This window comes from Zootoca vivipara, chromosome 8 (genome assembly GCF_965207765.1).
Source record: "Zootoca vivipara chromosome 8, rZooViv2.hap1.1, whole genome shotgun sequence".
Lineage (NCBI taxonomy): Eukaryota > Metazoa > Chordata > Lepidosauria > Squamata > Lacertidae > Zootoca > Zootoca vivipara.
In genome coordinates, this window is record NC_142591.1 from 21,498,503 (window position 1) to 21,606,558 (window position 108,056).

The 108,056-nt window shown below is 43.7% G+C and overlaps 2 protein-coding genes across 4 annotated transcripts; both read left to right on the forward strand.

The window, feature by feature from the left end:
- Positions 1-913: 913 nt before the first annotated feature.
- On the forward strand, positions 914-34,182 carry TNFRSF11A (TNF receptor superfamily member 11a). Of its 2 annotated transcripts, XM_035125425.3 has the most exons (10): positions 914-1,124; positions 15,165-15,246; positions 17,633-17,758; positions 18,895-19,038; positions 19,937-20,030; positions 21,129-21,220; positions 23,615-23,719; positions 26,974-27,026; positions 27,747-28,566; positions 33,028-34,182. In XM_035125425.3, the coding sequence occupies exons 1-10, from the start codon at positions 1,062-1,064 to the stop codon at positions 33,438-33,440; spliced, it is 1,992 nt and encodes a 663-aa protein (XP_034981316.3). In that variant the 5' UTR covers positions 914-1,061; the 3' UTR covers positions 33,441-34,182. The 2 variants fall into 2 exon arrangements, with proteins under 2 accessions (XP_034981316.3, XP_034981317.3); XM_035125426.3 differs by lacking the exon at positions 23,615-23,719 and having other exon boundaries at positions 33,028-34,174.
- Positions 34,183-42,567: 8,385 nt separating this feature from the next.
- On the forward strand, positions 42,568-70,331 carry ZCCHC2 (zinc finger CCHC-type containing 2). Of its 2 annotated transcripts, XM_035125279.3 has the most exons (14): positions 42,568-44,293; positions 47,426-47,531; positions 49,622-49,698; positions 50,477-50,548; positions 52,270-52,382; positions 53,805-53,899; positions 55,444-55,527; positions 55,739-55,796; positions 58,015-58,144; positions 59,001-59,065; positions 60,256-60,347; positions 64,265-64,393; positions 66,074-67,531; positions 68,477-70,331. In XM_035125279.3, exons 1-14 carry the CDS (start codon positions 43,340-43,342, stop codon positions 68,542-68,544), a joined length of 3,501 nt encoding a protein of 1,166 aa, XP_034981170.1. In that variant the 5' UTR covers positions 42,568-43,339; the 3' UTR covers positions 68,545-70,331. The 2 variants fall into 2 exon arrangements, with proteins under 2 accessions (XP_034981170.1, XP_034981172.1); XM_035125281.3 differs by lacking the exon at positions 64,265-64,393.
- Positions 70,332-108,056: the final 37,725 nt, after the last annotated feature.

Consider the following 108,056-nt stretch of genomic DNA (forward strand, 5'->3'; position numbering starts at 1 on the left):
CAATATCTGGCATATTCAGGGATGGTCCTGAAAGGGACAATAGGAGTAGCAATAGCTAGAAAAGGCAAAGTGTATTAAGATCGTTAGCAGACCACGGGAATGCAAGGTACCAGATTTGATTTGATTTAGTGGAAAGGATGGCTAAATTACGCTTGACAGCACTGGAGCTAAAGTGTTCTGAAAGGAAGCCTACTCATTTCCCGCCACGGACTGAGCCCTGAGGGATAGCTCAGTCAATAAAGTATGAGACCAGGGGTAGGCAACCTAAGGCCTGGGGGCAGGATGTGGCCCAATTGCCTTCTCAATCCAGCCCGCAGATGGTCCGAGAATCAGCGTGTTTTTACAGGAGTAGAATGTGTGCTTTTATTTAAAATGCATCTCTGGGTTATTTGTGGGGCATAGGAATTCGTTCATTCCCCCCCCCCAAAAAAAATATAGTCCGGCCCACCACATGGTCTGTGGGACGGTGGACCTGTCGACGGCTGAAAAATGTTGCTGACCCCTGCCTGAGACTCTTAATCTCAGAGTCATTGGATCGAGGTGCTGGGTGAAAGATTCCTACTTTGCACCAACACCAAAAAGCCTGGACTGGACTTGAGTGCTAGGACATGTGGCGTTTCTGTGGGTTGAGGAGGCCTTAAACTGCTTTGCTTCGCGGCGCAAAATGTCTCTGGCGGGCCCCTTATTCCTTTTCCTTACACGAGGCACCGTTCGATTCGAAGCACAAATGCCACGAAAGGTTTTGAATTAGGAGGAGCGAGGAAAAGGAACGGACCAGGAGGGAGTTCACACACAGACACACACACACAAACACAGGAGAGAAAGTAGCAACTCTGCAAGTTGAGTCCTGAGGAAATGCTGTGGGAACTGCAGCCAGAAGGGGAGGGCCTTTCTGTTTCCTTCACTTGTGCGCTGTCTCTTTCTCTCTCGCCAGCTCTCTTCCCTTGTGGCTGAAAGGCAGAAGGAGAGGAATCAGTCACTTAAATGCGCCTCTGCCTGAGGCTTAGTTTGGAGGACTTTATTCTTGCTCAGCAGCAGCAGCAAGCAAAGCACCCCTGGATATGGCTGTATCAGGAAGCTTCTGGCTTGTTGTTTTCACCGTTTTCATCACTGAACTACAACAGGTAAGGCTCCAAGGCGGGATGGCAGGAGGGATGCAAGGGTATATCGTGGGTACTTCAGTCCCTGGAGCCCAAGGTATGTTTGAATTTAATTTGTTCTACCGTTCTGTTCAAAAGCTTCTGCAATAGCTTCCCCACTCTATTAAAAAAAATCAATGAAATTTCACAAACATTAAAAAATGTTAAAGGGGCACAGAAGGGGCAATGTCCATTTTTGGAAGGGGAAGGGTGAGCTTTGCTGCACACGTTGAATTTCTGGAAAAGAGAAAGCAGAACACTCATTACTGCCAAATAATGCTGCTGTCTGAAATGCATTCATATCCGATTGATTTTTGACAGTGTTAACATGTGAGTAAGTAGGCTGAGTTTTCCAGTTGCCACAGGTAGCCACAGTGATTGCAGTGTGGGGGTACTTGTCTATGCAGCAGGAGAATCTTGCTCTTCTGGAACTACCAGTGCCATTTTAAAAAAAGAACAACAAATACACAATTTACAAAATAAAAAAATTCCTTCCAGTAGCACCTTAGAGACCAACTAAGTTTGTCAGTGGTATGAGCTTTCGTGTGCATGCACACTTCTTCAGATACCATGCACATGAAAGCTTATACCAGTGACAAACTTAGTTGGTCTCTAAGGTGCTACTGGAAGTATTTTTATTATTATTTTGTTTCGACTACGGCAGACCAACATGGCTACCTACCTGTAACACAATTTACAGTGCATTTACAGGAAAGCAGCAAAATTGAAAGTGGAGCGTACGCAAAATAAACCCTGATGTAATTTTAAAAAGAGGAAAGCTTCAGCTCATCAACAGAAGCTCGCAAAAGTATGATTCCTTCAAAGGGGAGGGGGTTTCTAAGGAGAAGCTGCCCCTACAGATATGACCCAAGATCCTGCCTCCGCAGTTAGCATCCTCATGAACTGTGTACACACCATACATTTAAACACATTTCCGCCCCTAATGAATCCTTGGAACTGTAGTTTACCTCTTATAGAACTATAATTCCCAGCACCCTTAGCAAGCTAAAGTTCCCATAATTCTTTTTTTTTGGGGGGGGTGCTGCTTTAAATGTGTGGCTTGGATGCAGCCCTCTTCTAAGATACAGCAGCAAAGCACAGCTTGCAGTTCTTGTTTTTAATACTTTCCATTTCTTATGGCTCCTTATCTAAAATAAGTATCATCTTAGTGCAGTGTCCCCATTCCAGTGAGTTCCAAAGGTAAGGGAGGCAAACAAGCCACCCGCAGTCAGCCCTGTTGAGATAGGCAAGCCCAGCAAGGAAGGCTATCGAGGGATGTAATTTGCATGTGCTGAAAAAACAAACCCCGGCAGCAGAATTCAAGCAAAGGGCGGCTATCTGATTTCTCATATTTTGTGTTTTCCAATCGTTTTGGAACTGACCCATTGAGTTTCACCCAGTGGTGGTTTTCTATTGAAGTCTGTCTTCGCTCGTGTTCTTCCAAACTGGAAACGTCTCCAGTGATGTGGCTTTCACCACTTCCCTTGAGAAACTATCCTGTAAGCTATACTCCGTGTTTAAACATTAAAATGCTTTTTATAAACAGGGTTGGTATTGTTAAAAATAAAAATCTCCCTAATGTTTGATTTCTTCAAATCATATACTTTCTTGTGAATCTTTCTTGGTTGGTTTTTGGTTGTTTTTTCCCCCAATTTTCAATATTTAGCCAGTGAATATTGAGCAGCCCTGGTGTGCAAAATGCACACAAAATCCAAAACAGAAACAAAAAAATCGGAAGGAAACCAAAGCATTAATTCAGCTCTCCTATTAAGTACAGTTCCATTTGTTGCCAGGTGGTATTGCCCAGCTCTTTAGGGAAACTAGTTCATAACAATATATAGCTAGTCTCACATAGTGGTTTTGAGTCAGGAAGTAACCAGGCTAAATCTCACCTCTGTCATAAATGCACAGGGCTTTTTTTCAGCTGGAACTCGATGTTCCGGCACCTCTCAGGTGAGCACCATTGCTATTCTAAGAGAACGAGGAAGGCGTTCATAGTGAGTTCTACCACCTCTTTTCTTTACTTTTTTAAAAGAAAAATTGCACTGAACCACCGGGCCTCACATCTACTTTATTTGTTTGTTTATATTGGGGAAGGGCCTTTGCATGCAGAAGGTCCCCAGTTCAACTCCTGGCATCTCCAGGTGGGAGAGATTTCTGCCTGAAACCAGGGCTGGCACAAGCCATTTTGGCACGTGAGGTAAACACAAAATGGCTGCTCTCCACCAGGGAAGAAGGGCTGCGTGAAGTTCTACGTCAGGCACAAGGGGATGGGGGTGGAATAAAGACCTACACCGGGAACAAGGATGGGAGGTGACCAGCTGCACCTCCTATTCCCCAGCAGCGCTTCCTATTCACCAAGAGGCTGTTACAGAGGCGGCAATACGAGGGGCCTGCTGAGGGGACGGCAGATCCTGCCTCCAAGGGGCACACCACAGCTGTTGTTGCCATTGCAGCTGCAGCAGCAGCAGGTGAAGCTGGATCTGGGCCAGCACTTCTTGAAACCCCAGAGAACTGCTAATGGTCATGCGTCCCAAAGTGTCGCCAGGCGCAGTAATGGAGACTGAGGCAGATAAGAGCACTTAGCCAACTCTTACCAAACTGGTTCAGAAGTGTGAAAACACTAAACTATGCATTATTTACATTATGACTTTGGACAATATTTTGGTTTTGTTTCATTGTTGTGTGCAATTTCGATCAACCGTGCTAAAGATTGATTGTAGTTTAGGGTTCAGAAAGCACGCTAAACTATAATCTAAAACAAAAGTGTAACCTTCCCATTTTCACCACACAATAGTGCCAGAGGAGGAGCGGGTTAACATGTCAACCTGAGATTCATTTCTAGGGCTGCTATTCAAGAATCGGGCAGCAGAATGCTATTCTGGCAGATTTTCGCCGGATTGGCAAAATGTCCAGGAAAACCCAGACATATGGCGGGGTGTGTGTGAATTGGTTTTTTTGGGAGATGTTCCCAAAAAAAGCTCAACAACTTTGTCTGGATTTTTCACTTTTGGTAATATAGCAACCCTATTTTTACTGGCCTTCATAATGCAGCTATAGCATGGTTGAGCATTGTGTCTGAACACAGCCATTTAGTGTGGCTGTTTCTTTGTTTACAATCCAATAATATATTTTTATTGGAATCCAGCTAGAGAACTTAAAAACAAGTGAATACAAAACAAGGTAATAAAGCCGTAAAACTGAATGCAACATAATATCTAATACTGTATAGTATAACAGTTTAACGCAGACTGTTCTGTTATAAATTGCACATGGGTTGAATGCTACCTGGAGCTAGTGCGAGTTCTTAGTAGCATGTTTATTACATGAAACTGATACCTCATCCACACTTCTGCTTGTCCCATGCCTAGAAAGCACAGGGCTCAGTGGTTTTCTGCTTGATCCACACTTTCTATGCAGTTTCCCCTTGCGCTGCTCCTTTCCCAGGGAAAACTAATTCTTTACTGCTAAATTGGAGCAGACATCAAAGCAGAGAAAACCCAAATTGCCATTTGCTCCGATTCAACACTAAAGAGCAGTTTTTCCCTGGGGGAAAACAGCACGACAAAGGGAAGTGTGGTTGAGCCCTAATACTGTATAAGATTAAGGGGTAAAGGCCATTCTGAAACACCATGAAAATTAACTTGCTGCAAGACAAATAACTCCTAGGGGCTGTGGTCCCTTTGACCCCCCAATACAATATTTGAGGGGGGGCACATTGATGGGCATTGTCATTCAAATAGTATGTGTGCACTGCATCTGGTATCAGTTATATGAAACAGAGCTTACCTCCCCCCCCCCATTTTTTAAAAAATTCAAGCTGGTACTCCTGGACCAGGACATCATTGAGGCAGGCCGTATCCTTTCTCCTCTAGGCTTGTGAAGATAAGGCTGTATGTTCCTGAAGGTTCTCCACCCCACAAAATGCAGAAGCCAAATGGAGGAGGAAATCCATGTTCAATGGTTTCTGGGCCTTGGGGACTATTCCTTGCTTCTCAGGACTAGAGGCCATGGTTGTGTTGGAGTGGCAGGGGGCAGTCGTGCTAAAGCTGGCCTCGCTTTGCCCATGAAAATAAAAGTGGTTGGGGGAAGAAAAGAAGGAAATCTTCAATGCACAGCACAACTTTTCATTAAGTCCAACGGAATGTTCTCTTGTAAATCTGGAAGCCCGCTGCCTTCCTTTTTCCTAGGGCTTGCCCAAGTCAGTGGTCTCAACATAGGTTGGCAGGAGAGGGGATGGGTTGAAGATTTATTCGGAATCACCTCTTCTCAAGAATCATGGAGTTTGCGGTAGAAAATGGAGCAAGGAGCAGATCTGCTTTTATTCTTCCGTTGGGAAGTGGTTGTGGTATGGAACCATCTCTTTCTCCCCTTCCTGCCAAACAGGCCTGCAGCTGGTTCAGAATAAATGTGGGCTAGGTATACGCTAAAGTTGCACCATAGAATTTATTTTGCATATTGAATTGGCTCGCACTGCATACAGAACTGGGGCTTCCAGGTGAGCTAGTTTAATTTTAATTTTAATTTTTGGTACGGTATGTATGAATTCCATCCCTTCCCCAAATTAGGATTAGTCATTTAAAGTTGCATATAATTCTATCAGCTCTATAAATCACTGCTTCCTCTCTGAATCTTGCTAAATCTTTAGCCTCAACCACATCCTGGCAACAAGTTCCTCATTCTAATTTTGCGAAGAATAGGGAGAATATTATCTTCCATCCCGTGCCCTAAAATGGTTCATGTGGGGGGTGGCGGGGAATCCGTATGCAAGTACTATTGGTTTTAAACCAAGTCACTTTTTTTTTTTTTTTTACAAAAGAATCCACAGCAGTTACAGTTAAATCTACTTCATAATGCAATGGGAGAGAAGGAAATCTGTTGAAATAGCAAGTGCGATCTAGAACCATTGTCCTTTACATTATGATAGTGGTTCCTTAAATATGGACTGGATGCATATTCCTGTTCTCTGTGGGCACAGTTTTAATTCCATGGTGAACTGGTAGCAAGCTTACGTTATGTACTCTGTAACATTTATCCTCCGCTGCTGGAAGAAGCTACAGATGCCATGAAAATCTTCATCATAATAGGCATAATGCAGTCAAAACTGAGCAACCCCACCATGCATTTTTTACTTGGAAGTAAGCCCCACTGTGTTCATTGGAGTTTACTCGAGTGTGTCGCATGCTTTAAGTCCCATTAATTTCTGTGGTAATAAATGCATTGTACTGAACTTTCAAGAGGGATATGCTTAACTCTTGCTAAATCAATGCAAATTGGAAGGGCTCCAGTATAACCGGCCATTTTATTTCCAGTTAAGGCAGAAGTACAGGGTGAATCCTTTAAAAGAGGCTGCATGGATACAGAGTACACATGTTCCACGGGGCCTCTTTTAAAACACTCACCCTGTATTAAGCTGGCTTTCTCATGTGTTCCTTTCCATTGGCTCTGGATTCAATAGCGTCATCAGAGTAGGTCTTTGGGGCCACAAGTCCAGGGCCCTATGCAGAGGAATGAGCAGATGGACCCCCCCCCCAAGCGCAGCAGGCTTAACTGCATTTGGAAGTACGTGAAATAATGTGCCTTTATGTGAAAAAACTTCCCATAAAACCACTATATCCAGAGTCTAAAATTAGTTAACTGTGCCACTCTTTGTATGCTGCATGAATACATGGCACTCCCTTATACTGAGTCAGACTCCGGATCCTCTTTGTCTAGTTCAGTTTTTGCAAATTTGCAAGTGATCCTCAAAGGCCTCAGGTAGCTGCATTCCTAGCCCTCCTACCAACATCTTTTTTAACTGGAGATGCTGCAGACTTTGTACATGTACTGTTTGTACCACCGAGCTATGGCCCTTTCTCTAGATGTAAAACAACTGCCTCTATGGACAGTGATTGGCCAGTAGCATGACACTGTCTTAACTACCTCAAATCTCCAGTCGCACAGCAAGGACTCTGTGGATTTATATTTCTTGTTCGTATGTTTGCTGATATCAGGCAAATTCTCCAACCAGTAGTTTTGGCTACCTCTTTTTAAAAGTCAGCCAAGTACATGGTGAAGCACAGCGGTCAGAGAAATAGAATGCCTTTTCTCACCCCACTCTCTCTTTTTCCAGGAACTATTGACAGGACCTGAGCATCTTTTTTTAAAAAAAAATCCCATTTTGTATTTCAGTCTTCAGCATATAGAAGGCTCTTCAATCTTAAGATTTGTGTTTTTCAGACAGAAATATTGTTTTCCCTTCATTTTGCTCCAGCTCTTCGCATTTCCTGACCGTGTATTTGCTTTATGGGATGGAAATTTTGTGATGTGGTTTTACAAGTCTCATTGGAAAGTCGACATCACGAAAACCATTTCCTTCACGGTTTAGGAGTTGTTTTGAATTAAAGACCTGGAGGTGAACTTCTGGAGCTACAGAGGCTCTTCTGTGCCCTGTTTGAGAACATTTAATATACTGTTTACAACAAATTGGCTCCTAAGCTTTTTAAATGGTGTTTCTGGGACTTTGCATGGACGACAGCCCTATTTGCAGTCTTAGGGTACTTCCTAAGTTTGATTATGGAATCTGAACGCCTTATGTATGTTAAGTTTTTTCTTTTCTTTTTTGGTAGTGTCCACACAATATTGTTGCCATCAAAATGCCAGCTCATACTCTTTTTTTAAAAAAATCCCCTTGAATTGTGGGTGGGTTCCCATGAAGCAAGACACAGTGATAACAATAACCTTTATTGAACTAACAGAACTGGACAACAGGGGCAAAGCATCTGCTTATATACATTTCTGAAGACCTGGGCCACTCCCACTCTCAACATGATTGGCTGTCTAAACTCCCAAGCTGCGAATCATAGTTCAGAGTTTAAGGGCCAATGGCAGTGGCCCAGATCCTGAAATATTCTGTGATTGGATATCATGTATCGAATCAGAACACGGGCTCATAATCCAGACTCAAGCTTAGGGAAACACAGACCCCTGAATACATAACACCTGAACATGGGGATTTAATCTAATAAGCTAGATATGTGGTGACATTTCATCTAATGTTACACCCCTACTTCCACTCACTCCTTATCTTAGCACAATCTAGCCATTTGGTTTCTGGTGGTCCAAATTATATTAGTGTGTCTGTTTCCACAGATGGTTGCATTTGAACATGGCTTCAGCATGCAACAAACTGGTTAGGAAGAGTTGTTCATTCAAGGTCTATCCCACCTTGGAGACTGTAATTGTGGCACATACATCAGACTTAAAAGGGGGGGGTATTGTGCAAGGCCTCTTTATTACTTGTGCAAGCATGAATCAGGTAAATATCATTATTGTGCAATATCTCAGTTTTGTATTAAAAATTCAAACAAACAAACAAATGGAGATGGCTCTCCCCTCACCCAAAAACACAACCTCCACTGGTTGATTATGAAACATGAAAACCAAGGCTGGTAACATTTGCTGTTGTATTCTTCCTTGCAGGGGTGTGGGACATTTTTAAAAGGTATACTGTATGGACACAGACACAGATACACTTGCGCAGTAATCTTTCAGGAGAAGACAAATGACTAGCAACACTACCCTTTCTTGTGCTCTGAACTAATTATCTGGCTCAGTATCTTGAATGACAACTGATCTCTACACACCCCAGTATGACTTAGTGAAAGTGTTCCTGAAATAACCAGCTTTCAATATAATTTTAAAAAACAAACAAAAGTGAAGGTCACTTTGCATCTAGAGTGCTAAACAGAAAACTTTGGTTCTCATTTGTCCTGCTGAATGATTAATTGCAAAAAAAGAAAGAAAATAAGTTCCAGGTTTTTGAGCTAAGTTACACCTGTTGAACACAGGCCATGACCCCTAATCCCAGATGGTTTTGGTTAACTTCACACAGTGGGCGCACTTTAAATAAACGTTCGCTTTCAAAACAATGAGATTATCGCTATAGAATAATCTCGGGTTATTGGCCAGAATTTGTGTGTCATAAGGCCCATGGAAACCCCCTAGGTTGCTCTTCCAGGTTTCATTGTCTCTAACAAGAAGAAAGGGCCCCCTGCAATTATATCCTCTGCCAAGGATGTGTCTTTCTCTCTGAACAGTCATTTGAGCGAAAAGCAATTTTAGCAGGCCATGACACACAATTTCTTCTATAATCAGGTTGCTCAATAACATCATAAATAAGCCACTCTAAAGGTAGCTAAATGACTTTTGCTGATTCTGTCCATTTCTTCTGTTTCTGTTTGTTTGGAGTGGATATGTGTTCCTCTACTACATATGGAGAGTGTGTAGAAAGTGTGCATAAAGTGTGCATAAGGAGGAGAGGAGAGGGATGTAGTATGGCCAATGTTGTTCTTTGTCTTGCTGTGACTGAGACCCGCAAGGATTCTTAGCTCAACCTGTTGCAAACACATAGGCAGTGCGTGAATGCACATGAGCGATCTCATTGAAGACAGTGGAAATATTCTTTGCAATTGTGCAAAGGGCAAAGATATGCACAAACCGCTTAGGATAATGTTGCACATGGTATTGCAATGGAACTAGGTATGGGGGGGATTCAATTCAGTTCACATTTAAAGGTGAACCTACCCCCACACATTGTTAAACAGTACAGGAATTGAAACAATGCTATCCTTTGAAATTTTCACTTCTTCGAATTTTGTAATGCAGCTCTCAAGCCAAATAATCTATAAAAATGTGTGCACTGGGGTGAAATGGGCAAAAATAAATGCATAGATGAGTGAAAATAGCAAAAATGTGCATATTCAGCAAAAATGTACTTATTAGGAAAAATTTGCACTGAAATGCTGACGAATGTTCATGAAGTCGTAAAAAATATATATTATTATTTATTAAATGTGTTAGTCGCTTCACCTTGCCCAAGGAAACTCAAATCAACTTACAACAAACAAAAACAAGGTGAGGGGATGTGTTAAAAACATCCCACCTACTTCCAAAAGGTTACAGATAGTTAAAGGCCAAAGGCCTGGTTTAAAGGGGAAAGGTTTTGCCTACCACCTAAAGATATGCAATGAAGGTGCCAAGTGAGCCTCCCTGGCATTATTGGCCGAGGGAGCCGGCGTATAGCTTCCAGGTCATGTGGCCAGCATGACAAAGCTGCTTCTGGCAAACCAGAGCAGCGCATGGAAACGCCGTTTACCTTCCCGCTGTAGCGGTTCCTATTTATCTACTTGCACTTTGACGTGCTTTCGAACTGCTAGGTTGGCAGGAGCTGGGACCAAGCAACGGGAGCTCACCCCATCACAGGGATTCGAACCGCCGACCTTCTGATCAGCAAGCCCTAGGCTCAGTGGTTAAGTTACCAAAGCATAGACAACCGAAGTGAGACTATCCCTGTACAGATAGGAGCACAGCTGGGCCACCAACCGAAGCTGATGGGAGGCACTTGGTACCACCAAGACCACCTCAGCCTCAAGCATTAGTTGGACCTGCTTCTGAAGAGCGAGTTTAAACTGACCCAAAGCAGGCAACCTCCCGTCCATCTGATATTGGGAACCACTTATTCACAGGGCCGCAGTCTTATCTGGATTGAGCTTCAGTTGGTTGGCTCTCATCCAGTCCGTTACCAAGGCAAGACACCTGGCCAGCACATCTACCCGCCTCACCTGCAGATGAAAAGGAGAAGTAGACCCGGGTGGCATCAGCATATTCACAGCAGCGTACTCCAAAACTCCAGATGACGCCACTCAGTGGTTTCATGTAGATGTTGAACAGCATGGGGGATAGAGTCGGACCCTGAGGAAGCTCACATTGAAGGATATATTGGGCTAAACAACACTCCCCAACCATCACCCTCCCCGATGTGGAAATGTGAAGAACTACATTTAAGATGTGGGGGTCTGAAACTGAGGCAAGCGAAAATTGACTACGATGAACTGAGTCACGTTCTTTAATTTCTGCGGGGCTGCTCTGATTAAAATCTAATTGAATACCACCAGTGCTGTTTTTTCTAGAAAAAGTGGTGCCAGAACTCACCATGAACACCTCCCTTGTTCTCTTAGAATGACAATGGCGCCCATCGGAGAGGTGCCATTGGAACTGAGTTCCAGTGAGTTCCGGCTGGAAAGAAGCCCTGAATATCACCCATAGAAAATTGTGCTGTAAATTGCACCGAACTCAGTGAGGCTTACTCAAGATTGCACTGTAAAGCACTGAGTCTAGATGGGAACCATGCCAGTATAAGAAAGTGCTGGATGTTTACTTTTCTGTGCATAACTGTACAAAGAAGGAATCGGCTTTTTATTGCTTTACTGTTGGCTCCTTATCAGCGAGGTGAATGATAAACAAAGCACTCCCATTGTCCTCAACCTCCTTGCTGCAAAGTGCAGGGGTGACTGAAACAGGGCCACACAAAAAACCTTCTGTTATAAAGGTTAGAGTGTTGTGAGTTACTATTACTTTCTCTCTCTTTTTTTCAAAAAAGAGGAAGTACCTTAGGATACAATGCAGAGGTTTCCTGCTATTCTCTACAAGTTTGGCTCTGTGTGCTTCTGTAGATTTGCATGCTGTTCCTTAAAGCTGGGGCCTTTGCCCCTGTCAAACTCCATCGAAGTCACCGCTAAAGTGCCTCGCATAAAGAGGAACCTGCAGGCGGAGGCCGAAAAGGAAGAAAGTAACTCTTTTTATGATCATGTTGTGTATGAACTTTTTGGCGAGTCTTTGGGTCCATATAGTTTATGAAGTGGTTACTTGATAAGTGGCTCATCTGTATTGCTGTACCACACTTTATAATTCACTGCTAAATCCAGGGATGCAAACATGGAACGATTCTCCTCTCACTACATGTCCGGAAACAGGGCCGGTTTTAGGTTTGATGAGGCCCTAAGCTACTGAAGGTAATGGGGTCCTTTATATGCCCTGCTGTCCTTTGTCAACAACAAATTGTCGCTGTTTTCTGTGTTGAATTTATGCTATATGGTAATTTATGGCCTAATAGGTATCTAAAGCCATTTGCACATCACTATATATGTATTTTATCAAAGCAATTGATATAGAAATGAGCAAACCAGTGATGTTTTAGGGAGCAGGCTAGCAGGCGGGGCCCATTACTTACAACATAGGAGCCTACACAACACAAAACACTATTGCTGTATGTAGGTTTTGTTTTATTTGTCTTTTATCTTATATATTGGAAATGTACACCCAGTTTTTCCCCTTAAATTTTTTTTGGGGCCCCCAAGAGAGTGGGGCCCTAAGCTATAGCTTGTTTAGCTTATACGTAAATCCGGTACTGTCCGGGAACTAGAGATGAACAGTTTAAGCATGCATAGAGTGATATGTCACCACTTGGAAAATGGGGTCATTGATCAATGTCCTGAGTACATAAGAAGATTTCCATTGAGTTATGTATGGGCAACAACTCACTCTCTGTGCCCTTTTCACTGCTGGACTCCTGCACTGAGGTTATAACTTCAAGGAAAAACTTGTGGCACCTTAAAATTACTAACAAACTTTATTACAGTAGAAGTTTTTATGGGGTTGGGTCCACATCATCAGATGCATCTGATGAAATGGACTTTGTATGCCAAAGTTTTGCCGTAAGATATTTGTCAGTCTTTAAGGAGCAGGTTTTGCTGCAATGGCTTCCTTCTTGGAATATTAAAAGGAAATACGGTAGGTGTGATATCTATAGGTAAACACGAATACTTAGTTGCAAGGGACCCAGGCGAATAGGACTTGGAACCAAATTTATCTCTAATGTTCTCTCTAAATATGACAGTTAGCATTATCTGCACCAGTAATTTATGACCTATTTGCAGTGTCCCTAGACATTGATTCTTTGAAGGGGGTGGGCAGCCACATGATGTGCTTGTCTTGTATGCATCCCAGTCCCCCTGTTGCAGCATGTAATGCTGATTTTCCCATACCAAGGGGTGGAAACCAAGTAGCACTGCTAAGGCCGGTATCAATATGAAAACACCAATGGATGTTTCAAAGCAGAGCTATTCCATTTTTTGAAGGCAGTTTGTTTCTGGCATGTTATAATGAAACTTTTATTGGTGTGTGTGTTGGGGGGGGGTACTCTACCACCCTGCCTCCTAAGTTCTGGTTTGGCACAGCTGGGAACATCTGTGCTATTTTACTCCCAGGAACAACTCTTGCGAAGGTAATTGCTTTTGCTTTAGTGGTGAGTGAAAGGAAATGACAATCTTGCTGTGCGTGGACTTCCTTCCTTCCTTCCTTCCTTCCTTCCTTCCTTCCTTCCTTCCTTCCTTCCTTCCTTCCTTCCTTCCTTCCTTTCTTTCTTTCTTTATTGGAGTGTGGAACTTGCACACCATCAGAAACCTGGACCTGGATTTTTTTTGTTGATCTGCATGTCCCAGGATTATTAAAATTATCTATATCTATCTATCATCTATCTATCTATCTATCTATCTATCTATCTATCTATCTATCTATCTATCTATCATCCATCTATCTATCTATCATCTATCTATCATCTCTAGCGGTTTCATATCTAGCAGTTGAGTCATTTGGGAAGCTCACAACAAAACAGATGTGGTGTCAAAAGTCCCTGGAGTGAAATGGGATGTCTCTGAAACTTCTCCTCCCTTGCTTGCAAGCAAAGACCCTTCTGGAAGCAAAGGCAGACTGGCTGTGATTCTCTTGGGCTCCGCCATGGCCCAGCAGGGTGTGTTTGTAAAACTGAAGTCAGCAGTGGGTGGGTGGGGGGAGGGTTTCCCCTCCTTTCCCAATCAGTGCTGCTCAAGGTCTTGCGATGCAGTTGGCCAAGCCACATCTTCATCCTTTAACACACAGCCCCAGACTTCCCATTCAGCCTGATGAGCTGGGGAAGGGGGAAACGTCTTAAGCTGGGAACACTGATGGTATACACATTCCATGCATTCATGAGTTTGCTCAAATTCTGACCCTTCACTGAATGTAGATATTAAGGGGTTATGCCCCCCTCAAAAAAACCCAACAACATAGGACAATGCATTCCACTGACACACTATAATATTGGGCTACAGTATGAGTAAAATAAAGCAGCTAACAAATTTAATAAATTGGAGTCAGGAATGAGCCAGCTCCAAGAAAAGGTTTGCAGCCAACTGCAGAAAGCAGCCAGAAACAGAGAGGCTTTGATGTTAGTCAGGCAGGGGAGAGCTGGCAGCTGCAGATTTCGGCTCTTCCTGACCTTGACGGAGAGGCTGATAAGGCAGTAGCTGAGAGCAGGCTAGAATGCAGCCAAAGTTCACCAGAAGCACAAACAGGCGCAAACGAACTCAGAGACAGCCTCTCAGAAAAGGAAGAGGTGGGAGCTGATCCACTAAGTCCGAAGAGTCAGAGAATGGGAGGGCTGCTAGATAGGAAGCAAAACAAGAGACATACGGTTTGTAAGTTCAGTATCTTCTGTTGACACCAAAAGGAGCCTTCAGAAGGGTCATCTTGAGTAATGGTGCCGGAGGCATTGTTAGAGCCGTCCAGAGCTATCTGTTTGTTTTTGCAATAAATCCACCTTTTTAATTAGCTACGCTTACTGTGATATCAACCAGGGAACCTGGACTCCTGACAATTAACCAGTAGTGGCCAGTGGGACTGCCTGGGTGGGGCTCTCCTGGTTTCCCAACACAACACACTTGGCTCTGCCACTGTGGCTGCACTGTGCCAGCCCTTTTATTCAAGTTGGCACCCCTGCATAGCAGTAGGAGACCTTAATTATGTATCAGTTTTAGTGACTGAAGATGAGCAACGGGTCTTGTGAACTGCCCTGAGATCTTCAGAGGACAGGTGGCATACAAATAATAATAATAATAATAATAATAATAATAATAATAATAATAATGATGATGTAGATATATTTTCTATGTTAATGAAGCTTTATTCATTTGTTTGTTTGTTTTGAGCTGTTATCTTCTCCGGTTAAATCTTACTGCCTGATGGTATCACTGTGAGACATCACAACCGTAGTCACAGCCAACTGAATCCACGTTCAGATGTGAAACTTTGGGATTGCCTTGAAATATTTCATAACTATTAGGGCTTTAACTGACGGTGTCCTAATTTCTCTCTTTTCCCGTCCTCCAGCTGTCCTTACAAATCACCCCTCCCTGTAGCAGCGAGCATCAATATGAATTTTCTGGACGATGCTGCACCAAATGTGAGCCAGGTAAGCATAACTAGGACGTGCTTCTTCCAGGAAATGGGGAGGGTCCCATCTCTCAGTGGTGGAGCACATGCTCTGCATGCAAAAGATCCCAGATTAAATCTGGTGAAGCTGGGGAAGGCTCCTGTCCTCTCTGAAACCCTGGTGTGTGTTTGTGTGGCACTGCTAGTCAGTGTAGAATATGAGCTGCATTGACTGATGATCCGACTTAGTACAGTGGTACGTCTACTTACGAATTTAATGCGTTCCGAATGCACATTCGTAAGTAAAAAAAAAAGTAAGTCGAATGTAAGTCGAATCCCATAGGAATGCATTGGGAGAAAAAAATCATAAGTAGAAAAAAATCCTATCTAAACCGCATCCATGATGGCGGACGGAGCTCCATTCGTAAGTAGAAACATTCGTAAGTAGAGGTACCACTGTATTAAGGTAGCTGTTTCTCCCCCCCCCCAAAATAAAATATATGAAAAAGATTGAGAACTGGTGTAAGAAAAACATGTCAGATGCTCCTTTTTTGTTTCTTTTGAGAGGTGCTCCCATTTGATACAGAATGCAGACTACATTTCTATGCCTGTCCAGGAAATTTTGTTTGGGTGGATTGAAGCTGGGCTCATATGCATGTGTCAGGATTTTCCCCTTAGGTGTCCATAACTGCGCAGAACTCTCTCAGAGGAATGGTAGCACTGAGAGACTCCTTCCCTTGCCAAAATAGACAGTGGGGAGAGAATGGAAACAGATATACAGGAAAGGTGGTGGGGAAAGGGTTTGTTGAAAGCTGAGGAGGGAGGTGAGTTGTAATGTGAAAGGAATGGAGGGATGGAGAAAGGAAGAGGTGAAGAGATGGAGCCGAGTTCCCCACAGTCCCACCAAGATGGCCACCTGTTCACACAAAATATCCCTCCTGGTACTTTTAGTTTTAAGGTTTATGTGGCATGCAAGAAAACTTTGGACGGTGCCTGTTTCTTTGTCCTCTGTTGTTGTTGTTTGTTTGTTTGCCATATACTCTCAGGGTGGTTCACAGGAAATGACAGGCCTAAGTCCCCACAGCTAACCAGGTCTTTTCATTTTGTAAAACTATCATCTTGATTTCCACTAAACTTAGTGGAATGTTCTTCTTGAACATCAGAGACCAGGGCCAAAAATTTCAGCCACAAGTTGCAACTTGATATCTGGGAGGTATGTCATATAGTTGAAACTAGCTGGTTGAACAGTGGAGATTGGTCCATTATTGGCCTGACAATTGAATCATACTTCAACACTGGCAACGTGTTAGCTAGCATTCTCTGCCACCGCTGAGGACAGCAAGCTAGATTAGAGAGCATAGGACAGGCACATGCAGTTTTGACCCCTGACACCATGCCAGGACTCTCGGTCCCCCAGCATCTGTTGCCTGAGCTGGCTGCTGCTGCCTACCAAATGGCAGGGCTGGCCCAGTAGTCAGGACATCAAAACAGAGCCCAAGAATCAACAATATACGTCAGTTTACATTGTCAAGTGCTATTTTAAAATTACATTCTGATGCGTGTGGATTTTTTAAAGAGATTGTTGAATTGATTTTATTGTTTTTAGAGCTTGTGTTTCTGTTTTTACTTTGTTTTTGTTTTTTTAAATCAAACACAGCTTGGATGGCTTGTCGCTGGGAAGCAGTCTATAAATTTGTATAATAATAGAATCCATAAAGCCAGTAAGCTTCAGAAGTGACCGGCCAAAATTTGCTGCTGTGGAAACTGCTCCCTGTGGATCTTGCAGAATCCACTTGTGCGTGTTGACCACTCATGATTGACCCCATTCTGTCAACTGCTGATCCTGATTTAGCAGGTTCCACCTGGGTCACCATGGCTGTAGATCAGGGGTACCCAGACTATGTCCTGGGGGCCACATACAGCCCCCAAGTCTCTTTTATGCAACCCCCGGGGACCCCCGTCGCCTGCGGCTGCCGACTTCCGACCCGGAAAAGTGACGGAAATAGCTTGTGCGCACGCGCAAGGCGTCATTTCCTGTGTACTTCCGGGTCAGAGGAGGCTTCTGCACATGCGCACAAGCTATTTCCGGCGCTTTCCAGGTCGGGAGTGTGCCAGAAATAGCGTTTGCTCATGGGCACGCACAGCCCCGCACCCCCACGCGTGCTCCCCCACCCTCCGGCCTACCATGCAATAGCCGCAGTGGGCATCCGGCCTAAAGCCGACTAAGTTTGGGGACCCCTGCTGTAGATCTTAGCTGTCCTTTCAAAATAGATTTGACAGCCCTCATTCCAGTATTTTGATGAGCAATATCTTTACTGGGAAGAGGAAAATAATTCTCACACCAGAGTTAAAAGCCTTTGTTAGTGCTAGCTTGTCAGCATTGCAGAACCTGAGGTGTAACCAGCCTTTTCTCCTGCCCTTTTAAGGAAAGTACATGTCTGCCAAATGCACTCGCACTTCAGAGACCATATGCCAGCCCTGTGGCCCAAATGAGTATATGGACATCTGGAATGAAGAAGAAAAGTGCTCGCTTCATAAAATATGTGACCAAGGTAAGGGAAACTAGTGAAGGCATTGCTGTGCCTCTGATCTGAGTCCTTGACTTGCGTTATCATTTTAGTAGAAGAATACTAGATTGTTAACGGTAGGTGCTATTTATCTTGCCGTAGAGTTAAGCATACCATACCGTACTAGATTGTAAACCGAAAGAGGAAGGTTCAGTGGTAGTTCAGTGGTAGAGCATGTACTTTGCATGCATAAGGTTCCAGGTTCGATCTCTGCATTCTCTAAGTAGGGCTGGGAATGTCCCCAACCTGAAACCCAGGAGAGCTGCTGCCAATCTGTGGAGACAATAGTGAGCTTGTTGGTGCTATGGTCTGACTTAGTATAAGGCAACTTCCTATGTCCCTATGATTAATGGGCGCCAGTGGTGCCGAGAAGAAGGAAGGGAGCCCAGCCAGGAAGGGGCCTTTCCCTAAGGACCACCAACTCAGCTGGTTCTGAGCATGTCCTGAGAAGAGACCCAAAGCTTGTAGAGAGGACCACCTTGTTTTACTTTATATGCTGTGTTTAACCATGTAGGATCTTTGAAATCTGTGAGGGAAGTGACTTTTGGAAGGGTAGAGGGAGACCTGAGATAGAGAGAAAGCAAGATAATCTGTGCTTTTGCTTTTTTGTGTGAGTGCAGAGAAGGGATGTGAACACCCCTTTATACCTGCTTGCGAAACTTAATTGGCAACGATCACAGTCTCCCACAACAGGCTGAGAGATGGCGTGCCTAACTGGGACTTGGGCTCTGGGGGGGACTTCCCTTATGCAACCGACCATGAACAAACTGCATTCTGCTAAGCTCCTACGACCATCCTTCCAATTATCCACACACCCCAACCCGTACTAACTCCCCTCCCCTGACACTTGTACTTGTTTCCCTGTGTTTTCCCCTTCTGTTGATTCAGAGCTTTGGGTTTCCCCTGTTCCTTACTCACGGGCACAACAGGCAGTTGCGCCCTTTCTGCGTCCCACCAGGAGTCACAAGGGAGTGTGATTTGCAGTCCAGCGTAAGCCATTCTTGCCAACCAGGAAGGGTTCTCAGGGAGAACATGATCGAGGTCAGGCTAAGGGCTCCGAAGGAAGCTGTGAAAGCATGACTTTAACCTCCATCTGCTTCCCCACTTTGTTCTGTTCGAAGGAAGAGCTTTGATAGAAGTGAACCCGGGAAACAGCACAAACCAGCGGCAGTGTGCCTGCATCGCTGGCTACCACTGGAATGAAGACTGCGACTGCTGCCGGCGAAACAAAAAATGTCCCCTTGGCTCTGGAGTCAGGCATCCCAGTAAGATTTCTGATTTTGCTGAGGCACCCTGGGAGCTTTTGGTCCAGTTTGTGCCCAGAGCCTTTTGCAAATGCCAGTGGCCTATTTTAGATGCTCACTGGGCTAGTGAAAATAAAAATAAAAAATCCTTCCAGTAGCACCTTAGAGACCAAGTAAGTTTGTCGTAGGTATGAGCTTTCGTGTGCATGCACTGAAACAGAAGTCACCAGGCCCTTATGTATAGTCAGAGGGTGGGGGTGGGGTGATGGGAATGGGCGATGGGCTGATAGGAGTGGTAAACCTGTTGATGACTGTTAACGACTGTTAATGACTGCAATTGGTCTTGCAGGAAAAAGCAATGGCTGAGGTGCTAAAGAAAGCTTGATCATGTATAATGAGATAAGAATCCTATGTCTCTGTTCATACCAGGTCTCTCCATGGTTTTAAGCTTGGTAATGAGTTGCTTGGTAATGAATTGCAACTCATTACCAAGCTTAAAACCATGGAGAGACCTGGTATGACAAATCCCATTGTGCAGAACCAGAGGTTTCGCTGCAGCTTCTGTTTCAGGTCCTGCTACCACGGAAAGGCACACCTTTGCTTTTATTTTTATTTTTGTTAAAGTTGGTTTGCTTCTGCAGCATGTGGGAAGCAGCCCACTGTCCCTCAGCCTTTTCGTCAGTTGTTTTCATCGTTGGCTTGTGCCAAATGCCTGCTCCTGTGATTTGCAAACGGTAGTTTGAGAACATGTGATGGGTTGGTGGGGAGGGGGGGGATTTCCAAAAAAGGAAAACAGTTTTGCAAGCTTCAGTATATGAGGCCCTTGCCCGTATGCTGAAAATAGGTTTGTTAGCAACAGGTCTTCATGTATGAAGTGATGCTCTATTCTCCGTGCTTTTACTGGTTATGTTTCCCACAGTACAACAAAATAAGGACACAGTGTGCATGCCATGCCCAAGAGGAGCCTTCTCTAATGTCTCTTCTGCGACTGATGCATGCAAAACGTGGACCAAGTAAGTGCCACAAATCTATAGCAGTATAATAATAGTAAAAAAAAATCAATAAAGTCTCACAATACAGTCGGTAGAGCGTGAGACTCATAATTTCTCCTTTTCCATTCTTTTATGTATATTTTATACATGTATTTACATTTTATACGTTCTTTTTTATTCCTTTATTTATTTATTCAGGCAAAATAACAATCATAAATAAATAAGAATGAAAATGTGCACCCCGCCACCGAGACCATTCCGTTGTAACTATCCAACCTCCCAAAATTTCAACACCTCTTGCGATGGTTTGACCCCTTTCCATTTGAACAGTACAAATTCTACAAACACCCTCCATATCTCCTAAAAATCATTCCTCCTGCATATTCCCCATCTTACCTTAATGACACATGTTAATTTACCCTTAATAGCTATATCCCACACATCTTTATGCCATTCTTCCATTTTATATTCTGCTTGCCCCTTCCACTTCCTAGCGATAATAATTTGTGCAGCTATCAATAAATTTGTGAGGGAGTCCTTCGTAGCCTGCGAACCTTCCATCCCATCGTAAATCGATAATAACGCTACCTCTGGACTTTTGGCCAGCTTTAACCCAGTGATTTCTGTTATCTCCTTAAACACCCTTTGCCAAAAAAAATTGTACATATTTACATGTGAACATAATTCCCTGTTTCCTGGCATCCTCTCCAATCATAATTTCAGGGTCATGGTTTCAAGCCTCATATTGGGCAAAAGATTCCTGCTTTGCAGGGGGTTGGACAAGATGACCCCCTTGGTCTCTTCCAACTCTACAGTTCTATGATTCTATGATGTATATTGCAGGGGTCAATATAGAGCCAGTGTGGTGTAGTGGTTAAGAGTGGTGGATAATCTGGGGGATCGGGTTCCTGTCTCCGCTCCTCCACATGCAGCTGCTGGGTGACCTTGGGCTAGTCACACTTCTCTGAAGTCTCTCAGCCCCACTCACCTCACAGAGTGTTTGTTGTGGGGGAGGAAGGGAAAGGAGAATGCTAGCCGCTTTGAGACTCCTTCGGGTGGTGATAAAGCGGGATATCGAATCCAAACTCTTCTTCTTCCTTCCTTCCATCCTTTCCTTAGCTGCACAGCTCTAGGAACTGAGGAAAAAATTCCTGGGAACAGTTTTTCTGACGTCGTTTGTAAGAAGCAACTGAAGATGCAGCCACAAGACGGTAAACGCAATAATATACTGTTGCATGCCACCCCAAACTCCAAGTGGTTGTGAGATTCTGGGGTGCTTCAGGAACCTAAACCAGGTTTCGTGTTTCTTCAGAATAAGGGCCAGGGAGACTGTGGTGTCTTTACAATGAGCCACTTCCTTTGTTACCTTAATGGCCCAAATTTAGAGGTCCATTACCTCACCAGCAAGCTAGCCTGGCTATTCCAGGAATTGAATCTGTGTTGGGTCAAGGAATTAGAAGGGGGCTCAGGCAAACAAAAAAGCTCATAACAAGTCAAACAATGATTGGACCACGGAAGGTTGCAAATGTTTAAAGTAAAGTTGTGTATTATTTGTAGAGCTTAAGTTGGCATTCATTTTGACTTAAGTAGGAGCAGGCTTAAGTTCCTCAGACCCTGAGGGCTTTATCAAATGTTATCCTCAACAAGATTTTCACAACATGAAAATTGATGGGCCAAAGGCTAATCTCATTGATTACTATTTTATTTTCCAAATATAATTAAACAAGATTCGTGCAAGAGTGGATTTAGCCAGGATTAAAATTTGCTTTGCACAGACCCTAAACAGTAACTACAATTTTCAATTGTGCTCTGTGCACTTTCCAGGGAAGTTTCCAATATGACAACCAGTGTCCTTATTCACATGTAATGCTATGCCAAATCATAGCTAAATGTAAAGATGCATTATTAGTATTATTATTATTATTATTATTATTATTATTATTATTATTATTATCATAATCATTTCTATACTGCTTTATATTTTTAAGAAAAAAACTGAAAGAAGTTTACAACACATTAAGACATCAAAGAAAACAATTCAGAATAAAACATTACCGAAGAAAGTCTAATATAAAGTATACATTCAAAGCAACATAATTAACAGGAAACGAAAATATTATCTTTAAGATTTCAGAATAAAACATTGCAAAGGAGGCCAACTACGGAATGCACATTTAACACTGCAAAATTAACAAAAAAAAATGATCTAAAACATTTCAAAATAAAACATTACTAAAGGAAGTCAGATATAAAATGCACATTTTAAACAGCATGGTAAGCAAGAGAATAAAATGTTATCATAAGCATAGAACATTGCTGCTGCTGCCAGTGGTGGTTCATGGAGGGCAGTGGCTGTGGAAGCTCAGGCTCAATGTCCTGGATCTGCAGTAAGAAACAGCCAAGGCACATGGCTCTTTAGCAACCTCAGTTTTTGTAGCTGGAGTCAGTCAGGGCCCTATCCTCCCAGGCCAGATGGGAAAATGCATGCAGGGCAGGGATCAGGTCTTCCAGAGCTCACAGTCATTCCGTAGTCTTTGGGGAGAGTGCCATCCCCAACTAGCTTCTCATCATTCTTCTAGAAAGACACTTTTAAGGGATGCAAATTCATCATCATCATCATCATCATTGCATTATCTATACCCCGCCCATTTGGCTGGTTTGTTCCAGCCCCTCTGGCCAGCTTCCAGCACATATGAAAACATAATATGACATCAACCGTTAAAAACATGGATTACGGCTGCTGTAGAAACCATGACTATGTTGCTCTTCCCATGGTGGTGGTGCTGTGCTACCCAGAGCTCAGCTACAGTTTGGCTTAGCATTGCATCTTAATTTAGGCTCCAGACAAACCGCAAGCCATAGCCAATGCTATTTCTTGGTTTACCACTCATGCTTTCTCTTCAGGAGACAAATCTGGGGTCAAACATAAGACCAAACCAAACCATGGTTTAGCTGTGGGTACCACAGCAGCAGCAGGAACGGGGGGATGAAAGCAGCTGCAATTCCAAGTACAGTGGTACCTCGGCTTAAGTACACAATTGGTTCCAGAAGTCTCTACTTAACCTGAAGCGTACTTAACCTGAAGCGAACTTTCCCATTGAAAGTAATGGAAAGTGGATTAATCCATTCCAGACGGGTCCGTGGAGTACTCAACCTGAAGTGTACTTAACCCGAAGTATGAGTGTAATTGGTTCTGGAAGTCCATACTTAACCTGAAGCTTACTTAACCTGAAGCGAACTTTCCCACTGAAAGTAATGGAAAGTGGATTAATCCATTCCAGGTGGGTCCGCGGACTAATTAAACTGAAAGTACTCAAATCGAAGCGTACTTAAACCGAGGTATGACTGTACCTGCATGCTCATGTGTTCACAGTTTGGCATGGTTCACACATTGCCATGTGAACCGGGTCACTGAAAGACCGTGGAATTAACAGGAATAATTGGAATAAATGTTCCAGTTATTCTTCCATGTTGCTGGATTTCTGTCATAACCCAATCGGTGCTTTGAAGGGATATTTTGAATAACAAAAATGGCGAATTCCAGGAATATATTACTACCTGAATATACAAAACGCTCTGACACCTACCTGTCCTTTTTTTTCCAGAAACCAACACATTGTTTTATATACTGATTACTCCACTCCTCATTGCCTTGGTTGGCATTGCCATCTTTGCGATACTCTATCGCAATAAAGGGAAAACACTGACAGGTAGGTAGCATTTAATTGTGTCTTTCTTGATCTGCTGGAAAAGCCATGAGTTCTCTGTGCATTTCCTCTTTCAGCCTCCTAATGTGCCTTTGTAAAAGCTAGTATATAAATCACCACATTAATCTTTTAAACGGATCTTTAGTGTGCTTTTTGTTTTAGCAAATACGTTGCAACTTTCACAAATAATACGTTTTTTGGATCTGAAACACAGAACTCTCATACGTGAAATACCACCCATACACCATTTTTTAGACACGCTCAGAATGCAAAATGTGCTCATACACCATGGGCACAATCCATCTGGAAATTACCCTGTGTGTTTAAACCCAATGAAATTAACTGGAGTTGCGGAATGGCACTTTTACGTAAGAGCTGCTATTCATATGAATTTCGTCCTTGATCCTGAGCAGTGTCACTCAATTGTACACAAGAAATTGCCATGCGCATGGGCATCTCCGCCTGTTCCTAAGGAGGAGCACACTGGCCTGTATGTTCCTTTGGACATGTAGGTCTGCTTCCTCCACTGAAAAGAATGAGATGACCTTAACTGAAGAAGTGTGCATGCACACGAAAGCTTATACCAAGAACAAAATTAGTTGGTTTCTAAGGTGCTACTGGGCATTTTATTTTATTTTTTATATATTTGAACTCCCTTTGTACATCATAGCTTGTGCATTTGATAGCAGTTGTTGGATCAGGGCTATTAGCTTCCATGGAACTTGCCTAATGGTGTATAATTCATGAGCTGAAATCCTGAAATCTGAGCTGGTTTGATTCCATGAACTTCGGTTTGACAAAATAAGCCTAAATCCAAGCACTTCAACTTTACTGGGTTGTGACTTGAGGGTGCGGCCGCTGAGTCAACTTAAAAGCATGTCAGACTGGTTAAAGTGGTTTTGTGGCCAGCCTTGTAAATTTGTACTACTCTCCAGGAAGAATCCTTCGGATGGATTGGGAAACAACAATGACCCCTGCTGCATAACGAACTCTTAAAAATGTCGGTCAGGTCATGGTCTGGATTCAATCTCTCTACACCTGCCAGATAGCATTTGAGACCCATTTTACAGATATTTTATCTTGTTTTCTTGCTTGCTTTTTTTTTTTTTTTTTTGCTATCTGAGACTCAAGGTGCAGAATCTATAGACAATAATTAAACATATACATAGCAGACCTTAAGGGACTGTTGTGAACAGATATTGTTCTTCATAGGAAGCAAGAGGTTGCTACTACTCCAGGAGGTTTATTTCACCTTCACCCCTGATCCTTAGAAAATGCCCTCGTTTGCACCTTAGCCCCCAAGCAATGCACATAACTCATGGAAACACCATTTCTTTCAATGGAGCCTATGAGATTATTTTAATGGATTTTGTGTGTGTGTGTGTGTGTCTTTCAAGTATTCCCAGAGCTATATATAATTGTTCCTTTGTCATTTCATGTGATATATCCTGCAACAGACAATCTAACCAATCATTTGCACCCAGTTAGATCATTAACAAATCAGTCATAGGCGGATGCCACATGAGATGGAACAAAGACACAGTGGATGTAGAATGTTCTATTTTTGGCATAGATGGTCCAAATAGACACACATTCCATGGGGGGAGAGGGAGGGAGGGAGAGCTTGCAATTAGTGTTTTAACACATAATGTTTTTCAGGTTTTGAGAAAAGTTGGTTTAAAATTAAACAACTTCATCCCACTTTAATTCAGTGAATTGAATATTGTGGCTTGTAGCCAGACATTGTCAGTCTCGTAGTAGAACCCACTGAAGTCCAATGAGATTTGAGTTGGTCAGGACTATTAAGTCCCATTAATTTAAAAAACTTAAACTAACTGCGTCTGGATCCAGCCCTATACTTGCTGCCTTGTAATTTTTTAAATGTCTAACCTATTAAGGACACTGACCAGTATTATAAATGCACCAGTCTACTGAAACCAGCTGGCTGAAGTGCATCTAACTCTTGCAATAGATAGTGACTAGACAGTCCATCAATCAATTTGGGCTAAAGTACTTGGGCTTGAGATTAGGTAGGATAGGTAGGTAGGTAGGTAGGTAGGTAGGTATCTTGTGATAGTATGGGCAGGAATACCAACAGGATTTCCTCATGTACATTGAATGAGGATTGCCCCCCCCCTACACCACCACCATCATCATCACCACCACCCATCTGTTGACAAGAACTTCTGTTTATGTACAGAAGCCTAGCCTACCTCATAGGGCCATTGCAAATATAAAATGGGGAAGGGGAAGATAATGTACACAAACCTGAGCTCCTGGCTGAAACAGCAAAATATATGCCACAAGTCAACATTTCTTCCTCTGACTGCTTAGCAACTGTGATGAAGTGTTTTCTAGCAGTGGTACTACCTGCTGAGTCCCAAAGGCTTAGTGTTGTCTCTGTGTTTTGTTTTACAACCATTTTTTGTAGAAATGTACGATTGACTTGACTTTTTTTTTTTTAATGAAAGCTCAGAGTCTGTGGCCCCCTGCTAGCATGGGTTTTGCTACGTATGTACCTTCTGTACCTCCATTTCTGCAACTCTGAGTGTGAGAGCAGAGTCGTCTTTCCCATTGGTCTTGGTGGCTCGTTGCGCCAGGGTGGTGGGCCTCTCAGGGGCACCCCAGCTAGTGGGGGAGCTGTGCAGCTTTGCCGGAAGCCTCCCCTCTATCTGCATACCCACCAGCTGCATCCCGCCAACTATATGGCTGGTGGGCGCGCAGCTTCCCTCTCAAGCCTCTGCATCTGCTAAAGATGGGGTCGGTGTCGTTGTCCTCCTCCTGCTTCCTGGCGAAAGGTGGTGCACAGCCTTCCCAGGCTGCCTTCTCGGGTCCCCCATGCTGGAGAGCATGTCCGCCAGCATGTTTTCCTGCTTGATCGCTGCCACCATGCCGGGGATCAGGGCAGTGGGGGAGGCAGAGGACATTTTCCATTGCCCCCTCCCTTGTTCTGGAGTTGCCGGGGGGGTGCCGGAGGGATCTTTGCACCTTGGCGCCGGATATGCTTAAGACGGCCCTGTGTGAGAGGTCCTGGACTCTTCCCACACCATTCAAGTAATAGTTAAATCAATAAACGGTTGGAGTCAATGGCACAGATACAACGGTCCCCCACTTTGGTAGGAGTCCGGCATGCTAAAGGGTTAAGCATTCCAGTAAACCCAGTTTGAATTGCTGGCTTTTGGGTATGTGGTTCTATCTGTGACTCACTTATAGCGTGCAAAAATCTAATTCATTCTTTTCTTTGTTTCCCCCTCCAGCAAATCTACAGTACTGGGCTAATGACATGTGCAAGCAAATGAAAGGGACAAAGGTGAAGTCTTACGGCTGTACATACATTTTGCACACTGTGTTATGCTTCGCCGCCTCCCTTTTGCTTTCCTTGGCAGCTGGGGAACCCAAGTGGTGAATTAAGGACATAGGTTTGTCAGCAGCTATTTGGTAGCTGCCATGCCACATAAGGAAGGGCAAGAGGGGGGTGGCGAGATTGCAAGGAACAAAGAACCACAAAGAGGGTCGCCTGGCATTAAGTCACAGATAGCCCTGTGCAACGGCTCTGAGGCTTCCACACAAGCAAAAGATCACTACCAGTATTATTAACAGTCTTATTGCTGTGGATTTCTCAATGGCTTCCTTGGGCTCACAGTCCAAACACAGCCCAAAACCCCTGTGATCCAGAGATTATTACATGCTATCTATTTTAAGTTGTATTTCTTGTTCAAATGTAGTTATCTCGTACTGCTTTGCTGCTCATTTCCAATGTTTTCGTGCTGCTGCGTATGTGGCCAAAACAGCAGGTTTGCCGGGGACCTCAGTGTTTATGGAAGCACAGATATCTTTAGATTCAGAGAAGGTCCTTTCCGTACTGCTCTGGATTCACCTACCTGGTGTCAGGCGAGAGAACCTGTCCCCCTCCCTTGTTGAGGACACATGTTTAGGCTCTTCAGCTGTTGGAGGAGAGGCCAGAATAGTCACGGTTGCATTGTAAAACTTCCTATTTTAAAAGTGCATTTCTCCTTTGGATTCTACACAGGACTCTCCTCATGGTACATTTGTAAACAGAAGCGTGGCAAGCCCGGCTGGTCTTCGGCTTTTGGGGGGCACATATTTGCTGGACCTTGATGAATATTCTTTTTCGGAGGATGCATGTTACCCACATGGAGACATCCAGAATAGGAAAGCAAGCCCTGCTGCAATCCGCTGTGAATTGGGAGACGATTTCCCAACGCTGCCTCCCGCAGCTGTGTCTGAAGATGACCAGTTTAGGCAAATACCCACAGAAGACGAGTATATGGACAGAACAACCCAGGGGTCTTGCTATTTTCCTTTACTGAGTAGACCTGAAAGCAAGCCTGTGTCGCCATTCTCAGAGCCACTGGAAGTAGGAGAAAATGACAGCTTGAGTCAGTGCTTCACGGGGACTGAGAGTCTGATAGACTCGGCAAACTGCTGCTGCTCAGATCCTTCATGTGGAATGGACCCTGTTCATGCCTCCTCACACCAATGCCTGCAGAACTCTTTTCATCAACCCTCCTGCAGTAGCATGGGAGATGCTGATAACCAAGGCATAGGTGTCTCCCTCTCGGTGCCCAAGGAAATCAGGTGTACTGCCTGTTGTGTGTCCTGCAGAGAATCTTCCAGCAAAGCTGGCAACACCATGCATTCTTTAAAAGAAAGTGGGCCTTCTCCACTGTGCACCTGTTGCTTGGACTCTCCCTCTGTCGATCAGTGTGGTTCGGCAAGCAACAATGGTGTCAGAAGTGATCCATCTGACGGAAACGGCACAAAGGACCATAACGCAAAAAGAGCTCCTGAGTCAAACGGCAGCCCTTCAGATCCCCCAGCAGCATCTGGTAAGCCTCCAACAACATGCATGCTGCTTACATTACAATGTTTAAGTTGGGTGTGCGTCATGTAGCATCAACATTTCAACCTCCTCATATGTGAAATCAGGTGTACAAAGGAAGGTGGCCATCTCTGTCATGAACCTACCTGGGCCATCAACTTGCAAAGCTCTGTAGGAGACATGTGGCAGGTTAGATAGATGTTTGATGTGACCAGGCAAAGACATCATTGCGTTCTTACTCATGATGGACCCAGGGGCAGCCATGAAATATGTGTAGGCTACTGGAAAGTAACATCCAAATCCCTTTAGGCCCCAGGCAGTTAATCTGCTTTTGGTTTTCGCTCCCATATGTTTCTCAATATTTTCTGCACAGATCATATTTATGGCAACTAAACAAGAATCATGACTTGGGGGGACCATTTAAGACAGACACACGTTTTTTTAAAAAATATTCATTTGAAAGCAGACTCCAGATGAGCAATGGGGACTAATGTATGGAATGATCCAGTCCATAAAAGTCCTGCATCCCATTATTATTAGAATTCCTGCCCCCCAGCAGTCCTTTGACTGAAGGGTGAAATCTTCCTCTTTTCTGGTTTAAAGAAAATTTAAAACAGGAGCGGCCAGCATTGTGCCCATGAACATATTGGCATCCTTGGGAACTTCCCCTGGCACCCCCAAAGCCTTTGTGCCACCCTCACTGCCCCTTTAGATATGTGTGTTACCATTTTTCCTCTTGAAAAAGTACATAGAGCAAAGGAGGAAGTTGGAAAGAGCAACATGTTTCTCACTTCCTCTTTCACCATTATGTGCCTTTTCAAGGCTACTGATTTGAGCCTTGAAAAGCACATAAAGAGGAAAGAGGAAATGGGAAGAGTGCCTCACTTCCTTTTTCAGCGCAATGTGCTTTTCAAGACTGAGATCAGCACCTGAACAGCCAAACAGAAAGAGAAGAGGAAAGGGGAGGGTGAGAGGGAAAGCAGAGCAATCTGGGATGCCATAAAGGTCAAGAGAGAGCAAGAATGGAGTGCCAGAGAGAGAGAGAGAGAGAGAGAGAGAGAGAGAGAGAGAGAGAGAGAGAGAGAGAGAGAGAGAGAGAGAGAATATATGCATGTATGCACACAAACACACATCAGCTCCAGTAAAATGGATCCTCTTGAAACTGCAATTTTATTTCACAGGTTCCTGCCCAACTCTAATCAAATCAGAGATCATATTTTTCTTTACTGACTGAACTGTAAAAATCAAAGCTTTGGTGTCTTTCGGCATTGCCATAGTTGAAAAAAAAAAAACATGGATCTGATACAGATTCTTAGGGATTCTGATAATTTTTACAATAGAACCATTCAAAGCCACCATCAAATGATAGGTTTCCTCTCTGAGTGCCCAGATCTGTGAATTGCTTGTGGTTTTAATTGCCATTCCTATGTAAATCTCCTAAGAGCCCATGAGCATCCATAGTGAGTTTACCAATGTAAGATTTTAACTGATTGTGCTATTGTGTTGTTGTTTTCGGCAGCGGCGCGGCACCGGAAGTCGCTTCTACGCATGTCTGGACATGCCTAGAAGTAACTTCTGGTGCCGCTCTGCCCGATTTCCGGTGCCCAGACATGGGCAGAGCGGCACCCGAAATGGACCCTCCCTGACAGGTAGGAAATCCAGGGGATTTCCATGATTTTTTTTCTATTCGGGATAACAGCGGGAAACGGATTAAAATCTGGGGGTTTCCCGTGAAAAACAGGAGACTTGGCAGCTATGTTTCTGAGACCCCACATTCTGAGACTCAGGCTATTGCATACACAATCAAGGGGATCCATTTTAATTCTACGGGATCTGACTTTTACCCAGGTGCTATGGAAAGGAAAGATGACCGTACACACACATGCACACTCATGCTCACATACATTTTCCTCTCACTCCTACTCCTGACTTAGTTTGTCGATAAACATGAAATTCAGTGTATAACAGGAGGGAGACAAATCACAGGAAGGCTGTGCAGTAGGAGCCTTGGATATGTTCAACTCTGAGGTTTCAAAATGGGGCTTGTCCTTGGCTCTGTTTTTTGTTGTTGTTGTTGTTTCAATGCCATACAGAAATGGAAGCTGGAGGCAACAAAATGGAACCTCACCTGGGATATGTCATCTGATGAAAATACCTTTATGATGCTTCACAGGGCTCCTACAGAGGACCTGTTCATTTATTCATCCTGATTTGCTTGCACAAAGCTTACGCAGTGGTTAGACCATGCCAGGTCTTTATTGAGCATTTGTTCCAGTTTGTTTACAGGGTGGTTATATGACAATGAGCATTTGTTCAGATTTGCTTGCAGGGTGCTTACAGGGCTTCCTGTTCATCAGGCACCCCCAAACTGCAGCCCTCCAGATGTTTTGGTCTACAACTCCCATGATCCCTAGCTAACAGGACCAGTGGTCAGGAATGGTGGGGATTGTAGTCCAAAACATCTGGAGGGCCAAAGTTTGGGGATGCCTGCTGTTCATCATTCATTCATTCCACACTTTTCAGTGTGTTTCCCTATGGCTTTCCAAGATGAAAAACATCTGGCTTCGTTTTGTTTGATTTGTTGACAGAGCCCTTTAATCCACTTTATGGTGCAAATCTAATGTTCCGATACACACTTGAATCCCTCCTACAAAATACTGACAGTCTGGAGGAGCCTAGAGTAAGGCTTGCCCTGCTTATTAATCTTGCAGTTAATTTAAGGATGATATGAATGAGCCAGGAACTTTTGTTTTTTCCTGAGATTCTGGAAATGGTCTAGACCCAACACAGTCACATGCTGGTGGCAGTGGTTTCTCTCCACCCATTTTCTGGCACTCTCCAGCCCTGGCTAGTTAGCTGGCCGGCCAAATGTTATGGTGATGGTGGTGAAGGAATAAAAAGAAAATCCCTTCACAAATTACAAACTGAGATTTTCAACTCACCAGATGAAAGCATTAGTCACAGTTGTTTTTGTTTTTGTTCTGTATGTGAACTCTTGAAAAACAACCATTATATTATATGCCTTGACAGTTATCCTATGATGCAATGGATTAAAAAGAGTTCTAGGATCCAAAACAGTTTACATACATTTACCTAGAAGTAATTCCCACTGCTTTCAGAGGTTGTAGCTTTAAAGATTTTGCCCTGCTGGTGGTTCGAATCTCCGCAACAGAGTGAGCTCCCATTGCTCTGTTCCAGCTCCTGCCAACCTAGCAGTTCGAAAGCATGCCAGTGGGAGTAGATAAATAGGTACCACTGTGGCAGGAAGGTAAATGGCATTTCTGTGCTCTGGTTTCTATCACAGTGTCCCGTTGTGCCAGAAGTGGTTTAGTCCTGCTGTCCACATGACCTGGAAAGCTGTCTGTGGACAAACGCTGGCTCCTTCGGCCTGAAAGCGAGATGAGCACCACAACCCGATAGTCGCCTTTGACTGGACTTCACTGTCCAGGGGTCCTTTACCTTTTTTAAAAAAACCATGTTAGCACACATCTCTTCGTAAACTCCGAGCCTATTAGAGACAGGAATTATCCATGGATTCATTTCTGATCAGGTACCACAATCTGTAGCTTGTTTAGTTTGTTCTTCTACCACTTTGCGTTGTTTATCAAAGGCTAGAAAGACCCCTTTTGTGGCATGAAGCTTGCAGGCTTCTGGGGACCTGACCTTGGATCCCTCCACACATGTGTGATGCATCTTGTAAAGTTGATTGACAGCTCCCATGATCCATAGCATCTTAAAGATGCTCTGTACAGGAACATGGCTCATAGAAACCTGTAGCCTCTCTGCCCCCTCCGTTCCTCTGACTCAAGGGTGGGAAACCTTTGGCACACCAGATGTCACTAAACTATAGCTCCTATCATTGCCCACCATAGATTACGCTGGCTGAGGATGATGGGAGTTGTAGTCCAATAACACCTGGAAAAAGCCACAGCTTTCCCACCCCTGCCTTAAGTAAACAAAGTGAAGATTGCAGAAGTCTGAAGCCTCTAGACCGGGAGTGGGGTGCCCAAAGCTTACCCCTCCCTCTTGATTTTTTCCGTATTAGACATTTATCACTGCCCTTTAAACTTATCACTTGCCATATAAACATCTGGTCTAATGGATCAACGCTAAATGGAAACTTTTGGTTTCAATAGTAGGCTACAGGTCGCTGCTTGTTCTGGTGCAGCGTAAACCACTTGTCAGTATCAGTTGCAAAGGCTGTTATCATTGATCTGCGGGAGCCTTACAGTTGCCATCTGAAATAGAGGTTTTCCAGAAACTTGAATATTCCCTTATGAAAACAGCTTTTTAGCTCAAGCTGCATTGGCCTGTCTCCTTCTGCATCTGTTACTTTGGATCTTGATTGATCGCCTGCAATTGTAAACTCTTGCACTGTAAATTCCTTACAGTGCCCATATATTAATGGGAAAATGTGTGTCTGTCTCTCTCTCTCCTCCTCCTCCTCCTGTTCAAACACCCTGTCTAGGAAATGTGACTGGAAATGGCAACTCTACATTCATTTCAAGTGGGCAAGTGATGAATTTCAAAGGTGAAATCATCGTCGTCTACGTGAGTCAGAATTCCCAAGAAGGGTCCATGTCTCCCGGATCAAGTGACGACAGCCTGGGCAGCCCAGTGCAAGAGGAAAATCTGGACCGTTGTGAGACCTTTGCGGGCAACGCTCGCCAATATAAGGAAAAATGTGCTGAGATGAATTCGTATCACAGTGTGGGAGATGAACCACCGAGCATTGTGGGAGACTACAAGAGAACTGCTGGGCCTATAGCTCAAGAAGAGATGCGTGAGAGTCAGAACACGAAACTTTTCTATAATGAGGCCACACCGCCCGTGCAAGAGGAGGGAAAGCCAGGGCAGTTTCTAAAGCAACCATTGCACTGATAGGAACCAAGGCCTGAATTGCTGGTTTCTGGCATTTGGTCAAAAGGACACGATGACTGGATGTGTCCTAGCAAACAGCAGCTGGGTAGCAATCTTTTAATTCGTCGTCGTCATCAGAACGCTGCGGCTGACAGAGAAGCAGGGCCTTTTCTGGATGATGGTCCCTCTGCTATAAAAGGAAGCAGGAAACTTCAGTACGCTTTGGTGCTATAGGGTACGTCTCTCACAACAAGCTGAATATTTCAGAATTCAGGCACAAGAGGCATTGCTGCTGTTCCGAATGCCCTGGGAAATAAGCTCCTGAGCATCTTGTACATATTGCAAACGTCTCTGGTCTTGCATTTTGTTAGAATGGTAGACCAGCTGTTAGGGAGAAACTCGGTTCAGTTTGCTTTTAAAGTTGAATTAATCAAATTTGCACTTTCCGGAACAATAGGAGAACCACAACGCAGCCCTCTTTCAAAATCCGCACTTACCTAAATGGTGCACTTCAGTTCTCCAACCAAATAATGTTTACAAAAATGCTTATCTTGGCGGGGAATGTGTATAGAAATAAATACCTTTGTGCGGAAACATATAAAAATGCACGATATCAGGAGAAACAGCTTGCAAAAATGGGCAATTAGTCAAAATGGCAGGCAAAAATGTGTTTATTAGAAGATTGCACTAAAATGCTGAAGAATCTTTATAAGGTTTTTTTTTTGTAAAATCATGAATTGCTGCATAAATATGGAGAACTGAATTTAAGACTGGAGAAAGGATGACCTCAGAGAACCGCAACTGACAAGACCCTTCCGTCTCTTGAACAGGAGTCGTGTGTTTTTTCCATTTGATAGGCTTGAGGTTAACGTTAGCTATGGAAGATGCCACTGGTTTAGTTTTCTTATTTAAATGTCCATTCACCACCTTGTCCTTTAAAAGCAAATCCAGTTTTTAAAGGGGTTTGCAAGAGCTACTCTGGGTCTAGGCTTGGTTGGCTTATTGCAGGCTTCTGCCAATCTCTGCTCTGTTCAGCTGGTTTCTGGTGCAAACTTACAGAACCATGAGCTCAGCCTTGGAGAAGACTGGTTTGTTTGAGCAGAACATAATGGGTTTTCTTCCAGAACAGCTCCACTGCTCAATATTTCATTTGCTGCATAGCCTCTGATTCTGAATTTTAAAATCTTAAACATCGTTTTAGCACAGACTGTCAGCCATAGTTTATTTGTAGCTAATATTGTTCCATCAAGTTTGATGGGTAGGGCGCCAGATAACCAAGGAAGGGGGCTACCAGCTGCATTTGACTCCAACTCCTCCTCTTCCCAAGCCTTGGTTATTTTAAAATTCCCACTAGCCTTTTCCTTGCCCCAGTTCTTTTCTGAACGTCTGTGGGTATCATGTTGCTGGGTCCAGTAACAATCAACAAAAATGAGGAAACATTTTATAAAAAGAGATTTATTCCATACCCTCCAAGATAGGGACGTCCTGTTCCATAAAATAATAATAATAATAATAATCCTGCCCATCTGACTGGGTTGTCCCAGCCACTCTGGGTGGCTTCTAACATATATAAAAACATAATAAAACAGTGCACATTAAAAGGCTTCCCTATACAGAGCTGCCTTCAAATGTCTCCTAAAGATACCATCTCCTTGACATCTGATGGGAGGGTGTTCCACAGGGCAGGTGCCACTACTGAGAAGGCTCTGTGCCTGGTTTCCTGTAGCTTCACTTCTCGCAGTGAGGGAGCTGCCAGAAGGCCCTTGGAGTTAGATCTCAGTGTCTAGGCTAAATGTTGAGTGTGGAAATGCTCCTTCAGGTATTATCCCTGCTTCCTTTCAGATACACAGATACACACACACACACACACACACACACACACACGGCTGTGCCATGGTGCTCAGCAACCTTATGTGCAGCCTCTCCTGCAAGCAAGCCACCCAACACTCATCAAATCCCCACCACTATCCCGTTAGACTAGGTGGCTTCCAACAGATATAAAATCATAATGAAACATTAAACATTTAAAAACCTCCCTATACAGGGCTGTCTTCAGATGTCTTCTAAAAGTCGTATAGTTACTTATCTCCCTGGCCTGCGGGTCACATAACTCCATACCCTCCAACATTTCACCGACGAAGAGGGGCGTCCTGAGCAGGAGATTACGGGATCAAATCAGAAACCGGAATGGCTTATGTAAATCCAGGGCTGTCCCTGGGAAATAGGGAAACTTGGAGGGTCCTATTATTCAGAGGAGCCTCTTAAGACCCTGTACAAGAACCTCAAACTACAGGCCTAAAGGAACTGCCCATATTACAGGACTCAAATTGCCCTGACCTTAATAGGGAGAAGGAAGAGTTTTCTGCCAAGACTGGGTCGCCATCCACTGGCTGCGTAAAGTAAACCCTTCTGTTGCAGACTACCATCAGTCCAGGAGCAAAAATGCTCACAAGACTACTCACATTGCCCTCTGCTGGCCTTCTTCTTCTTCTTCTCCTCAGCTGATGAAGCTGATTCATTACCATGCACTTTAATGCCCTAAAAAAAGGGGAGGACATTGGCACTGAATGCCTCTCTCCATCCCTCCCTCCTATTCATGTGAATATGAGACAGCGGCATTAGGTACTGAAGAAGGAAAATATGCCTTGCTGAGGGGATGGGTATCTGTGGTATGACAAGGTTATATTTGGAGTTTAAAAATCATTTTGAGAGTCTGGAGTAGATAAAAAACCTAGGTTATATATGATGATACCCTTATGGATCTCAACGCAAGAAGCATTTCATAGAAAAGAGGCGATGGGTGAAGAGAAAGGGTTAGCCTATCAATAATTATTAGAGAGGAAACTATGCCTTGCTTCACAACATTTCAAGAAGAGGAGTTTCTAATACTGTTTTCATAGAATCATAGAGCTGGCAGGGACACCAAGGGTCATCTAGAGCAACCCCCTGCAACGCAGGAATCCTCCCTGGGTGGGCTTGAACTACCAACCTTCTGGTTAACAGCCAGAGGCACTGAGCCATTGCGGTATGCAAAAAGCATGCTGAATCGCCCCTCTGTTTTTTCGTTGACCTACTTGTTCCCCGCAAAAGATGAAGATGGGATATTTGGGGACTGCTGGGGCGGGGGGGGGGGGGAGGTGAAATTCTAAGGATTTTCAGTTTTCTATGACATGGCCAAAAGCATTGCCGCCTCCTCTTCTTCTTCTTCTTCTTCTTCTTCTTCTTCTTCTTCTTCTTCTTCTTCTTCTTCTTCTTCTTCTTCTTCTTCTTCTTCTTTAAAAATAGAAAAAAAGTAAGCACCACCTAGTTTCTTTCTCTGTTCTTCATCTTTCCAACAAACCTGTGCATTTCTCACAAGGATGGAGGCAGAAATGATTAATAGCTAGTGATATTTGCAGAGCCGGTACATTTTTTTCTATCTCAGGAAACTTGTACCACATGAAACTTCCAAGCACATGGAAGTGCTGCCTTTGAATGTTAGCTCCTCTCACGCTCCATCTTTAAATTTAGCAGATGTAAACTGCCAGGGATTGGGGGCGGGGGCAGAATTAAATTCAGTTTGAAGTTAAAAGCCTACTTACCTACTTTCCACTTTCTAAAAGATTCTGTGAATCAAGACACAGCCACCCTTTGAAATTCAGGCTTATCCGAATTTTGCAATGCAACACTCCGGGCACAAGAATACATATACTAGTGCTAAAGTCTGTGTATAGTTGCATATATTACAGGAAAGAACACGCAAACTGCATTCTTCGTAAAAAATGCATATATTGAGGAGGATTGTATACAAAAATGTGTATATGAAGATAAATTCACACTAAGATGCTGATAAATTTTCTCAATTTGCATCTTTGAAACTTTGTGTTAAAAAGGGAATTAAAAAGTGTTCAAAAACAGACCCCATCCTTTTTTTAAAAAACTATCATTGTCAGAGAAGTTGGGCTCAGTTGATGCTCAGATTGGCATCTCTATCTGAACATTATGGAAAAGGTTGGGACAAAGCACAGTGCAGAAAACAGTGTCTCTGCCTGCTCAGTTTACAACCTTTTGCTTTAACAAATGGAAAGTGCTTGGAACTGGATTCTTTGGGAGGGACTGGATTTGTTTAGCATCGAGCTCAGTGATTATGCAAAGCAGTGCTTTGATTTGCTTTGCTGAGACAGGCTGGCATGGCTTTTCTTTTAGAAGTTCCTGGTCCACATTTCTTGCACGCACAAAAATACCTTAAGACCTCTCTCTCTGAAAAAAATCTCTGTGAAAAAAGGCTGTAAAAACAGAAAGCCAGCCCTAAGCGCTCATCTGTCTTTAACACCAGATGGTATGAGCTCATCTACTCCTCAGCAGCAGAAGAAAAGCAAACATTGTTGTTGTTTTTAATTACCACTTGATGCAGGAACGGTGCACAGTAGTGGATCACCTTCATTTCTCATCTAGTCTCTGTAAACATAAGGAGAGCCCTGCTGGATCGGACCAAAGACCCATCTATTTTTAAAATTTTATTTCACAAGATTTATATTATATGTTGCTTGATTGTAATAAACAAAACCTCAAAGAACCCCCCTCCCCTGCCTAGTCAACATACTGTTCTAACATGGCCAACCAGATGCATACAAATAAGGATGCAAGCAGAACAGCACTTTCCACTCTTGTGATTCCCAGCACACTGCCTCAGATCCTGGAGGGAACATATAGGCATCATGAAAATTAGCCAATGTAATCCTCTTTGCCTAACCCCGTTTTAAAGCCATCCAGATTAGTGGGTGCTATGCACTGCGCACAAGCAATCCTCCATTGTCTCCCAAGACAGACAACAATAACTACACCTTGTGGGAGAGAATTTCATTTTTTTTCCAGAGATGCACTGTACGAATAAGCAATTTCTTTTGTCTGCCTTGGTTCTTTCAACATCCAGCTTCAGTGGATGACCCTTCGCAGTGCTAGTTTTCCAGAAAAAGAGATGCCTGAACTCGCCCTTGTTCTCCTATAATGGCAATGGCACCCACCTGAGAGGTGCCGGAACTGAGTTCCTGTGAGTTCTAGCTGAAAGAAAACCCCAACCCTAGGTTGTACTGATGTATATGATTGGTGGAAATACATCTTGAGGTGAAAGGCAACACGGCCGAAGAGAATTCCAGTCTATGCCTAGTGAACCTGTAGTTCACACATACACCCTGTCTGTTCCACCACCCCCTAACATACCAATGTGCTTGTTACTGTTCTTTTAGTCACCCCAGTCAGCAAGCCACTGACAGATTCCATATTTACTACTCTAAGGGTCCCTGATCGTCCGATAGGATTGAATCAATTCCTAGGTGTCCACAGATCCTTAGAATAATGCTTATCATAATCCTGTGTGTGCTTTTGAATCTTTCTTTCCAGGGTTACTCAAAGGACCCAGATATAGTGCTGGCAGGTCTCCAGTTCAATGTAAGCCACTTCCTAAACTTCTTGAAAAGGGAGGGAATGTGGCAATTAGAGACCTGCAGCTAATCTTGCACCAAAGAGTTGCCCCATTGTATCAGGAGACATTCTGTCCTTAAGGTACGGCCTTACTCCTTACCTTGTTCACCACATACCAAAGTGTATGCATAATAGAGAAGAGGCCCATGTGCTGCAAGAAGGTGCTCAAAGAGTCCTTTGCTTGCTTGCTTAATTAATTAATATGCAATTAACCAGAGTCCTTATATGGAATCATAGTAGGGCGTTATCCCAAATGACTGGAAGGTACTCCATGCATATGTATGGTCTTCACAGATAAGGGGGAAGTATATTAGGAAGCCCCCTTCTTTGGGAGGGTGCTCAGTCCTTTTGGATGTTAATCCACTGTGTCTGTCTGTCTGGCCAGCAAAGACAATAAATGTTCCTTTGTTCTTTTCTTGCAACAGCGTGGTATTTTCCTTTCAGCCTGTTAATTTGCAACACTACTGTACTATTTGGAGGAAAAACTTCTCTCTACCCATTTCCCTACACTATTCATAATTCTATACACTTCTATCATGTCTCCCCACTTTCTCTTTTTCTAAACTAAAAGGTAAAGGACCCCTGATAGTTAAGTCAAGTCACAGACGACTCTGGGGTTGCGGTGCTCATCGCGCTTTACAGGCCAAGGGAGCCGGCGTTTGTCCGCAGACAGTTTTTCTGGGTCATGTGGCCAGCATGACTAAGCTGCTTCTGGCGCAACGGAATACCGAAACCAGAACAGCGCACGGAAATGCCGTTTACCGAGGGAGCCGACATTTGTCTGCAGTTTTTCTGGGCCATGTGGCCAGCATGACTAAGCTGCTTCTGGCGAAACCCGAGCAGTACACGGAAATGCTGTTTACCTTCCTGCCACAGCGGTACCTATTTATCTACTTGCACTTTGACGTGCTTTCGAACTGCCAGGTTGGCAGGAGCTGGTACCGAACAACAGGAGCTCACCCCGTTGCAGAGATTCGAACCGCCGACCTTCTGATCGGCAAGCCCAAGGCTCAGTGGTTTACACCACAGCGCCACCCGCGTCCCTTTTTCTAAACTAAAAAGCCCCAAATGTTTCAACCTCTCCTTCACTGGGATCTTGTTGTAGCCCAGTGATTATTTTGGTTCCTGAGGGGGGGGGGTAGGTAGAAACCAAACGTGGTTTGCTGTACAGTGAGCAAATAAAATCACCTACAAGCAAATGCATTTTAATAAAGCAGATTGCTTCATGAGCCTTTCGAAGCATTCTTTAAGAAATAAGAAGCACTTATACAATTTCCAGGGACATCTGGATGAATGCATGTGACTAACAAGCCAAAAGCTATAATGATGAGCTGGAGTTTGGTACCTCACTGGGATTACATCTGTGTCCCAGTTACCTCAGGAATGCAACCGAGGCATGCACCATTTAAAACCATGTATGTTAGTGGAACATCTGCCGTTTCTTTCATCTGCCGCAGAGCTCAGGGGACGCCTTTTCTGCACTCAACAACCTTCGACTGGATACTGCAACTGGCCCGAACTGCCTCAGCATTTTCCTAGTCGAGCTTATCTGCCCGGTTTCTAGCACCTACTCCCGATTCTCTTCAAAAACAAAGTATGCATTTCACAAATGAATTTGGAGTTCTCTTTGGAACAAAATTACACCCATGGGAGCAAAAGGTGTGTGCTTTTGTAAATAGCTTCAAGAACCCAGAAAACTGTGAGAAAGAGTGCTGTCACGTCGAGCACCTTGCTGTTATTGAATTATACCTTTTATTTGTTGCGTACTTGAAGTTCCCTCTAAGCCTCTGTGAGTGCCTCTAAGTATGTACAGAGTGTCTTTCCTTCAGTCACACATAACTGCAATTCAATGTTGCGCAAATAATTCCGTAATCACCACCAGGAATAAACAATCGACATCCCTGTGGCGGTGGGAGGAGCCCTTTCTCATGACATCTTGAAACCTGGCAGCACCACTGATAATGCTGAGTGTTGCAAACCCTCATTGGATCAGGCAAAAGGTGGACCCTCTTTCCCCTCCCACTGCTTTTCCCTAGTAAATAAAAGACAATTGCACTCTTGGCATTTCCTTGCTAGGCATGAGGGAGAAATCTGGTTCAAATGTTAATGAAAAACTACACTTTCCTATACCATGAAGGAACTAAACTGACTTTTCACACTTCTCAGCCATAGGGACCATCTCTGGGGGGCCCTGGGTGCCAAGGCACCCACAAAATGTTTACTGAGGGTGCCCAGCCAGGCGACCCAATGTGGTGCACGCATGATGTCATATGGTATGCCAAAGCCTGACTGGGCTAATCACAGCTGCAGGAAAGTCTGACAGGACCCATCACGCCCTCCAAAAAGGCTCCACGGGCCCCACCACACCATGTGACATCATGTGCACAACACACAATATCACACACATGTGCTGGGTACCCACTTACTCAGATGCAAACCCCTTTTTCTTGTTAGTAAGGCTTGTTTTCTGAGGAAATATGCAGGCTGTTTGGATAAAATCGCATCACATTTACTTGGGAGTAGTGATGGGCGGGCGGGCGCATTTTGGTTTCTATTTGTACCGTGATCATAGGAGTGCAATTCTAAGCACACTTACTTACTTACTTACTTACTTACTTACTTACTTACTTACTTACTTACTAGTAGCAAGTGCAACTAAACATAATGAGACTTCAACTTATGAGCAAACATACACAGGCTTTGCACTGTAAAGGAATATACCTAAATGAACATACAAGTCCTGTTGACCCATATGGAAGTTATTTCCAAGGGAAGATATTCAGGACTGCAATCACAAAGATCCACTTATGCTTTCGTTGGCTGAGATTTTGCTGTGGACTTCAAACTAAGCACTGAGCTCTGAGCTTCACTTTCATTTCACATTTGCCACAGCAGTTTAGTTTTAAGTTTCATTTCTCTTTCACTGTGTATTGTCTCCTCCCATCTTTCCCTTATTGATTCCCTATAAAAATGTCACAATCCTCCCCATCCCTTTCCTCTTCAGCTGAGCTGCCCAGAACTGGACACAGTATTCCAAATGCCATTATAATATTGGCAGTCTATTCTTTTCCTACACGGGGAATAAGCCCTATTAAACTCACTGGATCTTATTTCTGGGTAGACACGCAGATATAGGACTGCACTACTAAGAGAACATTTCCACAAGAAAACACAACATCCCCTCATGAGGTTGTGCATTTATTGTTTGTCATCATCATGAGCCATTTGCTTAACAAGATAGGACCACCTCGGTTGTTAGAAACCAAAGATACACTTCTTGGGAGTGTGTAATCCTGTGGATTGAGATAGGGGAAAGCCTGATGGAAGCAGCACCATCCGTATGCCCTTGTATTTCCCACAGAGAACAGGTCCAACAAGTCCCTTCCAAAAGAGGCTTACAATCTAAATATAAGACACAGGAAACCAGCAGAGGGCAGGAAGGGAAACAGGAAGCAGGATTGAACATGGGAAGCTAACAAACATCTGAGGAAGCATAAACAGGATCAGGCTTTTAAGTGGAAGTTTTTTTGTTGACATGCCCAATACATTTTGGCACCAGAGGCAAACGACAAATGGGGTCCCCCCATCCCACCTGGGAAGAAGGGGCGAGTGAAGTTCTGCATCAGGAACAAGTGGGGAGATGAAGATCTGCATCAGGAATAAGGGTGGGAGAAGAACGGCAGCACCTCATATTTATTCAGAGGCAGTATTATTCTGTGAATAAATCAAATAAGCAGCACCATCCCTTGAAGGCTGGATCTTTTGTCCCGTGACTCCCGCTGCCTGAGGCAGTTGCCTCACTTTGTCTCATGGGTGGGCCGGCCCGGATTACTCACCTATTTAGACATATACCGGGTTCGACATTTTTGTGCAGCAAGACAGGCTGAAAGAGAGGCCCCTCCCTCTGCCGAGCCCACCCTGCCATCTCTCTCCGCCCCTAGCGAAGCCATGCGAGCGCTGGTTCGGGGGCGCTTGCAATCCTCTCTCCCGAGGATTAGGACCCAGCAGGCGGGGCGGGGCCAGGCGGAATCGTCACGGCGCGAGGTGACGCGATTCGCGAGGCGGCCCTCCGATTGGCCGCCGGGGGTGGAGCCCGCCCGCCCGCACCTACTCCTCTTGCTCCTCCCACTCACCGCCCCCTCCCCTCCCCCGTCTTTTCTCCTTTCCGTTCGCGCCAGCCAGAGCGAGGGAAAAAGGAGGAGGGGGAGGAGCGTCGCGTCTTGACCTGCGCAGTAGAGACTTTCTCCCCCTCCCTCCCCTCCCGCCCTCCGCGGGCACGCAGGCCCTCACGCACTCCCTCAAGCCGCCGAGAGGAGCCGCCGCCGCCATCGCAGGCTCCTCAGCGAGCGCCTCAGGTTTCCTGCTCGGTGAAAGAGGGCCATGAGCGGCAGCGGCGGCTCCTGACGGCGGCGCCGCTGAGCCCGCCTCGCTCGCTCCTCCTCCCCCCCCTCGCGCCGAGGATGCTGAAGATGAAGCTGCCGGTGAAGCAGCAGCAGCAACGGCAGACGATGAGCCACCAGGAGGCGGACGACGGCGGCGGCGAGGGAGCGGCGGTTGGCGGCCTGGTCTGCCACCCGCGCCGAAGCGGCGGCGGCGGCGGCTCAGGGGCGGCCGCTTCCCCGGGCCCCGGAGGACCGCCTCCGCCTCTCCCTCTGCGGTGCCTCTGCGGCTGCTCGGCCGGCAGCGCCCGCGAGGCGGTCTACGAGTGGTTCGGCCTGGCGCTGGGCTCCTCTCAGCGGCTGGAGTTCGCCGTGGGGCTGCTGGACCTCCTCAACCCGCTCGAGCTGCGCTTCCTGGGCTCTTGCCTGGAGGAGTTGGCCCGAAAGGACTACCATTGCCTGAGGGACTCCGAGGCCAAGGCCAACGGAGGAGACGCCGCCCCGGCGCCCACCGGGAATTCCGCCGCCGCCGCCCAGGCGCAACAGCAGCAGCAGCAACCCCTCACGCCGACGCCGCCTTCCCCACCGGGCGCCGCAGTAGCCTCTGCTTCCCCGCCTCCGGCTGCTCCTGCCCCACCGCCGGGGGGCAGCGACTTCCGCGACCCGGCCGTGCGCTCCAAGCTCATCGTGTACTTGGCGCTGCTGGGCTCCGAGAACCGAGAGGCGGCCAGCCGGCTGCACCGACTGCTGCCTCGCGTGGACGCCATCCTGCAGAGCTGCCGGCCCGCCGGCGGGGAGGCGGAAGCGGCGGAAGCGGCGGCATCGGGGAGAAGCGAGGAAAAGGCGTCGTCGGAAGAGGGCCTGGGTCTGGTGGCCCAGGAGGAGCTGCTGCTGCTCTTCACCATGGCATCCCTGCACCCGGCTTTCTCCTTCCACCAGAGGGTCACCCTCCGGGAGCACCTGGAGCGGCTGCGGAGGGCCCTTTGCCGCGACGACGCGGAGGACGCGGACGGGCTCACCTGCCGCGGGGGTCGGGTAAGGGCGCTGCTTTGAACGCGCGGAGCGAAAAAAAGAGAGAAAGAAACACACGTCTCTCGCATAGCCCGCCCCCGCCTTTTGCTAATCCCCCCTCCCACGCGTCATGAATGGAGTCTTCCCGAGCCGCCACCCCCCGTGCTCTCGCCTGCTGCACAGGCGCCCGGAAGAACTTCTCCTTGTGACATAACAGTGTCTAGAGTTAGGGGGTGAGCTGCTAGAGGCCCTCCGCGCTCCATCCCTTCCTCAAAGTGGCCCTTTAGTTGCGGAGGAGGAATCTGGTGGGCGGCGGGAGAGCTGCAGTGTGTGTGTCTGCTACAATAGGTCCTCTTGTCCTTAACAGGATGAGCTGACCCAATTTATCCCTCTGCTCCTGGAAGTAAGGGAGTTTCCCATTGCCTCACCGCTGCTTTTCCACAAAATATTTTTGGTACAAGCTGCCGCAGATGTGTATTGCGCAGAAAGGCAGGATATTTGGGGGAGGGGATTAGTTTAAATAAACGTTGCCGGATATGTGACCGCGCAACTGGTACATGCAACGGCTGTGGTTTAGACATGGTGCAGAATTAGAAGAGCATGAAAATCAGAAGTTGAGGCACATTTGCAGGAGCCTTGAGGTACTAACTCCCATTTAGAACTTCATTTTCTATTTCTAAAGCAAGCCTGCTATTTTCATGAGGGCATAGTAAGGCCACAAGGATGGTGCCGTTTTTTTAGCTTGCATCATCATACAAGCAAAAGGATTTGCAGATGTAACTTAAAAGTCCTTGCACAGTTGAAAAGGGATTTCCTGTTGCCAGTGGTGAAAGAGCCAAAATGCCTCAACAAATGATGATGGCAGTATCTTTTCCCACATTTGTTCTGAGCATATGATACAGTGCTACATCTAGGTCTGGGCCTCAGGGCCAAAGTCAAGGAAACCACAATAAGAGGAAGGAGGCAAAAAACCAGAAAGTGATTTGGGATGAAGTTTAATGGTAAACAAGGCTGCTATCAGCACCAGGACTGGTGTTGGGCATGCTGGGGCTCACCAAGTTTGATGCTAGTTGCCATAGAAACAATATCCCCCCTAGGGGTGATTACACATACATGGTTACAGATGTGCATTTAATTACTATATCTTTATTTTATGTAAAAATTAACCTTTTCTAAAACAAAATGGTGCTTATTCCCAAGTATGTTTAGCATCAGGGCAGCAAAGCAAACACCATTTCTTTCCTCTAATTGTGTTACAGTTTAAGCAAGTTTCAGATGTGAAACTGCACCTGATCAGGGTATATTTTTTGCCATTGTTGTTTTATGTTATACATTATGAATGTCAAAATAGTTATAATCTATGGAATAAGTGAGGAGGAGGAAGATAATGTTAAGTGTGTTCTTCACAACTGAAGAGTGTGGCCCCGTAAAACTATTAGTCCAGTATGCAGTTTCTAAACATGGGACCCTACATTTTAGTATTTTGAGAGAAAATAAAACATTTGTCTTCACTCCATGCATTTATTTATTTGTATTATTTCATTGATATAGCACCATCTATCTGTTTTCCAAAGAACAGATGTGACAGGTTCCTAGTCCAGGGGCTTACAGGCACATGGAACGGGAGGAAAACTGAGGCAGGTTAGACAAAGGAAGAATATGGTTCCATTACACGTACTTTGGCTTATTTACACAAAAGTACATGGTGCTCTTCATTTTGGAATTAAACATCTGAGTAACACTAAGTTGGGGAAGGTTGCAATGGTGGATGAGGGGAGTGACAATTCCAGAGAAAACAGAAGGGAAGTGGAATTGGGGAGTTACCCTCATGTTTGAAATGGACTTCTCAGGCAGAACCAGAGGTTAAATTGTGGGGTTCCTCAAGGTGCAGTTTTATCCCCCATACTGTTCAACATCTACATGAAACTGCTGAGTTGGGTTGGGTCATCCAGAGTTTAGGAGTGTGTTAACAGCAATCTACTGATGACACACAGCTCTACTGCACCTTTACATCTCCTTTACAGTGGATATTCTGGACTGATGTATTGCCTCAGTAATAGACTGGATGAGAAGCAACCAACTGACTCTTAATCCAGATAAGACTCTGAGGCACTGTTAGTGGGAGGTTGCCTGCTTTTCATTGGGTTACATTCCCATCAGCTTTGACTGCTGGCCCAGCTGTGTCCCTCTCTGGACAGGGATTGCCTCACTTCTGTTTTCTATGCTCTAGTAACCTCTAGATTAGATTACTGCATTGCATTGTATGTGGGGCTGCCTCTGTATGCTGTTTGGAAACTTCAGCTGTTACAGAATTAAGTGGCCAATTTGCTCACCAGGGGAAGACTGAGTATACAGTTCCAATCCTGGCCCAGCTGCACTGGCTGCCAGTTAGTTTCTGAGCCCAATTCAGAGTGCTGCTTTTGACCTATTATTATTATTATATTATTATTATTAATAATAATAATAATAATTATAATAAATAATTTACAGTATTATTTATTCCCCAGCCACTCTGGGCGGCTTCCAACAAAATATTAAAATACAGTGGTCTGTTAAACATTAAAAGCTTCCCTAAACAGGGCTGCCTTCAGATGTCTTCTAAAAGTCTGGTAGATTTTTTTTCCTGACATCTGGTGGGAGGGCGTTCCACAGGGCAGGTGCCACTACTGAAAAGCCCTCTGCCTGGTTCCCTGTAACTTGGCTTCTCGCCGCGAGGGAACCGCCAGAAGGCCCTCGGCGCTGGACCTCAGTGTCTGGGCAGAACGATGGGGGTGGAAACGCTCCTTCAGATCTATGGCCTTTTAAACTTGGTAAGAGGTGGACTATTACTTTGCTTTGTTATGTCTGTTGGTGAAAGTGGTTTGGGGAAATAGCCTAATAGGCCAAACTGGACCCCTAGCTAGAGGTTCCTCGCTCCAGCTTGGTTTAAAAATTTGAAATGACTGCTCCAATTTAAAATAACTTATTTGATAATGCAACATACATTTAGAAAAGGAACAAATTTTTAATTACAGGCCCTCAGTTGCATATATAATACGTTTTGCATTATTTTTCACATGCATGTTGTTTCCTGTTGTCTTTCTACTCTCATACTTTTATATCACTAAACGTAATCAGATTTATATTTAATATTTTTATTTCTTTTCCTCAATTTAGAACTTTTCTCATAACTGCATGGCAAGGAATGAGAGCGGTTTACTTGAACAAAGGGCAGCACTTCATGATAAACATATGGTAGCCTCCCACAGACCACAACAAGAAGGTATGTAGATCAAAATCTTATATTTTGAGTAGCTAAAGGATTAGCAAAGTTTTTTTCCCATTTTATGTCTTTTGCTCTCAGTTAGTGGTGAAGTGGAAATGTTTCCACTGTTACGTTGTTCCACTAAAACATCCCAATTTTGGAAAGATGTAGCTTTCATAATATCAATTGGTATAATAAAAAATGAATCAAGGTCAAATTGTGCAATTGTACGTAATAGAGTATCAATCAAATGTAAAAACCAAGTTACAATTAACTTTTTCAAAAGACTGTTCCTTAGAAACATATTTATGTGCACAGCTCTTCAGGTATGCTAAAATGAGTGTATTTTCCGTGTCTTCCATTTTTTTCTTAAATTGCTAATATAGGCAATGAGTCTTAATACATTGCCATGTGTTTAAATATTTATAAACCAATAACATAATTTCCACGTAAAGCTTTGAATTTGTTTGATTATAACATTTAAGGCACACTGAGTATGCCTGCATTGATTCATTTTTTCTGATCAAATTCTTCACTTTGACTGCTTGTGTATATTTGATTTTGTTACATACAGTAAATCAAACTTATGCTACATCACGTCTCTGGCAGTGGAAAATAATCAGAATCATCTCCCTGCCCCCCCCCCAACTTACATTGGTAGTTCCAGTTGATGAAATTCACAAACTAGGAATATCCATTTTTGCTATTGGAAAGCTTTTTAATAGGTGCTAATTAAGAGCTCTTAAGTACAGTTAATGGATTAGAAATTGCTGGGAGCTGGCAGAGGAGGGACAGAACCCTTTGGCGGCATCCCACTACATGTCTATACTGGGTGTAGAAAAGAGGGTTTTCCTCCTGGTAGTCCAGTTTATTTATGTGGTGCATGCAGAGGATGGAAAAAGAACTCAGCCCCTTTTCTGCTGGCCTTATGACTTGCCTGTATGGAATTCCTTGTTTCCTGTTGCTACTAGACTAGTGTTTAAACACAAAGCGGGATAAGTGTTCACGTATTTTAAAAATAAATAAATGTAGTTGCGTTCACATCTGTTTAAGTTACAAGGAACTATGGTTCAAAAATTAATGAAGTCTGACTTTTTCTTGTCTTGGGACTAAGCCTATGGTGTTTCATTAAGTGGGGAGGATTGTAATGCTCCAAAACACTTAACACTATTTTAAAAAGGAATGGCTGGCTTTGGTTTTAAAGCCTTCATTGCCCCTTTTGCAGTGCAGTCCAGCCAAGTATATTGCAGTTTTACTTTTTTTAAAAAAAATATTTTTTCTTCCAGTAGCACCTTAGAGATCAATTAAGTTTGTCATTGGTATGAGCTTTTGTGTGCATGCACATTTCTTCAGATACTTTTAAAAGTTGTATTTATGTTTTAAACTGTGTTTTATATTTTACGCTGTTTAGAGGATTTTAAATATTAGGTGGTTTATAGCTGTTTTAAAACAAACAGACAAATAAATAAATAAAATGTGCTCCCACGTTGTGGTAGCTACCTTGCTTCTGTTCTGTCCTCTCTTCTCCTTGCTGTTCTTCATTTCATAATGAGTAAGGGGAATTGAGAGCTGTTGGATTTGATAATGTCCCAGTCAATGTCTTCATTGTGTAGGAGGACAGAAGTACGGTAGTTGTCTAAAATTGTGGAATTGTCCTTTTTACACCAATTCTCCAGAAATACCTGGAACTTCTTCAAGGTTATTGAGAGATAACTCATGTTTTACTTAATTCTGGCTTCCTGATTTCTTGGGTTGCTGAGCTGTAAAACAGTTTGAAGTCAAACAGTGAATTAGTGCAAATAGGCCTTTAACAATTCATTTTGGCTGATATCACTGTGTAGCCTATGCAGATACAGTTGGATCAGCACACTGGGCAACAGAAGACTAGCCCCCATTGCACAGTGGTAGGGATGGGTAGTAAATTGAAGACTTTGAAAAACCATATAGTTAGAAAGAAGCAGTGATGTGCTGCTTCCAAAAATCTTATTCCAGGCCCAGCCTTTTAGTATTTTAGCAACATGGGCAATTACCTAATACAGAGAGGTTAAATCATGAAAAGTACTTGTGACCTGTTGAACATATTTACATTTCCAGTTTGTGTATTTCAGCTGTTCATATTGAAAAGATAATGCTGAAAGGAGTACCAAGGAAAAGAGCTGACAAACATCTGGAGTATACTTTCAAAGTAAGTGATCAATCTGTGGGCTACAAATACTTGCTTTGATTGCAGTTCAGAGTTATTTAGGATATAAAATAATGAGATTTAGCTCATTACAATGTTTGTGCACTGTCCTAAGAAGTTTGATTGAAGGGTGGTCTAAAATATAAGAATACATTAGAAAAAGGTTAAAATGTCAGATGGATGCTCTTGATTAATCAAGCAACACTTAGCTATGCATAGATTCACAGCGTTTTAAATGGCAGTTTGTTGTATGAGTATTTTATTTTGTTATGAAAACACTGTTGTCTTGTTATATTAAAACACAAATGCTTACTGTCAAATTGAATGTGTACAGTAGTTTGATATGGGCTAATTTGGGCACCGTAATATATTTTAGTATATGTGAAGTTGATATTTCCCAACTAAAAATGCTAATTTGGATAAAAAGATTTATTTGTCCTCTGTAAGTCATACCATTTGGAGGATAGAGAAATCATGAATCAAGTATTATACATAAAAGAGTACTTTATACATGTTCAGTGAACTTACTGTAATATGTCAGGGCAGTGGTTTAGAGGTTGGATATTACACTGAATGAAATCAGTTTTGGGATGAGATCCAAGTTTGTATCTGTCTTATGTTTGGGAATGCTAGAATACCCCAACAGGCTGATTGAACTTTGTCTGGAAGGCACCAGTTTGGGAAAGGCTACCTTGATTACATGGAACATTGGTATCAAATCTGTCATGGTACCCTGTAAAAGCAACGTATGGCTATATAATTATATTTTCTTTTTCATCAGGTAATCTGGTCTGATCATTCTATATCCTGTGTAACAAAAACACATCAAGATTTACAGGAATTTCTACTAAAAGTACGTATTTGAAAGGGATTGTATTATAAAAACAAGCAGCTTATCGCAGTTCTATATTCAAAGGTGCAAAGCTAGCTTGACATTTATGCATTTGATCTTCAAGGTAGAACTGAAAAGCCAGTGACTTTAAAAACACACACACACACACACACACACACAACATGTTCAGATGTTATATGCAATTTGAGTTTGTGCTTATTGCAGAATGTTGACAGTTTAGATTGGGTAGGAAGCAACAATTTCAAGTTGTTAGCTGCAAGTAACTTGACAAGTAGGGACTGCTTGTTTCAGCAATAACTACATACATACATACATACATACATACATACATACATACATACATATCTATATCAATATTGTCTAATATTAGAGTTAATTTGGTGGGACCATTTGAGGTCCTCTATCTCTGTAATCTCTACATCAGGCATCCCCAAACTTCGGCCCTCCAGATGTTTTGGACTACAATTCCCATCATCCCTGAGCACTGGTCCTGTTAGCTAGGGATCATGGGAGTTGTAGGCCAAAACATCTGGAGGGCCGCAGTTTGGGGATGCCTGCTCTACATCTAAAGTGGCAGATGTTGGAATAGCTAAACTGCTACTTCCATGCCCGAGCGAGGAAAATTTCCAGGCAGGTTGCTCCCATGTCCTAAACCTCTGGAGCTTTAGAGAGTTTGTAGGAAGGGATTGTAGCATTGGGAATCAGAGGACATAGGAATGTTATAGAAGAGAGGAGCTCAGTATTGGGAATGCAGGGTAGAAGTGGATCTTCCTATGATGCAGGGATCATAGTCCTTGTAAGAGCTCTTTTTCACGTCTGAACTAGGGACGGCAAGATGGTGATTGCTACAAAGTGACTGACCTGTATTAAGACACGAGCTCTCATAGTCTTCTAAAATGTTCTCTTAAAAGAACCTGTCATGTCTGTACTATTATTTGAAATAATGTTTTAAGTTGAGTGTAATTTAAAAATTAATATGTTGTTGGTGGTCAGTTTATAGTTGGGGGAAGTATAATGGTGGCTGTTAAGAAGAAAAAATACCGAAATGTTTTCCGGCATCTTCAACATGTTAAAGCTGTTTGTGATAAAATTCTATTTTACAATAGAATAACCATAGACACTGAAAGGCGTTTATTTGTCCTCAACTGCTTGGGAACCTCTAAATGCTAGGTACTGAAAGATTTTACAAGTTGGCTTCCAAATTATTTATCCCATTTGCCATGAAACCTGTAGATACCAAAGTGAAATTGACTACTGCAAAATAGGCACAATGTAATAACATTTTTCATGCGTGGAAGAAGTTGTAGTTTAATTAGAGAAGGTATTAAGCTTTAATAACATTAACCTGCTTTTATTTCTAGTCTGAAGGGACTGGTTGTATTTGAAAAAAACAATCCAAAATAGCACCAATCAGTGGTCTGTCTATTATTGGGATGGGGAAGTTCAAATGCAGTGCTAAGTAAACATCCTATCAGCATACGATTTCCTGCTTGCACAGTGCTCCCCCGCTTGCTGTTCTAGTCTGGGGGGTCAGCTCTTCGGAGCAGATTTGAGGATGGTCTACGGCTGAGTAGAAATTTTGGGGGGAGGGCACATTGTATAAGTGGGAATCCTTGTGATAGAGTGTAAAAGGAGCTGTTGCCACCTTATGATAATTTGCATGACTACTTTGATACGAATTCCTTTTATCTGCCAATAATTAACATTATCCCTCTCACCAGCTTCCAAAGGAACTTTCTTCTGAAGCATTTGACAATACTATTTTAGGAGCATTAAATCAAGGGTTCCAGAAGCAAGAAGAAAGGCGACACCTAGACTTTGAACCCATGATAAGGTCTGTCTGGGGTCCTTTACCTTTACCTTTTTAAAATCTTTTAAAACTAGAGATTCACATAGGACAACACCTTATACCAAATCAGAATATTGTTATATCTAGCTCAGTATTGTTGACACTGACTGGCAGTGACTCTCCAGGTTTTTAGACGATAATCTTTTCCATGCCAGGAAATAGAGGTGGAGGAATGGAGGTGCTAGGAATTGAATCTGGGACACTTTGCATGCAAAACATGTGCTGTATCACTGAGCTTCACCCTTTCCCCTAAACTGCACCTTTGAAACTATAGTTCTGCAACTTCAGAATCCAAAAACAAGGCATTGCTGAGTCTGCATAGCTGTAGTTAAACTGCATATTCAAACTGCTGTCCCCAGAATCCTAAGAATGCCGAGTTCGTTACTTTTGTAGAAGGAGGAAGGAAGGAGAACATAATACGTAACTCTTCCATTCCTCACTTGGACAAAACATTTGTTTTCCTGCATCTTTGGAATATCCTCTCCAAAGAATTTTGTTTCGCCTCTTCTGACTTTTTTGAGAGAGCGCTAAAAATGTTTATATCCTATTAGACGTTTGACCTTTTCTAAATACTGGCTTTTAGGGTTCTGAATTGCATTTTTTACTTCATTGATTTTAATTTTAAGCTGCCTTGGGAGGTATGGCCCTTAAAGGCAGAACAGAGCAATAAATTTGTAGAGTGCCAATATGAATGAAATCCAATGCTATTAGTTCTTCTATGCATTGCTGACCATAAGACATGGACCCATAGAGTACAGGACCTATGCAAGTGTTGCATCCAACACATGAGAATTACTATGCATTCTACTGAGCCACCACTCTTGTTTCTGACATTTTAAGTAGTTATTACCTTATTGTTTATCATTTTATCCTGTTGGGCAGGAGAGGCATGGCTAGTAACTGGGTATGAGCCTTTCTTCCTATCACACATAAGACCTTTGCAACACAAAGTTGGCCAAACTGCATAGGTACATCATCTGTCTTGTACCAGACACCTGAAATAAACTGTACCTGTCCATTGTGTGTACATGTCATGACAAACTTGGCTTTGTCACAACATAATGTGTAATGCAATTCTTATTCTGGGTTAAGTGTTAGTGTTTTAACATAAACCTAGAAATTCACGTCCATCTATACCCCTTCCCAAAATAGGTTATGAATTAGAAATGGGTAGAATCATATTTTAAAATTTGGTTTTTAAATCACAGATCTTAACAGAGAAAAGCAAGGGCGCAATCAGAATAATATATGTCCTCTCACCCCCTCATTTTTTGTGGGGGGCTAGTTCACATTCCAATTCTGGGTGTTTGGTTTGGGTTTAAATAAAAGCTTAGTTGAATGAATGAAAAAGTAATATATAGGTTAAGGTAACCTTGATTGGATTGTTTACTTTCTATTTGTTTTTAGGCAGCTGTTTTCAACAACATCTCAAGCTTTTCTGCAGAATCAAAGAGTAAACAGCTTCTTTCAATCTCTGTCCTCGGAGTCTTTGCACGTGCACAGTAAGAAATTTCTAACCACACTTCTGATTGATTTACAAATCAATACAAAGTGTTTGTATCAGATAAGCTTACACACATATTTAATATACACTTACATTGACTTTGGTAGGATTAATAGATGTAACTGAGACAGTGTGCAGTCTCAGACTTGTGTATCAAGATTTGATAATAGCCACTAAATTTTGGGTGCTACAGCCTGCCCGCCCCCTGGCCCTTTTAACTTTTGAGGTCCAGACATACACTCAGTAGAAAGCTATTAACTCTCCTAAGCCTTTAAACTTTGTAAAACTGATGTCATCTGATTCCTGGCTCCAGAAATGCCATCATGTGTTTTATCAACATAGTTGACTGATCCTATCTATTGTGTTCTTAGAATTTCTTACTAGAGTTCTAGCTTTCAAATAATAACCCTTAGAAAGCAACTCATGGAAAACACTATTTCCAAGTATGCTGAAAATTCAAAAGTACAGTGGACTTCTCATTTAAGGCAGCCAGCTGTAAGGATTCAGAAGAAGAAAAGAATGGTAGCCTTTAAACAGGTTCATTGTTGCATTTTTAATTTAAAATCTTCAATGGATGTACTGCTGCTGGATGATGCATTTACAAGAATTTGGTATTATTACTACTACGGTAAGTTGCTTTTTTGCCAGTGCAACCCTAAGCGACTTAAAACAAATAGCACACATTATAACCACCACAGAAAAATCTATAAGACATTATGTGTTTTTAAAGGGCAGAATTAAAACATGCCACTCACTAAAGGAAGCCGCAGATAGTTAAAACCAAAGGGTTAGTAGAAAAGAACTGTTTTTGCGTGGTACCTTGCAATATGTAGTGATGATACCAGGCAAACTTCCCAGGGGAGAACCTTCTATAAGCAGGGAGCCACTCCTGAAAAGGCCCATTCTCAGGTTGCCATCCTTTAGACCACCTGTGGAGGGAGCTCATGGAGAAGGGCCTTTGTATATTATTTAGCATGCTCTTTTGGAGTATAGATCCATTTCCCCCCAAAATGAATGGATGGTTGACATAAAATATCTAATGATATACTGTATCTTGAAAACTGGCCAGTAAAAAAGAAGATATGAAATTAAATGAAAACTAAAAACAGATGGTGTAAGCAGAGCCATCCTGTCAGGTCCTTAGCAGTTTTAGAGATTAGCATATTAAGAACAGATAACCAGCTAAAATTAGCAACTTGCTGTTTTACAATAAAATTAACTTGTTGCAGTATTGGCAGACAAGGACTTCTAAACCAAGAGGAGGAGAGTCTATGTGTGAGAGGCTTTGGAACGTATATTGTTCTGCTTTTAAATACATAATTTTATCCCTCACACCAAACCAGCAAAGGAGTTCTCTAAATGCTCCTAATGTTAGACTGGTTAAGCTGCCACGGAGTCTTGAAGCAAATTAATGCAAGTAGCTGCAAGGTATACTCCCCATAACTTCAAATTTTCTACAGCCCTTTGTAAAACTAGGTAGCTGTTAAAATTAACCTTTTGAGTAATACCTTTTGAAGTTGTTCAATGATGCTTAACTTCCAGATAATCTCCAATCTTCTCTGAAGACATCTAAGCTACCGGAACATTTCAAGGAGGACAGCTCAGAAGCTTCAAGTCAGGAGGAAGGTAAGCATGCAGTTCAAAATGAACTTGCAGTTCATTATCCTGGCCCCCCTTACCCCTACTATAGTAGTATTTTTGCTCTTGTGAAAATGCAGAGGGCCAGAGATGAAATTTTATTATTTATACCTCACCCATTTGACTGGGTTGCCCCAGCCACTCTGGTTAATTAAAATTAACTTGATCAATAATGTTTTTACTATTCTTTCCTATCCAGAAATGTTACAGCACACAATGATTCACAAGAAACATAATGGGAAATGCCCTACTACGAAGTAGGTTCTTGTTATTTTCTCATTTAAACTAATCCATTTGATGCTTGGGTTTTTTGAGGGGAGAAATATCTGCCATACTGTTGTTAAGAAATTGCTAGGGAACCTCTTGTGACAAATTGTAAATCTTATGTTTATTATCAGGAAATTTTTGCTACAGTACAGTTTTCTTTCTACATATAATTCAAGGAAACCGCATCTGTGAAGACAATGACTAAATCACATACCATGGGAAGGGAGACAAACCAGTTAAACCAACCCTGCCTCACTTTGTTTTATTCACTACTGCCACCAAGTGGATATCTTTATTTTCCCTTACTGCCTTCCACAGAGAAGTCCTTTAAACTTCTGGGCTTTAATTTGACCAGCCTACTCCCAACACTGGATAGAGTGGCAAACCATTTGGTTGTGGGGTGAATAACAAGGTTTCAGATGCAGTTTTTCAAAAACAAATGATGCTTTCACTTAAGATTTTAGTAAACCATGGACAAAAAAGCATATATTTACAGTTTGAGCAAGTAACAGAAATAAATGCATCCAGCAATCTCTGTTCTAGGTTGTTTCCCTAACTAAGCCAATACTTAATTCAGTTCTGGGCCGTATTGTTCTCTTCTTCATATTCCTTTTTGCTGCAGTGCTCAACTTTCCACAATTCCAGCTTTCATTCAACTCTTCAGTCACTAACTGCCCTATTTTCTAGCATTACTCTGCAGACCATCTGTCTAGACCAGACATTTCCAACCAGTCGACCGCAATCGACAGGTAGATCACCTGGTGATCCCTGTCGATCGCAGGATTAAAAAATTCCTCCCCCTGCCCCCTTTGCTCTGTCCCTCCGTTGCATCAAGCAGGTGTATTTTTGCGGTTTCTGTTTGCGATGGTGAATACAATGATTGCCTTTAGTGCTGCCTGCTCTTATTAGTTGTGGCGTTTGAGTTGAGCTATTGATGAAAACTTTTTCCCCTTTTAAAAAGCTCAGCAACTGTGGTCAATTCCCCCAAAAAAGCTCAACAATCCTCAATGCCAATGGGTAGATCACTGCCAGTTTTTTTAATACTGGGAGTAGATCGCAGTTTCTTGGGAGTTGGATGGGCCTGTTCTAGACCATCTAGAGAATAGTCTTGATTAATTTTCTATTTCCCGTTAATTGCCAAGTTCCTAGGTTAGGTATTTGATCTTCCTGTGCAAACTTAATGAGCAACACACTTTTAAAATATTTACAATATTTACTCCATACTTCCAAATTCTATAACATAACAGGTTCCATTTTTCCATAAATGTGCTGTCATCCTGTCTTCCTTACCTTATTTTGATGTCCCAAACTTTCAACAACTATTGAAAAGTTGTTGACGCTTCCTTCTTCTTTTCCTTGTTATAGCTAATACACATCCTTGCAGCTGTCAGAAGATAATAATTTATCTGACTTCCTTGAAATCCCCTCTTAAACCTCTGACTCTCCTGCAAACAACTTGCTGAGCAAAACATCTCCCTGTACTTTTAACCTTCCTATGAGCATTTGACCTCCAGTGCACAAGTGCCTTTGAGGAAAAAAGAAACCATTTTACAATTTTAAAAACCCCAGCACAAAATAGCAGACAGTCTTATTTCTTCACAGAGCCATTTGAAGAAAAATTAACGTGAGCAAAGATTGAAAGGACCTCTTGAATGAGCACACTTCACTGACTTTTTACTTGCGCACATTCCCACTGTCTAATCTCTGTGGTAGCCCATATTAGCTTGGCTGAAGTGCTCTTTCAACAGGAAAAATGTATCACGGTGTTATTGATGCACGATAATTACCTTGAAAACACTTGCTAACCTAGCTTTTTAAGACTGGCAGAACAATGTGTGCTGCTGCCTGCTTGGAAGATTCCCGGTTTGTTTATGTAATAATTTGTATTAAGGTTTCCAATGTTGCAATACAGTATAAAAAGAAAAACATACAAAATAAGACAACAAATAGCAGGCAGAGGATTAAGTATCTCAGTTTTAAAAGGCTCAGGCATACCAGTGCTTAGGGAGGTGAAATCAGTGAATTAACAAATGCAGTTGCTACTTTGTCCCAAGTGTGCAGATTAGTGTCTATCTACAGAAATACAGTAACTGTAATTTAGTAAAAAGAACTAGCCTTGTGGGTTGTGCATGGGTGGACATTTTCCTGGGTGAATTGAAATGTTAGAGGTACTTTCAGTGACATAAACTCGTGTATTTCTTATAACAGCACAGTAAATACTAAATGCTCTTCGCTGGATGGCTTCAGCATAAATTCTGAACATAACGGGGTGGCAGACTGGAGAAGAAAAGGCTGTGCTGTTCAGCAGCATCCAGAGCATTGCACATTACTTGATCAGGTATTTATTTGATGTGTCTTAAAACCACATATTTCTTAAGTGGCAGCAGAACCCCATTGAATTCACGTGTCTTGTTTTTAATAAAACCTCTCTGCAGTGACAGTTAGTGCTGGTGATGAATTATACCACTTTTCACAAACCTCTTACCCCCATAGGCTGAGTGACAGGTGCCAGCAGTAGCATTTCAAAGGGATATAAGGAGTACAGCAGTGGGCAGTGTGGGGCAAGCTCCAGAGAGCAGAAACATGACCCAGAGGCTTTTGCATAATTTGCAAGGTTCATGGAAGGGAACATGACAGTTCATAAGTACCATGTGTGCTTTTTTTTTATTTAAAAAAACTTAGGTAGTGCTCTTCTTCATCGGAATGTGGGTGAAAAGCAAAAAGAGCTGAAACCACTATCTATAGTCTTCTGCTTTTGAATTTAATTGTGCCACTCCCTGGGTCACTTTAAGAAGAGTGTTGTATGATCTGCATCCCATCTTCCAGGCAAGGTACTGCCCACAAGCCACCAGTTGACTAGCCACATTTTTAAGCAGTGAAAGCCTTGTATGTCATTCCCATTTTTAAGCAATGGAAATGCATGTTTAAGCTTAGATAGGACTTTCAAAGAGGAAATCATATGCAAATATTTATTTGACTCAGTTAAGACAGAGAGGTTCCTTGAGTGTGTTGGAACACCAGCAGAGCATAAGCATAGAAAATTGTGAGAACTTATACATCTCATTCCAAATGACGAACTGTTACGTGGGAGGAAAATAACTTGGTGTCAACGTTGTTCCTTTGGTCTAAGTGCAGTTGTAGCATTGGTCGGTCTCTGAAGTGGGAGGCTTTTGATCTGCTATTTCATTCTCTAGTACACAGGAGAGAAGAGACTTTTGCCTGTAATGAGCAAGAAGAAAGGAAAGCTTCAACCAGAAAAGTAAGTACTGCACTTTAAAAAGAAACAGAATATTGCTTATGCATTTATCAAAATATAGACATTAAGTATGGCATTCAAATTTATTGGCTTCTGTTAGAGGAAAGCTGATCTTTTTCAGAATTTGCTATGATTTTTTTTGTTTACTATGAGTGGTAAACCATGGCTTCCGCTTGCAGGTTTGTTTGGAGAGAAACAGATCACGATCACTGGTTCACACACATTTAGCCAAGTTTATGGTGTGTTTCTTCCAACTCCAGGCAAGGTAGAATAAAGTAGCAGCAATTGAGCAGCATGCAATAGCACGATGCTCATTCACAGTACGTCATTGATTGTTTCTTAGGTCATATCCACACCATATATTTAAAGCACATTTATACCACTTCAACAGTCATGGTTTACCCCAAAGAATCCTGGGGATTGTAATACAACCCTTGCAACTGCTTTTCACTTCAACAAACTGCAGTGCCTAAGATTCTTTGTGTATGGTGTGGATGTGACCTTACGGTGGCTTACCGTGATATGCTCACCAGGTCTTTCATGCAGATGTTGACTTACTATTTAATAGCCTAATCAGAGGTTTGTCTAGACATACAAAATACAATTTGTTAATATAATGCAATGTACTAACATATATAGGGACACGGGTGGCGCTGTGGGTTAAACCACAGAGCCTAGGGCTTGCCGATCAGAAGGTCAGTGAATCCCCGTGACGGGGTGAGCTCCCATTGCTCGGTCCCTGCTCCTGTCTACCTAGCAGTTCAAAAGCACGTCAAAGTGGAAGAAGATAAATAGATACCACTCTGGCAGGAAGGTAAACGGCATTTCCATGTGCTGCTCTGGTTCACCAGAAGCGGCTTAGTCATGCTGGCCACATGACCCGGAAGCTGTACGCCGGCTCCCTCGGCCGGTAAAGCGAGATGAGCGCGCAACCCCAGAGTCGGTCACAACTGGACCTAATGGTCAGGGGTCCCTTTACCTTTACTACCGGTAACATATATTAATATATGCATGTGTACCAGTAACTACGGTCATGTTAAACCAAAAGTTTAAAAACTCTTGAGTTTTGTATAGCACAACCCATATCCTTGAATAATTTTGAAGTTGAATTGAAAATACTAACCTCGTGGTCCTTTGAGAGACTTTATGACCACTTATTTTGAAAAATGAACTATGTTTGTATTCTCACACAGAGATAAAATAAAGAGAACTGACGCCAGGTTTACCATCAGAACTAGCTGTATGAGAGTCGCTGATCCTCACCTCCACCCAGGAACAGTAAAAGGTAGGAAATGGAGACTTTTCAAGTTCATTGGAGTAGCTTCTCTGTCAGTGCCAGTTATAGGCAGGGCCAGGGACAAAAGCTGGTGGATCAGTGGATGTGGCTCTTACCTTTGTACAGTAGGCTACATTGCAGCTGTGCAAAAATCAGAGGTCTCTATACGTGCGTATCTCTTGATCCAGGAAATCAAGTGACAGCATCAGAGTTAAAGGAATACAGTTGGAAGAGTGCAGAGCATGGACATTGAGGGTTGTGACCTGGGAGAGGGAATGGCCTAAGGAGAGTCTCAAGTGCTGGACGCAGGCCTTGAGGGTCATGACTTGCTACTGGGCCTGGGGTTCCCCACTCATGTCTTTAATTGTTCCATTTATACATTAATTTATGCATACTGCATATGGATGATTATATGGCAAGATGAGCTGATAGGGCAGGAAAATATTAAGATTCTCTGAAAATTGCCAGAAGTCTTCTTCATGGTCTTTCCTGTTGTTCGTTCTGTGTATGGATGCTGCACTTACACAGTCAATTCTGGAATCATTCTAGAACTTTAACTAGGTTTGTGCCCCACTACTTGAGAGGACATCTTATACTGTCTGTGGAACTTGAAGGGCAAAATGATGCTCCCAGTTCTCTGATCACTGTGAATGCTCTTTTCAACTGTTCTTCACTTTTATTGAATTAGAGAAGCTTTTCTCCTTTAGTCTAGCTAAGAGATAGAACTTGTTTTTCTTTCAATCTGTGATTTAATCTAGTTGTCCTGTGTTTCTATGACACAACTGAGAGTGTGGTGTTTAAAAGGTGCTGTGGCTATCAAGGTGTTAGTAGAGAGAACCCATTCTGGATGGAAACCACCAGTGCTTTGGTTTGTGTCAATGAATGGCATCTGGTACTATGCTAACAGATAAAAACGAGCCTGACATGGTCACTCTTCCACTTGAGACATTGCCGTGGGGAAATGGCTGCAAGTACTGCAAAGGGACTGCGTTTCATCTCTCCCCCATCCCCAACTCCAGTCACCTGACTCCAAGGTGATACTTGAATACATGACACCTGTGTAAGGTCTAGATGAGGATCTGAAATGGCAAACTGCTTCTTTCGATCCCCTTAATGAGTCCCAAAAGCAGGCACCCCCAAACTCGGCCCTCCAGATGTTTTGGGACTACAACTCCCATCATCCCTAACTAACAGGACCAGTGGTCAGGGATGGTGTTAATTGTAGTCCCAAAACATCTGGAGGGCTGAGTTTGGGGGTGCCTGCCCGAAAGGATAATATGGCCATGTCGAGCTACTGCATTGATCCTCCTCTACCAGCTTTCTCTTCTTCCAATCTAATTGAGTAGATTTGCTGACAAGACTTGGTTCTTAGTCTGTGGTCTTAGTGTCCTCCCGGCATAAATTGATTTCTACCCCAGTAATTGTTTCATCAAAGCCCAGCCTTCCAGAACTGATCCTTGATAAAATCTGCTGCATCTCCATAGAATACACGCTCCTGGATGCAGTATTGCATCAAATGTTCAGGTCATGTTGTGCATAGTGTTTCTGTGTAGACAGATGTTCTTGAAGATTGTCTTCATTTTCATATTTTGTCCTACCATTGAGACCATAAATCCCTAGAGCACAGAAAAATTTGAAGCTTGGTTGAGAAGCCAACCATCTTACTTTCCCACATATAAAACTGCCCATGCTTCAAAACCCTAAATGGTAGCCATGTATTGGTACCATAGCATGATCTACGACTGGAACCAGTACTTATGCATGCTACTTCCAGCTCTGCACTGAGAATTAAACATTTGGTACCACAAGCCTTTCTAATGTGGAGCCAGCATACTCTGTGAGATACACTTGTTACAAGCACACACTGGTTACAATTAACCATTTCCTTCCTTTCACACTCAAATCGCTAAGAAATATCTGTAACAGAGAAGCTATGGGATAACCTTTTTAATTTTTCTGAAACTGAGTACAGATCTAGTTTGAACATTCATTAATTATTTGTGGTCTGGATACCCCTTTTCTTCTAAAGTGACAAAATAGGTATGGGGAAAACACTTCTATGTTTTCTTTTTCTTTTTTTAGTATCTACATGAAATTATTGATCTTACTGACATATAGGAATCTGAAATTCTGCTGAGCCACTTGGAACAGTTGCCTCAGTGGCATCCTGGATAAAAGGAAGATCAGTCTTGATACACACTCAAAAAACAAGCAATAAAACTCCACTTGATACAGCAGTTGTACCATCTTTATCTCTGTTTATATTCTGAGGAAGAGTGCAGATACACTCTGGGGGATCCAGAAGGAACTTCAGTTTTAAGCTGATGTCCTATCACTTAACTAGTGTTTTTAATGGGTCTTAGTGGATTGTCTTGTTTCACTTTCCAGATAGATCAACTCCCTTTACGATGTGTGTCAACTACCAACACAATGCAGAGCTAAATTTGCAAATGAAATTTGCAAATGAAATACTCTGTTTATATTCTATGGAATATGCACACGAAAGCTCATACCAAAATAAAAACTTAGTTGGTCTTTAAGGTGCTACTGAAGGAATTTTTTTATTTTACTATGGAATAGGTGCAGCCATAATGACCACTTCCTTCTCCCAACAGCTCCAGATTTTCAGTGACAACATTCTTACCATATTTGGCACTAATTCATTCTTTCCCAATGCCAAAAGCTCTGGATGGAGCAGGGCACTTTTTTTTTCTTGTGACAATTTTATATCTGCTAGTCTGTCCAGTAAACTCTGCATCCTCTGTATCTGTACACAGTCTGACCTAGGCCTTGCCTTTCAAAGATCTCCAACTTAAATTTGTCACAGATTTTGATTGGCTAACTTTTCTGCAGGAAAGTCCTGCATATCTGAATCACTCTCGTCTTCCCCTTTTTGTAAGAGTCATAGTTCTGGAAGGATATCTGTTTCATTTGTTATGTCACTCTTAAGATGTCTGTGCTTCCAACCAACCTTCAATTCTCTTGATGGCTAGCTACCAAGTAATAGATTCTGCCTAGACTTGGGCATTATAGTACAGTATCTGGAGAATGGCTATATATTTGTGTGCGTGTGTTGGATAGAAATACCTCTTTAAAAGGTGTGCCGCTGCGTACTTGCAAAAGCTGATGTAGCATTTGGCAGAGCATGTCTTTCACAGCCTGTTTTTGGACCTAAGGACACCTGCGTCCTCTTAGAGGGGTCAGCAAGCCAGTTGTGTTCTTCAGGTTGCCATAGGTACAGCTTAAGACATATGCATGTAATAAGGTCCTCTAAAGAGGAGGAAATGTAAGTGTTAGCAACCTGGCCTAAAGTTCTAGAATATTTCCAAAGTTGGCCCTGCATTGGTGCAGAACCCTGCTTGGAACTGCCCAGATAATTACTTAAACAATGGCAATCCCATGTATAGATAGGACAGGATGTATCGTGGGGATGCTCAGGATTATTATTATTATTATTATTATTATTATTATTATTATTATTATTATGCAAAGTTGAATTGGTCATGTATTTCTTCCAAAATTACATGGGCCAGAATTCAAATAATTGAACACCAGCCCTCTGTTGCTTACTTTTAAACCAGAGGACTTTGAGCAGCACTCTTACATGGTGGGGAGATTAACTGTTCAAAGAGAGGAAGTAAAAAGCTCCCACTGTTCATGCCCATGGCCATTGTGTCTAAAGTAGCTCTTTGAAATTCAGCTGTCGATTCTGATATATCATGGCAGTGACAATGTGCAGTTGTATAAGGTTCGTGTCTTTTACTGTTGGATAACAAACAAAAGATCTTTACTATGGACTTGACTTAAGGGAGCTCTTGACTAGGTACGGTAGCAGGTGAAAGTTGCAGAAAATGGCAAATTAATATGCATTTTAATTAACTGACCATGTCTAGTGGTAACCTTTGCTGAAATGAAATCTCTTCTAGATTCAAATTTAGACATTACAATGGGACATGACACATGTGGAGAAACCTCTTCAGAGAGTTACAGTTCTCCTTCTAGTCCACGGCATGATGGAAGGGAAAGCTTTGAAAGTGAAGACGAAAAAGACAGAGGTTGTATATCTGTACTTTTAAAATAATAAGAGTATATATATAATTCCTTTAGTGTGCTTCTCCTTTCATTTGGATTGGTGTGCCTAGGTCAAGGACACCAGAAATAGCCTTAAGAAACTCCATGGATAACTAGGTATTATACTCTACATTCTAACTGAACTTTTAAAATCCGGATTCCTCTGCACAGAGGGGGACAGCCTTCCTCTTAGATCTTTTCTCCCTCCCTGTTTGGGAGTACTTGTCTAACTAAACCATAAATAAATTTGTGAAAACTGCAGGACATCTTTGCAAAGGTTCAGAATATCATACCACAATGTAAACTGCTGTAACCTGCACCTAATCTTGTGAAATAACTTCTTTTTCTTACCTGTGTAACTATATTCAGAGTGGCTTTAAATGCCTCTTCTGAACCCATGGATGAAGAGGTGAATATTCTGCACATCCATTCCATCTGCCTCATATACTAACAAATCTCTACTCTCTTAGTGTCATCGACAACTCTTGCTTTATATTGGTCATTAAAAATAGACTAAATTTAAGCAGAATTGTAGAGTTGGAAGTGGCCCCAAGGGCCATCTAGTCCAACCCCCTGCAATGCAGTAATTTTTGCTTGTATGTATTGTGAGTTCCTGAGAGAAAAGACTTGAAAAGAAATATAGGCTTAGTCAGAGCTGGGCTTCAAGCTTTATTCAAGTCCCACAAAATCTGAATTGCCTTATCTGTTCTTGAATTGTTGTAATTTGCCAAACTTGCATATTATGTATTACAACTTTAAATATATAATTTGCTTTTCAAAATCACTTAAACTTACTGACTTTGTTTTCAGTCATTTAAAATGTGTTTACACAACTACTTTCCCACTTTAGTAACGTAACTGAGAAAGTAATGTATTTCATAGAATTGTAGAGTTGGAATGGACCCTGCAGATCATTTAGTCCAATCCCTTGCTATGCAGGAATACACAGCTGTCCCATATGGGGATTGAACCTGCAACCTTGGCATTATCAGCACCATTCTCTAACCAACATGTATTTCCTGGGTTGTATTCAGTGTAGTGCTAAGTACCTCATTGCGTGAGCAGAACAACCTCCCTTGTACAACAGGACTTCTCCCTCCTCTATGTGCCCCCTAAATCTGTTCTGGACAGATTTTGGGATGGTGTGATGGAGGATAGGAATAAACCATTAAACAAGAGGAAGTCATTCTGCTCATACAGTTATTTAGTTGAATACCACTTGATGTGTCTATTCAAGATACTCAAATTTTATTTACAAATGCCATGACTGTTTCACAGATAAAAGGACTACCCACTTCTCATTAACATAAACTAAATAAGAGATATTACTTTAACAGTGCAGTTGAATAATTGTGAGCAGAAGTGCCTTTCCAGGGCAAGCATATTTTTAAAGGTGCTCAAATGATGATATATGTCATATGGTGATTTTTGTAGCTTTCAATTGTGGTGCAAAGTTGGATGCTTCCTGTGAGCAAGAAATGGGAAACTGAAAAATAGCAAGGAGCAATCATCAATATAAATCTATCTGTCTCTCCCCCCCCCCAAAAAAAAATATTATTGTATTATTAGTCCTTTTAAAGCTATTTGAAGTGGCTAGGTCTGGAAAATATTGTTTATAGAACCCTTAATGTTTAAGTGCTTAATTATACCCTGTTTCCCCACAGACACAGATAGCAATTCTGAAGATTCTGGGAACCAAAATGTGATGAGATTTGCTGGTTATGGTGCTACGGACCTCAATAAGTCACCTGCACAGATTTCAGTGAGATCAGACAATGGAAATATCGTAGAGGATCCTTTGAATCCACAGTTTCAGCACATTCCCTTTATACCTGCTCTGCACTACGTGGTGCACAATGGTGCACAGAAGCCTGAAACTGTAGTCCCGCCACCCATATCTGCTGATGGGAAAACTTTGGGAATGGTGGTTGCAAATGCAGCTCCTGTTGGAATGGGCTCCACTGGTGAATCTGAGAAACACATTGAACTTCTGTCTTCACCTTTGTCTACCACTTTCCTCCCGCCCGCAGTCCAGTCTGGTAGCCCTGCATTGCATCTAGCAATACACAGAATGAAGGTACCTTCGCCGCAGGCGCCGTCTGAAAATTGTGCAGTTAGTGGACCACAGCAACAAACTGGAAACTTAAGTATTGGATCACCAAACACTGCCTTTATCCCAGTCCACAACCCAGGTAACTTTCACGGACCCACAGTTCCTACTACAGACCCAATCTCAAAACCTTCACCCCATGTGATGGGCTTAAATCAAATGGTGCCTCATGTTGAGGGAAACGCAGGAGTGATCCCTCAACCTCCCAGTCTAAAAGTAGTTGTTCCTGCAGCTGGCCTCTCCACAGCACTTCCACCAGCTCCGTTTCCTGTTCCAGTGACTCTTCATGCTACCAGTGTGTTGCCCAATCAGAGTACGACTGTGCTGAACACTGTGGCATCAACACCACCACCACCACCTCCATCGTCTGGTCTGTGTGCTAGTCAGGTCCAGCCTACTGTTCCTCCTGCAATACCTACCCACACACCAGGTCCTGCACCCAGTCCGAGCCCTGCTTTAACACACAGCACCGCCCAGAGTGACAGCACATCCTACATTAGCGCTGTTGGAAATACTAACACCAGTGGGACTCTCTTGTCTCCACCGCAGTTGGGGTCTGGGCCTTGCGGGCCATGTGGGTCTTGTGGTCGCAGATGCAGCTGTGGGACCAATGGAAGTCTTCAGATTAACAGTTACATTTATACCAATCCACTTCACGGACAGTTCTACCGAGTTCCATCTTTCATCCCTCTGCCATCACTTTGCAGTGGTAGCTACCTCAACCAACCACATCAAACCAATGGAGCACAGATTCCTTTTTTCGTGCCTCGGGCCTCATATGCAAACGGGCCTCTGATGCATGACCCCGTAATGGGGAGCCAAACCAACTACGGTATGCAGCAAATGGCAGGATATGGGAGGTTGTTCCCTGTGTACCAAGCTTCAAATGTAGTTGCCAATACTAATGGATCAGGGCCCAAGAAGAATGGGAATGTGTCCTGTTATAATTGTGGTGTTAGTGGACACTATGCACAGGACTGTAAGCAGTCATCTTTGGAGGCCAGTCAACAAGGTAATCCTAATTCCCAACACGGTTGCTTCTGAATTCACTTAGCTTCTATTCTTGACCCTGCTGGTCCCATCCTGCTATCTGTGGGTTGTATGACACTTTGTATGTGTGTGTGTGCGTGTGCATGCATGATTGTCAGTAATGTCATCTAAGAGCTTGTAATTGGGCCCAAATAAGTTACTTTGTCATAATGGCATTCACAGATAACCAAGCAAAAAACTGGGTCACACGGCACCAGTAAGGGAATAGCAAATGAAACTAGCCGTGCACTTACCTGGTTTATTAGACTTTTACACTGCTAAAATGTGACTCTCTGTCTCTTCAGTAGCACATCCCAAAGCAGTTACAAAACAAACCATGGTTTTTTAAGTTGGTAATTTACACATGCTTTATGTGTTATGAACTTAAAACCAACCACTCACTTGTCCCTATGCATAACTAAAAACAAAAACAAATCTCCCTCTCCCTGTTAATGTGACTGATTAGACATTTCAAAATGTGTGGATAAACCATTAAAATGTAAGGTGCCATCTGTTTTATAGCAGTATTCTTTTTAATGTTTGTAACTAATTTATCCATTTCCACCCCTTGGGGGTTGTTTTTTGTTGTTGTTTTTGGTGTGTGTGTTTATATCTGGTAAAACTTGAACAGAGAAGATCAGTTTGGTAGGCTGAAGCTATGTGTTCTAGAGTAAGTCCCATTGAAATAGGTGGAATTGCTCTACAGTTGTTAAGTCCAGTATACTGTATGCTTGTTTGTTTGTTTGTCTTAAGACTTTCCTTTTATCTAAAATCTGTCTTCTAGGCAGGTTATATAGATGTAGCTTCCATTTGGATGGAAGAATATGATTTGAGGAAGGGTATGTTAATTTGGGGGTTTTGTAGGTTTTCTTATAACTTTATTATTAAGTGTAAGCAGTGACTTAGTAAGTTCTTTTTCCTGTTCTAGGCACTTACAGATTGAGATATGCACCTCCCCCACCCCCTTCTAATGATACGTTGGATTCTGCTGACTGAAACCAAGTAAACATTGCCTACATACCAAAATGAAGGTTGGGAAGTCTGGGGAGTTCTTTGGATTTGAGAGATTCCTTGTGTGTGTTCATTTTTTTTCTTTTGCATTTTTTCATTGCTCGTGAATGTCTGTTGTAATACAAAGGAAGAAAGCGGTTTTGCTCCTGGTCTGACTTGCATAAAGCATGTTGCTATCTCAGCCAATCAATCAAAAGAGTATTTGAATGAATAGACTTTTGCACTGAAGATATGCAATGTTTACTGCATTTTTTTTTTAAGGAAAGGTCATTTAACCTCTGACTACACTGGTTGAACAGCCATACGGTTGAAAGGGGTAATTGGAGCATGCTCTCACAAGCCACCTTCCCCTTGCCCTCATTTTCTCGTGCTGCTATTGTTCTTCCCCACCTTTTGCTGGGTCATTATCTCTCCATGGGACTGGATTGATGTTCAGCCGTTTATTTCTGGCCCGTAACTCCTGTAAATTCCTATGCTTTTGATCTGATGGGGGCATTGCTTGCTTTTTTTTGAGAGTTTGGAAATTCACAATAGTACATGTGCAAAACCGGACAAAAATAAAGAGCTTATATGTGCCTAAAAGAAACAAATAAAACATAGGATGGGGAAGGCTTAAAGCTGTGTGTGGACCTTTAACTGATTTCTGAAATAGAAATACGTTGAACAATTTTACTTCTGTTGTAGTATTTTTTTTTTAAGCCTGTTGGTTCAAATTGTGTAACTGGTATGAATGCCTTAGTTTGTGTGTCTGCATTTGTAATGACAGTTGGCAGCAAATACCTTTATTAAACATATACTCTACATTGTTGATACAAAAATGACTTGATTTGTAACATCTTCCCCTTTAGACTGTTACAGTGTTGTGTTTGAATGTAACTGGTTTATTTCAATCTGGTCAAAAATCTATGTATTCTACAGAACCGTCGGGTATTTGTATACTAGAACCAGTCTACCAAATAGCAATGTCACTTTCTTATGACAATTTTACCACTGTGTGATCACGATATAATGTGAAAGGCTCTAATGAGTGTAAAGATTGATCATGTTATATCACAAAGTTTAACACTGCTGTATTTTATTTCTAAAAGCCAAGATGTACTAAATTGCTTCCAGATAATATTTGATTTCTTAAGTGCACTGAGTTTATCTGGAAGAAAGCTTTTGACTGTTGAGATCAACACTGAACTACCATAGGTATCACAATTCATAGAAGAAATGTAGGTTTTGCTTTTAAAAAAGAAGAAGATATGCAGCAGATGGGAAGCAGTCAAAACAGTTTTCATTTCAATTCTAATTGCTAAACAAGAAACTTGAAGAAGCTTGATTTACTACATTTCTTCATAGATAGCATTTATATTTATAGCACCAATATATTTTGAAAGTGAGGGAGTAAAGGGGTAGATGAGAGCTTTAATTTAAAAAAAGAAAATTAGCATAGGAAATTATCTCCGTTATAAAAAGTACTTTTATTTGCTCTGGGTATGTTGGACCATATTAAAATGAAATAATTGGTTTTGAGTTTAGTGAGGGTGTTGAAAGCACCAGTGGACTTCATTCTCAATTATCTGCCAGTTTACTTTATGGAACTTTATGATTTCAGATACTGTACTGTAAATGGGAGGTATGTTGCCTTCTCTTTATTTGTATGTTTACCATATACTTTGATATTTGAAACGTTATGTATGGGAAAGCTCACTTATATTTCTAGAACAAATTGGATTTTATGCAGCATCTTTCCTTGAATTAACAGCAATAAAAGGAGAAAAAAATCATGTTTGAAAATACTGTACTTTTATTCAAGGCAATGAATTGTCTTACCCATATCCTACATTGAAGTTTGGAGAGTTGATCGTTTTAGCAGGCTGCAAAGATCTTAAGCTTGAATATAAGTTATACTCTGAACTGATAGGGGTTGGGTACGAATCACAGCATAACTCAGCTCAAAACTGGTTCAAATCAGACTGAGATGCTGGGAAAATATATTGTGGCTCACCGTTCAAAGGGATAAGTCACCCTTACAGGTTACAGTTACTGATGCGTTAGTTACTTAGGACTTAGGTAAAGGTAAAGGGACCCCTGACCATTAGGTCCAGTCGTGACCGACTCTGGGGTTGCGCGCTCATCTCGCATTATTGGCCAAGGGAGCCGGCGTATAGCTTCCAGGTCATGTGGCCAGCATGACAAAGCCGCTTCTGGCAAACCAGAGCAGCACATGGAAACGCCGTTTACCTTCCCGCTGTAACGGTTCCTATTTATCTACTTGCATTTTGACGTGCTTTCGAACTGCTAGGTTGGAAGGAGCTGGGACCAAGCAACGGGAGCTCACCCCGTCACAGGGATTCGAACCGCTGACCTTCTGATCAGCAAGCCCTAGGCTCAGTGGTTTAACCACAGCGCCACCTGACTTACTTCCACACTATTCCTAGTAATGCTTATGCAGTTTTCCTCACATTTTCTTATGACCCACACCAGTTACTCATTAATTGAGAATTTAATCACTGCTGTGGTAGTACAATCATACAGCATACCTTGACCACAGGTGGCTGGGAGTTGCATTTTTTAAAATAAATGCTTGATATTGTTATGTTTTTAGATATTGTGTAAGCCACACAGAGTGGCTGGGTTTCCCCAGCCGGATGGGTGGGGTATAAATAATGTTGTTTAAATAATGCTGCTGCTGCTGCTGTTAAAGCAAGGTAAAGGTACCCTTGACCGTTAAGCCCAATCGCGGATGACTCTAGGGTTGCGGCATTCATCTCGCTCTATAGGCCGAGGGAGCCGGTGCTTGTCCGCAGACAGCTTCTGGGTCATGTGGCCAGCATGACTAAGCCACTTCTGGCGAACCAGAGCAGCACACTGAAACAGCGTTTACCTTCCTGCAGGAGCGGTACCTATTTATCTACTTGCACTTTGACGTGTTTTCGAACTGCTAGGTGGGCAGGAGCTGGGACCGAACAACAGGAGCTCGCCCCGTCGCGGGGATTCAAACCACTTAGCTTCTGATCGGCAAGCCCTAGGCTCTGTGGTTTAGACCACAGCACCATCAAGCAGCTTAGGAGCATCCAAACAGCAATAGCTACTGTACCTTACAATCTAGAGTAAGTGGAAAGTATCTGAGCTGCCAAAAAGGCACAATGGCATGATTTCTGCTGCAAAGCTAGCCCTGCTGGAAAGTTACTGAGTGCAGTAGCTCTTCATGTCATTCTGCTGGTAGTTATCACATTGCTAGACTACTGAAAATTTTGCATAGTGAAAACCTTTTGGTCTAACTGATCTACTCAAATGATTAACATTGTGAGACCACCACTAAACAGTAACTTGAGTAACCTACCATGTGGTTGGCTGTATGAATTGGGCCCAAATCAATGAATAGTTGTTGCATGCCCTAGACAGGGAATAAATGCCTCATTTCATGTTTGAGTGCAAAACATGAAAAATCGCTCCCACGCAAATCAGTAAGTGAGGTAGTTAATGATGACTTCACTGTCCTGCAGCTTCATGAATAAGTGATCTGGTGCAGCATACTGGTTAAGAGCATGAGCTGTGGCTTGGATTTCCATGGTTTACATTGGTGGTAAATTCAGTAAGTGGCTTAAGCCAAGCCCTGATCTTGCAACTTTAGACACTCATGTAATTGTTGTTGGTATCTGTCTCTCTGTCTCGAAAGACAAGTGTGTCTCCGGGGGTGAAATCAAGCGATATGTTTGGCACCAGCTTGGCTGCAGGAGTTGCCAGAAGGAGGCACCATCCAGCCATCATCGGGACTCCACTTCAGATTTGTGTAAGGTTTATTCCTTAGCTTTTCCTTCTCCCAAATATATCCCACAAGGCAGCAGAGGTATAGAATGAGTGTCTTCCTTCTGGATGAGCTCCCTCCCCAGGTTGATGAGCCCCATCTGCCCCTCACTTCCCTCTACAGTATGTGCAGAAATATAGTGGTCAATATGGTGAGGATACTAGCCAGCAAACACATTTGTGGTATTTGGAGGTTATATGCTGAAATCATCCAAACTCTTAGGGAAAGCATTATATAAATGCAAGTGTTCTGCTATCAGCCCAAAGCCAGCTAACCACACTACCCTATTTTTTCCTGCTCAGTCATCAGCAGATGGACAATATCAGTGGAGTATGCTCTGCTTAGCCTTGTGCATGCCCAGGGTTGCTCAGTTTATGGTGAAAAATGATCCTGCAAACATCAAACAGCTACTGCCATTCAGACTGGATTGGAGGTACAGTCTAAGAGACCCCATGCAACTTGGTTCGTCCCTTGCTGTCTGCATTTTAAACACTGGAGGATTGGACAGGAGGATTATAAAATATAAGCTACCTTGAAGCACCTGTAAGTCTGAAAAGAATCAGGAGACTCACCTGGGCTTCGCTTGTGATTTCCACCTCTGACAGATGTTTCCAAGTAACCATGCGTAGTTGCAGGAGTTAACTCCTTTTCACTTGACCATCTTCTCTGGATGAGGCTATGAGTTTCCGCACACCAGTTCTCACACTGGACATTTGTAGGTGTATCAGAAGTTCAGCTCAAGTTGTACCCTGATGTTTTACTGCAAGCTTGAGGTCTATAAGAAGAAGGTACTAAGACTCCTGACTGCAGCTTTTGATCTACTTCCTTACAATGGCAGTGGTCTGCTAAGCTAAATATGCTCTAAGGTGGTCTGTTGCAAGACAGTTTGGCACCTGGAGAAGAGAGCAAAGTCTACAAGATTTTACACGCTCTTGACATGGGTTTGCTGCTCATATGAGGTAGAGTTTATCCCAAATGTAAGGTCAGGACTGCTTAACTTGAGTGGTGTAGCTGAATGACTTCTAATCTTAAAATCTAGGTGAATGAATGACTTTGTAAAGTCTTCTACAACGGAACTGATGATTCACTGTGCTAGAGAAGAAATTAAAAAGTAAAAATTTTAGTTTCTTCCGTTAGATTCACAAAATGCTTAGCACTGAATGTATATATGACTGGGCTGCACAAGAGCTAATATGCTTGCTCTGGAAGGAAGCAAACTAAATGTTAGTAACGCTCAGCTGCACTCCTGCAAAACAAGTTCAAACTACTAGTGATTGGAAAAACCTGAAGAGATAGCTAATGATGTTTCAGGTGCAAGTACAAAGACTTGGCACTGGTTTTAAAATGGTGGGGGAGCACAACTTTGAAACAGAAGGCCAGTAGTGGTTTGTGGTAAGTAAATGCGTACACGTTGTTTTTTGAAATATTGTTCTTTATTGTTTTCTATGTGTATACATGTGTGCTGGGAACTGTAGGATCAGTGGGTTTGAATGCATTGTATTCCAGAGCGGCAGGGTGGGAATGGAAGTGCGGTGCTCTAATCTCAGTATGGCAGAGGAGGAGAAGCTATGAAAGACCTCTCCCTCCTTGCCTAGTTATGTCATTCTACTGTCTTTGCTCTGCCATGATGCTATAGATAGCAAGGTTTCATTCCTCTAGTGCAGGGTACAGAAATCAGATTGCTCTTGAAGGCCACTTACCTTTCGTAGAATAATGCCACATTCATTAGCTGAAAGGGGTTTGTGTCAGTTTTAGAGGTTTTTTTAGGCTTAATAAGCAATGTGTGAATTCTGTAAGGTAAATCTGCTTTAAAATCATTATATGAAGTCCCTTTTCCCCTCTATCCCAAAGTGTACTCTGCATCGCTATAGCTTTCTCGACTTCTCTCTTCTTCCTCTTTACTCCAAAGCACTTGTTCATAGCATGTGTGTGCCATCTTTTACCACCGCAGGTCGCAGCAGCAGCAGCAACAACACCCCCGTATTTTCCTATGGTTTCCCCCCATTTGTAGATTCATTGTGTGTGTGTGTGCGTGTGTGTGTGTGTGTGTGTGTGTGTGTGTGTGTGTGCAGCAACCATGATGCAGATAACTATGATTTGGGCAGGGACTCAAATAGAACTTAGACTAGAAAGGTCTGTACTACATTTTCACCCTTTCCAGGATAGCTTGAAACATCCTGTCCCGCCCCGCCCCCCCAAAAAAAAAGTTTGGCGAGTGGGAGTCGTTCCATGACACACAATTTTACTCCTGTAAGTTGCTATCCCAGACCAAACTGCAAGCAAAGCAGCCTTTTGCTACAAATGCAATTGTGGACTTGAGTGCAAGCTGCCTTCATTTAAGACAGGGTTGGCCAACTCCCAAGAGACTGTGATCTACTCACAGTTAAAAACTGGCAGTGATCTACCCCCTTTTTGGGGGGTTCAGGTCAAAGTTGTTGAGTTTTTTCAGGGAGGAGGTGAACTGTTGAGCTTTTTTTTAGGGGAGCCACAGTTATTCAGCTTCTTTGTGGGGAGCCAATGATCCACCAGTGATCTACTGCAGACGTCCAGTGATCTACCGGTAGATCACAATCTACCTGTTGGACATGCCTGATTTAAGAGAATCATTCTGTACCAAGAAATACATGCATGCGGTTGAATCAGTCTTTGGTAGTGGTGCTGTGGATAGGACGCAGAATCTGTGGGGGGAAGTTAGCAGAGATGGAGAACTAATTGGCTGAAGAAGTGAAGGAAATGACTTGAACAGAGGCATTCAGATGAGGGGAGAGATGGCTGGAAGGGGAAGCACTAAGTTACAGCAGTCCTAGAGAAATGGTATTGCCAGATTTCAGATGGTGCTCCTCTGGTGTTCAGCTTTGGCCCTCAGACACTATGTACTGATCTGAGAGGAAGCTCTCAGCATTTGTGGCACCTGATTTCCCAAAAGTGTTGTTTGCACCTCATTCTCATATCTCGAGAACTTGCATCTTGTACTTCACCTTGTTTAGAAGCCGCACTGAAGCCCAGCCTGCACACAATTGTTAATTTCTCAATAGAAATCCAGTCCTCTTTATTGCCCATTCTTCAATCTAGCTTTCCCTTTGAACTCACACTGTTTTGTTTCAATTGTCTCAAAGAAAACATACTGCAATATTAGCTGTGCATTTTCCTTTATTTTGCTTGTCTTGCTTCTCTTTGATAGCTGGTTATCTCTTAACATGCTGAGTGTGTTGCTGCTCTGAAGGCGAGGAAAGCCCATTGATTCTTACAAAATTATTCTGCCCAGAAATGTTGCTTCTTCTATGCTCCACACAAACCTGGTGTTGTTTGTTTGAACATTGGCCTATTCGCCAGAAATTGTTTCATCTCTGCCGAAATGTTATTTTTACAGCTGGGCTGCGCCTTTGATATAACGATTTGGTTGGGAGTTCAGAGGGACAAAGGGATGGGGGGGGGGGGGAGATCAGCAGCTGCGTGACAGCCGGCAACTCTTTTTGAGTCTCCTAACAGAGCAGGAGAAGGTGTGAGGTCTTAGCAAAGCTCCCCGAGCAAAGGAAGCAACAAGGTGCTTGGTACTAAAAATAAAAAATAATGAATTTATAGAAAATGCAAGGCACAACTTGACAGATGACAAGAACAACAACAAATGACTACTTCCTAGGGATCAACTTCCCTGGCCACACCAATCCCTGCCAAAGTATGCACAGGATTCCAAGGATCTTGGCTCCAGGGCCGTCTTAAGCATATCCGGCACCGTGGTTCAAAGATCCCTCTGGCAGCCACCACACACACACACACACCGTTTCCCAGAGTTGTCGACCTTTTCCCAAGCGTCTGCAGGGATCGCTCTCCTCCCGCAGGGGCTTGGGAGGCAAGCTGCACGCCCGCCAGCCATATGGTTGGCGGGGCGCAGCTGGCGGGCATGCAGGGAAAGGGGAGGCCACCGGCAAAGCCGTGCAGCTCCCCCACTCGCTGGGGTGCTCCTGAGAGGCCAGCACCCTGGCCCAACACGACAGTAAGCCCAATAGGAAAGACGGCTCTGCTTGGCTCTTAACCAGGGTCTGTGCTGCTTTGGAGATTTTAAGGTGTGGCAGAAGTTATCGTATTCACATATTTGCACTTGAGTTTAGATGGAGGGAGCCCAGATCTTACAGCATGGTTATCTCTCAACAGGGGCTTGTTCCCCACCAAGGCATCTCTCCTAGCCTGCCTTTTGCCAGCCTGCCAAAGATGGACCTCTGTCTTTGTCCTTCCCAGCAGAGCTTGCTTAAGACGTTGTTTTCTGTCACTTCGCTCACAAACCCCATCATCACCTTGGCAACCTCTGTCTCCCCAGGCCCAAGATTCCTCTTAGATCAGGCCTAGGCAAACTCAGCCCTCCAGATGTTTTGGGACTACAACTCCCATCATCCCTAGCTAACAGGACCAGTGGTCAGGGATGATGGGAATTGTAGTCCCAAAACATATGGAGGGCCAAGTTTGCCTATGCCTGTCTTAGATAGACCATCAACACCTTTGGTCATGTTAACGCCTCTCTCCCAGGTGAGGCACTGGCTTGGAAAGGGAGCTTAGCCTGTATTTTTCCACTGGCCTGCACTCTTCCCTTCAATACTCCAAATAATCAAAATCCTACCATTTATTTATTTGTAGGGTTTAGGAGCATCCCCCCACAAAACCTATAACAAATACATATTTCTGTCCAACCAGTTGTCTTCACTTTCAATTCATAGAGTCTTTCCCACAGTTTGTTTACATGTAGTGAGGGACACTTTTGTCACAGACATCTTGCAAATGGGGAAAAAACGAGGGGAATAATGTACCTTATTAGCGCTATTAAGTATAAGTGAAAACAGAAAAATTGAAAGTGGATCCCGTGTTGCAGCTTGGGAGTCAGAGGTGGGTCTCTTCTTTGGACCACTGGTTCAGTGCATGAATCTGGGCCTGTTCTTTGCTCACCCAACCATTCCAGGGAAAGTACTTCTAGATTGCTCCTTGGATACTGTAGTTTTGCAAAGGCACTACCGGACTGTTCTGCAGTTCCTCCTGTGCCAAATCTGTCCCCTTTGTGTGTTTCCAGAAAAGGGCATGGAGTTTTATAGGTGCACTTTTATGGCAAATAATTCTTCAGCAGTGCATTGCAGTGGCAATTATTCTGCAGTGCTGTTTTGTCTATTCACCAGAGAGCTATTAAAAGTAAAGGTCTTACATATTAAGCCTGAAGCAAGAGGACATCTTTAGTTCACCCTTTTCAATGACAATCCCGATGACATGGGTGCCAAATAATTGCATTCCCTGCTCTCTTTGTTATTCTCCCGTTATTTTTCAGACAGAACTGGTTTGTGGTGGGGCTTTTGTTGTTGTTACTGAATCTTAAAGTGTAAGTGTAGCCCTAGCCTTGCCTGGGTGTTCATGCAGCCTTTCAGGGCGCATAGAAGTTTAACAAGTAGCTCCCTCCTTGCCCCCTTTCTCTTAAGGGGACCAATGCTCCTGTATTTTGCAACTGCAATACAAAAGGGAAATAAAGAGCAATTATCTGGCTGCAAGGAGTAAACCAGTAATGAACCCCGATCTCCAGTGTCCCAGGTGCACTAAGTAGTTTGGGAAGTCTGTGACGATACTAAATGAACAGAAAGAAATTAATTGCAAGTGCAAAAGCAGCTTGAAAAGAGGGTCAAGCAGGAAGCTACTAATTAAAGGGGCTGACAGGAAGAAGCAGTGTTAACAGGACTTAACTCTGAATAAACTTATAGTAGCATCTTGTCCATGGAGCTAGGTAGCACCAACTCTGATTGGGAATAGAGTGCTATATTAGATAGCATGTTGTCATTCAGAACTACAGTTTTAATTCTGGTTCAGACTGACTGCAGAAAAGCAGTGCCTCAGCCTTAAAGGGCTCATTGTGTCAACAAGTTGCAGAAATGTGGTGAGATTGTCAGTCAGAAGTCCAGCAAAATGGTCAGATTCTCTCCACCATTTGGCAAGGCAATACAGATGACTGGCTGATGACATGGTTACAGGAACATCGTGGTCCGCTACCACTTGACAAATGGATGCTCTGCCTTTTCAAAGGGGAGTTAGATAGCTGATTGATGAACATATGCTGCAGCGGAACGAAATTCTGCAATTTGTAACACGATCACAGCTACGCAGCAAAACAAGCGGCTCTCATCTTAAATAGCCTAAGAAATCAATAAACGCAATAATATGATATAATTATGGCTGCTGTCTGCGGGCTACTTGAAACAGATGTTGCTAAAAGATGATGTATAGATTTCTCTTGTTCACCTCTGAGCACTTTAAAACCTAATGAGACCACTTAGAATGTAAATGAATCGATCTCTCTTCCTGCTAAGAGGGACCAGTGTGTTTCTCATGGAGTGAAGACCGAAATAATAAAATGTTAGAGGACAGAATGTGCTCATCGCCCACAATCTGATCCCAGCTTTTAACTTACACTTGATGATAAATGTATGTATAAAATTGTTTCAGATGTCAGCTATAGCTCCTCCCCAACAAGTCTGAGACTGTCTGCCTTTGACTTTTATTTTTAAATATTTTGAAATCAATACAATATAACGTATATATACACAGGGGGGGAGGTCTGTGAATTATAGGCTGGGCTTTGGAAGCCAAGGGTCAGTTTTTACTAGCCAGCTGTGAAGTCCAGTCGCACCACGACACAGCAACAATGCTGTAGGAATTTATCAGCACAAATATTGCCTGATGAAGTCGTTTATTTTGTATTATACATAGTCAGCTAACGTGTAGTGGTTAGAGTGTTGGACCGGGACCTGGGAGCAATGGTGCTATTGGCCAAGTACTAAAGCCTTAGAGTTACCTTTGTGTTCTGTGCTCTTCCTTCAGAAATGTCTGGTCGGTTTACTTAAAAAAGGAAACGAAAACTAAGAGTCTGGGCCCAGGACATCTGTACCCCCCTGGCCGCAGCCCTGGCTACTCACAATCACATAAATGCCTAGTGCAAAAAATCTAAACAATACAACACATATTTACATGGTTCCATAATCACGTAAAGTTTTATTCCAAAAATAAATTGAGTAATTGTGTTCGAATGATAAAACGCTGCCTAACTTCCAACTAGACAGCAAATCTAGACAGCGTCTTAAAAAGCAGAGATCACCTTGCCAACAAAGGTCCATATAGTTAAAGCTATGGTTTTCCCAGTAGTGATGTATGGAAGTGAGAGCTGGACCATAAAGAAGGCTGGTCGCCGAAGAATTGATGCTTTTGAATTATGGTGCTGGAGGAGACTCTTGAGAGTCCCATGGACTGCAAGAAGATCAAACCTATCCATTCTGAAGGAAATCAGTCCTGAGTGCTCACTGGAAGGACAGAACATGAAGCTGAGGCTCCAATACTTTGGCCACCTCATGAGAAGAGAAGACTCCCTGGAAAAGACCCTGATGTTGGGAAAGATGGAGGGCACAAGGAGAAGGGGACAACAGAGGACGAGATGGTTGGACAGTGTTCTCGAAGCTACCAACATGAGTTTGACCAAACTGCGGGAGACAGTGGAAGACAGGAGTGCCTGGCGTGCTCTGGTTCATAGGGTCACAAAGAGTCGGACACGACTAAACGACTCAACAACAACAACAAACTTCCAACTGTTCCCAGTTACAAAATTTGTATTCCAAAGCTCTGGTCCTTACTCACTTGGTGCTGCTTACTTAAGTAACATGGGCAGATTAAACTTGTAAAACGCATTGAGACCCATCAGCTTCCCTTACATGGTTTAGCCGGCCAATTGAAGCTGTTTTCTGGGGTGCAGCCTTTGTTGCGGGCTGACAGCTTCTAGGAGCTACAGGTGAGAGCTGAGTGCAGGGTGGGGACCAAAGGTGGACAAACTACCCAGGAAGGAGCCCAGTGTGTCTCCCACGAGAGGTACTACCCCTCCCCTAATGCTCAGTTCCCCTAAGCCCTGGCCATTGACTGAGGCTGTTCATGACCAACATCCGTGGGAAGGCCACAGGCTCTCCATCTCTGGCTTGGGGTGACTTCCCAGACTTATCAGGACTCTTCACATGATGGCAGTGATTTAGACTTTACTACCTCAATCTAGCCAGCAGTTATATCTCTGAATGACTGGGGAATCCCAAATGCTGGTGGGTGCCCCTGCTGCCCCTTCCCCACTGGATCCATCCATTTGTATTAGAGTTGCAGTGTGTCCTCTTTTTCCAGGACATGTTCTCTTTTTCAGGGGTGAAATTTATGTCCGGGTGGAATTTTTAATTTGCCAAAATGACTCTGGCTATACTTCCTGGATGAGACCTAGACATGAATGGTGGTTGAAGACTTGCTTTCCTCATCTCTTCTCCCAGTGGCGTCACAAGGTGGGGGCAGGGGGGGCGGTACGCCCCAGGTTCCACGTCTGGGAGGCAGACACATGTGGAGGTTCCTCCCTTCATGGCTGCAGCTGCGAGCAGAGGATCTCGCCACCATCCATACAGTGTTTGAGCGGTGCCGGTGGTAAACTGCTATGTACAGCGCATGCACGGTCTCACACACATGCGCTGTACATAGCGGTTTGCTGCCGGCGCTGCTCGAGAGCCATATGGATGGCGGAAGGATGCCTCCATCACTGCTACAGCCGCGAGCAGAGGATCTTGCCACTCTCTGTATGGCTCTCGGGCTGCACTGGCGGCATACTGCTACTACAATGCATGCTCTGTGTTGCATGCATGCGCTGGGTGTAGCGACGGCACACATGCACTGTACATAGTGGTTTGCCGCTGGAGCGCCGTATGGACGATGGTGGGATCCCTCCTCCCCGGGTCGCCCTAAGCGACTCCTGCTTTGCCACTTTACAGCAAGCCAGGGAGGGGAGGACAGGAGCCGTGGCTCCCAACAGAACGAGCTGTGCTGCTTTGCCAGCGCCCCGGCAAAGCGGCATAGCTCCCCCCCTTCCCCTGACGGCTCAGGGTACTTGGGAGTCACGGGGTGAGGGCGCCAAGGCATAGGAAGCGGGGGGTAGACATTCGGCGCCTGCCTGCAACTCCCAAGCCAACACCGAGCTGTCAATATGGGGAGGAGGGGGTGACAAAAAAATTCCACACGGGGTACCACCTGGGCTTGCTACACCTCTGTCTTCTCCTGCCCCCCTCAGCAATATATCATAGCTTCTATAGCCTACATATACAGGGTGAGTCCTAAAAGAGGCCCCGTGGATACAGAGTACACAAGTTCCATGGGGCCTTTTTTTAAAGACTCTCCCTGTAGTAGGCGTATTTAAAATGAGAGTTGTCATAGTGTCTTTTTTTTTTTTTTTGCTCTTCAAAATATGGCAACCCTATTTGTATGCAAAGCTGGAATCCCACTAATTTAGGCTGCATACAGGCCTGACTCTAGGGGTAGTCTCGGTGGTGTGGGGCGCCAGGCCGACAGGAGGGCGCTGCGCAGCGAAGCTGCACGGAAGCCATGCTGCACGCTGCAACCGCCCACCAGGGCGGGGGCGCCGGAGCGATCTCCGCGCCACGGCGCCGGGGCACCTGACCGGCTTGAGACGGCCCTGGTTGCATATGCACCAGAGCTTTAAAGCATATCAAAGCTCATTCCCTCAAAGGATTCTGGGAACTGGAGTTTGTTCAAGGTTTGCTGGGAATTGTAAGTCTGTGAGGGGTCAACTACAGTGCCCATAATTATTTGAGGGAAATGATGTGTTTTGAATGTGCCTGGCCACAGTTCAGGGAGCAGGACTGAGAGACGCAACTCTTGCTTTCCTTGCCAAGCAGCTGATAGTTAGGGTTTCATCTTCTTTAAATTTGGCAACATACACAGGCTCTCAATCTGCTCTACTGGATCAAAGAAACAATTGTCTCCCAAGGACGTCAGTTTGGGCTTAGCCTTTGTTCTGTTCCCTGTGTTAATACGAACACGGCAAGCGTAATACTATGTCACATTTGAAGAGCTTTGTCGATCTAAATGTCATGGCTTCTGACGTGTAGAAGTAGTGCAATTATAAGAGCTCTGTTTAAAAGCTGCCAGCAGCCTCATGTACCAAAAAGGAAAGAAGCCCAGTTTGCTAAAAAGTCTTACTTTTTCCTCCAGGTATCAATCAGAGTGACTCATCCGTCAGTTTGAGGCTTGGGAATTCTAAATGATTTCGGGTCTTTTTAAATGGCGGAACTCCCATTTTTGTACTAAAATGTTCTACACCATCATAATAAATCGTGAACATTTAAAGAGGCTTGTAAAATGTGTGAAAGCAGTTTTGAGAGGCCTCCCTGGCTACCCCTCTGGAAATTAGTACAATGGAAGGCACTAAATTTAGCTGTGTGGAATGGAAACCAGCCAATCTCATGAATAAGCTCATCCGGATATGGACACCATTTTTCTAACCAATTTCAAACAGCAGGATATGGTTTCTTACCTTTAAACTTACCCAACTTGGACTGCACAGCCCTTCACATACAGGACTCAAGTCCTCTGTGTCTAAAAACAGAGGTGTGATCAGATCAGAGAGGCTTATCTACATAACAAACATTATTTGTGTCCATCTTCTACATGAGGGGGTCTGTTACGGGTTTTGTGAGCGCTTTTTTTTTTTAATGCATATCTTGACTTTTCTGTAATCGGGGGGCCAAATTGGACATTCTGCACAAATGTATTTTGCATTCCCCAGCCATTCTTTTAAAATGGGGAAATGTTATTCTGAAGGGGCTACTCCAGGGGTTGTCAACCAGGATTCTCAGTGGGCAGTACAGTAGAGGGTTCTATGGCACAAGCTGAATCTTCCTTCCATCGAGCACTGGTGGGCGGTAAGGAACTTTTACCATCAAGAAAGATGCATTAGTGGGCAGTAGGTATAAAAAGGTTGACTGCCCCTGGGCTACTCAGTTCCTAGAAGTGGCAATGGGGGCGGTGCTTAGGCTGCCTCTGGATTTGTCAGTATTTTGGGAGAGGGATTCAATAACTTTAAAGGTAAAGGACCCCTGACAGTTAAGTCCAGTCACGAACAACTCCGGGGTTGCGGCGCTCATCTTGCTTTACTGGCCAAGGGAGCCGACGTTTGTCCGCAGTTTTTCTGGGTCATGTGGCTAGAAGAGGCATCAGCAACCTATGGCCCATGGAGGCCGTTTATCCGGCCCACGAGCCGCCCGCTCGGAAAGTCCCCTGCGGACTGTGCTAAACCAGCGCAATGCAGTGTGGGGACTCACCACGTGGCGATGAAAATGGCATCTGCGCGTGCGGGCATACCCTGGCACCAGAAATCGCTTCTGCGCAAGTGCTATTTTCAGTGTCTGGGCATGTGCAGAAGCAATTTTTGTGTGCAGATGCCAGAAACCGCGTCTGGGCATGCCCTGGCACCAGAAATTGCTTCTGCGCAAGCACAATTTTCGGCATCTAGGCATGCGCAGAAACGGTTTTCGGTGCAGGGGACACGCGCAGGCGCGATTTCTGGCATCACGCTGTGCATGTCCGGCCCACAGACGAGCTCCGTGGGTCAGATCCGGCCCATAGCCGGATAAGCTTGCCATCACCTGGGCTAGCATGACTAAGCCGCTTCTGGCAAAACCAGAGCAGCGTGCGAAAATGCCGTCTACCTTCCTGCCAGAGTGGTACCTATTGATCTACTTGCACTTTGACGTGCTTTGACATTCTAGGTTGCCAGGAGCTGGGACTGAGCAACGGGAGCTCACCCCGTCACGGGGATTCGAACCGCCGACATTCCAACTGGCAAGCCCAAGGCTCTGTGGTTTACACCACAGTGCCACCAGCATCCCCTCAATAACTTTTGTTGTTGTTTAGTCATTTAGTCGTGTCCGACTCTTCGTGTCCCCATGGACCAGAGCACACCAGGCACTCCTGTCTTCCACTGCCTCCTGCAGCATGGTCAAACTCATGTTCGTAGCTTCAAGAACACTGTCCAACCATCTTGTCCTCTGTTGTCCCCTTCTCCTTGTGCCCTCCATCTTTCCCAACATCAGGGTCTTTTCCAGGGAGTCTTCTCTTCTCATGAGGTGAGAAGAGAACTTTAGGTTTGTGCAATTCAATAACTTTAGGTTTGTGCAATTAAGTGGATTGAAGGACTCTGTCACCGTAGTGCAACAGATCCACTTAAAATGGTGTGGGGTTTTTTTTTTTTTTTTTTTGCAGTATGGAAAATGACAGATTAAATGCATTGAAAAGTGTGAAATGATGAGTGTTGAATGGGAAGACATGTAAACACCCCACAAGTGAATCGGAATGAATAGCTTTTGTCATACAACCACCCCATAAATCAGAACAAATGCTCAGTGGATAATTTCATGTAAGCAAATCAGGACAAATGCTTGCTAAACAGGTTGTTTGGAGGAGCTTAACCCTAACTCTCCATCTTTTCCTGATTCCCCATTTCCTCACTTAAAACCTCCTCCGTGGCTCCCTGTCATGCCCTGGTGATTCCCCCCCCCCAAAAAAAATGAGTGTTGAATTTGAAAACTCTGCAAGAGGGAAATACTTAGGGATGGATGATTTAAAGCCAGGAAATGGTAGCCGGGCAAAGAGTGAAGAATCTTTTAATTTTCCCTTGTCCAACGCCAGGGCCGGATTTAGGTTTGATGAGGCCCTAAGCTACTGAAGGTGATGGGGCCCTTTATATGTCAACAACAAATTGTCACTGTTGTTTGTGTTGAATGTATGCTATATGGTAATTTAGGGACCTCATAGGTATCTAAAGCCATTTGCACATAACAAAATACATATTTTATCAAAGTAATTGATATAGAAATAAGCGAACCAGTGATATTTGAGGGACTGGGCTAGCAGGTGGGGCCCATTACTTACATCATAAGAGCCTACACAACACAAAACACTGTTGCTGTATGTAGCTTTTATTTTATTTGTTTTTATCTTATACAGTGGTGCCTCGCTTAACGAATGCCCTGCTTAACGAAATTTCCGCTTAATGAAAGGTTTTTTTCTAGTGGAGGTTGCCTCGCTAGACGAATTTGTTTTACGAAAAATTCATCTAGCGAATCGCGGTTTCCCATAGGAATGCATTGAAATTCAATTAATGCGTTCCTATGGGCAAAAAAAAATTCAAAAAGATTTCAATGCATTCCTATGGGATTCGCTAGACGAATTTTTCGTTATAAGAAAAGACCCGTGGAATGAATTAAATTCGTCTAGCGAGGCACCACTGTATTTTGAAAATATACATCCAGTTCCCACCCCCACCCCCCCAAGCTATACCTTGTTTAGCTTATATGTAAATCTGGCGCTGGTCCAACCCCATTTGCCACTCCAGAAAATGTTAGGAAGAAGGAAAGTCTGTAAGGACGGTGTTGCACACATCTGTGTGTAGTGTCTAGTTTGGACCTTCAGGTGGCAGCAAATGCTCCTTCCCACCATTTTTCCGATTGCCCCCTGGGCAGCATCTTTCCCTGTTAAAAGAAGGGCTGTTGAGATGTCCTACTTCTCAGGGTAATACGGTAATGTCCAGCTCAGTCCTGAAGCCGAATGTGCACATGCAAAATAAAATAAGTGGGTAAAAGCTTGAAATGATACTTCAGATGCAGAATCACATTATTTTTTTTAAAAAAAATGCTCCCTCGTGTTAAAAATAATCCCACAGCTTGGGGGGGGGGGGGAGAGACTCCAGCAACCGAGAACCGAGAACAGCAGTGACCGGGGAATTCAAATAATAGAATTGTTGAGTTGGAAGAATAATAGAATTGTAGAGTAGGAATGCGGGTGGCGCTGTGGTCTAAACCACTGAGCCTCTTGGGCTTGCCGATCAGAAGGTCAGCAGTTCAAATCCCCGCGACGGAGTGAGCGCCCGTTGTTTGGTCCCAGCTCCTGCCAACCTAGCAGTTTGAAAGCACACCAAAAAGTGCAAGTAGATAAATAGGTACCGCTCCGGCAGGAAGGTAAATGGCGTTTCCGTGCGCTGCTCTGGTTTCGGTGTTCTGTTGCACCAGAAGCGGCTTAGTCATGCTGGCCACATGACCCGGAAAATCTGTCTGCAGACGAACGCCGGCTCCCTGTAAAGCGAGATGAGCGCCGCAACCCCAGAGTCGTCTGCAACTGGACTAAACCGTTAAGGGTCCTTTACCTTTACCTTTTAGAGTTGGAAGGGACTCTGAGGATCATCTAGTCCAACCCTCTGCAATGCAGAAATATGCTGCTGTCCCATACGGGGATCAAACCTGCAACCTTGGCGTTATCAGGGCCACACTCTAACCGACTGAGCTATATCCATGCACATTCTTCCATGTGTTCTTACTTCCAGGGAAGTATTTTCTTAGCTAGGAGGAAGTATCCAGCGCTGCCCAGCAATTTGGAGAAAGCAAAAAATATTATGGCATTTCAATGGATAGTGTAATTTGTGTGACTTTGAGGGTTGTGCACACACAAACACACACCTGCCCAGGGCTCCAACCTGACTTGGTCCTGAATCAATTGGGTGGAGAAGCAGGGGCACCAAGTCATGCCTAAGTCAGATTTTGGTGCACTATCTTGGTTCAAAATGGTGCCTGGCATGCAAATGCCAATGAAGATCACCCCCACCCTTGTGCTGAGTTTGGTGGTCATATCTTGAGCAAACAGGTGAAGGCACACTGAAGTGATGTTTTGGTCTTCCCTCTTGATTCAAAAATGGCACCCGGGGTCCAAATATTGACAATATCCACCACACCACCTTTGTGTGGCAACCTTTGTGCCAAGTTTGGAGAAGTTATCCCAGGTAGGGTTGCCATACGTCCGGAATTTCCTGGACATAGGTGGGATTCGGCCATTGGAAACATTGTCTAGGTGGAAATCACTGAAAGGTTTGGAAAAATTGAGACGTATGGCAACCCATGTCGGAAGTGTAGATTTGAGGGGGGTCTCCTTAAAAATAGCTCCAAAACTTCATTTTGTTTTGAGATTTTGCAAAAAAAGGGGGGGGAGTCTGAACAACTTTGGCCAATAGAAGCTCAAGTTTTGTGTCCGGATTTCCCCTTTTTGAAAAATGGCAACCCTATCTCAAGAGGTGGCCAAACCCACAGTGAACAGACAGACAGACATATAGACAGAAGATGTGGCAGAGTATTTGGGAATGTGGTGGGATATCCCCCTACCTGCAGTTTGACCCAGGTGGCGCTGTGGGCTAAACCACTGAGCCTAGGGCTTGCTGATCAGAAGGTCGGTGGTTCAAATCCCTGTGATGGGGTGAGCTCCCGTTGCTTGGTCCCAGCTCCTGCCAACCTAGCTGTTCGAAAGCACATCAAAATGCAAGTAGATAAATAGGAACCGCTATAGCGGGAAGGTAAACGGTGTTTCCATGTGCTGCTCTGGTTTGCCAGAAGCGGCTTTGTCATGCTGGCCACATGACCTGGAAGCTATACGCCGGCTCCCTCGGCCAATAATGCGAGATGAGCGCGCAACCCCAGAGTCGGTCACGACTGGACCTAATGGTCAGGGCAGGGTCCCTTTACCTTTACCTATCCCCCTACCTGCAGTTTGATGTGCAACATTCCATCTTCCCACCCCGACGCCACACCACTTCCTAATGGAGCCTGCATGGATCCAGCCTGAATTCTCGCCACTATGTGCGATAGCTTTTAATGAAAAATAAGAAGTCCTGAGGTAAGCACAATTAGCAATATTTCCTCTCAGCCGGCTTCTCTGTTCTGGTGATTGGTTTTCATGGGAGTTAAAAGGACTGGCTGAGGATCAGATCAGATCAGTCCCCTTTGCCCAACCTTCTGGCTAGAGGGGAGGGAAATCCAGATGTGTGTGTGAACACACACTCACATACTAAAGGCAGGCTTAGAAGAGACTGAGGTCATGTTTGCACCATTCTTTAAGAGAGTACATCCTTGACTCACAAAATCCTCTTGGTTGCCTCCTGTCAAATCCAATTTTTCTGCTCAATATCACCCCTCCCTAGTCTTTTCTCATCCCCAATTGTGAACTTTCACTGTCAGACCCTCCTCCAACATTCTTGAGTGAAAATAAGCATGTCCTTTCCCATCACCATAATAATGTTCAGGTAGGTAGCCGTGTTGGTCTTTCGCAGTCGAAATAAATTAAAAAAATGTCCAGTAGCACCTTAGAGACCAACTAAGTTTGTTCTGGCTTTTGTGTGCATGCACACTTCTTCAGATACATAAGACATAATATTCTTCAGATACTTCTTCAGATACATAATAAAAATAATAATGTTGTTATTTATACCTCATTCATCTGACTGGGTTGCCCCAGCCACTCTGGGCAGCTTCCAACATATATAAAAACAGAACAAAACATTAAACATTTTTTTTTTTAAAAAAACTTACCTATACAGAGCTGCCTTCATATGTATTCTGAAGATTGTATAGTTACTTATATCCTTGGTTCAGGGGTCAGCTAACTCCCTACCCTCCAACATTTCTCCGATGAAAAAAGGGACATTCCGGGATCAAATCAGAAACTAGGATGGCTTCCGTAAATCCAGGACTGTCCCTGGAAAAAACAGTCATACCTCGGGTTATGGCCGCTTCAAGCTGCACGCTTTCGGGTTGTGCACCGCGCTGAATCAGGAAGTCCCAGAACAGGTTACTTCCAGATTCCGGCACTCGCGCATGTGCAGAAACACTAAACTGCGCTTTGCACATGTGCAGAAGCGCTGAATTGCAACCCGCGCGTTCGCGGATGTGGCGCTGCGGGTTGCGAACAGGATCACGTTCGCAACCCGAGTGTCCACTGTAGGGAAACTTGGAGGGTCTGCAGTGTGTATGTGTGTGCAATTTGGTGTTCATTGAGAAAAGAAGTTGGGACTTTGTTACAAGCATTTTTTGTGTAATGTAGCATTGAAACATCTCTTTTTTTGCCATCTATGTCCTTTTTTTCCCTTCCCTTTTTTGCTACATCATGGGGAAAGGGACCTTTAGAACCCACGTCACTCGATTGGATAGAGACCTTATCTGGTTAAAAAACAATCTGACTAATTTGAAAAGCGAAAAGAACAAAGTTTACACAGGAACAGCCCAGCTATAAAGATGCAACAAGCTTGATAAACTAAGTCTTTGGGATAAAGGGCTTAGTGTTAAATACTGTGTGAGGTCATGCTAAATACATGTTTGCCATTTCGGTGGGTTGTTTATTAACCCTCAGAGGAAAGCCTGTGTCAAATTAACACATTAAGCAGTCTCATAAGTTGCCTAGTCTCTTTACTCCTTTCCTTTTTCCTTTTTCTTTTAGACCATTAACACAGGACTCCACTTGGTATTCTTGGAATGAGGTGGCGCTAACTGGGAAAAAATCCACAAGATGATTTGAGCAGGCCTTTCCCCTCCTTCTCCTCCTCCCTTTCTTGAGTTCAGGGTGAAGGTCTTAGCTGCAAGAGTTTTCTCCAGCAAATCCCAGGGCTACTTTCCTCATCAAGTGTCAATTGTGTTGCTGCAATCTATTTTCCCTTGGTTTTTTCTGATATCAACGCATAGGTCCTGGTCAAGGGTGTGTGTGTGTGTGTGTGTGTGTGTGTGTACCTCTCCATCCATACCTGAGGACTGATCTCGTGAGTTCAAGTTCCCAGTCCGCATTGCAATGAAGATAAGGAGTAGCAGCCACACGCAGGGTACATGTGGACGTGTGCTTTCCTTTGCTGAATTGGGGCTATAAAAATTGCACTCCTGAAAGGACACACAGTCAGACGTCCTTGAGAGCTGCTGAATGTTTTTGTATGCACAGTGCAGCACAGGAAGGATGTCTTGGAGACACTGGCGGAGGAAACGGGGTGCAGAGGGAGCGTGCTGTGCTGGGCACCATGCCCCCACAGGTGGCGTGTCACACCCCCAGAACGCGCGTCACGCCCCTGAGGGCAGCGCACCACGCCCTCGCAGGTGGTGTAGCACACCACCGCAATGCGCACCACACACACACGGGCGGTGTGCCATGCCCCGGCGGTGTGCCCCTGCCTGCTCTCCGCCCCCAGTAGCAGAGCATGCAGCTTTGCCACTGCTTGGAGAATGAGATTCTTCTTCTTCTTCTTCCACTTGTAGCCAAGTAAAATTGTCTTCCATAAACCCGGTTTTAACAATGGGTCCGTAAGTGACTGTGGAGACCAATTCTGGATCCACACGTCCTTCCACAGTGGGGACATTAGTTTCCAGGCGGGAGTTGATCATGTTGTGGATTTGCCGAGCGTGCCTTCCTCTTAGCACGTTTCTCCCTTGCGTCCTGAGTGTCTTCAAAGCCCATGACACCTTTGGTAAAGGCTGTTCTCCAACTGGAGCGCTCACAGGCAAGTGTTTCCCAGTTGTCTGTGTTTATACCACATTTTTAAAAATTTGCCTCCAGGCCGTCTTAAAACCTCTTTTGTTGACCACCAACATTACGAAGCACAACCCTATCATATATGTCAGAACCTGAAGTACAGGAAGCTACTTACTGTTATGTAATATTATTTCTTCATTTTTAGTAGCAAACCCAGAACATCATACCCTGCAACATTTCTTCAATGAAAATAGGGACGTCCTATTTAATAATAATAATAATAATAATAATAATAATAATAATAATAATAATAATAATACACTCCCCATCTGACTGGGTTGTCCCAGCCACTCTGGGCGGTTTCCAACATATAGAAAAACAACTAACATTTTCTCTGTATAGGGCTAGGCTCAGGAGTTGCATAACTCCATACCCTCCAATATTCCTCTGATGAAAATAGGGACATCCTAAGGAAAGGCGGGACATTCTTGGATCAAATCAAAAACTGGGACAACGTCTGTAAATCCAGGACTTTCCCTGGAAAACAGGGACATTAATGATGATGATAATAAATTGCTATTTTATTATTGTTATGCCACCCATCTGACTGAGTAGCCCCAGCCACTCTGGGCGGCTCCCAACAGACTATTAAAAACACCATGAAACACCACACATTACAAGCTCCCCTGAACACTTGGAGGGTCTGGAATATACATGCTTAGATTTTTTTTCAAGTCTCAATAAAACATGAGTGTAATCACTGCCATGTCAGAAGCTAGCACTAAAGCTAGGGAGTTAATATTGAAATGAGGAAGGGATCGCCATGTTTGTCTGATGCAAATAAACATGTGTATGCAGCCTTGTAAGGGATGTGGGTGGCGCTGTGGTCTAAACCACTGAGCCTCTTGGGCTTGCCGATAAGAAGGTTGGTGGTTCGAATTCCCGCGATGCTCTGTCCCACCTCCTGCCAACCTAGCAGTTCGAAAGCACACCAAAAAGTTCAAGTAGATAAATAGGTACCGCTCCGGTGGGAAGGTAAATGGCATTTCCGTGCGCTGTTCTGGTTTCAGTGTTCCGTTGCACCAGAAGCAGCTTAGTCATGGTAGCCACATGACCCGGAAAAACTGTCTGTGGACAAACGCCAGCTCCGTCAGCCAGTAAAACGAGATGAGCGCCGCAACCCCAGAGTCGTCTGCGACTGGACTTAACTTTCAGGGGTCCTTTACCTTTACCTTTTTATGCAGCTTTGTATACTACCACACATAGGCCTGAGTTGTTTTCAATTGCTGCTGAATTCCATCCCCCTCCAACCAATCTAATTTATTGCAATTTATGGCACAAAAGGTACTTGCCTGAGATATTTTCAGAGCTGGTGAAATAAACATGACTATTTGTCTTTGCCGGAGAGATTCTGTGCCTTTAACGGAGTCAACGTAGGCAGAAATTCATCCCAGTATGAAGATGCAGTAATGGAAGAAAGCAACAATGCTTGTTAAATTTCTGCCTGCTGTTCGGTTTTTAAAGGCACGGGGCTTCTGCCAGGGGAAAAGTGGCAACCCTGCTTCAGTTTGGACTGGAGCTCATTCTTATTTTAATGGCATACATAAGAAAAAGTCGGAAAGCAGGGAAATGGCACCTTTGCTGGAATCTGCAAGACTGGCTGCTTCATGTTAAGGCCAATGAATGTGTAAGAACAACACAATAAACATTTCTTAAGCTGAGGGTTCAATACCTGCTAAGCCAAGGGCAAATATTTTCTTTTATAAGATTTCTCTTTCTTTCTTTCTTTCTTTCTTTCTTTCTTTCTGTAATTCCATTAGAAGATTAGTGAGTTGGCAGGCACTTCTGTCCTAATTGGGAACAGCTTTGCTCTCTTGTAGCCCTTGGAGAGTTTCAGTTTCAAGAATTTGGAACTCTCCAAGAGGGGCAAATTTTTGGAGTGCTTCACTTTTAAACTGAAGCAGTGGTATAGAGGAACAGGGAGAATTACCAGGAATGGGCACCTGATAAGGCACAAGCGTCTCGCAAAATATTCTAGGGCATCCACTTTTCCCCCAGCAAGCAACCTTTTTCATGCAACAGAGATAACAGGGATGGGGAATTTGGTCGCTTTCCAGTTAGAGGTGCAGAAGGTCATCTGCCAGGAGAAAAAGGGGACAGGTATTTAGAGTACAGTGAGGATGCTAGCGGCATCAAACGGGGATGTGTACCAAACCTCTATGCATGCAACATAAAGGTAAAGGTAAAGGGACCCCTGACCATTAGGTCCAGTTATGACCAACTCTGGGATTGCGCGCTCATCTCGCATTATTGGCCGAGGGAGCCGGCATACAGCTTCCAGGTCATGTGGCCAGCATGACAAAGCCGCTTCTGGCAAACCAGAGCAGCACACGGAAACATTGTTTACCTTCCCGCGGTAGCGGTACCTATTTATCTACTTGCACTTTGACGTGCTTTCGAACTGCTAGGTTGGCAGGAGCTGGGACCAAGCAACGGGAATTCACCCCATCGCAGGGATTTGAACCGCCGACCTTCTGATCAGCAAGCCCTAGGCTCTGTGGTTTAACCCACAGCGCCACCTGCGTCCTGCATGCAACATAGGTACCTCAAGATCAAACCCACATTGACATTGCAGGGTGAATTCCTGAACCCATACACTTTATAATGTATCCACAAACCACACTTGGGACTCAATACACACACACATATGTACCAAGGAAACATAATGTAAGCCATCAGAGCAAACAATTCTAACTGAATTAAAAGTAGAAATAATTTAAAATAGAGCCTCCGCACATCAGCAGGGTCGATATAAACACGCGCGGTAAGAAATAATTAAGTAGGAAGCTAAGGGGAAATTAATAAATAGATTTGAATTGCCTATGCAGTAATAAAGAGATATAAATTAAGTAATCATAGAAAGGAGGGGAGGGGAGTCAAAGGAAATGTAAAATTGGAATTGTAAAGATTTTGTCTTTGGTCTTTGTTTTAAAAAAAGATTTGTAAAACGTGAAAATGAAAAAATAAATTCCATATTTTTTTAAAAAAAACAGAGCCTCAACATTCTGAGGCTGTGCATAAGAGTCAGGGGAAAACCAACAGGAAATGGCTATTTACACTATGCATTACTTGTGAACTTCTTTCAGAATAACTTTTTCACAATGCAGAGCAAAAGGCACTGGGTTGTGTCTCATGCTAGTCCTACTACGCAGAGCAGACCCATAGAAATCAACAAGCCCAAGTTCCTCGTGTCCAGTAACTTCAATGGGTCCACTCTGAATAGGTCTAGCCTTAGATACAACCTACTTAAATGTTTGCTTGCTGATCTTAAACATGCTTTAGTTATAGGATGAAGCTGAAAGGAAAGTACTAGCCTGGAAGAAAACTCCCCAAATCTATATTAAGCAATGCAATTATTAGGTCGACCAAAATATCACAAATGTTTCCAGGCATTCGCCTGAAGGTGAAATGGCGGTGGTGTGCTATGAAGATCATGCAAAAATATGGTCTATGTTAATTGATCTTGGTGCAGAAAATGTGTTCTGAAAAGAGGCATTAAGTGAAGAGATGATGCTATGGCCAAAACTTATCCGTAGACCCACTGACAGTCTGACAAGATTGCAAACTGTGTAACTGACCTTTATGGCTCTGCCTATTGAGCATGCAGGAATGAGAGGTCTTTTTTACCCAATGGAGATCTTTATCACCAGTTAATTGCTGCAAATCAAGCTGCCTTTACAGGGACAGCCAGAGGCTGCTTCTTCCAAAGCTGGCAGCTCTGATCAGGAGGAAGCTGCAGCAGCTTTTTGCCAACCCCCCCCCCCCACATATTGTGCCGAGTAGACAACTCTTTAGGAGCAATCAATACCATAATGCGGTTTGAGTGCAAATATCCCCTTTTTTGGATGATGGTGCAGATCACTGCAAATTCCTTTTCTTAGGCATAGCATGACAGCAGGGGAGAGAGAACTTCCTGCTTCATTATCTTGTTTCTTTGTTTCAGGCCTTGAGGTCAGGGGAAGGTAAAGGTAAAGGGACCCCTGACCATTAGGTCCAGTCCTGGCCGACTCTGGGGTTGTGGCGCTCATCTCGCTTTATTGGCCGAGGGAGCCGGCGTACAGCTTCCAGGTCATGTGGCCAGCATGAGAAAGCCGCTTCTGGCGAACCAGAGCACCACACGGAAATGCCATTTACCTTCCCGCCGGACTAGTACCTATTTATCTACTTGCACTTTGACATGCTTTCGAACTGCTGGGTGGCAGGAGCAGGGACTGAGCAATGGGAGCTCACCCCGTCGCGGGGATTCAAACCGCCAACCTTCAGATTGGCAAGCAGGCCCGGCTCCGGGCAGTCTCGAGCAGGTTGCGCGCCCTGGTGCTGAGGGGCGGAGATCGCTTCAGCGACCCTGCCCTCGCAGGGCGCAGCATGGTTTCCGCGCGGCTTTGCCGTGCGGCGCCCGGCCCACCGACCCGGCGCCCTAGCGCACCGAGCCACTGGGGGTCTACCTAGAGCTGGCCCTGCCCGCCTCTAGGGGTAGTCTTGGTGGCACGGGGCGCCAGGGTGCTGGGCCAGCGGCACGCCGGAGCAATCTCCGCGCCAGGGCGCCCAGCCTGCTTGAGACGGCCCTGTTGGCAAGCCCTAGGCTCTGTGGTTTAACCCACAGCACCACCCGCGGAAGGGGAAGGTGGGAAGCCCTTAATAAAACCCACCAATTTTAGCCAGATCATGTCCTGATCCCCCCCCCCATCAAAAGCAGCAGGTAATGGCCAGCTCTGCCATCGGAAATGGTGGCAGGGCTGGGTTTCTTGTAATTTGGACAGTGTTCTTTGTTAATGTGTACAATGTCACCAGGATATTGGCTATCATGTTAAATGACTTTTACTTAACTGTAGGTCATGTAACCAATACAGGCAGGGTTCTGCTTTTTTGTTTTTGTTTTTAAAGTAGCCCTTCATCTTGTCCCTGCTAACAGCACCTTGATCCGCAGACCTTAGCAAAGGATAAAGGTGATCTCTATGTCATTGAAGAGTTTCATCTCCTGAAACCTGCAGAGTCATCAGGAACAAGGCAGGCTGGAGTGTGTGTGTGCACATGTACACACTTGTGTGCTGCCCTGGATGCAATACAGTCATCATGAGTTTTGCAAGCAGCTGAAGAATGAAAAAGCAAAAGATGGACGGAATGAAATGTTTCAAGACCTCAAGAAATGACTTAGCAAGCAATAACACTGAAATTAGCTCTTGTTGTATTACACACAACAGTTCTTCTCAAAAGGCTGCTGCTGCTAGAGCAGGCATGTCCAAAGTCCATTTCAGGAGCCTAATCTGGCCCGCTGGTCGGTTTAATCTGGCCCCTGTGTCAGTTTATTTCCTGGAGAAAATCCTAAAGAAAACCTCAACAACTCTTCAGTCCTAAAAAAAGGTTAACAACTTTGGTCGGCCCTTTGGTTGGCCCTCACAGCCCTTGACTTCATCAAATCTGGCCCTCTTTGAAAAAAGTTTGGACAGCACTAGCCCCGTAATAAATATGTAAATGCTTGTTGGGTTTTGTGACTGGAAGGGGGAAGAAAATTCTGGATATTCTTTTGTAGACTCTCCTTTTGGGAGTTATCTAGATCAGGGGTCCCCAAACTAAGTTCCCGGGGTCCGGATGCGGCCCAATCGCCTTCTAAATCTGGCCCTCGGACGGTCCAGGAATCAACATGTTTTTCATGAGTAGAATGTGGGGTTTTTTTTATTTAAAATGCATCTCTGGGTTATTTGTGGGGCCTGCCTGGTGTTTTTACATGAGTAGAATGTGTCCTTTTATTTAAAATGCATCTCTGGGTTATTTGTGGGGCATAGGAATTCGTTCATATTTTTTTTCCAAAATATAGTCCGGCCCCCCACAAGGTCTGAGGGACAGTGGACCCGGCCCCCTGCTGAAAAAGTTTGCTGACCCCTGATCTAGATGGTGGGTAGTTCCACCTCCTTCACTGAAAACACATTCCATTTAGTACCGTAAATTGCCAAGTTCTTTGTCTCAGGGTTTTTCCTTTCATGCTTCCTGGGGATTATGTGATGGGCTGCTTTTGTAGGCACCCTTTACAATGCAAAGAGCACTTCCTTATACGAAATGGGTCTATTGGTCCATCTAGCAAAGTCCATACCATCCACACACAATATCTGCCAACCACAGCTCAATGAAGCCTGTGCTATGAGTGGAAAGCAGGGGAATGCTCTATGTGCAGAGCAGGTAACTCTGGGAATTTATTAGATGTAAAAGATTTTCTGGAAGATAACGGGGCTAATTAGGATGGCAGTGACAGGGGTCTTGGTGGTCCTGCGCTTAACACCATGCACAGTTTCCCTGAAAGCCAGGGGTGCAGAATAGCTGGTGCTCACCTATGGCCACAGGATCTTAATTTACTGTTACTTTCTCATGCTCTGTATAGTGTTTTTTTTATATTAAAAAAAAACAATAATCTCTGGCAAGTCAAACAGACTTCTAAGCTGTGCAGTGAAAAACATCTTCTTTGATATAAAATGTTATATCCAACCAACATTTTGATTCATTAGCTGGCTTCTTCACCTTTAAAGTGGCTTTCTGAGTCCTAACTCCTCTCACACGTTCACTATGTGCGCTGTTGCTGGTTAACTAAGCAAGGCAGCCAGGATCCTGTCCGACATGGGTAGCTGGCGTTTCCTGCTTGTCGAACAATAGCGAAGCTTTATCTCTACTTTCCCCCTTTCACTCTGTCAGCTGCTTCTGTCAGGCACACCTGCGTCTCCAAAGCACTGTACTAGAATACCCTGGTTTTACGCCAGGACCACTCAAAGTTGGCTCCTGCTTCTATGGCCTGAGCATGGGGTGGGGGAAACTCTCTCATTGTCGTCATTCTGATTTGGCAGAGGTCCTTCTCAGTGGAACACCCTCCCATCAGATGTCAAAGAAAGAAACAACTATCTGAAGGCACACCCCTCATAGGGAAGTTTTTAATGTTTGATGTCTTTCTGTGTTTTAATTTGTTGGAAGCCACCCAGAGTGGCTGGGGCAACCCAGTCAGATGGGCAGCATATTATTATTATTATTATTATTATTATTGAATGGCTCATCCAGAATTTATTTTGTCCTGTGCTTTCAAGGCACAGGTTGGCACTTTAAAGCTCCATGTTCAAGAGCTTGTTGTTGTTTTTTGTCCTGGCGCCTTCCCTGGGAAGACCTACTTTTTACTGCTGAATTGGAGCAAATGGTAATCTGCAAAAAAAAAAAAAAAACTGATGGCCATTGGCTCCTGGGAATTCGTCCGTCGAGAATGGCGCCCGGGTGGAATTTTCTAAAAGCGGCTAAAATGTCTGGAAAAACCAGGGCATATTGTAGCCCAACAACTTTGCACACACACACAAAAATCCAACAATTTTTGTGTCCAGATATTTATTCACTTTTTGAAATATGGCAAATCCTACAGAAGGGGGAACCCACTTGGACACAAACTTGGAAGACCCAGAACTTTGTCTAGAAATGCAGCACAAAAGGAAGTCTGGATGAACTCTTAGAGTACGAAACCAGCTTCTGCCTCCTGGCAATAGATTGGACAAGACCCATCAGCCTCTCTTTCACTTGTCAGAGATGTCATTTGGAAGAAACCATGGCCCTCAGGATTGTTATGAGAGTATCCATAAGCTGTGAACCTGCCTAGATTTTCAAGCATAATGTTGAGAGAATGGAACCTTTTGTGCTTTTTAATGGAGCGGAAATATTTTGAATCCATCTCTACCAACACTTAACATGTCACATCAGTCTTCCCAGCCCAGATTCTAAGCTGAAATCTCTCATCCTTTGGTCAACAGTGTCTCTCACAAACTATAAAGGGGGGTTGGGGTTGGGGACAACTCATCACCCGCCAGATGTTGCTGGATCCGGTTCCCATTGGCCTCAGCTAGCATGGCCAATGGCCAGGGATGATGGGAGCTGGGGATCCTGCACATCTGGATAGCAGCAGGTTCCGCATCCATGCTCTAAAGCCATGAACAGCTGTGGACCCACCATTCTGAGAGCTTGGGAGGGTCAAATTCTCTAAGGTGAATTTAATGGAGTAGTTTGCATTATATAAGCTTATTCTTTTAACCCCACATGGTGTGTTGGACAGCAACTGAATGCATAGCTGAAATAAAAACAGGAAAAGAGAGCTCGGCTGTCTGCTAAGCTTCCCTCCCCACCAACAATAAATAATCCAGAACTTGCTTCATTATCCATAATTCATAATTCTCCTCTTGGGGGTAAAAGGGCAGGAAGCATTGCAGGTGGCCAGAATTTTTAGTTGCGTTGTCTTCCATAAGGTCAGCCAAGTGTTCCCCATCTCGTGGATGAAAAATGATGCAGATCGGCCGGCGTCATGCTATTGTTTTGGTCTTATCAGAATTGGGGCCAAAGCGTTCGCTCTAACAACAATAGCCTGCCGCTCTTATTAAGATGAAACAACAGCCCCAATGGCATCTCTGTATGTGTGTGGGTTTTTAAAGTCACGCTTTAGCACAATTGAACAAATGCCTCCTTAAGTTGGGAGCTAAGGTCCCCTGAGTAAAGAGCCATTTTTCTTCTCTGAATTATTAACAAAACGTGTTCCTCGACAGCCAAAGAAGGAAACTCTCACCCTCTCTTTAGGTAAGAGAAAGAGAGAGAGGCCTTCCCATGTGTTTCTCTTTTTAAAACAGCACTTATTTGGTTATTGTGGGAAATCCAGAGTGTTTTTCACAAATGCTTTTCTTGCGAGAGAACAGTAGTTTCCCAGTACTCCAATACAATATTTTTATTGCTGTGAAATGTGATTTTGCTTCTCTCCTACACACTAATATTTTCATGGTGGTTGTGATAGCTGTGTAGACCAGGTATCCCCAAACTGCGGCCCTCCAGATGTTTTGGCCTACAACTCCCATGATCCCTAGCTAAGAGGACCAGTGGTCAGGGATGATGGGAATTGTAGTCCAAAACATCTGGAGGGCCGAAGTTTGGGGGTGCCTGGTCTAGACTCTAGACCATAGCTATGTGAGCATGTCATCTACAGCAAAGGGGGTTAGCTCGTAGCTTGCCAGATATTGCTGTCCATAGCTCCCTTCACCCCTTGACCATGCTGACTGGAGCTGATGGGAATCAAGGGAAACCTGGAGGGCCACAGGTTAACTACCCCTTATCTACAGCAGGGGTGGGGAGCCTATGGCCCTCCAGTTGTTGCTGGACTACAACTTGCCAAAATTCCTTTGTCTATGCTGATTGGGGCTGGTGGGTGTTGGAGCCCAGCAACATCTAGGAGGCCAAAGGTTATTCACCTCTGATCTGCAGGGCAGTACCATGATGCCAATGGCAATGAGCAGAGAGAGACTTTTTGCAGACCACCAGGCAATGGATTTTTCTACCTGCCTTGCCCCTCCCTTCAGCCCTGGGAGCCTTTCCCAGACCATGACTTTGACAACAGCTGAAACAGCTGGGAAGACACAGGATAATATTCTTTTTTAAATAATTTTTTAAAGTTGTCTGTCCTTGTTTCTCAATTTGATCCTTTTATATGGTTTTGTGGTATTTTATACATTGTGACTAGGGCTAGACGACACCAGCTTTTCAACATCACGATGTGTCGCCAGCCAAACATCGTGGTTTGGCGATACGCCGCGATGTTGAAAAAACAAGATGCATTGTCCTCTGCCCGCGAGACACCGGGTGAAACTCTAATTGTTATTTGCTGATATTTAATTTTTCCATTTTCCCTTATATTCTGATGGGTAATTTAATATTGCTTTATTTGATATAAGTTGTTTATTTTAAAGCTATTGCGACTTTTCGTATTCAATCAGATTGTCATTACATGCGAGCCATCTTTGTTGTCAATTTTGTTTCTTCAGCTTGCATATTACTAGAAAGGCGGTATACAAATTCAAAGGAAAATGGAACAATACAGCTCCTTCCCTTCCCACGGTGGTGTATCTTGCATATGATGAAGATTAAACTTCATAATCTTGCTGTGTGGTTATCACTTTAGGAGTTGGCGCTGATGTTTCATTCTTGTCAATGTAGCTTACTTGTAACAAGGCAAGATTTGCATCCGTGGCTTGGCCTATTTTTGCCTCTGGTCACCCCACGCCTGGCATGTGGCCTCCATGAGGTTGCCCGTGAGGGAATGTGGCCCTCAGGCTAAAAACATTATCACTTTGCCACAGAAAGATCACTTCACAGAACGCCAGCTCTGTTTTGACCCTAAGAAAGTTGGGAAAGGATGATAATGTGGTCCACTATAGCTAAAGAAGCAATCAAAATGGCAGGAGCTGCGTGTGAGGAAACTGATTGCAGCCTGTGATTAGAGCCGAAAGGGAATCGTTGGTGGGAAAATTGGAAGACGCTTCCCGCCCAGGTGGTAGCATTACACACCACTGATGAAGGAAAAGAACATTGGATTTTTAACGAGAATGCTTTTCCTAGCATTTCAAGGGCAAATCATATCATTAATGGCAAAATGGACCTTTGCTGCACCAAACGCTTTATCAGAATTTCTGCTTGCTATGGCATTTGGTAAATACCTATGGCAGGTACTCAGTCCCATGCTTGTCCCTATTTTCCCTTTCTAAAATACTTTTTATGTTTTTTTACATTTACAGGTCAGGTGAACAAATAGCCGTGTGAGATAAGACAGCTAAATTGGTCATGGTTTAGGAGCCTGAGGGAGCCTGATTTTAATTGTAAGGTGACTTGGGAAGACTGTAGTGAAGGTGTGGGTTTATAGTAAGGTGTGGGGATTATAGTAAGCAAATAAAATAAGTAGCATTACTATCCAAATCTCCATTATTAACCTACCCCAACCCTGAGATCATCTTCTGAGGCCCCTTTTTGTGTGCCTCTTCCATGGGAGGTCCGGAGGGTGGCAACACGAGAATGGGCCTTTTCTGCAGTGGCTCCCTGTTTGCGGAATTCTCTCCACAGTGAGGCTTGCCTGATGCCTTCATGATACACCTTTAGGCCCCAGGCAAAAACGTTCCTCTTCAAACAGGCCTTGGGCTGATGAATATTCTATAGCCTTTTAAATGTGTTGTGGGAGTGGGGGCTAATGTTTTGTTTTGTTGTTTTTGTCTTAACTATCTATTTTGTGCCTTTATCCTGCATTTTTAATCTTGTGTACCACCCTGAAATATTCAAATGAAGTGCAGTATATATATACAGTACATAATAAACAAATAAAATAAAGTCCAAGCCCAACACTCTTACACACATTAATTTCAGAAGGTGCTGTTCATCTCCATCATACTGTACTATGCAGGTCCACTCAGGTAAGGCAACCAGAAATTCCCAAGAGAAGGCCGCAAACAGATGTTTTAGTCCCCTTTGTGCTTTTTTATTTCCCCCACTGGAGCCAGTGCTTACACATTTTAAACTCGGCGGCCTACTGCCACGAAGACCACCCTCAGGACGGACTTGGAGCAATAATACTCCCTTCCCTTCTCTGCAGCCGGCTTGGCTTTAGTCTCATGGTTTTGGAGCTCTTGGGAGCCATGGAATAGACAAGCATCGCAGCTGTTAGAGCTGTGACTGTGACAGTATCCTTGCACTGAACAGCTGAAAACATCTCGGGATGATCCCCACCCCCAAGCTTACTTCCTTACTCTTGCATTAACCTGTTCCTGCTTTTCAGCTCACCTGCATAACAGAAGCATTGCCACAGCTCTTTGCTGTTGTATAGCAAAGCCACACAGTTCATAGCTAGGCTAATCAATGCACTACTGGAAGCATCAGTAAGTTGCTTTATAGCAGGGCTGGGGAACCTCAGGCTGAGGGGGACCAAATACAGTGGTACCTTGGTTCTCAAACGCCTTGGTACTCAAACAACTTGGAACCCTAACGCTGCAAACCTCCCTGCCGAGGGGAAGGGTCATGGAGAAGTCCAGTTGCACCAGGAAGTGATCTGACCATGGCACTCCTTTTGTTTCACTTTTACTTAGTGTCAGATCACCCACGTCACTAGAGGTGAATATCAGGTCTAAGGCATAATAAAAAAATTCCTTCAGTAGCACCTTAAAGACCAACTAAGTTTTTATTTTGATATGAGCTTTCGTGTACATGCACACTTCATCAGATACACTGAAACAGAATCCACCAAACCCTTATGTATATTCAGAGGGTGGGGGTGATGGGAGTGGGTGATGGGCTGATGGGAGTGGTAAACCTGTAGATGGCTGTTAACGACTGCTGATGACTGCAATTGGTCCTGGGGGGAAAAAACAAGGGCTGAGGCGCTAAAGAAAGCTTGATCATGCATAATGAGATAAGAATCCGATGTCTTTATTCATCCCAGGTGGCTCCATGGTTTTAAGCTTGGTAATGAGCCACCTGCTGTCCATGGGGGCGCAGGTCAATTCTGTATCCAGGGCAGCTGTCTACCAGCTCCATCTGGTACGCAGGCTGAGACCCTACCTGCCCGCGGACTGTCTTGCCAGAGTGGTGCATGCTCTAGTTATCTCCCACTTGGACTACTGCAATGCGCTCTATGTGCAGCTACCTTTGAAGGTGACCCGGAAACTACAATTAATCCAGAATGTGGCAGCTAGACTGGTGACTGGGGGCGGCTGCCAAGACCATATAACACCAGTCCTGAAAGTCCTACATTGGCTCCCAGTACGTTTCCGAGCACAATTCAAAGTATTGGTGCTGACCTTTAAAGCCCTAAACGGCCTCAGTCCAGTATACCTGAAGGAGCGTATATCCACCCCCATCGTTCTGCCCGGACACTGAGGTCCAGCGCCAAGGGCCTTCTGGTGGTTCCCTCGCTGCGAGAAGCCACGTTACAGGGAACCAGGCAGAGGGCCTTCTCGGTAGTGGCACCCACCCTGTGGAACGCCCTCCCATCAGATGTCAAAGAGATAAACAACTACCTGACATTTAGAAGACATCTGAAGGCAGCGCTGTTTAGGGAAGTTTTTAATGTGTGACATTTTAGTGTATTTTTAATCTTTGTTGGAAGCCGCCCAGAGTGGCTGGGGAAACCCAGCCAGATGGGCGAGGTACAAATAATAATTATAATTATAATTATTATTTTGTGTTTTTGTTTTTGTGGCTCTTTTTTGTTTTTGTGACTGTGTGAAACCCAGTTCAGCTCCTGATTGATTGATTGATTGTGTGACTGTAGTACATTGTTTATTGCTTTCATTTTCTGGCTCAATGGTCTCGTTAGATAGTAACATTCGTGTTAAATTGCTGTTTTAGGGGTTGTTTTTAAAAGTCTGGTACAGATTAGTCCATTTTGCACTACTTTCTATGGGAATACACGCCTTGGTTTTGGAACAATTGGTTTTGGAACTGACTTCCAGAAAGGATTAAGTTTGAGAACCAAGGTACCACTGTACAATCCCCTAGGCCCCTGGAGTGCTTTTGGTTGACTGGAATGTGTCTACCATGATACACAGAGGTGTATGTTTTGTATATGTAAAAAACTCTAACTCTTGTGTGTCTGGAATGTAGCCTACTGTACAAAGGGAAGAGTCATACCTGTTACTCCACCCACTATTGCCTCTGGCCCCGCCCACCATCGACAGGTGTCCTTCACTAAGTGGTCCATGGAGAAATGTTGCAGTTTGCATGTACAGTACTACTAAGCCAAGCCATGTGTGAATGGCTCCTGTAGCAAAGATCACAGCTGTCCTCTCGTAGTCCTGTTGCTGCAGCGCTAGCCAAGATTAAGACATGGTTTGCGTCCAAACCTGGGCTCATGGTTTGTCTAGCCAAAAACAAACCTGGGTTGGAGCTTTTGGTTTGCATGGAGCAAGACAAACCATGAGCCTGGTTTGGATGCAACACGAAGCCAAAATAACACTTTCGGATTGCAATTTTTGCTCTAGGAACCTGGCAGTTTTGCTCACTTTGCACTAAGCTTTGCATTATGTACGAACTGGGTCATTGCAACCCTTGGGCTTTTCAGATTCTTGCCCCGTGATCTGACTAACTTTATTTTGGGATTTGAGCGTTGCTCCAGCACTGAATGATCAGAACTGTGATTAGTATTGCGTAAATTTTGTAAACAAAGTATCATAACAATGCATTTTTTAAAATTCACCATTTTAGGGGTGAAATGAGTGGCATTTAAGGCAAAGCATTGGGAGCAACAGGAAACAAATGGGATTAAAAAGTGAAAGGAAGGTAGACCTGTCCAAATAAAATTTGGGGCGAGGGAGAAGAGGGAATATCAAAAGAGAATAAGGTAAAGCAGAATTTTCCAGACTTTTCATGCTGGTGACAATTTTTTTCGACATGCATCATTTCGTGACACAGTAATTCAGTTTTAGTAACGAACTGGAGGTTAAACCAACCCTTTTCCAGCCCATGAAGGAGTGCAGAGAGCATTCGTGTGACATACCTACACACTTCAGCCAACACGCTAACATGTCACGACACACAGTTTGCAAAGCTCTGGGGTAAAGTTTATTGAAATCAATGCAACATTTTTGTTGCTTGGTTTCAGGTGCTCTCTCAGGGACTAATTTCCTCATTTGCTTCTTTTACAATATGGTGTCAACAGACAGTGCGCTCCTATATTGACAAAAAATAAAAATAAAAAAAATACAAGAGGTGATCTTAACACCCATTAAGATTTTTTCCTCTCTTTTTTTTTAGTTTTTTGTGCGTGGGTGTTTAATTCTCTTGCTTTTTCATGATAACCTCCCCCCCCCCCCCGCGCTTCCACTTAATATATTTTTAAATTACTAGGCCTTTGGGGGTCGACACAATTTCTAACCCTGCCAACCGGTAGTAGTTGCACAGATTTTACTGCATGAAATTCATCTTCCAGGAGCATTTTCAGATTTTGCCACAGCCACTATATTATTGGTAATGGCTTCAGCTGCAGCAGAAGTAATAAAGACCTGGGCCTAGACTCCTGGAGCTTGTTTTATTCTGGTTTCTGTTTAGTGGTTTTTAAATCTTACCTGTAAGCAGCTCCCCCCCCCCCAAAGCACATCTCATTGCTCAGAGGTATATAAATATTGAAATTACAAATAAAATAATTTGGGGTTTAGGAATCTGATTTCATGCTACAGTTGTTCTCTCTTCAACATTAGAAGATATTTCCTAGCTTTTAGACAAGAAGAGCAATAATTGGAGAGAAAAATAACTTTGGAGATTTATAATAGTAGGGGTTGCAGGCTGGGGATTTCGGTGAACAAGAACTGTTAAATGGGCATAAGCTAATTCAGAATGGGAAAGGGAGACACAGGACAGAATCCTGTGCACAATATGTTAATGTAAAGCAAATTGGATTAATTGGCTGTAAAGTTACACCAGAGCCAAACCTGCTCAGGCTGCTGCCTTGCGGCATTGGGCACCATAGTCTAAGCCTAGCAGAGGGGAAACAAGCTTTTAAATAGTGTTCTGTGCCAGATCATGTGACCGAGCTGAATGGTCTTAGGATCCAGCATCTCTTGTACCCCTCCTCCCCCCAAAAAACCTCTCCTTTTGGGGGACATCTTCTTCTTTGGCAATCACTTGTTGCCAAGTAAGATTGCCTTCCATGAGTAAGGTCTTAACAGTGAGTCCGTAAGTGACTGTGGAGGCCAATTCTGGATCCGCTCATCCTTCCACAGTGGGGACATAGGTTTCCAGGTGGGCGTTGATCATGGTGAGGGTTTGCCAAATGAGCCTTCCTCTTAGCTTGCTTCTCCCTTTCGTCCTGAGTTCGTGCTTCTTCAAAGTCCACGATGCCTTTGGTGTAGGCTGTTTTCCAATTGGAGCGCTAGCAGGCCAGTGTTTCCCAGTTGTGGGTGTTTATACTACTTTTTTTTTAAGATTTGCCTCGAGAGTGTCTTTAAACCTCTTTTGTTGACCACTGGCAATACCCTTCCCATTTTGAAGTTTGGAACAGAGTACTGTAGTTGCTTTGGAAGACGATAATCAGGCATCCAAACAACATGACCAGTCCAACAAGTTGATGTTGAAGAATCGTTGCTTCGACACTGGTGATCTTTGCTTCTTCCAGTGCACTGACATTAGTTTGTCTGGCCTCGGCTCAGTTGGCTGAGCCCCAGTTGTGCTGGGATAAGCAAATTATGGAAGTGTACCATAAGTTGAGTTGGGGCTGGGGATTTAATGATGAATGAACCTATTGCATCCTAAACAGGACATCCCAGTGGCTCTTGCCATAGGATTGCCCCTACAGTCTTAATGTGATATTGGTGAGAGTGGTAGAGCATCTGTTTTACATGCAAAGGATTGAATCCCTGACATCTCCAGGGTAGAGCTGGGAGAGACTCGCTGTCTGAAGTCTTGCAATGTCGCTGCCACTCAATACTAAGTTAGATGAGCCCATGGTCTCACTCAGTTTCTATGTAACAGTAGGTGCGGAAGAACAGGAAGAGCCTAAAAAGCAAAGCTGACAACAATGTGCAAATCTGAAAACAACACAATTAAAAAACACCATTCATATTTCAAACACTGCACTTAAATTTGAAGTAGGTACTTAAAGTCTTATGTACATTTACATGCTTCTGCATTCTAACTTTTTTTTGTTGCACCTTTGCAAACCATCTATTGGAAATCTGCAAACCATCTATTGGAAATCTGTAAAGTTTAGGTGCTTTTTTAGCCTTGGCCATCGCTTGATTTGCTTTCAGTTGTTTTTTATTTGAGTCAAATATGAAACTGTAATTTGTTGTAAATGCTAAAATACTACACACCATTGCTTGTCAATATTGTGAGCTGCTGTTTCAGAGATCTTTTTTTTTTGTTGGGAAGCAGCGATGTCTTGGCATCTTCATTATAAAGAAAGCCCAAATATAAACTGTCAAATATTGAGATCAAACCTAGTTTGGATGCTGGCCCTTGTAAATATTCAGGGGAAAAAATGACATGAAATATTTGATGGTGTAATAAATTTATAGCGGAGAATTTTGAGATCGAATTTATTTCAGGTGTAAACCTGGAGGTCTTTCAATAAAGGTATTGTTATATCAACATTCAATATCATTCTGAAAACTGGACTAGACTATCCAGTGCTTTTTTCCCCTTAAAAATGTTTAAGTGTACTCTCATTTTGACTCAAGAAAATCATAATTTTATAGTTCAAACCGGGGAAAATAAATACAGTAAATACAACGAAACTGACCGATCACCATGCTAGATTCAAACTCCAAATTCACACATTTAAACATTTGCTTTTGTCTGAGACTCAAGAAACACTGTGACATCAGGGGTAACAACAAAACTGATGAATCACTATGATAGATACGGTAGTTTCTCCTCCCATTAGATTCACATAGGTATGCGTACTCCTGCGTCCCCTCAGAAAAAAAGCACTGAGACTATCGATACTACAACTGCCCAGACCTCTTCAGGACTGCTACAGTTTTTATTATTATTATTCATGCGTTTGGGAAAACAGAGCCCCATTTTTCACTCCCGTGGTTCCCAGAAATATACTTCCTCTAACAGTGGAGGCAGTAAGCTGTTAGTAACCAAATTAACACATTGCGGTTTATATATTAAATATAGTTTAGCAGCCATGCTTTCACTCACATAATTGAGATGGAAATATAGGTACTATATA

Bases quoted from the DNA above. Each gene is read 5' to 3' on its own strand.
- TNFRSF11A (XM_035125425.3), top strand. From the start codon at position 1,062: ATGGCTGTATCAGGAAGCTTCTGGCTTGTTGTTTTCACCGTTTTCATC. The intron at 23,720-26,973 runs GTAGGTAGCATT...TTCCCCCTCCAG, and splicing joins TAAAGGGAAAACACTGACAG to CAAATCTACAGTACTGGGCT. The intron at 27,027-27,746 runs GTGAAGTCTTAC...GATTCTACACAG, and splicing joins AGCAAATGAAAGGGACAAAG to GACTCTCCTCATGGTACATT.
- ZCCHC2 (XM_035125279.3), top strand. From the start codon at position 43,340: ATGCTGAAGATGAAGCTGCCGGTGAAGCAGCAGCAGCAACGGCAGACG. The intron at 55,528-55,738 runs GTAAGCATGCAG...TTTCCTATCCAG, and splicing joins AGCTTCAAGTCAGGAGGAAG to AAATGTTACAGCACACAATG. The intron at 60,348-64,264 runs GTAGGAAATGGA...AATCTCTTCTAG, and splicing joins CCACCCAGGAACAGTAAAAG to ATTCAAATTTAGACATTACA.